Consider the following 139,849-nt stretch of genomic DNA (forward strand, 5'->3'; position numbering starts at 1 on the left):
AACAAGCACAGAGAAGCAGGCAGGCAGCCGGCGAGCTGTGGGCAGCGCACTCCCCAGCGGAGAGCCGCCGCGCTCGCTGTTTATCCCGTCCCAGCGCGGATGGAGCGGCCGTGCAGAGGTGTTTTAGCGCTCAGGTGCGGGTTCCTGTGTCCCCCCTGCTGCCGCCACCTCCCGGGCCAGCTCTGCGGGAGAGGAGGGCTCCCGGGACAGCGGGGATGCCCGGGGGGCTGTCAGTGACAATTCACCGGGGGCAGAAGGGCGGAAAGCTGCTCGCTGTTACTGGCGAGGTGCCGCCGAGAAGGAACATCCTGCACCAGCAGCGTACAGAGGGCTTAAGTCGTGAGGTGGGAACCAGACGCTGGTTCCAGATAAAACGTTTGGCTGTGATGAATTTCGTTTGGTGCTGAATGCTCCTGGGAGGACTGGAGGGAAAGAGGGAACGGCCCAGGAGTGCCAGCAGCCCTCCTCCTGGTCTGGGATCAGATTTTCCACGATTTACATCTCGCCATGTCCTTGCGCTGCTGAGCCAGGGCCGCAGAAGAAGGTGATTTAACTTGCGCTGATGCTTTCCTGCCCTGACCTCCTGCAGGCGCCCAAGGTCAGCTGTCAGTGTGCCTGCTACTGATCTAATACCCGATACTCATCTTCCTGCTTGGGTTCTGCAATCTGATGTTGGGGGCGGGCAGGAGAGAAGGAGAATCCTTTAATGATTTTTCCATGTCTCGGTGCCTGAGAGCAGGAAGAATCCCCCATCCCTCACACGGGAGGGAGGAGGAGCTGCTCCCCAGCTGCTGCTGGGCACACCACACAGAAGGAACTGCACAGCCCAAGCTCACCTCTGCACACCACAGATAGGATGCCCTGAGTGTTTAAGGCAGGAATGCCAGGGTTCAAGGTGAATGAAATGGGAGTGCTACCAGGCAGCAAGGAAGTATGGAGACCCAGGGAGCACATCTCTCTGAAAAGGCAGGATGTAAGTGTTCATCCTGACCTGGTTTTGCAGGCTGTTAAAGCGTGGCACAGGATAGATGTTAGTCTTGTATGTTCATGCAGATGCAAGCAGCACTGAAGCCTCCCGGCTGCCTTCCACGGACATTCCTGCCACCCTGGCAAGAGGCAAACACAAACCAATTGCCTTGCCAGATTTCCAGCTAATTCAAGTCCCTGATGAACACATCTGTGAAGGTTCCCTCTGCAAGCCTTCAAGCACAATACTGTAAATTTCATACCCCACATTTATCTCTAGTTCCCAGCAGTTTGCTTACAGAGTAGCCAACGCAGCAGGGAAAGCAGGTGAACAAAGATGACGTGAAAAGTGCTCTGCTGTGGCCTCAGGTCCTCCGAGTGCAGGGAGTGCTGATGCTTAGGGTGACACTGTCAGGTAACTTCTGCGAAGGAGAAGTCCTCGTGTCCCTCTCCAAGTGAAGCTGGCTGCACGCAGAGAAAGCTTGGCAAGTGCAGCAGCAAAACTGTGAGGGGGATATTATGTGGGACCCAGCCCAGATGGCTCCAGAGCAGACCCTAATGCTCATGGAGCTGCTGGTCCTGATAGAGGAGCAGAGGAAGCCCAAGGCTACCAAAGTATCCCCTTTGAGAATGTTGTCATTCCTCATGAGTGGAGCCTATCACTCTTCCCCTGATCCCAGAAATCACTTGCTTGGGCAAGTCTCAACTCAGTGACAGCATCAGCATTTGTCCCATGATCACTGCAGTGACTGTGGGAAGCAGCATATTTTGGGACATGATGCTGTGACATCTACATTCTTGAATAAATGTACCTGGCTACATAGATCATAATGTCCAGACTACACGTAGCAGAGAGAAGTCTGGACTTTCAGATTAAAGCCTTGCTAATACTCAAAAATGCAAAGAAAAGATTTTTCAAATCTGGATCCTACTTCCCTTGGTAAAAAAATAATACTGGAAAACATTCAGCGAGCCAGAATTGCCTAGAGAAAAAAACCTGGGGAGCTGCAACCAAAACAGCAACAGAGTTAAAAAGAGATTTTCTCAATAAACATTCCAGGGTTCATATTTTTAAAAGCACAGGATGTGCAAGCCTGGAAGAAAAAAAAAACAAAAAAAAACCTTGAGTGTAGTTTAGAGATCTGGAAACAACTTGGTTTTGTCTGCTGTACCCAATGGTGAATGTAGACGTGCTGAAAATGAGAACTCAAGGCAGTGTTTTGAGAGGAAGGTGACAGCCTCTCTCTTGTCTGCACGTCTTGCTTTTGCTGGCAAAAATTCCAGCTGGACTTTCTTTCTCCTGTAATGTCGGTCCATTTGCTCGTTGAGTTTGGCCTCTGCTGCTGCAACAATGCCTTTTTTGTGCAGGTAAAAGTGGCAGCTGGCACTGAGCTGTGGTCCAGGGACCTGTCCAGTTCTTGTTCCTGCCTTGTGCACTGACTTCAAATGATCTCACTGTGCGGTCTGCCTCACACAGCTCTTGCTCAGACCTCACTGCTGGTGGGAGGGCTGTGCCACAGACTGCAATCCACTCACAGGAGCAGGCAAGGGTGTGATTTCCCCTGGGACTGAGCCTGGCTGAAAGGCTGCAGCAGAGGTTGCTGAACACACTGGCACGGGCTCCGAGTAGTGCTTCAGCGCACCCCACAAGGGAGCACACATCCTCTCCGCCTCGCCAGCCAGAGAGGGCTCATCCTTCATCTGCACTGGGGTGTGAAATGCTGCTCTGGACACCGGCCTGGGAATACCTCACTGGCAGATTCCCACTGCTGACGGGGACAGCTGTCTCTGTGCCACAAAGATACTTCTGTGTGGCTGGGAGGAAGGAGGTCATAGGTTACTCTGCCAGCACCACTGAGTGTCAGACAAGCAACGTGAGAACAAAGGACAAAGACATCTTGTGGAGCTTCCTATTCCAGCAGAAAACTTCATGGACTTGCAGGGGTTCAGCACTGCTGCTGGAGTTAGGTACTGCCCCTTGGACAAAGCCTGTTTTCTTTCCTCACTTTGCAGGGAGAAAGGCGGGGGAATGCACTCACACCTGTGGATGGCCCCTGCCTGTTGTGTTCTGTGTGTCAGTGCAAGCGTGGGCAGCAGCAGCTTATCAGGTTGATGCCTGGGACACCAAAAATCCTTACTGCCAAGTAACACTAGGCCTAGAGGCTCTCTGCCTTACTGGGGTGAGCCAGGCTGGGATGGTCCTCTGGAGCTGAGGCTGCAAAGGGCCTGAAAGCCTTCACATCTTTCATTATAACAAAGGTTTCAGAAAGATCAAAAACTGACCCCTAATATTGCATAGCTCCAGAATTTATTTGTCCTTGTCCAGTTATTTGACCATACCATTTTCTGCCTTCAGAAAGCCACCCAAAGGAGTTCAGAGGGAGGCTTTTGCCAGGGTTTGAGAGTGGTGTGGCACAGGGAGGCAGGCACACACCAGCTCACCTCCATCCCAAGTGGGTCTCGGCACAGCATTGGCCTCGACTCCTGATGGGCCTGGGCCCAGCAGAGCGTGGCTTAATGAGTGATGTTGCTACAAAGCACATTAGTCTGCTGAGCTAATTAATTACTAACTACACCTCCTGAGGCAACTGAATCAGCAGAGACCATATAATTAAACCCAAGATTGTTTTTGATGTGTTTTAAACATTCTTCTAGAATTCTCTGCCTGGAAGAAAGAAAGAGGGCAGTAATGATGAAAGGTGGTGAATGGTTCATTTGAACATTGAGTATCATTTTAATGGTACTCAGTCCTGCCTGCTGCCATCACATTTCAGTGCAGAGCTATTTAACACGTTGTCAACAGTGGCTTTCCTTTTCTTTTCTTTTCTTTTCTTTTCTTTTCTTTTCTTTTCTTTTCTTTTCTTTTCTTTTCTTTTCTTTTCTTTTCTTTTCTTTTCTTTTCTTTTCTTTTCTTTTCTTTTCTTTTCCTTTTCTTTTCCTTTTCTTTTCTTTCTTTTCTTTCTTCTCTTTTCTTTCTTTTTTCTTTCTTTTCTCTTTTCTTTTCTTTCTTTTCCCTTGTCTTTTCTTTCTTTTCTCTTTTCTTTTCTTTCTTTTCCCATGAAAAATAATGACCCCAAAGCATCCTTCAAATGAACACTTTAAGTAAAGAAGAAAACAAAGTCTTAAACATCAGAGGGACAAGAAATATGTGATCAATTTTGTGGATCAAAGTGCTTCTTGTGTACCTGGCAAAGAATTTGATTTTTCTCAAGAAATTTCTCAAGAAGCTTTCTGTGTGCTGTCCAGGTAGGCATGGACTTACTGGGTGAGGTCAGCTGCAGCTGCCTTTTTGGAGTGCTTCATAATAAATCCCCTCTTAATTAGATGCTCTTCTGGATAACATGCAGCTCTAAAGCTCAGAGGAATTTTAATCAGTTCAGCCTCTTTTATGTGAAGATTGCCTTAAAAGTATCCATACTTCCATGCTGACTGGCCATTTGGCGATGTATCTGTTTGATCTGCAGGATCGCCAGAGGAAACATGGGAATGATCAACCCAGCACACAGCAAGTCAAGGCTGGGAGATTACCTGTTTAAGACTGGATGTGCTGAAACTGTTCCTGGTATCAGTACAATATTTATTACATTCCTCAGTATTCTCTGGCAATGGCCTTGCCCTTGCCTTCAAGGCTGAGCGACTCAGCTCAGCACCAGGCACCTCAACAGGACGCTCAGCATTCCCTGCAGGGGAGGTGCTGTCACTGGTGGCAGATGTTTGGCTGCATTCCCCTTTAGCTTTGAGCCGTGCCTGGCTCTATACCTGCTGCTCTGCCTTTGCAATGGGTGCCTCCAAACACCTTGGGGTGTGGAGCCATGTGGGATCACAGGTAGTGGGAGGCAGGGAAGAGAAATACCTGACACAGAACCTCCTTCATTTCCCCTCTCAGGCATAAAGGGGTCTCCAGCCAGGCTAATGACACCGAGGGGTTGGTGCTGCTGAAGCCAAGTACCAGCATGGTGGTGGAGGTGAGGATGAAGCTGAGGGCAGCCTGCAGAACTCTGGGGAGTGCTGCCACTGCTCTGCATGCTTCCCAAAACATGCCCCCTCCCCTCCATAGCTTTTTGGGGAAACAGCTCTGGCAGTAAGACCCTGTCCTTTGTCTCTCATTAGTCCAGTCAGCCTAGCACATGCCTCCTTCTGGAAGAACCCAGAAAAAACATGGTTACTATGCGGTAAACCCACATTCCCAATCTTTATGTTCGGGATCTCTGTGATCCAGAAGGCACAACACGGGAAAAAAACTGATGTAAACTCTGCACAGGCTAGAAAGGCAGCAGCAATTTAATTTCCAACATTCATGCCTAATGCTGACCTTGGACCTCTGCCAGCAAAACCAAATTAAATCTATTACAGAGCTTTACAAGCACAAAAAGGTTTTCACTCAAGTACTTAACTTGGATGTCCTGCCTGCAGCCATGCCTCTCTGCAGTACTGCCACTGTTACATCCCCACCTGTTTCCAGAAAATAGGACACAGCTGCATTAACTCTGCCCTTTCCTGCTGGCTCTTTTGCTTGGGTGGTGACCACTCAAGTAGCAAGGTACCTCCTCGTGTCAGCTGCCACCGGACAACACCTACACTGCTTGGAATACATCCTTCAATTTCTTTCCATCCCTTCTTATAATTCTGCAGCCTTGGGTGGCTTCAAAGAGGAGCAGCTTGGTTGGTGTTAGAAAGGTATAAATCTCTTCTCACTCAGTGAGATCAAAATTAGGCTATTTGAGGCCAAATAATTTTACCAGCACAACTTGGCAAGGCTTCATTGCCTTCTGTAAATGAAGATGGCCGTTTGCATTTATCCCATCAGATGGGTGGCTAATTGCTTGGCATTCCTTGAAGATACGAACAGACGGCAGCATAACTGATAATTCATCTCAGCTGCTCTCAGGAGAGCAGTAGCAGATTTTTGCATCCACTCCTGTTATGCACTCGGGCAGTGTTTCTGTCCCGAGCTCCTGACAGTGGCTGAGGTGGAAGAGTTTTCCTTTCAGTGAGGAGATGACTCCACTGCTGAGTGTCCAGGCCATGGTGCAACATCAGGGGACTCTTAGGATACTATCACCTCAAAACCCCTCCTCGTTTCCCTCTTACCTGTTGGTCTCATTTTAGACCCCTTCATTTTCCAGACCAAACCTACACCTCATACAACATTTGTTCTCATGCAACACTGCTCTCTAGTTCCAGGCAACCTGATTCCCTTGTGCTCATCACAAGGGGAACAAGAAAAATTTAATTTCTTCCCATCAAATAAACTCTTCAGTCATGTCGCTGTCATGTGTGCCCTGCTGAGTCCCTTCTCACTTGGCATCCTCTTTGACATGCATGCAAGTCTCATGAAGGTTTGTGTCATTAAACGTTCCTTGGCTTTTACAAAGCCCTATCTTACAAAGGAGATATTCCCAGCTAATTACTCTCACATCCTGCTGCTCTTGTTCCCAACTTAAGAGCTTCCAATTTACAGCAGGGCTTTTGCCCACAACCCTGCTCCTACTGCAGGGCATGCCCTTCTGCCACCATCAGTCTCCTCAGTTGTCACTGCCAGAAACAGCCAGCTTCCCAAAATATGAACCCATCTGCCTGTCCTTCACAAGTGCCAGTACATGCCACCACTCCTGATCCATGTCCAGAGGAACTCCCAAAAACACTAAGGGAGAGCATATGAAAGGCCAGCTCCTAAATTCCTCTAGTACTACCTCCTATCTGCTTGTTTGGGTCCTGAAATACTGAGATTGCTTTTTGTTTTCCTTGCTAAGCAGTACATCACAGAAAGCACAGGCCAGCCCAGCACAGCTGCTTTTTACCCTATTGAGTGTTTTTTAAAAAAACATTTTTTTTATTCCTCTTTACCTTTGAATGTGCTCTTTCAAAACTTTTCTACCTTGAATCAAGACACAAAGGTGCTGAATGCACTACTATAAGTACATTTATACAAGAATACTTGTAGCACTGCTTAGAAACCTATAATGTAGATCAAAAAACTTACTCCAACTGTTGTTTAAACTCCTGAAATAAGGTAACTCCAAGGTGAAGCCTTGTGTTCACCAATTTTAAAAGCTTACGAAGTACAAAAGCGCTGGAAAGGAAATACAATTGTTTTGCCTGACAAATCTGTTTGAAGTCACAGAAGTCAGCATTGATTTACATGTTACTGAGATTTCTTGCAGTATGCACTGCCAAATCTACATTCCACAAGCACTGATATTTTAGGTTGTTTTCATGCAAAACAGTTTCTTTTGTTTCCCAAAGCCAGACAGTTCTTCCAACTGCTGATTCTTTGTGCTCTACACAGACCTTTCAGTGATAAAAAGAGGAAAAACAAAAGTATTCTCATGCCCAGGACACAACAGAAAGCAGCCCCACTGTACTCATTCAAAATCTCTCCACTGCACTTCATAAAGACAAATTTTAATAAATTTACATTTATTGAAAATATCATGTTAGCTTTTATTTTGCTCTTTTGCCCCAGTGCACAATTAAGCTATTTAACACGTAAATTGTGATAACAGAACTGCAAGCAGCTTCATAAAATGAAAAACCAAATACACTTGGTAACATGATCAGACTGTTTTTAATCTGGTGGATAAGGAACAGTGGGGTGGAAGGGAATAATCTGTTTTAGGGTCCAATGCACAACCTATCTTGTTGTTTCAACACATACATCTGTTATTAAAAGCCACTGTTTAGCAGCATAACATGCACCTAAAAATTGACAACGTGGGACATCATCCATTAAATATACTATTTGTAGATGAGAATCGTTAGGGATGGGAAAAGGATTAAAATAAGAAGAAAAGCACCAGGGCTCCACAGCCCTTCTAGAACAAAGTACTTTGCAGGGAGAGTGTAATGCCATTTGTCAGCTCTACTGCGCCATGCTGTGAGGACGAGCATTTGGTCCATTTCCCGCATGTCTGCCGCAGAAATGCACTTCTTTGGGAAAGCAACCAGCAGGGCTTTGCAAGTGCAGGGCTACCTCACACCCCCAGCTTATTGGCCTGGGTGAGGACAACCTTCAGGACTGGCATGAAAGCAGAGGTCTCGCTGAAGTTGCTGGTGCTGACGATGTGTGTGTGGATGTTCAGTCCCTCCTGGTAGTTGCGCGTTTCAATGCTCTTCACGATGTTGTGCAGGCCACTAATGATGGTCGGAGAGAGCTACAAGGAAGGCAAGCAAGGCAGATCAGCACAAAGGGAAAACTAGAAAAAGAGAAGTTCTGAGTGCAGTGCTTGGCCCTCAGGAAGGTGCAGCACTTAGTTCCTTTCTTTGGAGATAGCCATCTTCAGAGCTGCACCACACTGGGAACAGTCACTGGGAAGTCTAACAATAGACTTCAACCAGAATGGACCTTCTCTGCAGTATTGCTATGCCCTGCAAGCCTTTCCTGCCAGCCCCTGGATGCAATTCCCTGGAGTGGGAGACCTGCTGTGACAGACTCTGGGCACCAGAAAAACCTACTGAGCTTTTACACCTTTGGGTGAGGTTAATTGCTCAGCAAACATGGCCTGACAACAAGAGGATTACATCACTCTAATCTTAAGGTACTAAGATATTTAAGCACAGTCCTTTATTTTGCCAAAGGAAGCCTCCTGGAAGGCTTTGGGAAAATTACTAGATCTTCAAAAGTGTTTGCACATCTGCCTTCCAGTGAAGTCAGTGAGCCTGCAACATCGAAATCCCCTGGGTTCTGTTCTGACCCCAGGCTGTGTGTCTCAGTTCCTGCCTGGAGCAGAGAAATGGTGCCTGCTGCAAGGAGCTCTGCTCTTTGGCTCAGCACAGCCTCTGCACAGCACCATAAAACCCATGACATGACCCCAAAACAACTCTGTAAAGTCTGCACAGGCATGTGGGACCAAGCACAGTGACTGGCTGTTTTCTAAGAAAGCCATGCAAACTTCCAATAAATGGATTTGAAGCACACTCCCAAAGGAAAAAATGAGCACCTGCTACACACTGCAGAAGTAGTACTGCACCAATGAAGTAATTTGCCATATGTGATTGAGGGGTGGGGGGAAGTAAAACAGAACTTACTGTCTGTTCCCTAAGTTTGTCATACAGAAACTCCAGGCGTTTATTTGCATCATCCAGTTTCCTCTTGGTTTGCTGCAAGACAAATAAATACATCAAAGCACGGTGATTTTAAGAACCCCAGACCAATGTGATATCATTGCAAAGAGGTCTATGCAGCACATCAAATTCCTTTCTCAACAACATCTTCCTAACACATAATTTGGATTCTTTGTTCTGGGCTCTCCTCCCCTGATTTTGCTAGGAAAGACCACATGACTCTAGTTCTCCACATGTAAACATTTAAGTTTTCTACAGAAAATAGAAAACCATAGAGATGCACCCCAAAAGCCACTTGTGATTTGCAAACCTCACTGGCATAGCTGATAAGTGACAGAATTCTGAGTTACAGTATGATTTTTTTTCTGTGGTTCACTGAAAAAGCATAATGATAACTGGATAAAATTCTTACTGGAATGAAGTATCCAGCAACATTAGTGAGAGCTTAAGGGCACATGCAGATTCTCCAGTTCTAAGTGTGTACAACTCAATCATCATTTATGGCAAATCCTAATTACATTATTCCTCATGTGATTAGTAAAGCCAGCAGCTTGTCTGTAAGTTTTTAGAGTCAACAGAAAAACTAATAGCCTAACCCAATCTGTCCTTACAGACACTTCGTGCTTCTGTGACTTTTATAAAGTAAACCACCCACTGATGTGCCTGGAATTATTCTGCCACCAAAGGCTCTTAAAATAACCCCAGTACATTTCACCTGGAGCTGAGCTTCTGGAAAAAACAATTTTTATCCACTTTTTATTATTTTTTAAAACAACATCTAAAATTGTAGATATTACTCCAAAGTAATAAAACAGTAATAAAGCATCAAGGTTACAGTTGCAGGAGCACAAAAAAGCTGCTGGTCAACAGCAGTAAAAATGGCATCAGTGCACAAGAGCAATGGAATTTCCTCCTAAATCAGTCTGTGCATCAATCCATCTTCACTTAGGATAATTGCCATTTTCCTTGGCAACTGGAAGCATTTCTCTGGATTAAATAATTGCCTGGAGAAAATAAAGCCTGTGGGAATGCTCTAGCTCAAGGGGGAAAACCAACTGCTGGCTGCTTGCTGTGCTAGAAATTAGGGAAAGCTGTTCAGATGGCATAAAGGAGAACACAGCACATGGATCTTGGACCACATGCAGAAGCAGTTATGTCATCAAGGAACTGAGATACCTAAGGAAAAGGTAGTCCAGGAGGAGCATGTAAGAAACCCCCAGTTCTTTTGGACTGCCTAACTCTCATATGCATGACCACAGAACATTTGTTTCAAGACCCATGAAAAGGTGCACATGCTATTTTCATTTTACAGATAGTCAGCTAGGACAGAGAAGAATAAATCGTGCCTAGGGAACAGCAAGACGTCTCTCCAGCCAAAGCAACTAGGTAGAAGTGCAAACTGCTTGCTCTCCTCGCTCTTTAGTTCCCATTCCCATTTTCCCCTTTAGAATGAAACAGCTGAGCAGTGCCTGTATTTGCTCTGACAATAACTGATGTGTACAGTCAGGGTGGTGTCTCTTGTCTCCAAGGGCTGAAACACTTTCACTGCCTAAGAAAATCAGAGACTTAAGAAGCAAGCAAAATGTGTTGACAGAGCAGAAAAGCAATCCTCAGGTGCAGATACGAGTGGAATGCTTTTGTCTTCATTGTCTGTCTGGGGGAAGGGGCACTCAGAGGAAGAAAAGGTCAAAGGGAATGCAGAATACACTAGATATACATACAAACACATACACACACATATATGAGCTCTACAGCCTTTAAATAAAGGATTTTGAACAATTAACTGATACTGAACTGACAAGACACGAGTCTGTGCTGCTGACAAAGCAAATTCAGTGCACAAAGTCCTCTGCATGCCACCAGCACCACCTTTTAGCACGTGGCAGGCACGAGCTGAACAGCCAGCACCTGGGTTTTGTGGTGGCGTGTTATTTACTGGCCATCGGAAATAAGTGAGAAGCTTTGGGAGGGACAGCTCATTTACAAGGTACTGGCTGCCATGGGAAATGTTTTTCCTATCCAGCTCCAGTGGTTGAGTTAAACTGTTAACCTTCCCTTTGAGATGAGTCTGTTATCAGAAATCACCTACCGGATCTGAGGCAGACAGCAGGCACCTCTGGATGAGAGCTTCAAAGGTAGTCTTCAGAATAAGATGCTCCTCAGGGATGGGCTTCTTGGTGATCTTCTCTGTTGGCAGTGCCTGCACGTGCTGAGCAACAGAGAACAGGTGAGGCTTTTCCAGGTCACTGTGCCCACACGTTGCTTTCAGCTAAACCGAGTGGCATTGTTACCTAGCTTGGCACAACTCCTATTTCTTCCCTGTGGGTGTGTGGAGGTGACTTTACCAGCACCTGCTGTTGCTCCCTCTGGGAAGCTGTGAAAGTTGCAGAAGGAAGCAGCTTGTTGGCCCATACTGACTATAGGATTAGTGGCATCTAGGTGGAGATTACAGTAGCAAAATGCCAGCATGGTGCAAAGCCAGTGCCTAGGAACTCCACAGTACACTCTGAGCTACAAGAAAAGCCTGGACAACAGGATCCTGCCTGGCAGGCTCTGCTGATGGACACACAAACCCACACACTGCTGGGGCTACATTACCTGGATGGCATTGCCAATTGGGGCCCCCGGGGCACCCTCCGTGCTGGGTTTGGAAACGGTGGGTGGCATGATGGATGGCCCCAGGGGCTGGGAAGCAGGCTGGAAGCCACCCTGCAGCACCATCTGCCCGGCAGGGAGGTGTGGAGGCTGGAAGCTGGGTGCACTGCTGGGTGGTGCTGGAGCCTGGGGCTGCTGCATCTGAGACTGCGGATCTGCCAGCGGGTTCATGATGGGGGAGGTGATGGGCACTGGGGGCAGGAAATTGTCAGGGACCTGGGGAGAAAAGCAGGGCATTTATATTGGTGTGGCTGCTGTGGGCACAGCACAGCACCCAGCTCTTAGAGACATCCCAAACCACAGTAACTGAGAGTGCTGCATACAGAAATAACAGGGGCAGACAAGACAATTTCGCTCTGGCTAACCAAACCCCTCCCTCTGGCTGCACAGCAAGAAGTGCCTTGGGGCAGCCCAGCCTGCCTCTGGCCACAAGAGCTGAGTACAGCCACCTCAAATCAGAACCACTCTCCCTCCAAACCAGAGGTTTGGCAGACCAGCACTATTAGAAGAGAAAACTAACCCACACCTACATCTATTCTTACTATTGGGTCATTATATTTAGACTTTTGTGTCTCACTTTCAAGGGTGTATTTTTGTCCATGCAGTACGTAGGTCACAGCCAGCAACATGCCCCAGTAAAGCTTCTGAAAGCCTTTCAAGTTTCTGGCACACAGGTCTGCACTAAGGCAGATTATCAGGGCATTTCAGATTCATCCTTGAGCATCTGCCAGTCTTTACACAGGAGTGTTTCACAAACATTTGGTAGAGGGAAGAAACAACAAAATGAGCTACTGGTCTCTGCTACACATCATGAAGGAATCAAAACAACAGAAAGGGCTTCCATGGGAATGTGCACATTTCTTTGGGTGGGCATGGAAAAAAAAAGGGAAGATTACAGAACCCAAATGAATGGTGCTAGAATTAAGCTAGTGGTTTGGGACAGAAAAAAAAAAAAAATTCCCAATCCAGCAACAAAGTCAATTATAAAAGAAATGAATCACAGCAATCAACTTTTGAGTGGTGAATAAGTTCTTAGGAGAAAACAGCTGAAAATTATGGCTTGAAATGCCAGACATTTCTTCTATTTTATAATAGTCCATGTGGTGAGTCACTTTGTAATATCCTACACCACCCCTCAGACAGTGGACAGAAGGGAAACAAACATAGAAGCAGAGCTGACAGATTTGTTAAATACCCAACAGGGAATGCAACAAACATTCCTCATTTGGAAGGAGCCAACCCGCAAGCCTTGGCTATGGCAGAAATTCTGGCTGTGACACACACACAGAAGTAGCAAAAACCCTGTGTGCAGAAGGCTGCTGCTTGAGATCTCTGCTCCAGCAGTTATTCTAACACTAAGAGTTCTCTATCCAGCCTCCAAAAGCTTCTTCACCTTGGACTGCAGAGACCAAAAGCCAAAGGGTAAGGAAGACTTCTGCCTTTGCCTTCACCCAGACCTTATCTTGGCTACTCTAATGTTTTGTTCTCCCCACAATTTACATGCTCCAGACTAACTCTTGCTTCCCAGGGTCAGAGAGTAGTGGGTAACACTGACTGCTGTGGGGATACTCCAGCTACAGCAGCACCAGGGGATGAAAAGGCTCACTCTGCTCTGTGCAAAATGTTCCCAGTTATCCTGGGCTGCTGCAATTTAAATCCATATTGCAAAACTACATTATCTCCATCATGGAAATTGTCTTACTCTCAACAGATCTCTCAGGGTCAGACCCTTAATCAGGATAAATTGCTTTCAGCTCCAGCAACGTCAATAATCTATAACAATTTGCACAGCCTCCTCATTTTGTCTAAGTGTCATCTGCAAAACTCTGCTGCTTTACTGCAGATGAAAAGAGTCAGAAGTATTTGCTTCAAACCATGAACAATGTTGTTATTGACAACCACAACTTCAGCAAAAACCCACCATCTTTTTAGAGGCTTAGACATTTTGACAGGGGTAACAAATATCAGAGAGACATCAAGGCCATTTCTGCTCATGAGATGCAGCTTGTATTTGTTGCTAACCCTTCTCTTCCCCTCTCCTGACAACAGGTTTCCCAGGAGCAGCTAAAATTATTGTTTTTCAAGTGACCAGCACTCAGTTGTGTTGAGGTAGGACTTCCTAAGGTACCTTCTTCTTCTTGGCAGCTCTGTTGAGGGTGGGAGGGTCATTCCAGCCGTTCTGAGGCCCTGGGACAGAAAGAAAACAGAGACTTTAAGTACCTGGGAAGAGGGCAGTGATGCCTTCCTAAGCTCAGCTGGGCCAGATCCATGTCATGGCTCTACTGGCAGAGCCTGCCCTGACCTGCCTGCTCCTCTGCCCTTCCCTGAGGGCCAGAAAATCTCCTGTGCCAGCCAGAGCCTCCCAGCATCCCTGCCATCAGACCCTTTGGGCTCCATGCGTTCTGAGCAAGGCTTGGGATATTAATTGACTGTTCTCAAGTTAATAACTTTTTCTTCCCTTGCAGGAAAAAAAGCTTTGAGTAGACATGCCTTTGAGGAGGGCCTACCACGCCCAAAAAAGCTCTGCTACACATACTGTATATGTGAAGAGAGCTTATCCACGACATTTGTACACCAAGTTCCCCAGCAACACCACACAAAAAGAGGCATAAGAGGCCTTAAGCATTTCAGGCCAGGTTCACCCAGTCACCTTGGAAACACAAAAGAGCCATAAACCCAGCTTTTCCCTGCCAGCTACAGCATGGATTTGGGTGCTTTGTATCCCCAAATCAGAGCAGAGCTGCTTGAGCAAGATGGAAAAATCTGGCTTTCTGTACCAGGGGTGATTTGTTTGCAACTGGAAGCACAGAGGATGTCTGAGCAGATTCACTCCAATTCACTGGGGTGTTGCTCTGCAGCAAACCCTCTGCTCTCCCAAGACAGCAAGCTCCTGTTTGCAAGCTGAGATTTGCACCCCAAAGCTCCCATTAGTGCATTAGAAAGAGCTGCCCATCTCCTCAAGGAGCACATGGAATTGGGCCCACAGCATTACATCCAGGCATTACTGTGGCCTCCTGAGTAATCAGGGTTTGTTGCACAAAGCCACAAAAAGCCAACAAAACCAAATCCCTGCTCAATGGACTTTTTTACCACAGTGTTTTCACTTAGCAGATGATGAATTTACCTTCAACAGCACAGGTTAACATTACTGCAGAATTTGCTCAATTTATCTGAAATTTCATTTGCTCCCGGGCTTTTGTCAAGCAAGTTCCACATCCAGAGCATGTTAAAGGGGTAAATGAAAAACTATTTAAAACCCTTTTCACATCTGCTTTCTCTTTAACCAAAGGCAGTGCCATCTCCTGGCAGCCTCCTCTATTCCTCCCTATCCAGAAAATCCCAGAGTATTTCAGATACAGGGAGTCCAACTGATAGCAGTAGCACATTAAGAAAATCTCCCAGACTGTTACTGCTGTTAATTTCCTGGAACAATTTGCATTAAAAAAGGAAAATATTTAAAAAGAATTTGTTTCTGTGGTTAAAAACTCCAGATATATTGTTATTGGTTTCAATTAAGGAATTAAAAAATTATTTGATTAAAGTCTAATTGGCAAACAGCATCACACAATGTTCTCTAAAGAACATTTGCATAATTGATGTCCGTTCAATTAATTTCATGTAGTGGCTGTAATTATTTTCAGATTAGGTGGTACCTAGTTCACCTGCGAAGGGAGAGGCCTGGTCTTGAGATGGAAGACTTTCTGCAGACAAAATGCAAAGATAACTAAAAAAAAAATTTTTCTTCAAAAATAGTAAAACAGTTGGTCTTTAATTTGACCAGCAATTTAGTTTCACAACATGCATCAGCAGGAAAAAAAACACCTAACCTAATTACAATGCCAGCTTGGAGACAAGTCATTTGTTCAACCCACCCCCACAGAATTGCTTTTGTCCACCTTCCCCCAAAACAAGCCTGTTGCTCTTTCCATGCAGTAAATCAGTGTTTGTAGCTGTTTATAGCAAACATTGTAGCGTTTCAGGCCCTTTTTCTTATCTCTTCTGGTGTTCCCATTTTCTATCCCAGTGTAGCTGACAGACTATTACTCTTAGTCACAATCTTCTCAACACCTTTTTACCATTCCAGAAAGCTTTTCAAGAGATGCTTGAAGTATCTGACCTTAAGGTGGATCTCCCAAGTGTTTTTTCAAACCAAGGCACACTCTCAACTGCATGCAGCCCAGCAACCTGAGTATGTTTGCACATCAACTTCACAGTCACACAAAAAAGACACACTGCCTGCTCAGACTGAGCAACAAACCCAAATGGCAAAATGTAGCCAATAAAGCCCTCACCATCCCAAAGAGGAAAGGGGCTGTGGGGATAACTCTTGTCCCTGGGGTTGGCCTGCTCATAACTTCTGGTGCAAACCCTGCCTTTAGCTCAGGATTGGTCTATTGCATTTTCAAACAAGATTCAAGATGCTGAAAATTAGAACTCCCTTGAAAGCAGGTTCCATCACAAAACAAAGTGAGAGGGGTTGAAAATAAAATGTGGGCTTTTCTTGCTTACAGAAGCTTCAAGCACAGCTTAACATACTGATGTTATGTGCCTCTGCAAAGAACCAGAAAATATTTACAGAACTCTTCCTTTTTACATGCATCTTTAAATCCAAGCCAGTTCAAAGGTCAGGTGCTTTTCAAGAGTTCAGATTTGAGATACTTTTTCCTTCCTCCTGCCTTTAAATGAGTCACAACTGCATAGTGAAGCGTGATGTTCCCAGATAAGATCATCACCACACACAAAAGCACACCACTGCCTGGATCAGCATCACTGCACCAGAACACTCAGAGTTACAGGTGAGATCTACTCCTGGCTGTGGATCTCAATGGTTCTACAGGACCTCATGCCAAGGCATCCCCCACTAGGCAGTGCAGCTGCTCAGAAAATGTGGTTAAGCATATTAAGCATGTACTCTGTCATTGCTGCACTTAGAAAACAAGGATTTCTTCATTCTTGTTGGTATGCTTTCTGAAAGGTGTAATCTAAACACTGGGAGAAAACAGAGTGTGCTCTTCAGACACAATTTATCTTTTGCCATTGTTCTCCAGCTGCAATCATCACTTGTGTGTATGCATGAGTCATCCTGGACTCAGCACCTTCACATGCCCTGCAGTCACCTCTGCATTTCAGCCTAAGGCTGCAGAAATCAGAGAGGATGCCCAAGTTTGGGTTCCTAAAGGTCTGACACTTTGTTCTGGCTACTCTGCTCACCATAGCTGCCGAGAAAAACAGAAGCAGCATTGATAGTTCTCAGGAAGTTTGATGAAAAACCTAATATGAAAAACTTTTAACTCTGAAAAGAGCTTCACCCACTCTGAGCATGCCATGTGGACTATGTCATGTCACTGCAAGAAACTTAGCACATGGCAGATCTGAAGTGCCTGCCAGTGATGCAGTTGAGTAGTAAAATGGGTAAGAAAGAACAATTTTCTTGTGCCTTGCATTTACTTGGAGGTGCAAAAGCTATGCTGTTGGCATTATAATATGTTGCTTGACATCCCAGGCCCAGAACCCTATCCAACAACTCTCCCTCCGTCCAATTCAATAATTCCTCTGGCTTAGAGATTCAAATTTGACATGCCCTGTTATGTAGGGTCAGGAGAGGTCACAGTACAGAACCTCCAAAACCAGAAAGGACACCAAATCTGGCTGCATGGTGGATGGAAAAGGCCTTTTCTCCCCTTGCAACTCTGGCAAGTCCTCTGGAGTCCTACACCAGTCCTGTTTTTTGACATAGCAAAACACCATTTTCCCCCAAACACAAGGGGGTATGTAAGCTGCCAGCCTTGAGGACACCAACAGGAGCACCTACCCATAGGATTCATGCTGCCAAAGGCAAAATGCCTTTTCTGCACTGCACTACACCTAACAGAGCTTTAAAATAAGAGAGGGAATGATAGTGGGCACATTAGGGGCTGTCAGCAGAGCAGACATCCCCAAAACACTCCTCAAATCTTGCCCAGTGTTCCCTATACCCTCTGCTTCCCAGATCTGCTCCTTGACCCTTTAGCTGGACCACCTGGATGCAAAGGATGTTCATGAGCAGGTTTAGAAAAGGACTGCTGATTCTTCCTGCACTGTCTGACATGCAAAGCTGCTGTTTCACAGGCTGCTAAGTGAAGGGACAGGTTTGTTAGGGCAGGCAAGGTCACTATCCCACAGCAGTGACACCCAGGCAGTCACAAGCAGACATGGAGCCCCACCTCAGCAAGTGCTCTCTCACCAAGCATGCTCCAACGTGCTCCAAAGTGTCAGCCACACACACATGCTTTTAACTGACATTCAGGGAAGAGACATTTAAAAGCATTTCTAAATCACTTCTCATTATCTTTTAAGGCATTTTCAGCCACAGTAAATCCCATCACAGTAAGAGGTTAGGGACAAAAAAATGAAAAAGAGCCGATGCCACGGGAAATGCTGTTTGAATTAAATATGCTGCCAATCCTGAGCTTAAAAGGCTGCTCAAGAACCAGGGACATGGACAAATCACATCTGCAAAATCATTCAGCAAGGAGAACTGGGATCATCTTGTCTACAGCGATTAGGAAAACTTGCTCATTTTTGTATTTTGCTCTCCAGTCACAGCGCAGGCTCTGACACCAATGTTAAAACTGAGCCATGAGCCAAGCAAGGCATACAACAGCCTCGTAACAAGCCTGTTGTAGCACCCTGTCTTGGGCAAGACAAAAGCTCTGTGACTGTGGCAAGGCCTGGCTCACCAGAGAAAGGTGACTGTTCATGCTGCTTAGTGCACTGTCACACTATATTAGGAATGGTGAGAAACACAGCATGACTCTCTTAGCTGCACTGTCCAAGAGAGCAAAGTTTGTTATTCTTGATCTTCATTTATAGACAGGTTTGAGAAGGTCTGAGAGGTAAAACTCTCAGTGGTCATCAAAGCAACACATCACCATCATTGGTTAAGTGGAACAGCACCCCTTGGCTGTTCCTTACAAGTAAACAACAAGGATTCTAAACAACACCTGCAAAGATTGCTGTCCTTTACCAAGGACTCTTTGGATTTTTCATTATGCTTTCTCAGGCCAGAGTGAGAAGCTTATGTGACTTAGTTTCACACAGACTGTGTTCCCTGCTTAATTTTCGCATTTAGCATCCACAGTGCACCAACACAGCCCTATCACAGATGCACAGGGATGATGATGTGGTTTAGAAATGCTTTGAACTGATCTCTATGCAAAAGCAAACTTTTTACAGCGCATTCACAAGGAAAAAAGTATTTAACAGAGAGGGTGAAGACCAAACCCCTCCCTCCTCCTCCCTGCCTGCCCCCCTGTCCAAGCGCAGACCTGTTCTCTGGGATGCAGGAAGGTCACTGGTTGCAGGCAGAGTACCTGTTGGTCCAGTAGGTAATGCATAAGCCACAGAAGTTGCTGGAGGTCCTGGCCTGCCATGCTGAAAGGTGCCAGAAGGAGGAACAGGGAAGGAAGAGACGGGATTCAGGCTGGTTGGGGAGGGTTGAGGCTGCCCGGGGTACAGCGGGGAGGGCATGGGGTGGGCAGGGGCAGAGGGCAGGTAGGAAGGGGCGGTGTTAGGGGCGGGGCTGGGGTAAGAGGCTGAAGCAGGGGCAGCAATAGGCTGCTGAGGCTGATAGAGAGCTGGTCCCCCTGTTCCAGAGGAGTACTGCTGTGTGGCCTGATACGCTACAAACAGGGAGAAAAAACAGTCAGTCAGTGAGATCATAACAGAGCAGCGGGTTTCATCCCCCTCTGCTCCCTTCTTCCCTTGACTCTCCTCTCTTCATGCCCCTACCCACTGAAACCACTTACCTGCCCAGCCAAATCCTGGCTCCCACAACTCTACCTGCACTTGTAGGGCTGCTCAAATCCCCAGCCTGTCACTGGGAGCAAGGAGGCACAGAGAGGATGACCTTGGCTCAAAGGACTGCTGCTCTCCCACACACACCCTCCAGCCCAAAGCCACCACGCTGCTTGGGGTGGGGCTGGGACACATGGACACTGCTCTCTTCTGGACCACTAAAATCCTCACAGGGACTCTCAGAGAAAGGAAAGTCCTGTCCCAGGTTTTCACAAAGGGAAAACTTAGCCCAAGGAAATGAATACAGACTCTGGAAGGGAATCTAAGCTCACAGCCTTTCTTTCACTGTGGGCCCTGCAGTCCAATTTCACTGCATCTGCCCATCTGTGGCCATTTTTCCTCCCTCATGCAGTACTGAAAGTACTGCTTTCAGTCTCTGCTTTGAGTGAGACAGGGCTCTGCCCCCTTCTTCAATCACCTCTACTACTGCCCTCATTTCCTCATCCCCTCTCCCATTTCCATGGAGCTGCAATGAGAAATGGATGGCCCAACTGCACACAGATGAGCTGTGTCTCTCCTTACCAGGCCTGTGCTGCTTTCCCAGGAGTCAGACTTTGGAGTTTCTGACCCTAGCACACCCTTGGGCAAGGCCAGCTGAGGAGTGAGTCTGAGAGCTGTGGGTAGACACCTCAGCAGAAGAGGAATGTTTGACAAGAGGGTTTCTGATGCCTGGACCCCACCGAGAAATGACAACGCTCAGATGTCACCTCACCTTTCTGTCCACCCCGCAAGAACTGTGGATCTGGCTTGGTCTGGATGTTCTCAACCACAAGGAGGGGACTGGTTATCCCTGAGTTAATGCTGGCCCACCTGGGTGGGAGGGAGAGGGGGAAGCTGCTGTTACTCACTCTGTGGGTACGCTGGCCGCGTTCCTGCTTGCGAGTACATGCTGTAGTTGGAAGATGTGGCTTGCTGTGGTGGCATGCTGGGGCCAACAGCACCTGGCATAATAAACCCTGGAGGAGGTGGGTTGTCTCCCTGTCAAAAAAAGATTACAGGAAAAATGGTTGGGAGAGAGAGTATTTAATGGGTAATGGTAATGCAGTGCTGAAGAACTGCAGCAAAATGATGAGTTCAAGTTTCAAGGCCTGAAACCACATTCCCTGGAAGAAGGGAATCACCAGCACAGGAGAAAATGCCTCCAACCACCCCAGTGCCTTAGGGTGCCCAGCACAGCACCAAAAGCACAGCTGGATGTGCAGTGACTTCAGCAGCAAGCAGAGCAGCACACACCTGCCTGCACAAGGAAGAGCTCCCTGCCAGGGCTGCCTGGGGTTTAGGCTGCCCGAGAGCACCCTGCCATCTTTCAACTGAATTTAAATGGTAACTCTGAAGCTTCTAATCTCCATAGAAAAGGGGGAAAGGAAAAATCATACTTCAAATATTCCAGTGTGGGGTAAGGGCTGGGGAGACTCAGGACACACTGAGCTCCCACTCAAGACTTTCCAGCCCAGCGAGTCATCTGGGCATTGGTGAAAAAAAAGTAAGGAGATGCAGAGGAGTAAAACCGGAGCACACATGGGAGCTGCTCCTTCCATCTATCTGTACCAAGCACACAGACTACAGCAGGGGACATACTGGGGTGGAGCAGAGGCTCAGAGAGGAATAATGAAGGTTATACCTGTGTGTCAGAGGGACAGCCTGCAGGAGGATGGCTGGGAAGGGCAGTAGGAGTTTTGTTACTCCAGGTAGTGACAGTAGGGGCAATTCTAACCTGAATTGAACAAAGAAATACCAATCATGGAAAACAAAACAATAAAAAAGTCTAAAGGGTTTCACAAAACAAGATGCAAAGAAGTGAATGCAAGAAGGTTTGCATGCTGGCACTTGTAACAGCCATAAAATCTCAGAGGAAGAAGGGAATTGCATTCAAGACAGACAAAAATCACTGTGCACTGGAGCCAAAGTGAATTGCAGAGTGAGGAAGAAGCACAGTGGAGTTGCAGCTGCAGTAGGCTGTGGAGCAAGAGCAGTGTTATGTGTGCCAGTCAGCCAGGTTTCCGTCTTTCAACACATTTTCCTACTGCACAAGTCCCCCCACAACTGTTCCATGACAGTGAGCATCACTAACCACAGCTGCAAGCCCCAGGTTCCATGTTAACTTCAAACATATGCCTCACACAAAAGGAGCTGTTTAAATTGAGCTTCAGATGAATTTTAAAAGGTTAAAATATAATTTAAAAAGGTTAAAAACTGATATTCAGCTCCTGCACATGCACAAATACACATCTTAATGGTAATTGCTTCCCAGCCAGTCTCCCGTAGCTCCTTTCCTCCGTCTTCCTTCTTTGCCACTCCAAACAGCTTCAATTCCATACAACCACTCCTACCTTTCTGATGGGACAGAAATCACAAACTTCCTGTGCCTGTGACATTCCTGAGCAAGGAGTGGGAATGTTGCCCAACAGCAGGACATGTGGCTGGGGTTCAAGGATATAAGCAGAGGGAAAGCTGTGACCCTGCAGCCCTGGCTGGCTCAGCTGGCTTCAGTCCATGTGTCTCTAACCCCACACAGTGCTAAGCTAATGGTGCAGTCAGCTGCACAACAGCCACTGCTAATGTCTGCATAACTCATCACCTGAGTATCTAAAAGACTTTTTCATCCTCTTTCACGCCTGGTTTATTCAGATGAAAAGGAGGGTTCAACAAAACTGTGCTGAAAGGAATCCAAGTGTTAAGAACATGTTCCTATTTGGGACAGCAGTTAAACAAAAGCTGCCTCAAGCTTGAACAAGTCCTACATACACTCTTTCTTAAAAGGAAGTCAAACAAAGCAAGTACCCTAAGACTCAAACGTGTCATTTCTCTCCATTCTGGTTCATCAGCTGGAACCTTTCTGACTGACACCTGTCCCCTTCAAGCCCTTCCTGCTGAGGATGAACTCCCTGAAAAGCCAGCAATATAGGGTGTTTTAACTCCCAGTGAACTCGTGGGGTTGTGATACACCCAGCCTTTAATTAACAAGCAGGACTTGCTGAAATAATTGCTTGAGGCATTTTGGAAACAGTGGAAGAGGGAACTCTGGTTTAAAAAAGCCTTCCTCATATCTCAACATTTAGAGGAGAGCTGATATTCTCCAGAGCCAAAGAGGAAATACACAGCTTTGCTTCTCAGGGCAACTCATTGGTTACAAGGAAGAAGGCCAAAGGCAGACAGCATAGTAGACTTGATTATTAATGATGACGCATTTAAAATCATATGCAATGGGGTTAGCAAGGTAAATCCTCTATGAAGGCTTTGTCCCTTCTGAAATCTACCTTGCTAACACCTTGGAGAGAAGGCAAAGGCACACACTACTGCTGACATCGAGAATGCTCAACTCCCCCCGCCCCGCCCCAACCTTTCATCCCTTCTTTCTTCCTGCCCTGGTTTTTCTGGAGGCAGTGCTTGGGGCAACACAGACAAGAGACACCTCTGCTTGTGCCAATCTCTGCATAAGGAGAACACCCACAGCTCCAACCCAGCTCTGCTCTCAGAAAAGCCCAGCCCAGAGCACCTTTAAAGGGGGCCAGATGAGCTGCTGTGTTGGGCTGGGGGACTAGACACCTGGCAGTGCTCTCTAAGCACACACACAGCCAGGGCTGTCCAACACATCACACTGCCCTGATGGCCAGTGTGTTCTCATGACAGTGCAGTGTCATCCTCAGCTTAGAGGTAAAACCAGGGAATTTTCCTCCCCCATTTCTCCTCTTCCTCCATGCACAGCTCCCTTATACTCACCAGGTCTTATAGCACAGCTTACCCTCAGCCTCCCCACCAGCCCATGCCCCCTTGCATCTGGCTGGGAAGGTGTTTTCACAGCAGGCTGTACCCATAGCTGCAGAAAAGTGCTCTCAGTTTGCTATTGCCACTACTCAGCAATTTCCACAGCCAAAATCAGAGCTAGGGCTGGGAATAATCTGCCCCAGAGGCTGGTGAGCAGCATGAGCAAGCCCCAAGGCCTGCAGGGATGGGACAACATCATGGACTGTGAGAGGAAGCACAGAGAACTCCTGCAGTGCTCTCCCACAGCTGTTCTTGGCACTGAAGCACATTTTCAAACAAAGGAGGGAAACGCCTAGTCTTCAGAAGCAGGCTACTTGACAAGGTGATTAAGGGATGTTTCCAGATGAGGAATAAAGGAGGCATCTGTACTGACTGAAAGGAACCACCAGTGACCTTCAGCACAAGGCTCTCAGCAGAGGTTTGTCACACAGCCTCAGACCAAAAGAAAGGGAAAAAATTATTACATCCATCACTCTGCAGAACTCAAGCACCATGTCCCTCCCTTATTGCCAAAGCCCATTTACCTGCTGGTAATACTGCTGGGCTGGAGCCTGGGGCGCCTGCATCCGTCCAGGCACAGGGCCAGCTCGTCCTTTGGGCACATGCTCTCTCTCATACTGTCCCTTGAGGCCATCCTGTCCCACTGGGAGCTCCCCTTGGGCTCTGCAAAGCCTGTCCCGTAGCTGCACGATGTTTGGCTGCAATCAGAAAAGGACAGTGAAGGGAGGTGAAATGCACTGCCTGGCACCTCACACCAAGAGCCTGAGTGGCCACTCACTGCTTTATTTCATTGGAATAAGTATTTTCTGCATGAGACATGAGGCCACTGGAACTGCCTTACCTCATTCCCAAACCAGCCTGACTACAAATATCAGATAATGGAAGATGGGAAGTCAGAAGAGAACAACCAAATGTTGATGTAATTTCATTTGCCATGTCTGGCTTGCAGGAGGGACACCCTTTGACAGTGACTGGCTGCAGGCACAAGGGTGTGAAACAAGAGGGAGCAGAAGTCTGTGCACGTCTGCCAGCTCAGCAAGGCCAGTGCAGGGAGAGGGGAACAGCCTGACTCACATTCCAAGGTGCACATCAAGTGGCAGTCCTGATGCCAAACTGCACCATGCAGAGACCTGTGCTTGAGGCACACCTGTTCACAGGCAGAGAGGGAGCAAAGAACCTGAAGGCCCCATACCTGGTTGGTGTTGGCAGGGAGGAAAGTCAGTGCTGCAGCCAGGCTTCCCTGAGCAGCCAGGAGGTTGGCATACTGGCTCATCTTCTCGGCCAAGAGGGCGCCCATGGCATTCGGGTCCACAGCCTGTGTGAGCTGCACAGCTTTGCGCAGGATCACGACCTTCTCTATTAAATCCTGAAAGACCAGGAGTGGAAAAACTCACCCACAAGTGAGAACAACAAAGTGAAGTAGGTCCTGACTAAAGACTGTCCCAGGCAGGACCCCTCTCACCCAGTGGGGAGCCCAAGCCAAGTGCAGGTTTCCCCAACAGCCACAGCTGCACCAAAGGCACGGCTGTTCACAGAGGATGGAACTGCAACCACCCACCAAGCAGCTTCTAACAGCAGAGCTCAAAAGAACTGCTCTTATTAAACAGGATTTCAGGGCCCTATCAGCACTCAGCATGTCCACCAAGTGGATGGCTTCATAAAATTATCTGGTGACAGCCTCAGTGCAAGCAGACAACGTCACCTGTCACCACTAGTAGTGCTACACTGCTGCACATTCACAGGGTTTTAGTAAGTCAGCTCTCATCCATCTTAAAAGGATATAAAAACTCCCTTGGAAGAGTTGCCTGTCGTTTTCTGGTTGTTACAACAAAATGGTTGTTGCAATGTGTTTTTGTCCCTAATAATCTGCTCTGTTTCCCCCCTGCTTTGTTGGTTTAGCCTAAGCTATACCCCCACCTCTAGCTGTCCATCTTCCCTAAGAACTATCCCTTATTATAGAATGTTCTCTGTTCCTCCCCTTTCTGAGTTGTCAATCCCACCTTATCCCAGCCCCCTGCCTTGGAAAGCCCCTAATATTGGAAGCCCCATTGGTTTGTTTGATCTGTTCCCCTCCCGCTGTGATCCCCATTGGTTTGTATATTGTGAATCCCACCCTGTGATCCTCCCCTGTGTTTTCCCTATTGGTTAAAGATTGTACCCTCCTCCCCTGAGACCTCCCCGGTACATAAGCTCCTGCACAACCTGTTTGTCTTTCATCCCTGGACCCTTCCATGGAATAAACCCCTTTTGGAAACCACACAAAAGACCTCTCTCCCTTGTCCTTGTCCCTTGACAGCCTGTGCCATAGAGCTTTAAGCCCTCCAGATGTATCCCAGACTGTGCTGCTTTCTGGGAACAGCCCGTTCCTGGCTCAGTGCCAGGAGCTGGCTGGGGAAAATCAGGAACCACATCAAATGGCTTTCCTGATATTCACCAGAAACTCTGTATCTTGCCTTCCTTGCACATACCCCAACACCTGAGCTCATCTTGATTGGGTTTCCTTATAGCCCTAAATTATAGGAACATTTTCTGCTCAGTTTTCTTACTGTATTTATATTGAAGGATACTACAAACACTTATTTGCCAAAATTAAAGACCTTTTTGAAATATTCCAAGAGATTTAGTAAGAGTGTACCACATAAAAGATTTCAAACATACATTAACTAATAAAGATTGTTTTCAAACCATTTGTTTTTCCCTACAAATCAGCACTTCCATAAAGGCAAGTGAAAAAAACCCCAAACCAACAGCTTCTATTGCCACTATCATAGTAAACGATCCACCTAATTAGGACTTCAACAATATTTTCCAGTTTTACTGCCTGAGAGACCAAAGCCATGCAATCAAAATCCAAATTCAATCTGAAGGTAAATCTGTAAATAAAGCCCTCAAAATCAAATTATTTTGATAATTCAGAGAGTTAATGACATGAAGCAAAACTCAGATACACATCAGTTCCTTCAATTAACAAAACAAGAGTCTCACATCATCATCAAGTAAGTACTTTCTAAAACTGGCTCTTCAAAGTCTTTAACAGATGGAAGAAACTAACACTGTATTATAAAATAAATTATTCCATTACTGCTTCATTCCACTCATCAACCCTATTCCTCCAAGATACCTGCTATAAGCAATGTATTTCACTGCTGGAAACCAAGCTTTATATATGTAAACCCCTAGAGAAGAGGGAGAAGAGGGTTCTCATGAGAACCTTCCTACAACTGTCTCTCCAGATTTAAATCAAATTCTATTGATTTCTTCTCCTGAACTTCCAAAAGTAGAAAAGTACAAGTATTTCCTAACCACAAAAGATGCAAGCAGTGAAAGACCCTTCTTTACCAAAACCCTAAGTACTACAATTATTTTACACAAGATGTGTATTAGTACCACTACCCAAAGAACAAGGCAAGCACCAGAGCCACTGTACTTCCCAACACATTTTTCAGTATCATGTTTGTGTTATATCTTTCCAGAAAGGAAAGGCTTGAATTGTGATGTACATCACACAGCAAAGCTCTACACCAGATACTCTGATTTAAGAGCCAAATGACTGCAGTCTGTTATTTCCAACATCTTTCTTAAAAGAATTACCAACCTGAAGGGACAAAGGGCTATTTCCATCCTGAACTTTGGTCCAACAAGCAACAAGTTTATCCACATTGCCAGCACAGATGTAACAGAGGCAAGCTTGTGTCTGCAGAATGCTGTCTCCCTCATTCTCCAGCCTGCTGCCCAGGAGATCTAGATAAAATAAGAACAAAGATGCTGGTAAATCACTCTGGGTATGCCTCCTGAACAATGCTGAAGCTGGGGAAGCAACTGGCCAAGGAACAAGCCATGATACTGCTCTGGAACTATCCAGTCTGTGAAGTGTCCTTACCGCAAAGGGCTGTAAACTCATCTGGCCTGGCGTAAGTGAGCACAGCAGCCAAAGCCTCTCTCCAATTCTGCAGGTCACAAGACTCCACAATCTCTTTCCAGTTCTTTGTTACAACTGCAGTGATAAGCTAGAGCAGGAGAGAGACCACAGTTAGGATCTTGGTAGGATTTCCTCCGTATAATACACAGGATAATTTGGATCTGTTCCAGTGTACTCATCCCCACTGTATCCAGGGTCATGATCGAACTGCAGTGCAGTACCTACAGCACAAGAACACATTTTACTTAAAAAAAAAAAAAAAAAAAAAAAAATCACAAAACAAGCTGAGAGAACAGGCAGAGGCCAATTATTCTTGTTACAAAATGTACAAGAAAAGAATACACAAATCTCCACAAGCTGTTGCAAATGGTTTTCAGCACTATTTTTGCAGACAAAGATAACCTACCAAGTATTTAGCTATAAAGTCTTCTACAATTCCCAGGGAGAGGTGTGAATTTTGTTTGTTAAACTGTTTCATTTGGCTTCAAGCTTTTGGTCTCAAGCTGACCAGCAAGGGGAAATTGAAAAGGCAGCATAAAGGAAGCAGCAAGTTGGCAGCAACATCAACCTGAGCTGTCTATAGTATCCCTACCCTCCACCCACCCACCCAGGCTGCCTCTGCACAGCCCTCAGAATGAAATTCCAGTTTTTTCCTTCTAAAACTCTGCCTCCAGTTATTTTGCTTTGGACAAAAGACAGACTTGGCAGCTGTGCTGCTCTGTAGTGAACAAAGCCCTTCTCATGCCAAGACTTCAAGCTCAGAAACAGCTGAACAAGCAGTATGTGTGCAGTTTGGGACCAGAAGAGAAAAAAACACACCTGAACAACAAATGCAAGATCCTAGCTACAAGGTCAGTGTTTGCCTGTCAGCATAGGCACAGATAACTGGTCAGCTCTTCATAAAAACACCTTTTCCCAAAGGATGAACTACACTAAAGAAATTTCTCTAAAAGCTGCCACCCTTGCTAAACCAATTATTCTTTTAAAGCCACTCCTCGTGTTTCAACCTCCTGTCACTACTTTCCCATCTTGGTAGTAAAAAAGAAAGATTTGCACAAGCAGCATCAGCAACCTCTAGCACTGCAAATAGCTGAAAATAACAATAACCAGCTGGCCATAACATGCTGTCTCCTAGACAAAGGGTGATTAATCTACCCTGGGCATACTTTGCTCTCTCTTCTCTGCATGCAGTAAAACAAAGCATCAGCAAAATCTGTGAAGACTGATCATGGGCAGAAATCAACATCATGCTGCTGGCCCTGAGCATGGGTCACATGTGAAAAATGTGACAGAACAGCAGACTGAAATGTGCCCTGTTTAAGGTATTTGTCTTTATTGTTGAGAATCTATTTGTGTGTATCCAACTCAGAGACACTGGAGATGGGATAAAGAATACTCTTGTGTACTGATATTCAGGTGGTGTGCCTCTTCTCCCCTTACCAAGGCATTAAAAAAGAGTAACAGAAATCCTGCTCCAAGATCTTACCGACTTGAACACTTATGAACATCTGCCAGAAATAAATCTATAAAATGGCAGGAAAAAATTTAAGGTTAAATTAAGGTTAAATTAAGGTAAAATTTAAGGTTAAAATTAAGGAAAAAGGGAGTTGCCAAAGGCATATGTACGTTACTTCTGACCTGAAAACACATACCCTGGTAATTTTGCTCCTCATCTTGGCGAAGTACTTCTCCTGTGTGCGGGAGAGCAGCTCCTGCCCGCCGGCAATGGCCAGGATGATGGCATCAGCCATGCGGTTGTCGTGCAGGCACAGATCCACTGCACTTTCAAAGTTCCCTGTCAGCAGAGCCTGTGTGATCAGCCCATCCACATCTGCAATGAGATAGGGGTGCACTTCCAAATGCTGCCACAAGCCACTGAGAGATGCAGCAGCAGGTGACACTGTCTGACTACAATGCTGACACAGCTGTCAGCAAACCAGCCCACTCCCAGCCAAGTACTTACAAGGGTGCTCACCTTCACCTCCAGCCTCAAACACACAAGGGCACAGCCATGCCACAGGGGCACTGTCAAGCATTACTTACCTTGTGACAGAGTGAGTTCCTAGAAGTCTAAATGGCCCCTAAAACAACTACCTGAATAGTGCCATAAAAAGTCAAACCTTGACAGGGGTCAGTGGCTTCTGTGTTACTCAAGATCCCCTGAGAGTTTCTGTATAAACAGCACTTCATGCCTGACCAAGCGTGTCTTCTTTTGTATCAGAAATCACTCAGAGCAGCTGCATGTCAGCAATGGGGTACACAACTGCTGTATAACTTCCTTCCTGCCTTAGAAAAGCTGTATTTTCAAGTGCCTTGAGGTTGTGTGAGAATGCCGTTAGGGGCAAGTAATTACAATCCTTCACAATCTGTGCAGAATTTGCCTGGAACACCAGTATCAACACCAGAACTTACAAATAACAGTACATACAGTGAAATCAATATCAAGAGTTTTTTGTACCTCCACTGACAGAAATGTTAAATGTTGTCTTTGCAGATCCCAAATCTTCAGTTTCTTTTTTATGGTCCTTCAGCGTCTAAGAGAAAGGAAAAACAATTTCTGAGACTATGTAAACACTTTGAAAATACACACATTTTAAAACCATATGCCTCTTGTACTGCAAGTTAAATTTAGAACTTCAGACTACCTCAGAGACCATTATCTTAGAAGGGAAAGTTATCCCTGTGCGTGGGTTTGGGCAGAGGTAAAGTTACTTTTCTTCACAGTAGCCAGTATGGGGCTGGTGTGATTTGTCCTGGAAACAGTGCTGATAACACAGAGGTGTTGTCACTTTTGCTGAGCAGCACTTGCACAGCGCCAAGGCCTTTTCTACTTCTTCTACTGCACCTCCAGTTTGGAAGTGGGGAGTGCATGGGAAGTTGGGATGAGACACAACCAGAACAGCTGACCCCAAACTGACCCAGGGATATTCCAGGCTGTATAACATCATGCTCAGCATAATATAAAACTAGAGGAAAAAGGAAGAGGGGGATGATTTTGAAAGAGGGGCGTTTGTCTTCCTAAGTCACTGTTACATGTGATGGGGCTCAGCTTTCTTAGGGATAAAAACCTGCCTGTTCATGGGAAGCAGTGAATTAATTCATTGTTTTTCTTTGTTTTACCAATTAAACTTCCTTTATCTCATAAGTACCAGCAGCCAGACACCTGCACACTGGGTACCAACTTGCATCTGTACCCATATGCACACAACCCCTCCGTGCAAAGCTACAGCTACAATGAGAAAATCTGAAGCCTTTTCTTTCCTTCTTTTTCAGCTTTACCCCTACCAAGAACAGTCTATTATTAATGCTACCTAGGTTCCACTCTGCTCCACTTCGGATTTTAGCTCATCCTTGAAACCCTCTGCACTAGACATACACCCCAGTTTAATTAAGTGAATTACACATGAACACAAGCTTAATTTTCAACAGAGAACTCCAATGCAGCACTCTGTACAGGAGCGCTCAGCAGACAGAGGCTGCTTTTTTTATAAAAATCCCCCAGAATTAAGACAGAGACCACTTTGTGCAAGTACCTGGATGTGGGGATTTCAAACAAAACATTTCAATAATAAAAAATGGTATCAAAAAGGAAGTCTCTCTTCACCATCAATTTTCACAGCACAGGCTAAGCAGAGTGCAGAACCTGACCCACAAACCACCTCCTCTGTCACAAGCCATTGCTCCAGTATGTGAAGGGAGTTCAGGAACACCCTGCTTGTTCAGCTAAACTGAAGGACACAGTAGACCAAAGCCATTCATTTGGACAGGGAAGCAAGTCTGAAACAAGCTTTATGTTTGGCTCGTGAAAAGGATGCAGCGTCTGGGAAATTACTTTGTTGTCAGAGAACACGGGATGTGCATTTGGTATCGGTTGAGAGCGTGTTGTGACTAGCACAGGAATAATGTGCCCATCTAGTTACTTTATATATGTGACAGCACACCCTGATGCATCACCAGTGGCTTCAGGCCAGGCCCACAAATACTTAGGTAGGCTAAGGTCATGTTTGGCTGTGAATTCTTTCCTAGAAGAGACATTCATTATGAGACATCCAGTACCTTCATGATGGGGTACAGCAAAACCCTTACGCTGTCAGACACATCTGCCACTACAGAGCCTAAAGAATTAACAAGAAATCAAAGACCTAACCCAAGGAGAACATTCTGATTTTAGAGTCTTTAACAGGCTGTTTATTATGTGGAGTCAAGTGCACCACCCCAACATGCATGAGCCTTAAACCACTGTCCCCATCTCCACAGACAGCTGCAGACAGGCACCAAGCACAGGAAGCACAGCTACCAGCCCAAATTCTCATCCAAAAGGGAGACTGAGGGAAAGGGGAAGAACGAAGTTAGCCTGTTCATACAGCAGTACACTATTTTCAGTGCCAGTGACACCTCACAAGGCAGAGGTTGGGTCCTTAGTGCTAATTAGAGACCTGTCCACATATGAAAAACACAGGGCTGAAAAACAACGCTGCTCAAATGGTATAGGATCCCAAATGCTGACATGATTAAGCGCAAACTGCCTGTAATAAACCTGAACACACTGCCTGAAGATGAAAAAAAAACTCAACAAGACTCCAGTTTTACCATTATAAATAATTTTTTGTATTTCTGTATACACTAAGCAGCAGGAAAAGACAACAGAATGAAATGCTGTTAAAAGGAACAAAGCATATACAGAGGAGGTCAACAAGGTGAGCCTAGAGGGCAACAGATACCTCTCCCAAGAACTGTTCCTCTGTAGTCTGGCCTTCATCCCCCTCGTTTGGCACAGATCCATCAGGTTCTGCAGGAGCCTTCAGCAGAAAGAAGATGCCATAAAAACTACCAGCAAGAGGCAGAAATAGCATTGCATTTCTGGCAATTGGCATTGCAGAGTACAGTCACCTTTCCACCAACCAACAGTTAGAACCAGACTGAAAATCACAGAAATGCATTGGCAATGTATGCTTGAGCATTACCAACAGGGTAGAGGCCCCGTTTCCTTGCTCTCTACCATGACACAGTACCTTGTGTTGTTTTCATCTTAGCTGCCTCAAAACATGCAACAAGAGCTTTCTTCCCCATGAGGCAGCTACAGATGGCTCTGAACTGCCTGTAGCACAAAAACACTGCAGTGCTGCTGTAGACAGGCCACTGCAATTACTGAACTGCAGTTACCACTCTTGCAGGAAAAGTTACAGCACCACACTCTCAGTCCTGCTGTCTTTAAAGCCTGATGAAGGTGCTGCTCTTGAAATCAGGTGCCAGGCAGCAATGCTCTGCCCCACCTCACAGGCAGCACAAAGTGCCACAGTGGGCAGCAAGGAAAGGTGGAGGGACACCAATGAGACCCCATATTAAAACCTGTGACTGGCAGCCGTCCATTGGAAAAGGAGGGGAACATCTGAATGGAAAAGAATTGATTGTTTTTTTTTAAATAATACTTTCATCCTACTAAATGTAGGAACCTGCTACATGTTGGATTATTTGTGACTTACTTTGTCACAGCTATTAAGTTAAAGAAAAATTATTCTTCCTTTACAAATTACCATGGCATCATAAAACTAACCACAGAGTTACATACATGTGTTTGCTTACCTCTCCCAAGACACCATCTGCAAGACCTTCTTTATTCAGAGCAGATGTGATCTAGAAAACAAGATTTAAATAAGTACCCTTTTAAAGAGGCACCAAAATCTCAGAGTGCAAAACTGGCACATGTAGCTACTATGTTGCTTGCACAACAGTTAGCATAAAATTAAACATTTTAACATAAAACTAAAGTCATTTTCTTTTCCAGCCTGGTGATGTATTTACTGCTAAGATCCCTGCACCCCAAGCTCTGATGAAAACAACAGCTGCCCTATGCCTTTAAACTTTTAATTGTTAACTCAAGGGCCTCAAACCTCACTAGAGCTGCTGGAAACCACAGAAGTAAAAGCAGTATCAGAACATGAAGGACAAAACCCTCTGTCTGCTCTGGTCAGGGAAAATAAAGCAGTGACAATCCTTGTGGAACAGAGAGCCTGTCAGGAAGGTGTGGGCTCAAGCACATCAGGAACTTGGCTGTAGGATTTTCCAAGGTTAAAAAAAAAAAAAAAAAGTTAAAATGCCCAGCTTCTACTGCTTTGCAAAGCAAATAATAACTCCAGATTCAATTAGGGCTCTCAAAACCAGCAATTTTATGTATAGAGTTTCTACATTATTTCAACATCAGGGAGCCTGGTTTTCACATTGCTCTAAAAATTATCTACTGGTTTTCATATTGTAGGCTTTATTTTACCCTTGTAGGCTGGTTTGTGTAAAGAGCTGAGCTTAAATTGCTGGAGACCGTTTTCTCTTTCTTTTTTAATCACTGGTTTACAGTAAAAATGAGAAATCCAGGACTTGGCTTGCATGAGAATCACGGGTTTTAAAACTATAACCCACACTTTCCCATGTTCTTAACAGCTTATTACAAGAAGCTGAAATCTGTGATCCCTGTTTTTACTTTCCTAATGCTATCAATAATAGGAAAACCAAGTTGTGATTTAGTGAGCTTTCCATCTGGGTATCACAAACTTTCAGATGAGCTGTACTGTGCTGCTTTTCTTGACACCGAAAAAACCATGAGCTCAACTTCTATGTGAAATGCTTCAGAAAACAGCTACATAAAAACAGGACCTTATAGCTCCTCTCATCTGTTTCCTAAACACTGAAATAATGGGATAGGCCCAGCATTCCAGGCCACCCAGTTCAGCTGTTCCCATTCTCCCAACTTCTCCCCATGCACAGGGCATATCAAACCCAGAGCATAAGCACACAGTGGGGCTTTAATCTCATGAGGCCACTCTGCAGAACCACTACTAAATTTCATCTGGATTTTTCTAATTGAGAGCTCTTTTCAAAAACAGGATTACCCTTGCTGTGCTTGCCTTTGCACAAATATTTAGAAGCTGAGGACAAACTGTTATCAAAACCATGTTGTTTTTTTTTTTCATAGTCATATTAATTTTGCCCTGAAGGACATCTAATTTGTGTGCACAATGACACTTTAGTGGAGCCAATCTTTCAAAATAAAACATTAGTCTCATATAATGAAAATGAGTCAAATGTTAAAATCCACTGAAACAGAACTGAAGAAATACTAGGTAATTCCTGGGTAGACAACTGAAAACAACAGAGCCAAAAGGCACAGCAGGTAACTCCCTGTAACACTGAGTAAAAATCTTCCAACTGGGAAGAAAGGTCTACAATGATCTGCGAATTTCTGCCTGGTAATCCAAATTTTGCTTTTCCAAATGTAACCACATTTGACCTTTAGGCTTTTTTTTTCCTTTTTCCTTCAAAAGTGAATGACGTCTCCCACAAACAAAAAAGACTATCCCAGGTTTTCCTAGTTCTTGAAAACTGCTTACATGCTCTTCAACCAGAAAGGCTAAAAGCAGACCCCATTCCACAATGTTTGAGTAGAAGGATGTCACATAGCAAAGTTAACATGAACAGCCTGAATCAATAAATATCAAAGCTTCTTGATGAGTGAGAATTTCACACCAACAATGGACAGTCAGATGCAGACACAGCTCTGAAGTCTGTTGCCTGCTCCGACATTTCCACTGAACATCCATATTACAAGAAGACAAAACTAATGACAAAACCCAACAGAGCAAACTGTTTTCTGTAAGAATTCTGAAATGACTCAGAAGTTATTATCTCACATATCACACATTTACCTTCTTCCTCAGATCATCCTTCCTGTATCCTAAGAGCTCGAGGTATTTAACACGTGAATCTTCTTCGAAGTTCACCTTTAAAAAGTTAAAGACTACATTGCAATTACAGTTTTTCATTTTCTCCCTCACCTCACTGGCATGAATGACCCAGTGAGATTTAGTGGCTGAGTAGACTGAAGGTAATAAAGAGAAATGCAAAAATCTTCAGTGACTTGGGCACTTGATGAAGTGGGCAAGGCTTCCATCTGGTTACTGTAGGTGAACAATCTGTTTATCTGCTTCACTTGGAAACCTCTAAATGGTTAGAGTGAACAGTGAAAAGCCCATCAAAAGCTATCCCAAAGCTTTAATCCTTCTCACCAGCTCCCTGTACAAATATGTGCTGATGGGGAATATCAAAAACCATGGGATACCCTCACCCACACCTTTGCTCTGCCATGACTCCTCACAAACCCCACAAACATCCCTGGTCCTGAGGATCCTCCCTCTCTTCTGATGGGCCCCCCCTCCAGTGATATGACTTACGGGCACTATTCCCACAGCCTGCAGCTTTTGGTTCCCAGCACCTCTTCAGCTAAATGTGCAGAAGGAACCACGCCCTGGCTTTTCCAGTCCGTGGGGAACTCGTGAAGGGCTGTCACCCTGTTACCTTTAAGAAGGCCCACACATTCCTCTCAAAGTCAGCCAGGGCCATGTCAATTTTCTTCTGGCAGTAGCTGACAAAGCCCTCGGATTGCACAGCCTCCTGCAGCTGGTTTGAGCGGGCCAGGAACTCCTTCTCCGTGACAACCTGGCTCACGTAGACGTGGGGATGCTGCTGCAGCTGCTGCTCCATACCTGGCTGCTGTGGAGACTTGGAATTCTCAAATGTCACCAGCTTGCCTCCAAACTAGGATTGAAGAACACATGCAGTATGTGAAAATACACGTACACAGCAGAGAAGTATGTATGGAAATGTATTTTATATAACATATATATGATTACTGTGCAATAACTGAACACTCCTGAAATCTGCTCATTTATTTGTTCCCCCCACCCCCCATTTCTATGCACATAAGGAGCTTGTTGGATAAGAAGGTTCACATTAAAAAAGCTTTATAAGCACAGCCATTCCTGTGCCCGTTTTTTTCTCAGACAAAAGACAGACCAGAAACTGAGAGCTAGAGCTGTGGGTCTATACAGTACCCAGCATCACTGATGTATCTCATGATAATGCAATGCAATTGCCAAAGAAACCTATGCATCATTAAGTAAATCCTCAAGCATGATGTCTGCCCTGCTCTTGCCAGGCTGTTTAGCAGTTGAAACTCTACTGAGAGATAGGCAGATAGGCAAGAAGTTGTGACAACATTTGAAGAGAAAATCAACACAAGAAAATAATTAGGAGGGGTTTATGATATTATTTCATTCTATAGTTCAAAATTAATTTACAAGGGCTAGTCCAGTAATACCTGCATTAGAAAAATGCAAAAGCCTAGCCAGGGAAAAGACTGACACCTGGCTCCTAGGAAACCAGGACAAATAAGGGAATAAACAACATCATAAAATGACACATCAGTCAGTGGCTAGGCAACATCACTTCTCTTTGACAGGAGAAAATTGCATTTAATTTGTGCATCAGATCGTGAATAAGCAGACATATGATGCTGAAAAGTATTGCAGCAGAGAAATCAAATTCAAATGGACAGGCTAAAATCTCCAGGAGTTCGTAAATAAATGGCCTGTGGGTTTAGAAAGCCAAAAGCGGAGCCAAGGAGAAGATGACTACAAAAAGCAGAGCTTGCCATCCTCAGCTGGCTCCTCTGTAAATCAACCAGCCATGGAGGAACCCAGCCTTGTGTTGCTACAGCAACTCCTGCTACCTTGACCAAAGCTAACCTGAGTATTCTCCACCACACTGACTCACATGAGTGCAGCTTGCAGCTATGTCATCTCAGATACATGCTCAATTTGGTGTGACTCCCAGCTCCCATTCCACCCAGTGTATATTTATTTACTCTAATATTTATTTTTTTTACTCTTTTTTATTTACTTTTTTATTTACTCTACTGCATAGAAACAAAAGCAAAGCCCTAATGCCCAAAGACAAACAAATGTCTCCCAGCCAAGTTCCTTTTTCCCAAGCATTTTTGGCTTTTGCTGTCCCCAGTGCCCTGTCTGGAAGCTGCCATGAGCATCTCCCACTGTGATGACAAATGAAGATCTCCTAAGGTGGAGCACCACACTGAACTCCTCCCTTCCTAAGGGGTTTAGCAGATGCCAGCACTGTCTCCCTACCTGCCTGGCCAGCCATGCCCATCCCTGTCTCCTCCTTACCGAGAAGGATGCTCCCATGGGTCGCCGAATCCACTTGGGTGGTTTCTTCAGAGGCAACACCACGCTCTGTGGGGCAGTCTGCTGGGGAAGCTGCAGGGGAGGCAGGGGCTGGCCTGTGCCAAATGGATCGAGGTTCCCAAAAGACGAGGAAAGCTTTGATAAAACAAGGGGGAAAAACCAGAATTGACATTTCTCTAATAAACTAAACATTTATTTATGGGCTGCAGACAGCCACTGAAGACTTCCCATATTTTGCTCCCCCCCCCACCTCCATCCCTATTCTTAGCTGAACAATTTTCAACACCTGGTCAACTTGCTTCTGCCTCAAGCCATCGGCGCTGCCGCCCATGATGGAGTAGACACTGATGCGCCCGTCGAAGGAGGCGGCAGACAGCACAGCTGGGTTCCTCGGGCACCACTGGATGTCAAAGCACCACTGGGTGTTTGTGGGCAGCTCATACAGCACCTGGGGAGCAAAACCAAGCCCAAACAATCAGAGCATTCACGGAGCACCCTGCCCGACAGCAACAATCTTCCCATGTGCCCCAAGACTGGTGTGCTCTTCCTGCTCCCCAGCAGCCTCCACATCATCATACACACTAACAGGGGGCAAACCCAGATCTCCAAACCACAGATTATCACACGCCACTGTTTCACCCCCTTCTCCTCCCACTAAATCTTCTGTTTAATCCACACAGGACAAATGATGCTGGTGGGGTATGCCTGTGCTGTCCCACTGAGAGCTGTGAGCTGCTGGCATTCACGCTAGCTTATTCAGAGCTGATTTAGGTACCACCACACACGACATGGAGGAAGTCTGTCTTCACAGGAAAACAGGAACGGGTAAAACCTGCACCCTGGCCAGACAGCCTCTTGTGCCCTGGAACAGACAAGCCCCCCCTTACAGCAGACATTTAACTGTAAACCAGGAGAAACTCCAAGAACAAAATTCTAACTGTCAGCAAAATGTTGTCTCCCAAGGAACTGCTTTTTATTTTTAATAAAAAATATATATTTCTTTATATTTTAATAAAAACATGCAGTATGATTCACCCACACGTAAAAACTTTGTAACAGCACAGGATCCAGCTCAGATAACTCATCTAACACGGTACACTTTTGGGCCAATGTCTGAATTTTAGAAACGCTTTCCACTCCACAATTATTGCCCACTGGAGACAAGGAGCCCTCCAGCATGTCTGAAGCCTTTCTCCTGGTCTAGGGATAAACAGTGTCTGAAAAACAGACCTGCATTCTCTTTGAAAGGTATGCCCAGGCCCAAAAGGGTGGGGTGGGAACACATTTGAGTGGCTCTCACTGATCTGCCACTACTGTGACAACCTACAAAAACCATCCTACTGTCTGGATGAAGTTCTTATACAAGGAACAAGGCAATTGCAACAATGATCCAGCCACACTGGACCCAAAACAAAAGAGTAGCATATACTTGGTTTTATGTAGAGCCATTTCCATCTCTTATAATGAACAGAGACATCACTGCTCAGTAAGAGAGAAGCTGCAAGGACAAATGTGTGATATTGACAGTACCAGGAATGAATCCTGCACCACCAGAACAAGTTCAGAAGACACACAGAGCAAATAGGATAGGGAGCAACATCCCACAGAAGCATCACAACTAGGAATGCAAGCACAGGAACATGTGCTTTGCAAGTGCCACCTCTGAACAGACATTTTCAGGTTTTTTAAAGTGGTAAGCATACAATACCTCGCCTGTGTTAGGGTTGGAGCAGAGAATTTTAGCATCCTTCCCACAGCTGAGTAGCAGTTCTGGATCTGCCATACTCCAAGCAATGGCCAATATACCCCTGCATGAAAAGCCACAATAAAAAAAAACAAACAACACTTAATGTAAATGCAAAATGGTGATAAATAAAGCATTTTATTTAGCAGTTCAGCATCCCACATCAAAATGCCCTCTCCACCCCTTCCTCTTACAGAAGGAGAAATTTTTCAATGTTGTCAGCCCTTCTTTTGTTGAAATAGATGTTTTTCTATTTTCTGCATGAAAAGGTATAAAGATGCAGCCACTGTATCTGAAAATTAAATGCAATAGTCACATGGGAGAACCTGGGCATTAGTAACAATATGGTTTGTTTGCCTGCAGTGTCACTAATATCCAGTGAGCAAACCCATTGGTAAGGTCAGTGACTAGGAAGTTTTTCAGCTTTTTATTAGCAAGACATTCAAGTCAGCAGAACTCATTGCCAGCAGTTTTGGCAGAAGCCACACTCTCCCTTCTTAAATCAAGCATTGGATTTGTTCAATAAGCAAAGTTTCACCAACAGTGCAGGAGGGACAAGAATTTAACAAAATCACCCACTATACCCCAAATTAAGGCATTTAGGGGACTGAGTGGCACAGAAACTGTGCAAATCCACACATGAGGATGTGCCTGGGTGTACCTTTAGTACATTATTCAGCCAAAATCAACTACTACTAATTCTTTCTTCCTTCTAGCTTCCTCTTCTTAAAAAAACTTTGAAGCAAACTAGTAGCTTCACTGTTTCAGCAGCCTGGTGGGTTTGTTCATGTATTTAATTTGGGGCCTGTTTCCTTCAGAGTGCCAAGCTCCAAAAAGACAAGTCTTTCATGGCACAGGGCTGGCTGGTCAGCAAGCCAGTGTACAGCGCTGCCTGCTGCTGAAATTGCCCCCAGCAAGGGGGCCTTCCTTCACAGGGAACAGCAGGAAAGGAGATGCACAAACTGGGACAGTCACCAACAGTGCAAACACCACAGAGCTGTGCAAGACTCGTACCTTGTGTGACTTTCTAGAACACGAAGTGGTGAGGAGGCAAATCTTAGGTCCCACATCTGAATAACAGGCAGCCTGTCGTCCTCTGAGGCCAAAACCATCTGGGTGGCAACTTCAGGGTGCCATGCCAAGCCTGAGCAGTGCATCTGAGGGGTGACATTGGGCCAAAGCATCACATAACTGAGCAGCACTAAAGGGAAAACTAGACCAAATATGTCTATGTGCATGATAAAACACCACTGCAAGGGAATTTGCAGCTGTGTTTCCAGGCATTATTTCTGACTGCATTCAGACTGGGATATTCTCCTTATTCCTGTGAATGAGGAGACTTGCATTGAAATTTCCCGAGGTCCTCTCAGAGAGATTACACTGCTCTGACTTTTTCCACAGTCCTATGTTTTAACGTGAGAACACACTAAAGCTCACCAAATAAACCTTTTCCTCTATTATTTTTATTGCTATTTTAATAAAAGCCAACACTAGGCAGAGGTTATTGTCATAAGAACACTGCATCACAGGACTGCCATCACATGATGAAGACAGCCTACTGTGCTGCTATGTCAGGCAGCAAACACAGAAAACACTGAAAGTTGTACAGTTTATCAAAATAATAATACACTGAGGAAAGAGCTACTTCACAACCACCCACTTCTAAGTTTCATTTTTAACTCTTGCTGTATCTTTGGAGTTTGTTACAGAAATAGTCTACTTAAAATAATACAAAATTATACAAATATGTCACTCTCCATGAGTTGAACAGACTCTTTTTTACATTCACACTGCCTAAAGGGGTGGCATGGTGGCTACAGCTATAGGAGACAGCACCCCTGTAACCTGCTCAATGCCATACTCCTCTGTGGCTATATCAATAAAAATCCTTCTGTGGTAGTCCCAGACAGATCATTAAGTGCTTTCTCAAAATTAAATCATCACTCTGATAGGACACCTGAGTGCCTTGCCTTGCTTCAGTCTGCATCTGGCTACTTTAATTTATAATGCTGACAATCCCTCTTGCATAAAAATACTCTCAAGAGTAAACTGGGCCAGGCACCAGTACCTGTGTCACTTAAGAAGGGGTACCATGAGTCACCCCTACACCTCTCTGCAAGCACCCCAGCAGCTGCAGGAGAGAACTCACCCTGTTGTTGTGGTCACTGACTTTGATGATGGGCTCATTCTTCCTGAGATCCCACACGGTGGCTCGGCCACTGGGGCTGGCAGATGCCAGGATGTGCTGGACTTGCCTGTTCCACGCAATGCAGCTGATGTCCTCCAGAGGCTGCCGCACACACAACACAGCCCGTCACAACCCCGCCACGCTGGAGACTCAAACCCTGCTATTTTCAGGACTCGCTAAGTGAGAAATCTGCAAGGAGAGTGCCCCGTGTACTGGGTGTGTTCTGGACTCCTTTCTACACGTGCTGTAATGTACAACACCTGAAAACACTGATTTAGAAGTTGCTAAAATTTCTCTGTGAAGTTATTTTCTGCTTTGCAGTACTACACATTATTTAGTTAACATTAATATACATTATATTACATATATAATGTATGTACAAAACCATAAATAAACATTATATTGTTATTAACACAAGACTAAGCAAAACTCTAGGACAGAAAATAACTCCACAAAAGTACATAGGAACTGCTCTTTTGTCATGGACTATTAGGTTTTTATTTAGGGAAAAAAGAAAAAGTTTCCTTGGAGAAATTCCATGTTTTTTTCCTTTTATTCCCCTCAATGTTTATTTTTAGACCAAAAATTTAAAGCAGTATTAACCCAGCTCCTGTTGCCCTATTATTTCTTGTTGTCATTATACATATGGACTAAAAGATATCCCAGCCTAAAAAAATCACTATTAGACATAAAAAGTTTTTTATAGGGATTTCTAAGCTGAGCATCCTCTCAAGTGTCTACATGTTAATAAATAACTTGAACTAAACAAAGTAACCAAAGCCTTTGGGGATGAAAGTTTAAACTAAATCTAAATTAAACCAGAGTTTAAACTAAAAAGCTTTAAATTCTTCCCACCCCATTTGCACACTTTTTTGTCTCCAAATTATCATGCAGTAATAAACCCATTTTCTAGTAAGCATGCACTTCTGTGGAATTGTTTAACAGCAACAGAAGTGTGCTTGCATTGAAACAACTTCCTCCCAGTCTTCCAGTTCCTTCACAAGGCAAAAAGCACAAAAGACTATTGTTTTTCCTCATAGATCATCTTTAAGAGACACAGGCTAAACACTGGACCTTGAGCATAGCAATTAAACCACTCCCTGAAACCCACCAAGGCAAAACCCACTGCCTCATCATCTGATTTCTCAGTAGCTGCTTTTTATCTTTCTCCTATTTTTCTCTCTGCACCTTCACCATCTTCAGATTCATGCAGTGAAACATGCAAAGGAAGACTAAAAGACATGCAATGGCTATGATATTTGAAAAGGAGCTTAACCCAAGACTCTTCTTGCTCCTTGATAAAATGCAACATTTCCCAAAGATTAAGGGGGCACTACAGCTTTCCCTAGCCAAATACAATTTCTTCACAAAGAATTGCCACATAAAGACCTGGCTGGTCTGTGCAGCAAGCCAAAAGTGTAGGTCTGTTGTGGATAAAGAAGACAGCACATCCAGGGTTGCTGCAGGGGAAGCAGAGCATGCCACTCAGTCCATGGACCTGTGCACACTTGCCCTTACAGGCACAGCCAGGACACTCCTCTCCAGGGGCTACAAGGGCAGCAGCATCCAGTCATCCCTGTACACAGCCACTACACAAGTGAGACTTCAAGAGGCTTCCCTCTCCCTCCGTGCCTTTGAGACTGCTTTAAAACTGCAAATTTCAATCAGCTCTCACTTAACTGCCTTGCATCTTTTTTCATGAGTCTGCTCTGGAGAATTTAATAAACACAAATCTGGTACCTGTGTCTTCACTCCTGGTGTCATTGGTGTAGCAAAGTTGTTCAAGTCCCAGATATAGATTTCAGACTCATTAGCACCAGAGGCCACCAGATTAGTCTGTAAGAAATATTAATAGACATTAAGAGTATTTTCAGCATCAGCTTTCCCAGTCTTAGCTGCTGGGAGGCATCAGATCTGCAGGACTCTGCAAATTTCCCCTGTGAGCTCAGGATATAGGAAAAGGTACAGGGGAAAATAGTGGCAGGGCAGAGGAGGACACAGTGATGCAGTTACGGCCACCACGGAGCTTTGCTCTGGAGTGTGTGGCAGTCCTGCCCTGCCCACAGTGAGTGGGGTCATCCTGAGCACTCCTGCACCTGGGATGCGAAAGTCCAGGCAGGGCAACATGAGCCAAGGTCACCAAGTGACCTTTGGTCACATTTTGTGCCCAACGACAGGCGAGTCCTGAGCTTGTAACAGGCAGAAAGGGACAGGAAGCGATTCAGGGAGGACACAATGAACACAGTACAGCCTTGCTGGAGGCAAGCGTGCAGGGACAGAAGTGTTATTTAGGAAACAAATCCAACTGAATTCTCACACAGCTGGTGGCAACAAGGAAAAACCAACACACTGTATCTAGAAGGAAGTAAATGCTCATTGGTGATGTGGGAAGGCTTGTCAGCTTTGAGAGCCCTTCTGCTAATGAGGCCACATGGCTGTGTTTCCTTGCTGTCTCCTCTTTCCAAACAACAGTACTTAGAGGCCTTGAAGGTGGATGCTACCCAATCCCCAAAGGAGATATCTGAAAACTGATCTCACCAGAAACATGAATGAGAGCATGCAATTCCTTCCTGTGTGACTGGCACAATGCACAGAAGCTAAGAGAAGAGACTGACTCAAAACACCCTGAAGAGCACCTCTACTTCACACATAAGCAGAGCTATAAAGATCAACTAAATTGACAAGGCAAACTGATGAGGGGAAGGAATGAAGCAGACACCTCAGGCACTTTCAGTCCCCATACTGAAATGCCAGTAACAGGGCAGGTTTTTCCTACTAAATACAAGCAGACACTGAAACACCAAATATAGTTCATGCTTTTCAGGGGAGGGGAAGCAGCAGAAACATCTAAGGTTACAAGTTAAGATAGGCCACTCCTCTATTGATCCTCTATTAACAGCAGAAAAACCAACCTGGAACATGTTGACATCGAGTGCTCTCACTGGTCCCGTGTGCTTGTCTTTCTGGGCTATTATTACCTCAGCCTCTCCATCTATGATTTTGGCTGAGTCATACAGAATGATATTTCCATTTTCACCCCCAGCAATCAGGACTCCAGACACTCTGTCCCCTGAGGTCATGCTGTGAGGGCCCCAGATCAGCTTGTGGTACCTGTAAGACACAGAGGGCCCCACAGTCTTGAACCATCCACCACCAGCTCCCTGTAGGTTGATACATCCCATTTTTGCTCACCCCAGCTAAAGTCAGAGAAAAGCATTGCCTGCATTTCTCCCTAAGGATGAGTCTCTGCACAACTCCTTCCATCAGGAAGGCATGTCCCAATTCTGCTCATTAACAAGAGGCACAACATGCACAACCAACAACCTGCAAACTGGTAACATCTCCAATCTCCTGGCTGCAAAACCAGGTAAGTGCTCCCAACCACAACAGAAGTAATCAAACTAAGGGCTGTAAGCCCATCCAGTCACACAGCCTGGAAAAAAACCTCTGCTATCTGTGAGCAGCTCCATACAGGAGAAGAAAGAGGTGAGACTAGAAAAATTCCACATATTTTTCCATATCTGCGCTTGTGGATGTGCAAGTGTTTTGACTGCTGTACCAGAGACTCAGCAAGTTTAGTCAACATCACAGAAACATCATGGCCCACTTTCAGGCTAACTCCATAGGAATCAAACATACTTCCAGAAATTAAGAACACTATTGTGTCCATCTGTAAATACCCAAATTCCCTTCAACTCAATTAACTTCCTGCATAAGCAAAACAGCATTCTTGTGCACTTAGCCATGCAAAGAATTAATATGTTCTACATGAAATGACGCAGCCACCTATCAGCTCTTATGCAAGTAGAAATCAAACCCACATTGGCTGGAAGGTGGCACAGAGGTATTTTAGCACTCACTGTAATATTGCTTTGTTACTGCCAGAAAATCTTCAAGTAATTTCTTTAGATTGCAGCAACTTTAGCATTTCAAGATAGATATTACAGAAAGCTACCCAAAGAGCATATGCTGGGTGAGAAATACCGTAACAGCCAAGTGCTCAGGCTGCCAGTGCTGAGATTACAGCAGGGGTTCACCAAAGAATGAAGCTACAAATGGAAATCTGTCTGTGATGTCAGACAGACCCATTCCTGGGTATGATTTTTATGCTTCTGCACCTAACTATGCAAGTTTATGAGAAATGAAATGACTGACAGGGTTGTCCAAGCATCACCAGCAAGACTGAACAGAACTTAAAACAACCCAAAATGAAGGCAGGAAACAGTGAGGAACAAAACCCAGCAATCAGCTGTGTAATTACTTTTCTCTTGCCCTTTACTCTTTCCAAGATAAAGTATGGTTCTATAAAAGCAGCACAAAACTCTCTTTGGAGAGCAATTAAGGATTTATCTTTTGTGGTTTTAATCACCTGAACTTTTTCATTTGCTGCAAACCAAAATACAGCCTGACATATACACTGCTATCTAATCTTTAATTAAAAAAACCCCTCAACCCTCAACCTCCTTTTTAAAGCATTTTCTGGGGCAAAGTCAAATTCCTGTGTTGCTGGTCAAGGTATATTCCAAGGAGTGCTGCATCCTGGCTATAAGGAGTGCTAGTAGAAATTCAGTAAGCAAATGGCAAGTCTTGAAGAATCTCAGTCACAGTTAAAACAAGGTAAAACAATGAAACCCAGAGATGCAACACTGCCTCCTGCCTGCTCTAAGCAGGTCAGTAGGACATGTTGACATTAGCTCTGCTCAGAGAGCAGGGTATTTAAAAAGGGGTTGTGACTCTTTCAGCTCTGCCAAAGAGCTGCTGCAGTAGAAACTGGATGCTCTGATGCTAACAATATTTGTCTGGAGAAGCACATGGCAAGGAACTAACAGCTAACTGGAGCTGTGCAGCCAGAACCTTGGCTTTCCAGCTGTAGCAACACACACAATGTAACCCAAGTTAGTTATGTTACAGGAGTCCCCCTGAAATGCTTAAATACAAACAGGATGGTGCAATATGAAAAGTTACCACCTTATTTTCACAGTTTATTCTCCTCTCTTGTGAATCCCAGAGACTTCCTGGGATAAAAGGTTCACACATATATTCAAAAATTTTCTGTTTATGTCAAAGCATGAACACTTGCTTGGAGTCCAAGCTCACTGACCCACAATATCAATTGCACACACTTGCCTTCATCTTTCTGTGCTGAGCTTCTGCTTCTCTCCTTAACAAGTCCAGGCAAACCACAGGAAGCAACATTTCCAACATACCACATGTAACAGCTCGAGACACTGTACTTTTCTCTTACAACACTGCCTACCTGTGTGAGGAGGAGAACGTGGCACAGCTCTTCATATCCAGTGAAGGATCTGCTAAGTCTAACTCAAATATTTCTAGAGAAGCACTTGTACTGAAGGTTGCATCCAGCTGCTGAGCTGATGTACCTGTGAGGAAGCACGTGTGGCAGTGAGAAAGCCATGATACATAGCAGTAACTGCAAATGCAGCACAAGAAGGGGGACAAAAATATCCTCCTTTCAAAAAGGATCCTGAGATGGAGTCAAGATTTCTGTTTGTTAGCTATAGTCCCACACAAGTCTCCTCCCATGGTTCTCCCTTTGGGTGCTGCTGAAAAGCTTTGGGCAAGTACCTCTCCCTGATGATGCACAGAACACAAACAAAGTTAAAAACAAGCCACAAGTGACCAGTGCTTAGGATTGGTGTCACCTTTCCCTGGCAAAAGGAAGAGGATGCTTGCTTGTCACTTGTAGAATACAAAGCATGTTTTCATCAGCACAATTCAAGAGCTCCACTCCAAGCCCCACAACACATACTCGACTCCAGCCCTCGGGACACAGAGTAACTCCTACAGCTTTCAATAATGGCCCCTCCACGGCAGCCACCGCACACAGCCCGAGGTCTGCTAACACGTGCTTCCCAAAAAACTCACCTGTGGCCAGGTAAATGGGGTGCTGCTGGGCAGGGCTCCATGCCTGCATGGCAGTACGGTCTATTTCCTTCAGCTTCATTTTGCTGAAAAGCAAGACCAAGAAAGGTGATGCTTAAGTGGTGCATGGTGAGGCTGCACCGCCACGGATTCGGGAGCCGCATTAGGACTTGGCAGAAGCAGCCCCGAGGGACTGTTTTCCTAAAGATATCCCACAGACAGACAGCCAAGCCATCCTCTCCAGAGGACACCCAGGGGGAGGGGAGGAATAACTCTCCATTGGCAGAGTAACATCGACACGCAGAGGAAACTGACGGGCGCTGAACATAACACAGGAAAACGTGGGCAAAGCTTCAACAGCCCTGAAAAACCCTCTCCTCACAGCACCAAAGCCTCGAGCACCCTACAGCAGCTTTCTGCCTCAACCCACGAAACAAACCCAGCCGCAGGAAGACCCTCCCCAGACCCTGCCACCAAACACCCTCAGCGGCTCATTTCTGGCTCCTATTTCAGTCCCTAGGGCTCCCCCGCCTCGGCTGCACCCGGCGCGGCCAGCGGGACCGCCACCCTCGCCCCGTTTCCGACGGGAACCGGAGGAGAACAGCTGTAAAACAGAGCATTTCGCCGTCCCTGCCCTCACCTCGGCGTCCCCGGCGCTCACCCGTCCCCGGACCGCTCCAACGTGGCAGCCCCGGCACCGCCTCCCGGCCGCCACCGCCTTCCGGCCGCGCCCCGCGGTTTCCGGGCGGCGGCGGCGGGGCCGCGCCTTCCCGGCACGGGGCGGCGGGGGGAGGGTGCGTGTGGGGATGTGCGTGTGTGTGTGTGTGTGCGTGTGGGGATGTGTGTGTGCGTGTGGGGATGTGTGTGTGTGTGTGGGGATGTGTGTGTGTGTGTGTGTGTGTGTGTGTGTGTGTGTGGGGATGTGCAGCCGCCTCTTCCGCGCGTGTCCTCCGTGTCCCTCGGGGCGGGAGCAGCCATCGGCCCTGGGGAAGAGGGAGACTGGTTAGGGGCGCCGGGACCGGGGGGAGCCGGGGCGCAGTGCCGGCAGCGCGGGGGGCGGCGGTGCCGCCTGTCCTCAGCTCAAGGGCAGTAATCATGGCGTGCTCATGATGTGAACAGCAGTGAGGCTCATCACGGGACAGGGGCCACCGCAGGGCGGGGGAACAGCCCCAAGGAGCTCAGCCGGCTTTTCCACAGCCGGGGGCGGCAGCCCCGGACCCACCTCCTCACGGCAGCCGGGCCACAGCTCCGCTGCCGCCGCCTCCCGCCGCCGCTGGGCTCCGCGGCCGCTCGGCGGGCAGATGCCGTGCGCGGGGCGGGCGCTGCCCGGGCCGCATGGCGCGGCACAGCGGGAGAGGCGGCGGCCGCTGCCGGGCCCGCTATAAATGGGGGCTGGAGGCGCGGCTCCCATTGGCGCTGAGGATCGCCCCTCGCCACTGGCTGGCCCGCCGCCGCCGCCGCTCCCGGTTGGCTCGGCCCGCTCCCGGTCCCGCCGCGCCGCCGCGCCCAATGGGGCCGCGGTCCGCCGGGCCCGCCGGCCAATGGCGAAGCGGCGCCCAGTGGGCGGCCCCGGCGTGGCGCGCGCGGCGGCGGCGCGCGGGGGGCCGCCATGACGCGGAGCTGCTCCGCGCTGGGCTGCACCGCGCGCGACACCGGGCGGAGCCGCGAGCGCGGCATCTCCTTCCACCAGTGAGTGCGCCCGGCCCGCGCCGCCATCCCCGCCTTCGTCCCGCCATCCCCGCCTTCGTCCCGCCATCCCTGCCTTCGTCCCGCCATCCCTGCCTTCGTCCCGCCATCCCTGCCTTCGTCCCGCCATCCCCGCCTTCATCCCGCCGCCTCCCTCTGCCGCAGGTTCCCGGTGGACGCCGCGCAGCGCCGCGAGTGGATCCGCGCCGTAAACCGCGTGGACCCGCGGAGCCGCCGGGCGTGGCGGCCCGGCCCCGGCGCCATCCTCTGCTCCCGACACTTCGCCGAAGGGGACTTCGAACGCTACGGGCTGCGGCGGAAGCTGCGGCGGGGGGCCGTGCCCTCCCGCTTCCTCCCCTCGGTGCGGGCGGGTACCGGGCGCGCCCCCCGCTCCCCTCCGGGGGTGCCGCCGTGTGCCGTGACCTTCCCTTTCCTTCCCCCGCCAGGAGCCGCCGGGCGCCGGGCGCAGGCGGAGCAGGACCCCCGGCCGAGCGCTGAAGCAGGCGCTGCCCAGCCCGCCCGCCGGGGACCACAACTACAGCCTGCAGGGACAGCGGGCGGCCGAGCCGCCGCCGCACGCCCCGCGGCAGCCGCAGCCGCCGGGCGCCGGGAGATGCGGCCCCGCGCACCGGCGCAGGACCCTGCCGAGCATCCTCAGGGAGCTGGCGGAGAAGCGGCAGCTCTCTGAGGAAATCGTGAGTTTGCTGCAGGCGCAGTTTTCAGGTACTGCCGGGGACGCTTGCTGAGGCAGAGTGCGCTCCCTCGCTCCGGTTTCATGTCTTTGCTTAACCCGTGCCGAGGAAGAGGTGAGGCGCAGTGGTATCATTGCTGAGCCCTACACTTCGCGCCAGACTTCAGGACCCAGTTGTTCCGGAGGCCACGCGGTTGCCTTGTATTCTGCAGTGCATTTGTGTCGTGCATCCCTCTGTTTCCAGCCATTTATTTGTTTCACTAAAGTTGACCTTTTGTGATTTCTTGAGCAGATTTGCCTCGAGAGTTGCACAGCTGGAGGCAGATGGCAGACTACTCTTCAGAAATGAGGCAATTTGCTTGTCTTCTCCATCTCTACCATATTAAGGCCTATGATTACCTACGGAAGATTCTTCCCCTCCCTCATCCTTGCAGCCTGACAAAGCAAGTTTTTATTTATTCATTCATTCAGAATGTATTTCCAGGTGCTCATGTAGAAATAGGTGTAACAGATCTTCCTGAAACCGCTTTGTTACTTCCCTGCATGGTCAGTACTTTCCTTGGCTTCCCACCACTAGGGCGGGAGAAAAGAAACTCGGACTAGGCATGAAGGATTGCAGGGCTGCCTTCTTTGCCTTGCATGCCTCAGCCTGCTCTGCAGCTCTGGGCATGGCTGACCATGTCCTCAATGGTAAAAAGTGCTGCCTGTTGCTTCAACATTTCCAGAATCACGTCTCCTACTCACATCCTCGCTTTTTGTTTTTTTTCCAGCTGGCTGTCTAATAACGAGACTGCTGCAGGCTTCAGCAGTGACATTTTTCTCCGGCTTCAGGAAAAGGTGGAGAGAGGAGATCAGTCCTACCGCTATTGCGCCGTGCTGGTACAGGACGTGTCCCTGCAGAAGCAGCAGGAGTGGGACCCACAGACCAAGAGGCTGACGGGCTTTGTTGACTTGGGAGCAGGCATCCTTGATGCTGACGAAGCACCACTGGCGTCAGAAGCGATAATCCTCATGGCAGTCGGCATCTCGAGCCCTTGGACAGCTCCCCTTGGCTATTTCTTGGTGAACAGCACATCTGGCCACTTCCTGGCTCAGCTCCTTCGTCAGGCCATCAGTAAGCTGAACAACATTGGGATCGTGGCCCTGGCTGTGACATCGGGTGCCTCCGCTCGCGGTGCTGAGACTGCCAGAGCTTTGGGGATCAGGATAGATCCCAAAAGGATTCAGTGCACTTTCCAGCATCCACCCGGTTCTGCTCACAGCATCGCATACTTCTTTGACGTTTGTCATGCCCTCCTGCTGATAAGGAATGCTCTGCAGTGCTTCCAGAAGGTAGAGTGGCTCGGTGACACCGTGTGGTGGCAGCAGGTGGTGGAGCTGGCGGCTTTGCGGGAGCAGAGGGTGTTGGAGCTGTGCAGTCCCGAGTCGGGCAGGGCTGGGAGTAAAGGGAGTTACCACCTCAAGGTCAACCTTGCTACCCTGCTGTTCAGCGAGGGTGTTGCTGAGGCTCTGGAGCACCTCCAGAAGCTGGGCCTGGCCTCGTTTCAGAACTGCAGCGGGACTGTCAAGTTTGTGCGCCTGATGAGCTCTCTGTGCAATGTATTTTATGGAAGAGGTCCCTATGGAAAGGAGTCTTTGTTACCTGGAAATTACACCAAAATAAGCAACCTCTTCGATGAGGCCAAGAGCTGCTTTCTCAACTTAACAGATGCTGTGGGGAGATACGTTATCAAGAGCAAACGCAAACTGGGATTTCTGAGCTTCTTGCTCAGTGCTGAAAGCCTCAAGTGGCTTTCCTCCAACTACACGTGTCCAGAAGGGACTCCTTCCCACCACCTCCATACACATGCTTTTAGCCTGGACCTGCTGGAGCAGTTTCTCAGGGCCCTCCAGGAAGCCTGTGGCAACAGTGGCAGTCCCACCTGTGCTGTGTTCCAGGCTGCTTACCACAAGCTGCTGGCCAGCTGCAGCCTGGCACCTGTCTCACCACACAGCAGTGGCAATTCCAGCCCCTGGGATGTATCCCTGTCTCAGAGGAGAGCTCTGACTCTGGGCAGCATTCGTGCTCAGTATCACCCAGCTCCTGGGAGGACTCTGACCCCAGAGTACCCCTACAGTGCAGGCCTGCTTCTGCCCAGCTCTGCCCTGAGCAACGCGCTGACAGATCTGTCGCTGTACACACAGAGCCTCACCTGCACTGCTGGCTGCGTGGCTGAGCAGTTGGCCTTGGACTTGCAATGTGAGGCTTGTCTTGCCTCTCTGTTTGAAGCAGATGAGAGCAGGCTAAGATGCAGGTCAGTGCTCTACATAAAAAAGTTAGGTGATGTGAGTCTGCCCTCGGCATGTGTGCACCACATAACAAGCATTTCAGAACAAGTCCTAAACCAATATGTCAAAGTAGGAGGTGCCAACAAAAATACCAAGCTGTGGCACTTGTCTCTAGAACAGAAAGTCTTCCAGGAACTTCTGGGAGAAAGCCCCCTCTTTCCCACCCTTACAAACCATTTATTTGAACGGGAGCTGAGCATCAACAACCACTACACAATCTTAGTAAAGGAAATAACACGGTGTTACTTAAACATAAGAACAAACACTGCCCAATACCTGAATTTGAAATACCCTTGCAAAAGGCACAAATTGAAGAGACTGAAGGGAAAGCATTTGTTTCCATCACCACTGGGTAGCTGTCAGTCAAGCCAAACCCACACATGGTCTAACTGAGTGGTTCCAAGGATGGCTGTTCCTTGCTGAGATCTAGGCAACACGTGAGGAAACAATGCTGGCAAAACTAGCCTTGATAAGCAGTGATGTTTTGGGCCACTGCAAGACCCCTAACCAGAGCTTAACTAAGGAAGGAACTTTATCCCATCCTCTGTTCCTTCTAGCAATCCAGCAAAGCAGCCATGTATTTCATGAAACTTGCGTGGCAGCTCAGGATGAGCAAGGGTTGCTCGAGCTGCCTGGGGCAGTGGTAGGAGACTCTGCAGTGTCCCTGGAAGTGCTGGGTGGCTTTAGCACTGTGAGTGCTCTTGGCAGAAGCAAACTGATAGGTGATGGGGTTGCAGGGGAATCACATGCACTGGCACTTTGATTTCACCAAAAAGGTGTGCTTTATAAAAGCTGGGAGCGAGAAAGTTTTCAGAGCTTCTACTTAAGTAGGAAAATAAAGATGTGAAAAGAACATGTCAGCTTTCCAACATGTCTCATCAAACAGCTAAAGATGCTGGTCAAGTCTAGATCATCTGGATCAGTGCTGAGTCTGTGATCAGATTGTTGTGTCCAGTGGCATCTAGGAGCACCAGTACTCTCCAGGGGCAGGAATACATGGGTGTGCTGCAGCAGGGCAAGCATTTGAGTTCCTATTTCATGGCCCCAATCTCCCAGGGCTGGCCTGTGTCCTGCAGCCCGGGGCACATAGCACCCTCCTTTCAATGTTCCCACTGATGACTTGAACCATAGCTCTGATGCCATCAAGTAGGACAGGCTTCTTCAGTTAATTCATTTTCAGGACAAGGAAGCTGCCTCCAGTGCTTTGCCTGGAATAGCAAAGGTGGAACTGCTGCTAAGGGGTTTCCCTTTGCCATGCAGAACAGGAGTTGCGTGCATAGAGATGAAAGGCAACTGATTCCCACAAAACCTGCTGTACAGTCACTTTCAAGATCCATGATGTCCAAAAATGGTGATCTGCTACATCCCAGGGCAGTAATAATATTAAAGGTACCATTTTGCCTACCAGTCACTTGACTAAACTGTCCCTGGTTGGTTTGGATTTCTCCTTCCCTTAGTTCTGCATGCAAGCTCCTCTTTGAGAGCAGCAGCACCATGGAAATTCATATAATCACTGCTGGGAGGAACAAACTAAATCCTCTGGGCTTCTTTTTCACCAGTCCAAATATCTATGCAAAAAAACATATTGAAGCCATGACTGTTACAGAGCCATTCTAGCTACATGAGACTTTGCAGGAAACTATTCCCTGCCCTCTATATGTGATTTTTGGAAAAACTGGCAAAATGCTGTTGAAATCCCAGTGACAGATTGGTTGCAATCATGTAATGTTTGAACACTTGTATTACCTCTGAGTCCATCTCTAAGATGAGTAGTTACAAACTGTGCCATGGACTGCTGTGCATGACAGCACACCAATAGTCAAGGGATATTTACTTATCACTGGTAGCATTTGGTCTCACTGAAAATCCAAGTCCCAGAAGTGGACCTAGTATTAACAATTTATTTTGATATTTCAGTGGCAAACCTTCTGTGTATATTTGTCAGTGCTGAAGCAAAGGAATGCAAAAAAAAAATCGTATTTACAGAATAGTATAAATGTTTATTTTTTGTGATTTATCTGACTGTTTTATTTGTACAATATAGAAAAGTGTATTCTTTGAATAGGTCTTGTAAATATAAATTTAATTTTCTACTTTTGGATGTAAACAGAACTATAAAATGAACCCTTGCCCCGTTCCCAATTATTTTTACGTAACTGGATGAACCTGACTGTTAATCTTGTCCAGCAGTTTGATGCAAATGGCTAAGGAAGTACATAAACCAATTAATACACTCTACACCAGGGAGAAGGGAGAGAGGAATCCAAGCTTAATATTTGAGAAAGCTTGTTCAAAACAAAATAGAAGAACTAAGAGCATTTGATTGCACCTTCAAATCTTTACAAGCAAAATATTCTCCAGCAATGCCATCATACATAATTACAACTGTAATCTAAATTTCACAAGTGCTTTTGCACACTGTATATAAATACACATCACAAAAGGTGCAATTTAGAGTAAGACACTGAATATATACAAAATAAACACAGATTGAAGTCTAAACAAAAGGCATATTGCAATCTGTTTGAAAAATAACGTAAGTAGGTATTACTTTATTCACTTACACTAATTTACATTTATACAAATCTTACTGGACTATATTAGGTCACTAGAAGGGAACGGAATATCCGTACTATCTACAGGTAAAGTTACTGCACTGATTTTTTATTAAATCCAAGTCCTAATCATGAAAAAACATGGCATTTACTTACACGAGAGGTGGATTCCCATTTCAGAGATTTGCACAAACATTGCTATTTATGCTCAGGGAGATGTCCTTAGCAGACAGAGCCCTTCAGACAGTGACTGGCAGGTCACACCTGGTCTGTGAGCCCACCACTGCTGCTGGCTGCCTCCCAGGCATTTCAAGGAGACACCAGAGAAGGGTCAAGGGCCTTCTGCTCAGCGCACAGGGCTGGGAGTGAAGCATCCTCCCACCCTATGGCCTTGACACACACACAGGCACTTATCTCTGCTGCTGGTGTGCCTAGCCCCTACCTCTCCCCAGGTGGCCCTGCTAGGAAACATGGAGAAAGAGCTCTGCTGCATTTCTCTGTATTTACAGTCTTATAGAAGGAATACAAAATCCCTTTTGGAAAAAACATAGCTAGTTCAGGCTGCAGTGAGACAGGTAATAAAAATGCCTGTGATTAAACATGATTAATGGATATTCATGATAGGTAAGTAAACTACCAGGTTAATTCGGCAAATGTGTTCCACTATCAAAAATGTGATCTGAGATTGCCTGTAACAAATACTGAAAAAAATCCCCTGTCTTAGTCTATTCTCAGTTATAGCTGATTGCCCCCCCATTTAGTGTAAAAGGATCTGTGTCTGTTTTTGTAGCAATCCTGATTCTGTGCTAGTACTTCCTCTGATCACAGCTCTCACAATTATTCTCAACGACACTAAAAGAGCCCTTATGCCAAATAAATTGCCAACATGGAGAGAAGCAGCACCCTGAATACCCACAGCCAGGCTGAACATGATCCCTACCTACATTTGCAAGTCAATTCAGATGCAGATTGTACATCTCTCATGACTTCAGTTTCTCTGGCCTAAACACTTTTCCAGGGTTACAGCTCGATCCTAGAAAACACAACAGACTGCAAAGCCCTACCTCCAGTGAGGGATTAGGCTGCTGCAGACCTCTGAAAAACCAAGCTTCACCTAAACATCAGCATCAATCTGCTACACACTTAGGTAACACGACGCTGGGCAGACAGTTCAGCATTGTGGTGTGGCTGCTTTTCCTCACTTTCAAGTCTTAGCCTTCAAGTTCCAGCTTAAGAAACACCTGAGCACCCTGCCCCATTCCTATCAAAAATTCCCCATAATGCCATTCACCTCTATACTCCTTGGGCCCTGCTCTAGAAACATTCTCCATGACTTTCTCAGTGCTAAATCTGCAAGCAACCCCTCTGTATTATTGCCTATGTATCTCACAGTGCTCCATGCACTAAAGGGACATGCTGTGTCAGGTCCTAAATACAAGTACTACCTTCCATTTAGATGCCTATTTCTACATATTTCCTTTCAGAATTATCTTGGACACGCTCCATATTACAGGCCTGTCAGCAAAAGCATGACCTAGCTGTTGACATCACCTGTGTTTTTCTGTATGCACAGTGATGCGAATCCATACACTGTAAATAATATATATTATAATAATTTATATATGCCCTTCAGACAATTATTCTGGGGGAAAGGGGAAAACACATCTAATTTTTAAGAAACCCAGGGTAAAAGCTGTACATTGGGAAGAACTGACCTTTAGGCATTGTCTTACGTAGAAGAGGATTTAGCTAAGATTTAAAAAGCTCTACATCTTGTTATAAAAGAATTTCTTGTTTCAATCTTACATGGGTCAATTTACAACAAGCACCAAATTAACAAATATTATTAAATCCTTTAAGCTAAACCAAAGTGTCCCTGTGCCTTAAGTGTTCTGTTCAGTCCGCTTCATTGTGGCTCATGTGCACGAGTCAGCAGTTCATGGCACAAGGGTCACCTTTGGACTTCCCTGCAGAGCTGATAACCCTCATCAGACAGCGACCAAACTCCTCCAAGATCATGCGCTCTGCTGCAGCTTTGGACTTGCCCGTCTTCTCCGCTTGCTCTGCCTGTGCCAGGAGGCATTCGCAGGTTGCATCGGCCACCTCCTTGGTGACAAAGGTAAAGGGCAGCCTGAAACAAAGAAACAGCCACTTAGTGTCTGTAAAAACACACAAGGCACCTAACTCCAGAGGCTGGACTAACTTTTCAGTCCAAGGACTGATGAGATTTCACCTGTCCCATTGTTTCCCAGACCCTTCAGAGAGTGAATAAGCCTCAGTAACAGCCAAATGAACCGGTGGGTTTAGAATAGAATCCCTACTGTTACAGGAACAAAATGTCCCATTCACCTGACTGCTCCCACCTCTACCTCTGAGCCTTACACAGACAAGGCTCAGAGATGATAGGGACATGCCTGTCACATCAAAAAGCTGTGTTAGAAACAACTCAAAGAGGGTGCAGCATTAACTTACTTCCCACCACCACTGCTGAGTGCTGGTGTTGGCCTTGTCAGCAAGTCTGAGATCTGGGAAGATAGCTTGGTCTTCGCAGCAGTCTGCTGCTGGACCCTGACCTCTGCAGCATCTGCTAAATGCATCAATGTCTTTCGCTCCGGGCTTTCTTCAAAATTTTTACAGCCAATGCATTTGCATATGGAAGAACACATGATTTTTGCCTGAAAGAAACAAACAAAACGTAAGAAACCTGTTGCAATTTTGACTCTCCTTATGAGAAACCACAACAAAAAGGAGATCCTATTTTAATCTCTTACCAATTAGCCACTAGAACAGACTCCCAAGTAGTAGTCCTTTCTCTAAACTCTTGTCTTCCCAGAATGTATACTTGAATCAAATCATAGAATCATAGAGCATAGAGTCTAAGTAAGTGGTTTCCCGCTCATCCCTTTCTTCATCAGTCTCCAGTGGAATTTACACAGCTGAGTTTTGAGAAATGTCAGTCTACACTGTCTCTACATCCACAGCAGATGAAGTAACAACAACTTTTGCTTTTGAATTCCACAGACATTCTATCCCATAGCATCTGTGGGATGCTGCTTCAACTCCTCCTAGGGATTTGGTGCAGTAGATTTCTTTAGGAAATGATGCTATTCAGCAAAAAACAAATCCAAGCCCAAGTTCAAAGTTGCTAAATTGTTTAAAATTAAAATAACAGAACAGTAGTGACCAACTTTTCCATGTACATACATGGCTTTCTATGTCCAAGCTTCTAGGAGAAGAGGTAACATTATAGGAATAGAAACAAACAGAAGAGAAAACATTATAGCCATACAACAAAGAGACAAAGCAAATGAGAGAAGTCACTACACTAAAGGGAAAAAGGTACTAATTTTCAAATGAGATAATGCTTCGTACCTCGTAACACTCGCAGTAGTTTTTGAGGCATCCCGAGCGCTTACAGTTACACCCTTTGCTGTGCCTCCGATCCGATTCTCCTTCCTTTCCTTTCCCTATTTTGGGCTTGAAGGCTTCAGGGTTTCTGTCGAGGCAGGCCTGTCAATGCAGACCCAAAGGGTCAGTCATTGCATGCAGGGAGCAGAATTTAGAGGTGCAATAAAAGAACTTAAGCCTTGCACATGTGGGAGGAGATCAAAGCATTATACTCCCACTCCGGAGCTTCAGAAAAAAGAAGCTAAATGACTTAGATCCCAGGGGACAGGGGAAGAGGCCCCTCACCTTTATTGCTTTTTGCCTATCGTTCTCATGGTCCAGGTTGTTATAACAATTTGTACAGTTGCAGTTATTGCAGAATTCACCGTTTGCAAAACAGTCACAATACCTGAAACAGAAGATGCAGAAGGCATTTGTAAATGTTGACCATTACATTTGTGTGTGAGTACTGACTCACACACTGCAGTAGCAGAAGTTCCTACTCCAGGACCAATATGGATAATGCTCAACTCCACATGTACAAGTGGTACCAGCCTCACTGCAGAGCAAAAATCCTCTGGTGCAGGCCTAGCTGCTGTCTAAAGACACAGATGGAGTTCAAGGGTGTCCACCTGAGCTCATCACATAGCACAGGTCCCCCAAGCAGTAAGAGAAGCTAATGAAACATTTTCTGAGGGCGACTCTTGGGTCACCCACATATTGAGGGCCAGTCTGCTGCAGCCATCTCACAGCCAGCTCTGACCCAGACAGTCCAAGCCAGCCCTCAGGTGCCCTCATACAGCTGAAACAAAAGGCAAACAATTGGAGTGACAGTTAACAGGCAAACTAATCCAGCAAGAAGCTTTTTTTTTTTTTTGTTAGTTTTGCCCTTAAGTTGGGATGGAAGAATAGAAATGTAGTAACAATTGGTACATCTTGGAGGCTTTGAAGCACTGGTAACCAGGGGAAAGTTCTGAATGAGGATAAAGCTGACTTTAAAGAAGGACAAATATATGAACAAAAAGCAGCAAAACATGGACAGGTAAAGCCAATCACGTTGCCATGATTGCCACGTACTCTTATGTACCTCTGGTGCCTCCCATCAAGAACAGCATCTCACCAATCCACAGACTCACAGATCTGATACATGGAAACACCACATTCATCCCCAGCTCAGACATAGCTTTAGGCCACAACAAACTCTGACTTGTTTCAAGGCTTCCAGGATCACCTCCACCTAATAGCTAAAAGCTGCTGAACCTCTTCACTTGCCTTTCAAATCCTGCTGGGGGTGTATGATCATTTTTTGGAGCCTAAATCCATTGTTAAACTGGCTTTCTGTGGCTTGCCCAGCCTAGCGCTACATAAACTAAATTAGGGTTGCCCTGGAGCCCACTGCAACCCTTCATCAGGTTGAACTGGATTTTGGAGATTTTTAGCATCTTGAATTGTCCCAGGGACAAACTAAATCAAAAGCTTTTACAACCTGTAATAGCTCTGCTTTATTTTTGAAAATTCAGTGGTACCATAGTTCTGCTTTAAAAAAAACCAAAACAGTGCCAACATCAGTGCAGAACGTAAGTGAGCAAATAGCCGAGCTGACTTCTAAGTAGAACAGGCTATGTGCCTGCCTCCCATGAGCATTTGGGCAAAAATAAGTTCCCCTTCAGACAGAAAAAAGGTTTTACTAGTGAGAAAGCATCTGTGCCAGAGTGCATTAACCATGTGCTCTGCACCAATGCCCAGAACACATAACATCAGTGATTTAAAAGAACAGTTTGTTTCCTAACAGCATTCTGAAGGTGCAAAGTATTCCCAGTGATGCCATTACTCTCCCAGAATTTCTAGGATACATTCAGACACCAAACCTAAACCCCTACACATCTAATATACATTGGGCACTGTGAGGTCAGTCATGTATGTAAAATATCTGAGAAACAGCTACACATCTTCCTGCTATGCAACAGACAAGTCTGAGACTAGGAAACACAGGGCACACCTCCCCATACAGAGGTGGGGTGCACTACACAAAAAGACACTCATACTTAAGACTTTAAACACACTTCTTAACTTGGGTTCAGATGCCATTGCATCACTTCCCCCTCAAGTACCACACCCCTGATTTCCTCTTCATTGTCTAGGATTCAGGGAACCGCAGATTAATTTCAGTATCTCCTCCCGTTCTTGTCCCAAACATAGCAGTAAGCTGACTGTGCCTCAAGCTAAAGAAACTCTCAGCTCCAAATGCATTTGTGTCAAATTCTGATTAATACATGGAATGGAACATCAAAATATGTCATGGATAAGCAAGAGGCAGACCTATCAGTGAAGAACCACTTGTCTATTCAATCCTTTAACAAAAGATACACAGCCTGATTTTTCTCAAGTATTTGATTCAGCATGGTAGTACTGATGCACTTCACCAAAGTATAGGAAATGTTCATGAATGATACCATGAGATACCATTTCACTCATGGTACCAACAAGGCAACCAGAGCTGCAGAGTGGAATTGGCTTCACCATGAAATATGTTACATGATGCAAAATTAGATATTTTTAAATGTTATGGTCCATATAGCTCACAGGAGTTGCAAAATTACACAGGCTCTGCAACATCTCCACCAATGTCCACCTTAAATCAGCATCTAGATATAAAATTTCTGACATACTTAAAACCATTATATTCTGATACTTGGTGCACATTTGTGATGCCAAAAATAAGGCTTAAAAGACAAAAACTGTACCAATCTGTACTTACAATTTCAAACACAGAGACTTAGTACAATTGCAAGGCTTCCTGGGGCGGTTTGCAGACTCAGAAGAAATTATTCTGTAGGGGGGGAAAAAGACATTTATATACACACAGTTTTATCAGTTTCTTCCTATTTCAAATTCACTTAAACAGCTCATAATAAAAACATTGAAAAAAATCTTTATATTCCCCTTGCATTAGGTTTTTGGCTATGTTTAAGTAACTATTATAAATAGTGCCTTTCCAACCTAGAAAGAGATGGATTATTTGCTGCCAATTTGGATGCTTGCCTGAAGTAGAAATTAGGCTTTAAAGCTAGAGGAAGCATAACTAAAAAACTGGAGTCAGGGAAACCTTCCCCAGAATCCCTTCAAGTGCAGTGGGACCAGATCCAATCAGAATTCACACAACATGACTGTGCCTTTTCTTTTGTTCTGCTTGGAATTAAAAAAATCCCAGAAAACAAAAAATACTCCCTCGGGAATAATTGGAAAGCAAGCCAAATCATGGTATTCAGTTTTCAGATAAATTTTATAGTAGACACAGTCTTTAACTGCTCCTAAAACTTGGATTTTGTGACAGTAATCGCTTCTGATGAGATTTGTTCCATCCCTATCCAGCAATTTCTGCACGTAATACGAGGGAGATTAAATCAAACCCGTTCATTTGAATAGCTGCATCTGGATTTGGGATTAGTTTGCATCAGTTGAGGTTGCAGCAACAAAAAGCACCTTCATGTTCAAAATTTCCAGCAAACAGTAACACAAAAGGACTTTGCAGAACAGCTAAGCCTGCTGTATTGGCAAAAAGAAAATAATATATGCTAGCTGTTGTTTTCATCCTTAAAGGAAAAATGCCAAGGCTGAAAAAACCCAAAGCCTCCTATCAGGATCCATTTTGCTGTTTGGCTGAACTTCTGCATGTGTTAAGTATCTAGCTTATATGTTGTCCAGAACCTCTTTGCAGCAATGTTGAGAAATAGTTGAGGCCTGTAGCTCACCAGTGCTGCTGCAAACAAAAAATGAGCAACAGGGAGCTTTCAGGTCAACTTCCTGCTACAAAAGTTCAAAAAACAAAAAGAAAAACACAGCTTTGATCAAGAGACTGGTTCAAATGTCAGAGAGATTCACATCCTTCAGTCAGAGGTAACAACCACACCACAGCACACTTGAGTGTCTTGGATAATTCCCCAAACCAAACTCCAAGACCTCATGTTTATTCAAGCAGCCTATTTTACAGGTTTTGGGATTTTTTAATCTAAACTCTTACCCGTTAAATGGCAGCCGTGCCTGGGACTGGACACTGGATGTCCCTGTGAAGCCAGTGTTGCTCGCTATAGATACATAGGATGACTGTTGTAGCTAACAAAACAAAAAGGTTAATGCCTGACATGAAAGAAATTATACACAAGAGGATGTGTGGCTGGTCTTTAAATTAGCTTTCCAGATATTGCTATAAAATGAACTTGCTTCTAAGAACATTTATAGAACTTGGACCAGGTGGTAACTTCCTGCCTCCATACTTAGCATAAAAATATTATTTTAGTTATATTTATATTTATATATATTTATATTTTTTGTTGTTTATTACAGTGTCTAGATCCATACAGATGACAGGGATAACACACAGAAATGTTCAGACCACAAACAGTTCCTGCTCCTAAAAACACGTTAATTTCCCCACTAATAGAGCAGAATCACTTCCTGCACAAATTTGTAGCTTCCTTTATATACAAGCCACTTACTATGAAATTAAGCAAAATGGTTTGCATTCCAACTCCTCTGCACACCTGAACCCACCATTTATTCTTTATATTAAAAAAAAAATAATCTTATCAGAACCTGCCAAACAACTGCTCTGGGCTACCTTCTTTAGCATTACCTACAAGCAGCTTTTTGCTCCTGCTGGAACAGGTTCTGGGGACATATTGGCACACAGCAAAACATAGGCCTACTGGGGCCAGGCAAACAGGGACAGGTTGTGACTGGAACACAAACCTCAGAGGACAGGTCCAACAGAGGCTAGTTTTAAAGTAAAATTTGCAGAACTATACTGGAAGGACACAGTAATGATCTTCAGGGCCAAACTGCAACTGTGACAAAACCGCAAGGCAACCAGAAACCAGTCTGGTACCAGTAAGGCCAGGAGCTACCAAAGCCTTTGTTTCTACAGACTTCAGCCTTCAGCAGAACATTTCCATTCATTCCCCTTTTCATCCTGAACATTGGTCAGATCTTGGCAAAGAGCAAAAATCCAATCCCTAGGCCTCAGCTGGAGTGACTGCTACCACCTGCTTCTGACCCCTGGCAATGTGCTTAGCATTAACTAACACCACTTTATAACAAAGACAGCCATACTCTGTGACCAAGCAGGTCACATATATGCTCCCTTACTCCTCATCATCAGGCCCTGAAGGTCCTGTGAACCAAGCAAACAAACCAATAGGATTTCTTCTTCCCCTTACTACAGGTTTCAGGATTCCTGGGCACCAGGGCAATTACTCTGCTCCTTACTGGCCGTGGAGGTCTCAGGCACTCAGACAACCAGGTGGTAGTGACTGTCACAGAACAGGGAAGTGTAACAGCACACAGAGCAGTTAAAAAATCAAGCTGTTCCAAGTCCTAAGTGATGAACCTGGACTGGAACTGCTGCTGGACACTGAGCCCTGTGACTGCCAGTGGCCAGGGTCACCTTCACTGACACCTGCTTCCTCCAAGAACCAAGTGACTTTTACTCTTTCATGTGATTTTCAAGTCTAGGTTATGATTGTTAAAGTGATGAAGCAGACTGCATATCAAGATCTGACCCAATATGCAGAGGGTCTAGGTGATTAGAAATTCCAAGTTGAGATCAAGGGGATTCAAATAAGTTGGCATTATAAATTCTGTACTACGCTACTCAGAATTGTACTACACTGATTCTGCTTATAGAAATGCTGTGCTATAATGCTAATAAAAACTCCTGTTGAGAAAACAAAGCTTTAACTGTAACTATGATTGTAATTAAAGTGCCATTGTCATTCTGCCAAGGGTCCCTAAAAGAAACTGTTGCCTCAGTGTCAGATGATAGTAACAGTGCAGGAGCCTTTAAGAGAAAGGCAGAATGTTCCATAAGAGCAGCATTTGCTAACCATCTCTGGGACAGGCCATACCTGTGTGACATACTGAGCTGGAAGGACTGCATAGCCAACATTTCCTGTGCCAGGGGCTGGTGCCAGCACAGTGCCTGGTGGGAGGTTGGTGAGGTTGGGCTGGATCTGTGGCAGTGGAGTGGCTGGCATGATAAGTCTTTGTTGGGGCTGACTAGTAGTGACTATTTGAGAAGTTGAGTTGATTGGCTTGGGCACCACCTGGAAAGAAAAGAGCTCTTTATTAAATCAGTGTTTCAGTCATTCAGAACACACTTTTATTAGCAGAACATTTCTTTACAGAGTTGAAAGCAGACTTTTTTTCTGTCCAGCCAAAACAGGTTAGGAATATTACATGACTTGAACTTAACTCACCTGTTTCACAGTCTGTGCTGGTACTATGGGAACTGACATACGCACTGGGGTTGCGTTCACCACCATGGGCTTCGCTGGTGTCAAGAAACAACATCATATGAATGTGTATTAGTCACTCCAAGTCCACAATTCAGCCCTTCAGACTTTCACACATGCATAACGCAAAGGTACTTAACACTGTAACTTATGGCATGCAACACTTGGGTCCAGACAACACCTTTACAAACAGGTATTTGGCCCAGGAGTGTGTGCACACGTTTTACAGCAATGGCTTAATAAACCAGCCAGGGTGCAGACTTCCTCTGGACACTGGATTTTCCTTACATCCCTTTTCCCTTTAAAATCTTTTATTCTATCACTGCTCTGGAAAGCATGGACAGAAACCAGCAAAAACACCTGGCACTTCTAAAGCAATTTACATGGAAGGATCTTCATGTTACAGAGTTTTGACAATATGCTTGTGGGCTGTCCTACCTTCATGCTCTTCATATAGAGGAGATGAGAGAGGCCATGAACCACCCACAAATCTAGTAAACTAGGGAAAAGCAACCTAAACCACTCCCAGAATTCAGGCCCAACTACAGAGCAATTTGACACAAAGGAGCGTTTTCGCATAGAAACCAGAGGTAGCAGCAGAATATGGAATTAACATAAAAAAAGTCTTACCACAAACCAAGTACATCTGGCAGTCTTCACACATGTCTGTTGTGTACACATTTTAATCGTTACAGAACAAACACGAAAGATAAACCCAACAGAGGCTTCAGACAATATGTTACCACCAGCACTTACCCTGTTGCAGAGGCTGAGTACTCGTACTGGGATTTTGACTGGCAGATTGGGTTGAACTACTGGCTGTTGTGGCAGTAACGAGTCTGACATAATGGAACTTGCTTCCAGGGACCTGAATCTGCTGAACATTGGGTGCAGTTGCCAAGGGAATAATTGTCTTAAATTGAGATGTACCCACTCCTCCTACAGTAATGGTCTGCACTGCTGATTTCACAGCCTGTTAAGCCAACACAGACAGCACGAGTTACTTGTACAAAGGCAGAAAGAACAACAGCATGTTTATTTCTCAATTTGTTAGTGAGCAACCCTAGCATACCATTTGTACCCTTGAGAGCGAAGACAGTTACCCCACTTTTGCTTTCTAAAGTAGAACAGATGTAAAGGGAATAAATGCCTCTCAACAGCTAAGACTAAACTCAGTTCCATTTTCAATGCTCTATACCAAACAACAGAGTAAACTAGTATTTACATGAGTAGGGTGACTCAGTTCACAAGATACAACATCTGCCAAAATTATTTAAGGTGACTACAGAGAATATGGCTTGGTTTCTTTTCCACAATCAAACAAATAAACAGAAATATTCCTACTATTAAAAGCACATAGTAAGAACTTGCAGAACAGTTCGTGCTGCGTGTGTACAGCTATGTCCTGTTAAGATAGTTTGTGATTAAACCACAGAAATCACTGTGCAACCCTTAAGAGGAAAAGGGAACAGAATCCATAAACTGATGGACATCAGAAAGAGTACAAGCTGAGAGATGAAAGAAGCAAGAACAATGAGGAGTAGCAAAACAAATTCATTAAGAAAAAAGGCAAAATGCTGAAAGAAAGGGAGCTCAGCAGACCTGTGCTACTTTACAGCTGAAGTATCAGTATACCTGGAATTTGCAAAAGTTCATCTTTCGAACTTTTCTCAAACTACAAACTAATAACAATAACAAGAAAATTTAATTTCATTTATACACTGTCATAAGTCAAATGGTTTGATAATCACCTCTTTTCCCAGACTTGCTTAACCTCAAACCTTGATTTCTTCCTTTTTCCATTTTTTAGAGCTCAGCCTTTTATTCTCAGTATCTTTCACTATTGCTATTAAGCATATTGTCCTTGACATCAAGTTTAAGTACTACATTTGGTTGACAGTATGATGTGAATTCTTATGAAAACATTTTCTCAGCTGCCCAGCTTTCAGCAACTACACAAATGAAATCTCAGTTTGCACGCATTTTACTAGAAACACAACCCTGGTCTTCTAAAAGATTTTTCTTGGGATTTTTTTATTTTTCTTAAGACACTGAAACCTTAACAAACCAGAATATCTAAATAAGCACTATGTGCAAGCACAATCACAGACATTATCAAAGTGAGACCAGACCTGTTCTCTCTAGCACACAAATGAGCAGCTGCTATCCAAGGACAACTGGGAAAATTGTAAAATTCAAGGGACAATTCTTCTAAAGGCATGTTCTTGAGTCCAGTGAAGACAGGTGAAGCCCTTGTGTTGTGTCAGATAGATTTGCATCAGAACTCCCACAGACATCTCCGTTTCCTCACTTAGGGTGGTTGCATTAGAGAGACTTAACTTTTAACAACTATTCCCAAAGAGTTTTCCTGGGGGGAAAAAGTTCAAATCTCTATGGTGTTCATATTCTCATATCAGCATTCCAATTATCTCCTGTATCAGTAAGATAAGACTGGGAAAATCTGTCTGAATCTCTGGTCTCATGCTGTACATGTATGTCCACTTCCAGCTGTATCTATATTCTGGATATATTTACACCCATACACATCCCTTCATGTTTACCACAACAAGAGTACAAATATTATGACAGAAAAAGATTTACCTAAGATAACAAAAGAGGAAAACAGCAAAAACTGTCAAATGTCAATTTTGTCTTGTGACTAATTAATGCAAAACTATTTATAAAAGCTATTATGGAAAATCCCATTTTTCTAGAAATGACATATAGGAAATAAATAATTTCTGGTTCTGTAGGTTGCAGACCAGATCTCTAGAGAAGGAATACGAACTCCACTGCTGCAAACCTCAGAAATACCTGGAAAGCAGCCCTAGGCAGTGGCATAGCAACATTGGCAGAAGAAAGAGAACCACCCAAAGAACTCCACCTTGTGTGACTTGGGAGATTCAGTACACAGAAACAAGGATTTGCATCAAGTGTGGCTTTCCAGGTTGGAAAGCTGCTTTCTAACAGCATACCCTTGTATGGGCTTGCAATGGTTTGCACACTTCAGCTGAAGAAGTATACACTCCTCGGGGCAATACTTAAGCCAATTCCTAAGCAATCCCAAGAACACTGTCCGATGGACCACTGCCAACCCGTGGTCCAACACTCCAGTCTCCAGCAAGCAGTAACACAGACACACCAGAAGACAAAGGAAAGTCAGTCTGTACCTGGGTGGTTGTGTGGTTGACTATAGCCTTCCCAGGGGAGGAGGGTGCTGACTGCTGCACTGTGAGGATCTGCTGTCCTAACGCTACATTCAGTGGGACGCCCACCGTCTTCTGGGGGGAGTTGGGAGGCTGGGAGGCCACTGACACCACTGTTAGCTGCTTGGCAAAACAAAAAGCAGTTTAAACCTCTGTGCAGAATACAGGACCCTGTACACATACATCCCCTCCTCAGGACAGTACAGCTCTCCACCAGAACAGAGTTCTCTCTCTGAATAAGGGTGCTGCATTTAACCTCAACTCACACAGGTCCAGCTGTAACAACAGCAAATAGAGCCCTTAGGAACTTGAAGGCATCACTGGTTTCCAGCACCAAAAGGCTTCTACAGAAAACTAGCACAGCACCTGGGTGGAAGTGAAGGGTTGTCTTTTCATTTGTTTTGTTGGGGTTTTTTTAAGGAAATTATCCCATTGAAGCCTGAGCATTGTCAAGAGAAATGTTCTAAATTAAATAATTGACAATAATTGTTATAATTGACACAATGACTAATTCATCATAAATAGGAATTTTAAAGAAAAGCTGCTCAAAAGACAAGACAATTCTCACCTCACACTACTGATTCAAAGTACAAGAACACGAGTACTTTCAAATCTACACTGCAGATTCCCACAGAGATAAAGTTTTCTGACCACATTTCTGCAGTGCAGTGTTGGAACACTATATAACCACACCCCTTCCAAGGCTGTTTTTCTACTTTCTGTTCTAAACTTCCTTATGTTTTAAGAAAAATCAGATACTTAGAATTACTTATCTACAGTAAATTCAAGATGTAATCCTAGGGTCTTTTCACACTCACTCCTAGTTAAAAAGAAATAACTTTAGAATAAAAATTAACTTCTTTATGTTGCTTCTCTTACTAATAATTGTCAAGTCCTTTGCTCCATCTGTATAACATTTTATCCCTAAAGCACAGCCAAACTAAAATAATTCTTTATTCTTACTTCGCTTTTTATACATGATATTTAGTTTGCCTGCACTGTGCAGCTTGTCCCCTATCTCCCTTTCTCCAGCAATATTCCTCTTCTCAAGACAATTATCAAATCTAAAACACAAGTGTCAGCTTGACCTGTGCCAATCTCCTGTTCCGTGTTTGTCAAGGACCACTGCAAATTTCATTTACTTCAGAAGTGATCAGGGAAGACTAAATTGCCTGTGCAGTAGCAGGCAATGGTTAATAAGTGCTGACCTATTAATATTATTGAGGTCTCCTCTTAAACAGCCTGTTGACGTTTCATGAAGGCATTAAAAATAGTTGAGTGCTTGGCTAAGAGGGAACAGCTGCTCTCAGAATCGATGGTTAGGGAATGACAAGAAATGGCAGGAATGGGAAACTATGCAGTAATGCATATCTACTTAAAACCATAGTAAGGGAGCCAGCTGAGAAAAAAAAACTAAATTAGGGCATTACCACAGAGCATTGTGATGCAAAATGGAGACTCTGGAGATATTTTTATGGACTCTGGAGATATGTTTATTATCTCTGGAGAGATAATAAAGAGCTTGTAGCAAAGATACAGAGAGCTCCATTCAGACCACTGTGCAGGAGGGATAGAAGGCTGCAGCCAGAACAGGTCCTTACCTTATTGGGGGATTTGAGTGGTGAGATAGCTATTTTATTCGGTGTCTGTTGTGTTGTTGTACTCAAAGATGATCCAATGACTCCGCTCTCAGAGATCGTTATTGTCTTTGGTGGTGTCCCTGGAGCAGACTGTGAAAAAACCCTACCTATAAACAATGAAGATACCATCAGCTCCAGTTATCCCTGGTCACAGTTACTTTTAAAGCAAAGTTTTCCCTGCCATTTGTGCAATTCATCCCTACTTCTGAGAGTGTACAACCTGACAGGAAGGACACTGGCATTATTCAAGTTAGATTTAGCAACAAAGAAGAAAATAATTGCTGTTATTAGAAATATAAAGACAGTTTTCTCTGGCTTAAAAAAAGAGCCAGAATGCACATTGAGCTTTCTGTGCCATTTGGCTGATAATTCTCAAAAGCTGGGACAGTGTCCTGAGGAGCAGAGCCCTCCAATACACCTGCACCACGCACAAACACCCACCCAGCTGGCAGTTTCCTGGGAAAGCCCTGGGCTGCTGCCAACGTACAGAGAAACTGAGCATCTGTGGGGGACTCCTTCCTTTGAAGCCTCGGCCATCAAAAACAAGCTGTGTTCCAGTGACCAAGAAAAAGGTGTTTGGTCTGTCTACAATCAGCTCTGAGGTTTTTGGGTTTTTTCCTTTTCTCTGTTGATGGTTGCTTCTTTCACTGCCTAACAGTTTTTAGTCACGCTACCACCCATATTTTCATGTGTGTGTCATATATTCTCTCTCTTTTTACAATGCCAAAAAAAGATTAAACAACAAAAACAGCAGCTCCAAATCATGACATCAGTTTCAGGAATATTGCAAACTCCCAGAATGGAAAACAGATTTTTCTTTTCCATACTTTCTATGTTTCTTTCCAAAGAGTGCTTGAACACTGAGCTTTCCTCTGCTTCACTTTGGTTCACTCATTTCTGTCATAGCTTCTGTCACCCATTCTCTTGTACTACATTTATAAAAATAAGAAAGAAACAAACAAATAGCAGCATAACTTTTCCATCCAAAATCAACTAGTGGTATAACAATTACAGTCAACTGGAACTAACAAGAAAAAGCACTCTCCCCATGGAAAGCTGATTTCCTCTGAAGTCAATGTGCTCTAAAGTAACCACTTTTGTGCATTCTAACTAACAGCACAGATAGTGGCCAGCAGCTGCTAAAGCCACATGCAACTTGAAGAATGTCAGTCTGTGGGGAATTTCACCATCTAGAGGTTTCAATCCTTTGAGTTACTCTCTTGGTGACAGCTTTCCCCTTCTCACTACATCTCCTCTGTACCCCTTAGCATCAGCTTCCTAAACAGAATCTGGTTGCTTATATTAACAAGTCTGTCAAAAAAAGTTTAAAACTTCCACCTCATCTTGCAGGAATTTCCAGACAATTAAAAATATTTATCAGATTCGTGAAAAAATGCATACAAAATCAAAACACAAACCACAAATGTTACACCTTCCCTAAAGTGATGCCAGCCTCTCAAAGCTGGCAAGCTGTGCTGGCTGTTTGGAATAGTGAGGGAAAAACCAATATTTAAAGATTTCCCTCTCAATCAGTGAAGCAAGTTTACCTCACAGTGATGGTTCTCTCACAGGCTAGGCACAGGTGTTTTTTCAAAATACTGATTTAAAAACTGCAAGTCATTTCTAATGCTTTTGGGTTGGGATTTTTGTTTGCTTGGACTGTTTTTTTTAAACACACAAGAAACTTAATTCAAGTATTTATAAGCATAGCAATCTTCTTACAGGTCTATATATTTGGTAGGGAATTTAAGAAAGGAGACAAACTGGAGAGTGGGATGGGGAATTCCTCTTTTACCCAAAACATACCAGGCTGCAGGCAGCCTGACAACTCAAGAAAAAGATTATTTTTCAGCTATAGGCAGTTCACAGGCATCTATCACTGTTTTGAACATGGGAGACAGTTGAATCCTTTTTAACACCAGCTCAAGTCCCAGTGCCGTAAAGACTTAACAAATTTGTTTAAATATGTGGAAAAGATTTTAGTCCTGCTTAGGCTGATGAACCTGTAAGCAGTTAAAGATATCCTTCACTGCTCTAAAGACAACTCCAGCTTCCTACACTTGTCTTTTTCAGAAAAATTAGATGCTCAAGATACACAAGCAACAGATACACTGCCATTATAAACAAGGTATTACACTGTGTTTTTTCTTTAATTTTGTTGGTGTTTTTGCTGTTGTTCTGTGTTTGGTTGGGCTTTTTTTTTTAATAAGGATATATAGAGTTGTTTACCAAAGAGAAAGACCATTTGTTATTTGCCTTAATTACTTTCTCAGACACTTCTGCGATGGTTATTTCAAAGTAGGTGAGCAACTTAACAAAAACAATACAGCTTTATTCACTTTCTTCATTCAAACATTTTTTTCTGTTACTTGCATGTATTACATTTGAGTCCAACTATAAGCAGATTAAAGTAATACAAAAGCATGTGTCTCCCTTTCCCCCTGCGTATTTATATAATGTTTCTACAAATACTTCCTGTTTACCAAGTAATCTTTTTTGTGGCTTTGGGGTATTTTTTTTGTCTCCCCAAAATCCATGAAGTAAAACTACCTTGCAGTAAAAGCAACTCTGCAATTACCAAGATTACTCTAAACAAGCTAAGTACGAAGGTACCAAAAACTGCATTTGTCTGCTTCTACCCAAAACGTTTTCTGATTTTTTTTTCCAATTGTTTGAGGTACTTTGACAGAAACTATAGTAAAATTGTTGAGACAGAAGAATTCCTACAATTACCATTTCTTTGAAAGGCTTTTAAAAATGGTAAAGCAAAACAAGTCAAAGTAGTACAACCTGCAATGACTGGTGACACTTGAGTGGTCTGCCCTGTAACAGCTTTGCTATTGACTGGTTTTGCAAATATCAGCTTGGTGATCACCGGGCCAGAAGTTGGGGTTCGAGTCTTCTTCGCAATCTAAAAGATGGAGGAAAAAAGATCTAAAGTAACTTGAGCATTTTGGATCTAAATTATTGTATTGTTAAGTACATTAAAAAATAAAAAGGGAAATACTTGCACACATAATTAGAAGAATAACTGTGTATCTTGAATTTCACTTCCATTTCTCCTTATAGAAAGAACTAGGAGATTATCCTTGACACTTCAGAATGCCAGCTACCAAAGTAGGATAGCCAAATTCCTCTCAGCTTTTTCAGAGGATAGCTCTCTGTGTCAACATCCCATCTTCAAGATGCTGAAATTATTTCTCACGTATGGTTGGTCTACATAAAAATGTTAAAATTAAATGCACAATTCTCAGTATTTGAAGCTTTAAATGAAGTCATTTATTTTTCAGCCAACCAGGACAAAACTTGTCCCCTGGTGATTTAAATATGACCACTACTGCTCTGAAACATCTCTTGACCATTTTGACATACCAGCACACTTGTTTTGCAAATGGGGAAAATGTCTTCTGCAACAGTTCCCCTAAAGTACATGGATCATCAGTGCCTGAAAGTTTTGAGTACTCACTAGCCAAGAACAAATCAGCTGGCTACCTCCAGGTACAAGGGGATCTGTTTTCATATTATAACCCAGACTCCTGAAACACAGCTAGACCAAGAACACGTACAGCAATTGAATGACAGATCAGCCTGAAATCTTTGTAACCAGGAGTATATAGCCTTAAAAGTTTTAAAGAAGACTTCTCCCCCTTTTCCACACTGAGCAGTTAACTACCAGATGCATTTATTCCAACAGTTTTTATACACTGGCACCCAGCTAATGAACAGTTCAATTTAGAAGCTAACTTTTTCCAAATACTTTGAACCTGATGACTGCAGAGGCTGCCTATGGATGTGGCCTGAGTCTATGTGAGCCCACTGGAAGGCATTACTGAAGCCCTTACACCTGCCCACCCCACACACAGATTCAGGTACATCCTGCCTCTCCTCCACCACACAGCCTCAGACACATCCTGTGTGCATCGGCCATCAACTCCAGCAATATCAGAGAGGCACAACATTAACATCCACGTGGGGAGCCACCTCTCAAGGGCACTGAGCCACCTTTAGTACTCAAGCAGCTAAATCAGAAATCTGCCTGATGTGCAAAGATACAGAGCTGACAGCTACTTTCAACAGCCTGAGAAAGTTACAAATGCTCAAATGAAGGAATTGAGTAGGCTGGAAGTTATGGTTTCCTACACAAAACCCTATCTATAGAATTTGTTGCCTGAAAACACCTTTTTTACAACCACATAAGGCAAAAACATTCAAAGTATTCAGCAGCACATAACAAATTCATCATCTGCTCCACAAAAAGCACTGGTGAGGCTGCCCCAGCTCCCAGCAGCACAGTCACAGCACAGCCAGGGAAGCTGGAGCTCCCCTCTGCTATGGCACTGGAGCCCTCCAGGCTGCTGTGCAAAGCCAAGGGCACCTCTCTATGCCCAAGCTACACCCAGCCAGGGAAGCCAGCAAGGAGCAGCTCTGACACCAGGCACTACCAGAGAATGTATTTCATTTAAAGGAAGCCATGTGCTGCTCCACAGTCACACTACAAGTGCTCCTCAGAGGAAAGCTTCATCTCAGAGCAAATATACTGCTCCTCAGGCACAGTAGCTGCTTTCTAAGTGATATACAATTGTCAAGGCTTTAAAATGAAAAAGAGGAGAAATAAACCTGTTCTTTTTGGAACCTAAGTTATGTTCCAAATATGTTAACTAAAATATATTGTATTATAGAATATATTAACTAAAACTTTGAAACATAAGTTGTTTGATGAAGGAAACTTCATTCACAGCCCTGTTCACAAATTTAACTCAAAGCCATTTTTAAATGTCAAGGATTCTTAGCAGATATACAGCTGATAGATGAGCAGGCATTTAATCCGTAATTTTTTTTTTCAGCTTGGACACGCTCTAATTTCTGATCAATTCTACACACTTCATCTACTTGACTTGAGATTTCTGTTTTGCTTAAATTAATCTTACCTTAACATAAGGTATTATTGCAACTCAACTGCTATTGCCTTCTCTGACGTGAGCAAAGTCTGGCTCAGAGAATGATGAACATTCAGCAAGAATAGCCAGCTCTGGATAACAGCAGTTGTTTCCCAGTAACAGTCAATAAATGTGCTTAAATTACTAACATGAATGTGTGTAAAATACTACTGACCATTAACACTGAGTATTTCAGAAAAAAATTAAAAATCCCAAAATAACAGGTCAACACAAGTAGCCCTGCTTCCCTCAAACTCAACTTGCAGTAGCCTCCTCAAATAAATTCTTCCTGCTTTTTAGGTGAACTGTTTGACTACAAAGAGGGAGATCTAATAAACAAGTGAATCCAATCAGGGCTTAGGAAACAGCAGGACAAATGTGGTTGGTTATAAACGAGGAGCAGCAATCCCACCCCTACCTGCTGCCAAGCAAACCTTTCCGAGGTTTATGGCACTGGATAACCCCAGCCACCAAAGAGAAGCTTCTTGGTACCAGTGGGAAATTCACTGCCCATTTCAGTAAAGACTGGAGAAGCCAGAGGAAATAATCAAGATGCTCCTTTGATACTTCAGAATGGGCAAGTTCTGTGGAGCACTCTGCCATCAACTGTACTGATCACAAGGAGCTTAACGTTATTGCCCTGCCTATGTAAGCTAAGCATGCCCTCTGCAAGTTACTTTGAGTTAGACTACAAATATATTCCCTGGAGCAACAAGCTCTTCCATAGGAATGTTATTGAATTTAGGAGTGCACACCAAATTGCTTTCCCCTACAGAAGTGAAGAGATTTACCTGCACGCAACTTGACTTCAAGGGTCAAGTTATGTCTTCCTAAACACTCCACTAAAGATGAACTGGCAATCTCATATGGCTGGGCTTTGTTTTCAGACTCTTTTCTATTCATACAGAAATAGGCACACTCATATCTCACATTTACTGCTGGATATCCACATAGTCAGCTATCACAAAGGAGCTAACACACTATAAATCTGCTCCCTAGATGAGCTCTTGGGAGCCTGTCCATGTACCCACTCTCTATGTAATTTGTATTTGGCATAGTATGAAAAATCAGGGACTCTAGAAATAGAAAAGAACATCTTAACTTCAGAGATTAAGAAATTGAGCTAGAAATGGGAGTTTGAGGTTAGGGAGTGCACAAGGTCCCTTTTCAATGATGAAATAAAGCCACAATGATGGCTTAGCAGCTGCCTTGCCATGGTAGCAGCAATGCTATGGACACTGTTAAAACCAGAGTTAGTTACCACACAAAACAAGCACAAGTCAGACTTAATGGCAGCCCTGGTGATGTGTCTGGACACCTGGTTCAGAGTCATGTGCAAAGTCAAACTCCTGCTTAATGAACCTGGACTAAAGTAGTAGAGCAGCAGGCACACCACCACTTTTAAGGCTGTAGGCAGGCAGGAGCCACAGGCTGAAAGCAGATGTACCTGCCCAGTGGTTGTTTTTCCACACACCCATGGTACTAGTTTCAACTAAATCAGGACAAACTGCTAAGGACAGTAATTAACCTCTGGATATAGATGAGGCCAAAGGCCCTGCCACACTTAACACTTCAGTCTCATACATCCAGAACTGTAAGTAGAGAAGGAGTCAAATTCCATGAAACATTTTGCTGAACTCTACCAATTATCCCTCAGGTGTTGTGGTTTAACTATCCTAATTAGATTACAAGATTAGATTAGATGTCAAGGCAACTGAGTTTCTCTAATGTAAAGCAAAGCCTCTATGATAATGATAAGAACTTTGTCATCTCATAGGTACCAGTTCACTTTTCAGCACTAAGTCAAAGTCTGTGCTGCCCTCCATCTGAAATACCTGATTCACAAAAGATAAATTACACAAGACCCACGGGGAGTCAGGGAGGCATTCATGTCCTCCTTTTTCACTCACTGAAAGTTTAAGAGGTTTGTTCAGGGTGATGGGGTAAATGAATCCCTTCATTTTCTAAGACAGGGACTAAGGGACTCAAGGTGTGGGTTACCTGCTCAGTCATTCAGTGTAGAGAAGAGCCAGAATCTCTCACTCAGTCTCATCTAGCACTCTGATACTTTTGAAATTTTCTACACTATCTGTGAAGTACTAACACTATCATTTCCCCTGCAATATCTGGTGCTAACTTTGTCTTCTTTCTTTTAATTTCTACTCCCTCCTCTCCTTGTGGGAAAAAAAGGCTTTCAAGTGCTAACAATTCAATCTGTTTTGCAAAGGGAACCAATGGCTTAACAAAAAGAAACCACAACAAAATAAATTTACCCAAACTGAAATTAACTAGATTTAAAACCAGATTCAAGTCCATTAGTAAGAGTTTCTGCTAAGGAACGTGTAGAATTCCCAATGGCATATCGCAGAAGTCGATGGCCAAGTCACTGATTTCAGTCACTGACAGCACAAACCATCTCACAAAAGGAAAAACCACATCACAGCTAAGTTGTTCTCCTCAGTTTCCTGTATCTGTCATTGGCAGTGAATAATGAAGCAAACAACAGGAACTGATCCACTCTTAAATGTTCCTATGATGATTAAAGACCAGAGACTTTCTTGAAAACTATAGTGACAATCATTTTCGTTTCAAATGGCCATTATTAAATGTGTCTCCAGGTATGATGTGGCAACAAAAAAGGAGAAAGTCAAAATTGGTGCATGAATCAATTGCAACTTTAAAGAAAATATTCAGAACTGATCTTATTCACCTGCCATGAAATACTAATTAAGGAACATTTGGTTAATAAGATCCTTTAAACTTTGTCATTTTTATGATTATTTTTAATAGCATATTTAAGAGTTTAATTTCTTATTTCATTTAGACAGTAAATTATTTTTCCATCATAACCTGCGTCAAGTTCTACGTGTCCTTCACTCTAAGTAAGAGATCTTATTTCTGCCTCACTGCCAATAGAGCAAAGTCATTCACATTTAGCTCTGTCTCATAGTAGTTGAGAATCAGACCCTCTGGGTCATAACCCAAGTCTTTTCAACATATTTTCAGATCCAAGCAGATTTTCTGTGGTTTCAGATATCTCAAGAGCCATTCAGAGATTGGGAACAAAACCTTGACTGGTCAGCTTATGACAGTGTCTAGTCCATCACAGTCTATTAACAAGCCTAACTCAATTTGAGGCAGACAAGATACACCTTTCTGTTCTTTTTCAGATGCTAGAAGTTTTTTCAGAGAGTTCATTTAAACAAACTGAACGCAGTAGGCAGAAGCTACTCTTTCATAAGGGAGTGTATACTTTGAATAAAAAAACAACAGGCATATAGAGTTGAATTCAGTCTTCCTGAAAGTATGTAGAATTTATTTTTATAAAATGAAAATAATCAGAAAATGATTTTCAATTTACTGAATAGTTCACTTTCTGAGGCAAACCCTAAGTTTCTGGACAGTAGCTAGAGGCAAACAGCATAAAATGGCAAATGCATCCACAGATGAAAGCATGGGCTAAGAGCAGCATTGTATTTTTTAATACAAAGAATAAACGCAAAGGCTGAAAGCAACAGTGTGCCAATCAGTGCAGGAAACAGACAACAATTGCAGCAACAGAACTGGTTTGAAGATGTTTCATCAGCATAACTCATTTTACCTGTACTGTTTTTACTTGCTGGGACTGCAAGACAGAGGGCTGGGCCGCAGAGTTTATCAGCTGACTTCCCTGCGTCAAAGCTGAGACACCCACAACAGGTTTCACTTCCGACCGACCTCCAATGACAACTTTGATCTGCTGGCCTTGTACCTTGGAGTCTCCACCCTGGGCCTGGGACACGGCCTTCTGCGACTGCGGGAGCTGGCTGTGGGGTAATGCTAAAACAATAGGCTGGCCAGACTTGCCCAAAGTTGTTACAATCAGCTTTTGCCCGTCCGGTTTAATACTCTGACTGCCTATTTTAATATCAGTGGCCTTGTTCAGAATAATCTGATTAGCTGAGATAGTGACAGGGGTCTGAGCACCAAGTTTATGGAGGCCACCTGTAAAGGCAGGCTTTACAGCTGCATTCACATCAGGGCTTGGGGCTGTGGCACTCAGCGCTGCATCTCCTGAGTGGCTGCTGGGCACAGGAACTGATTCCGTGGTGACTGTGGCTGTAGTCGTGGCTGAGGAGTCGGTGGTGGAGCTGATGTTCACTATTTCTTCCAGTTCTGTTTCCATGGGAATAGAGTCTCCCATCGGCGAAGACACGATAACGGCCTCGATGCTGTCTTCTTCCACCAGAGTTATGCCGGTGTCCATGATTTCCTCAGGGAGCAAGCTGTTGACTTCTGCTGAAACCACCTCCATTTTAGTAGCTGTGGCAGTGATGGCCGGAGCAGGTACTGCAATATTTTAAAAGGTTATTGGCTTCCAGAAAACACACATTTTTAAAGCTTTATGAGTAATATTACCAAAGAAGAAAATATAGCAGAATCTTTTCAGACTGAAAGTATTGTGCATGCACAGGAGGGATATCATGGAAAAAAACTGTTATCAAAATGTAACACACTAAGCTGAACTTACTCTCACTACTAACCTCCATCAAACCTTTACAATATCATTCACAGAAGTCAAATGAAGGCATTACCAGTTCACTCTTCACAACACAATACACAAAGAAGCAGTGTTTCCCCCCTGAAGATATGGATACAAACATTTAAACTCACTGAAGCATAAAGCAAGAGTTTAACAGCTTTAAAAAAATCTAATAGATTATGATGTCTTCTTATACATGTCAACATTGATTATTAGGTTATCTTGCTCAAGAGACTTGTTATCCATACCAGAAGTAACATTCTTGCCAAATTTTCATTTTGGAAATCTCAGAAAATCAAATGACTGTTTAGTGACGGACTTGAACAACCCCAGAAGCTCAATCAACAGCCACCTACCACAGGATCAAGCCAAAGCCCTGCCACTCACAAGATGAAGAGATAATCCCTTGATGCTGGCTATGAAAAGAAGAGCTCTGTAATTTTTTTTACCTCACCACTCACCAGAAAATATAACACACAAATTCATTATTAATTTGAAGGGTGTTCTAAACACAAAACAAGTAACACACCATATGAAAAAGAATGGAATTTTTTTAAGACTACCCAAATTATATATTAAACAAACCCCTGCAGCAAGATTCAAGGCCCAAGTCACTTCTGTTAGAGAAATCTTACAGACATTGCTGGAAATGGTCACATCGCACCATTCCCCTAAAGCTGTATCACTGTCAAGAGTCTGAAAACAGATCAGCTTAATAAGGCATTTTCCACACTTGCTGACCCCATGAGCATGCTTGGGCACCGGATGGGTGAGCACACCACGTGGGTCTGCCTACATGCTCCTGAGTACTAATTATAAGCTCAAGGGGACAAAATCCTTGCAAATTCTGTTTCCTACTTGCTAGGAAAAGCAGAGCTGAGTTTTAATACTAATTCATGAGGAACCGTGCCAGTAAAAACACTGACCAAACGCCGAGTGACATTGTTTCCTCTGGAGTCATTGTGGGCCCATTTTGTACAGCAGCTAACTACAGAACAGCTGCATTTCACCCACGGGGTGGATAATTGGGGCAAAAAGCTCTGCTAGAATTACAGAGTTTCCATGCCGAGCTCCAGAGGCTATTCTGGAGCAGTCCTGGCTGCCCTGATTGCCGAGGGTGCCGCTCTGACCCCCCTCACCTCAGAATGCCAGCCAGATCAAACTACCCTGACACTCAAGAAGCCTGAGCTCCGAAAGAACTCCACTGACAGTCACACTCACAGCTCACTTATCGGCAGGCATTTAAAGACACAAAATTATCTGATGTCACTGCCAGAAATACCTCCTTTGGAAAGCATTTCTCCCACAGTAATGCCTGTACAGTGATGCCAGCCCTGGTAACCAGGCCTAGACAAAATAACCAGCTCCTAGTGACACATTAGTAATGGTATCACATTGCTGCCTTGAAGTCAAATAAGTTAACTGCATATATGATTACTCAAAAATAGGAATAGAAAAAGTAGACTGTTTTTGAAGACGTTATATGTTAAGGCCATTAGGTCTTCTGAGATGTGTCACTTGACTGTCATATCAGCAACTTGCAAAGGCGTGTGGCTCAGATAGTACAACTTCAAACTAGTTCAGACACAAAAAAACTAAACCTCAAACCAAACCATCATCCTTTTCTATACTGATATACACACAGGGCTTGGATCCAGAAGTTAGACACCTGGTGTCGAGCATAATCCATGTAATCATTGTCTCCAAATTTGAAAAGGAGAGAATCAGCTAAACCAGACACTGGGAAAATCACCTCACCGTAATTATAGATAGTTTTAAATAACTTGCTTTTGGTTTGCATTTGTACATGTTTTTCCCAAGAAAGGCCGTTCTTAGTATATTTTAACAGTATGACCATAAAATACTTAAATATATTGAAGCAGTTTTATAGTTCATCAGTTGTTTGCATTCTTTATCCTTGCCATTTGGTTATGTTGCAAAGCAGCAAGTGGTTATTAAATACCTATATCTAGTTGAAAATATATTTACATTAAAATACATGGACTCAGGCTTTTAAACAGCATTTTGAGTCCAAACTAACCACTGCAAGTCAGAATGCAGAAGAAAAAGAAATACATCACATCAAGTCTGTTATCAAGCTGAGAAGTGAAAAGAAACATTACTCATAGTTACTGGATTAACAGCTTATAGCAATCACACTGGAAGATTTTGCAGTTATCAGGTCATTTTAAACTTAGCTTCCATTAATGTATTCAGGCTAGTGTGCTCAACATCAAAAAAGAATCATAACCCAACCCACTTGTTCTATTTCTTCACTGCATATTGGACAGGACTGAAATAGATACATGGAAAGCAACAATGAAAATCTCATCCTGGCTATACCAGAGGCTGCTGTCAAAGGCAACTTCAACATTCCTGCAGATTTTTATGTCTTGGTATCTAGCCAGGATTTTTCAACAGTTCAGTTGTTTATTTTTTACTAATGCTTTTATACAGTTCTCACTTTTCCACTAAAGTGATTACCAACAGTAAAAGTATGCCAACCTTTTTTAAGATCCTAACAGCCTTGAGGTCATCAAGAAATGGTACAGAATAGTTTTAACTATTTAAACCCTTTAAAGTTTCCTTCACTTCAGCAGTTATGCTTTGAGTACTGAATAATGCACAAGCTCGAACTACAACCCCTTGAAAAGATGTATCACTGAGTGTTTACTCAACACTTGAAGGAAAAAAGCAGTCTAGACCAAGCAAGTGTTTAAGCTTCAGACTGGGAAACTCAACAAATATCCTAGGTTCAGATTACTAAACAGATAATTTTAACCTAAAAAATAATGGCTATACTATTAAATAAAAGTTCAGAAAAAAATTCACATAATGAACATTTGACTAGCTCAGGACACCCAACCAGCCAAACACATAAAAAAGAGTTAGGGAATAAAGCATATTGCCAACAAAGTCTCGGACCAACAACTTTGAGAAGTGCTAGATATGGTGAGGAGGAGGAGAGAAACAAACTCTCAGCTTGAGCAAATGTAGTGGTTTAGGCCACAGCAAACCACCTGTGATCATCTTACTCATAAAAGAGATTCCTATTCTTGATAGTCACAAAGAACAATATATATATGATGGTGTAAAGGATAAAGAGGATTTGTAAGAAAGAGGATAAAGATCAGGACTGTTGGCAAAAATACAGAATGGTGTCTGACAGGTATCTGTGAATTTTGATATTTTTTCTCTGTCACTAGCATGTCACTGTAAAATCTCTAAGAAACTCTGTTAAAAGTATTGAGATCAATCATATCAATATCTTTGTTTATAAAATACCAGAACAGCTACACTCAACGGGAAAATAATAAAGTCAATATACTAAAGCACAGTGATCTACAAAGAAGTAAACAAAATGCAAGACATAACAATGCTTATACTTTACAGTAACTGCATTTTATTATATGCAGAAAAATCTCCATTTCACTAAGAATAGCCAACCTTCCAGCCTGCAACCATGAGCAGTTTGAGTAGGTTGACATGTTACAAAACCATCAGCAAGGCAAGTGCAATTGACTATGTACTGCAAGCAAAACACACATTTATAAATTCAGATTATACAGAAACAAGGCTGCTGAGATCAGCTTTACACAAACTCCTGAGAAGGTGATGCACATTAGCAAGGCCATGACAATGAAGCAGAGGGCTACGACACTCATCACTCAATCCCCTTCCCATTCTCTTCCCAGTGCACAGCTCTTGCCTGGTAGTGCTCAGCCATGGGAACACCCTGGTATAACCTGGCAGATGTAGGAATACTGGCCAGACCTGCCTTGAGTCATTGGCAATGCTCATTTTTAAATCAAATTCTCAAGTGTCACTTTCACCAGAAAATAAGGAAATCAAATCAGTAATAGCTTTTGTATGAACACCTCTTGAAGTACAATACAAACCTACACTACCCAAAATCAAAAGCCACAAAAATACAATACCTAATGTACCCTTGAAGCAGCAGGGATTCTCTTGGGACCGGAGAGAAAATACTAAGTGAAACTAAGTATCACTGCCAGATACATCAGTATCTGTTAGCAGTTCTTTCAAGCTGGGACTGATATATTTCTGAGTAGCTCTCTTAAGAGCCAGCAAGCACAAGTATTTTTAACTTCTGAGCCAAAACCATGCAAAATCCCTTAAAAAGAGGTCTGAAGAAGAACAATGATGGCGGCCCTCAAGAAAGGGAAGAATGAGGCTGAGCACCTGAGTCCGATGAATGGCAGAAAAGTAAGTGGACAATCTAACAAGTAATTGTTCACTGCAAGTACAGTGGATTCTAATGAAAATGAATACAGAAGAATGCAGGATCAATAGTTCGTACAAATGGGGAGGTGATGAAAAAAAAAAAAAGAGATGGTTTGGCACGTTTGTTAACACAAATGTTAATCTGGATGTGCTGAGACAAAAATGTGCCAATACCACCTCTCCTCTTTTCCAAATCAAGGTGCAGCAGAGGACTGCCAGCAGGCTATGGCTCACATGAGGATTTCAAAACTCAAAAATCCCACATTTCACAGTCACATTCATAAAATTGGCACATTTAAACCTCAACTAGCAAAGGATCAAAACCACAATATATTTCATTCCTAAGTCCATTAATTAGAACAAAGGCAAGAGTAGGAGGAAAAAGGGGAAATACAGAATGGATCCTTGCTGATTTAAGTGAGAAGTATGAGATGCTGTCAACCACATTTTAGTTGCTTAAAGGTTTTTCAAATTTTACAGCTTCTGCTTATCTGCTCTCTCCAACACTGGCAGATATGTAAACTCCTGAAGGCTGCTGAGCTGAAGAAATCAAATTTTTTGGGACCTTCGATACTTAGAGATTAAGCAATTTGAAATGCCCAGGCCTCAAGTGCCAGTGCCTAGACCTTTCTGCCAGGGCAGACAGGTAGCTGACCTGTCCGCAATAGGTGTGCCCAGGTGGTGGATCTCCTGCAGCAGGTGGTAGGAAAGAGTTGGATAGCTGATTCCAAGCACAGGCTGCAGGAGACTCGCAGAGCATAGCCAAAGAGCAAAAAACTCCCCTATCAGCACATCCTGAAGGGACAGGTGAAATAATGCTGAAGAATGGAAGTTTGCAATGGCAAGGACTGGCAGGAGGAAGAGACTTCTCACAAAGGCTGAGGTGCCCTTGCCAAACCGCTTTGCTGCTCTGCAGACTGAAGAGGAAACACCCATCACACCAGGAAAAATGCTGGAGCTAAGGCAGCACCATCTACTCCCTTTGTCACCAGCAGGGGTTTGGGTGCTCAGGCCATGGGAATCGCTTGGAGAAACCAATGTTTGTGAGGGACTGGAGGGGGGTCCATCTGACAGAGAAACAAAAGAGAACTTTCTTCATAGTCTTGTCTGGATGGTGAGGAGGGTTTTAACTAAAGTTATCAGAAGAGGGAAACCAAGAGCTGTGATCTGGAACAGAGTCTGGTCGGAGATCTATAGCCACCAGTGTTGCCCAAGGGGTCAGTACTGGGTCTGGTCCTGGCTGAACTTGTTAAATCTCTGGATGAAGAGACAGAGTGCATCCTCAGCAAGTTTGTGGATGGTTCAAAACTGGGAGGCATAGCTAATACATCAAGAGGTTGTGCTACAATTCATTGAGAACTGGACAGAGGAGAACTTAATGAAATTCATCAGAAATAAGTGCAAGGTCCTATACCTGGTGTAGAATAATCCCAAATACCAGTACAGGCTGGGGCTGACCTGGGAGTTCCAGGGGAGAAGTTCCATGCCAGCCAGCAGCGTGTGCCACTCTGGCCAAGAAGGCTGATGGTATCCTGGGGTCAGCTAGGAACAGTGGGGTCACTATCTAGAACTCCTGCCCGCAGAGGTTGTGGAGTGTCCTTTTCTTTGGAGACCCACCTAAACAAACACATGTAGCCTGCCCTAGACAATTTCCAGAGGTCCCTTCCAACCCAACCATTCTGCGATTCTGCGAGCAGCTAGAAGCTGCAACAATTTAAGTGCAACCCAGTAGAAACACTGTATTACAGTAGCAATTCATTCGCCCACTCTGATTATTCTTCCTAATTTTCCAGCTCTTGGGATGAAGGGGAATAAAAGCACGTTGCAATTATTCAACCATGAAACAGTTACTAAGCTCTCCATGATGCTATAATTAACAAATAATAGCACAAAATATTGACAAGGACACTTAAAACACAATGAGCACGCCCTCCTGCCCGAAAAACCCAACACAGAGGAAGAAAGGGATGATGTTCTTTGCTCACATGCTGTAAAGAAATAAAAAATTTAAAGTTCTCAAAAATACTAATGTATTACTGTCTTCAAAACAGAAATGTTTTACACAACTGCATCTTCTTCCTTCACAACAGCTGCTACAAATACACTTTAAGACTCAGCTATCCTGTAAGCTATAGCTGTTTTCTTCACATCAAAACTATTTTTCACATAGAAAGAATCTCAGTACGCTACCACAGAAATTTGATTACACACACCAAGTACAAAAGCAATTTTTACAATTAAACTAACAAGGACCTTAGAGTACATAGCCAAAAGTCCCCATGAGTCAGAGCCTTTCACGCAAAATGGAAGGTGAAGAGAAAAAGGAAAAAAGCTATAACTAAGTTTTGGATAAAAGCAGCATGTCATACAAATTCCAAGTGGTTGAATTATGTTACATGTACAAGTGAGTGCATTGTTTCCTAGAAAACCAGCATTTCAAAACACTGGGATATGTATCTCTGGATTGGACAACCCCCTTTCTACCACAAGAAAATACTATACTGCCCAAAGGTACCACCTACAGAAGAAGATTATTAATGAAGAACACTCCAGCTGTTGAGAGGTACTGAGCAGTATGCTGAACAAAACACAACAAAACTCCAAGTACTCACTCAGAGTCATTAGTTACTTCTTAAACACTGCTTGTTTACCACACACTTCACTTACAGCAACTTTCCAGGAAAGTATTGCAAATAACATTCTGTGCAGCAGAATACTTCAAAGCAGTTCTGTTGCCTTCTGTAATGGGAAACAATGTTCTACTTTCAAGCAGAACTTTAGGCAAACTAAAAATAAAATAGAAACTAAAAATAAGAACATTTCCCTTCACCCTTCCCTTGGTTTGCATGCCAGTTTCAGTCATTTTCAAAACATGCCATAGCATAAAAGCTAAAACACAGAACTGCACAGGTGCTACGACCACTAAATACATTCTGAAGGTCTTCACTACAGTGAACAATCAAAAATTTTGTGTTCGTAGATTCCAGGGCCTTTACATTTAATCAAGTGTTTCTAACCTTATGTTCCATACAAACTTTGGGGTGAGACCAAAAGAAAATAACTCTAAAATAACTTCAAGTAATTTAATTTTCTGCAGTGTTTAGTAGGCCAATAGTGAGGCATTGCAAATCTAAAGTTACATTGAATAAACATGTAGAGAACCACTTGATTGATTAAAAAAAAACAAACAAGTGAAATGTGAAGAGTACTTATCACTAGGCCCTAAAAAGGCAGATTTTTGTCTTCTATATATAGCTTGAAATAAAGATCTTGATTTTCAAACTCCAGACACCTCTTGAATGTGAGGCTACAGAAGAATTCAGAAGACACAGCAATATCACACCAAGAACTCTGAACAACAAGCGTGAAATCTACCACCATAGGCTTGATATCGAGTTCCCTACAGACTTTTAGCAGGTGTTATCATATTGCACACCTTTAAGATCAGGCTTGCTGCCAACAATTTCAGCAAGAGTACATTTTAGAACTGTATTTATGAACAAGATTTCATCACAACAGAATTGTAACCTACCAGTTATAGAGACGCACTTAGAGATGATCCAAGTGCATCTCATCTGTACTACACCAGCACCGCCCAGTTGGGAGGTACAGTACATGAAGTTCATTCTAACTGAAACATCTCCCCTTGCCCCAACACTGATTTCAGTGAAGTATTTAATTTCAAAAAATATGCTAAAATGGCACAAAAAATTTTGCCCTAAAAGCTTAATTCCTTATGTGCCTCATGCAATCACGAGCCTTTTCAACGTTAGAACACCACAGAGACAAAAACCAGAGAAAAACCTTAAGACAAAAAAGCGCAATGCTTTAAAGGTAGCGCTGTCAAGATTTGAACAGCAGTGACAGCTGCTATAGCCACTATTACTTTTTAAAATTATCTAGGTTGGCTTTCTTCATTTTTTACTCAACTGGAACATTAAAACAAAAATAAAGATAGCCTGAACAGTTACTTTTCAGTGATTTGCAGGAAAACAAGCTTCTAGCTGCAGATCTCAGCAGTTTTACCAGCTTTAAACATGACAACATTCGACAAGTACAGAATATATTTACTTGCAGAAGGGCTGAGCAGTTTAAATAGTTTACCTACAGCCAAACCAGAACTTCATTCAGAAAAAACACTATTAATACCTCCTTCCCACTTCAACCCCTAGATAAAGCACCTCTGTATTCCTTTTGGGAAAACATAAACAACTTTGACTGTGCAATAACTGACTGACCTTTGTGGAATGAAATTCCACATTAAGATTTTGAGTTGAGATCAATTCAACAGGAGAAATAGGAATTTCATCCCTGCTCCAGTACCAGGTGGATCACTTCAAATGCAGACTGCTCAGACCTCTGAAGTCTCATGTTTCATAACGTAACACAGTGAAAAGCTTCTTGAAACACAAACTCCTAAGTTTCACTGTTTCATTAGCTGTAGGTAAGAAAACCAACAGCCATGGATAAACACTTCAAAAAACCCCTGAAAACTTAGAGACAGGACTAGCCAGAAGGAAGCATTTCAGTGACTAGGACTACACTGTATCTCTTACAACCTTTGTTTTTAACATGCTGAAAGTGACACAGCAAGATATCAACACTGTATCTTATTCCATCCCTGGAGAAGCTTTATTCCACACAATATGCCAAGGCCACTTAGGAAGAAGAGTTCTTTGCATGCACCCTCCATGCTGGCTCACTGGGAAATCACTTCCAGTGCCCAAGCATGCTCTAGGGGAAGAACCCTCTCCTAACATCTAACCTAAACAAGCAGCAGGCTTTCAGAAAAGCCCCAAATCCGTCCTTACAGGATACTTAATGTTTATCTCCTTCGCAGAATTACTAAGTGAGTAAATAATAGTGAGCAAACTGTATTTTAACTGTATTTTTCCATGGAAAAAGTTGGTTGGTTTTTTTTTTATGTACCAAGATCTTGCTCTTTATTACATCTAAAACCAATTTGTATATACAAAAGAAGCTTTTGCCAACTGTCAGTTCATAATTTTGAGGATTAGAGATTAACAGTGATTAACATATGACAGGACACTGAAGCTGACCTGCAGCTTGGCAGGTTCTCTGTGTGACTCAGCTGCCCTAGTTCATCACTAAACAGTGAACAGCACCACATACCCACAAAAAACTGGACACACCTGAACCAGAGGCTGTCACTCTGTAAATTCTCCCACAATTCAGCTCAGGACACACACCCAAGCAGCTCTGTGTCAAACTGTATGGTCTACTGAAACCAACACAGCAGCAATAGAACTTGAAAATAACTATGTCTTTCTGCAAAATTCTATAGCATCTGCATTCATCAATGTCATTAAGAATTTTTGTTAAGAATCCACGACACCCAACTTGTTAAAACCTCTTATTCAACCTGTTTCTTTTTGCTGACTTCTTACTGTTCAACAAATAATGAGCTCTTATTTTTCCCAGTCATGCTAGTTGTGATGGTAAAAATTCACAAGTAGCCTCCATCTTGCCTATTTTCTACTTCTCTCCTGGGGAAATCCACATTTTTTTTTTGTCCACAAGAAACAGAAAAACTTGACAAACTTTGCCAATATCATTGAGTGCAAAACTGACTACAGCCTTGCTGGTCATTCCAGTGGAGCCAGTTCACAGCACTGGCACGAAAACTAACCTCCACAAATAACACCCACTCTGAAAAAACACCCACTGATCACTTAATGGTTCAGACACTCTCCCAGCAAAGAGAAAACTTATTTTAGTGAAAGATCAATGCATAACAACACAAAATTCATAGTTCACAGAGATTCTTGACTGCTTGTTAGTGCAAGGGATTTAAAACACCTACCTATGCAAAGGAGAATCAAATTACAGTTTGGAAAGTGAAGGTCACTTGTTTGCCTAAGTTGATTTCAAGGGGAAAACAAATCTTAGAGAAACAAATCCTTTTATTGGGCCATTTTGTAAGCAAAACAAACTAAAGAACATGCTAGGTAATCTCCTTGTTTGCTGTGTTCACTCATCCCTTTTTGACAAATATAAACAAGCACGGCAACCATCCCAGATAACTGAAATTCACAAAGAATGGCACAAAAAAATTAGGAAATGCAGCTCTTAAGAAACTATTAACACCAGACATGCTTTCATTCACTTGTTAGAAAAGCCTCCACAGAAGTATATGTATAATCAAGACTCACCCTGCTCTGCTGGCATATTGTCAAATGAAAGAGCACAACTGCACGTAAGTGATCTTGCTGTACTAGTTCTCCTAATTAATTGCCATTCTTCAATTTTGCTATTTTTTTCAATAATGGGTAAAATATTGTTATACATTTTAGGCATTTCCCCATTTTCTTATTCTCTCTGACACTCTATGTTTTGTTTCTAAAATTGAAAAGCTTGTTTTGTCATAAAGCAAAGAATTACAAAATCACTCAGCACTCTGTTTTTTCAACAGAGAGGCTTTTGTTTAAGCTTACTGAACTAGAGATGCTTTAACAAAATGCGTGTCATGAAACCAGAAAAAGATGAATCCATGAGGAAGCTATGATTAACAAGGGTAAGTGGAAAAATTAATCATCTAAGACTGCAAACTCACCATGTTTGCATATGTAATAGCAGAATGAAAGCAAATAGCTTTAACATTGTAACAAAATATGTATGTAGAACACAGACAAAATAATTTTCATTCTCTTTCCCAATCCCCACCTAAGACGAGTCACGGAGGCAGTTTGCATGCTTCCCAGAGGATCATGGCCCTAGGTTTATCAAATACAATGCCAATGGCAAACCATAGCAAGGGAAAAAAACCCAACCTCACTCCTTATCAAATGCTGAATACATAACCAATGTAAGTATCTAGTCTTTTTTCCAACGGTTGCAAGGAATACTTAAGAAAATACCAGGTGTTCTTCTACCACAAATTAACCATCTATAGTCACAAAATAGTTCCCAAGGTAACCATAATTGCTTCAACCAACGCACACCATTCCCTCCCCATTACTCTACATTCTGCTAAGTGAGTGCTCGCTGCCTGAGACACCACACAAACGACTGTGTGCAGCAAATCAGAAGAATGGGCAAGGTACACAAATTAGCAACTCCTACGTGTTTAAACTGACAGTTGTCAGTAAGTGATATGTGCATGAGAACTTTATATTACACAGTTGAGGTTTTTGGGTTTGTTTTTGTTTTTTTTCCATGGGAAGATAGCTTAAGCTCATGTTTCCACTGCCATGTTTATAATAGAGGTGCTAGCTGGTTTCTTTTTAAGACTGGACAGAGAAGAAAACAAGAAACCAACTAACCTCTTGTCCACATACCAGTTATGAGGACATCCTTCTTCCCTTGGCAAGTTCTGAGTAATTTATGCTTCCATTATAATTTTAGAATGGTAAAGCAAAGCTAAAAAAACTTACATATCAATAAACTGATAATTACACACTAATAAAACAAGCACCTGTTACAGTTTTATAGGATTTAGTGAGAGCAACATCCTAGCAATACTTTCGTTGTACTGTTATTTCAAATAGCATTATTTGCTACTTTGTGTGTACATGAGCAGCAGCACTACTTTCCCTACGTTCCAATTCCCTGTGTGCAATAAGCCAGCACTACTACTAAAGGTCTCTGGTCCACCTTTGGCACCTGCCTTTTTGTTTCCACACATTTTCCCTCCTTGTGCTAGCAAACATCTGTATAACTGCTGGAACAGCCCAGAAGAAGGAGCCAGGCAGGAGCAAAGCCATCCAAAACCAACTGTAGGTTGTCACAAACCCATTTCCTCCATGCCACTGACACTGGTCTTCAATCCAGGAAGAAAACTACTCCACAAAGTAGTAAGTAAATTCTGGTGAGTCAGTGTGCTGAGACAACTCTGTTCAAAGTCTATCAGCACCAGAGCAGCACCAAGGGATCACACCTGTGAAAGACTTTTCACAGAAACAATAGCTTCACCCAAGGAAGACAGACTTCCTGAGTCTGTAACAGAAACTGCTGTTACTCCAAAGGAATAAAAACCCCAAAACAGTCAGCCCCTAAAGATGGGGATTCAGTATGTACCTAGAACTCATACAACAGATCAAAGCAGAGCCCAACATTAAGAGCATAACCTTCACGTGGGCAGCAACACATCTGATGGCAGAAGGATGGCTTCTGAAGGGGAGTGATGCTCTAATTAAGAAGCTACCAATCTACATCCAGATATTGAACATGAGAATCTCTCACATCACTTAGCTTTGCATCCCATGACTAATCAAGAGATTATTCTGTTAGCCTTTCTCTTTCTTGTGCAAGAACATTCTTTTCCAGACTTCTAATGTTGTCAGGTGAGCAAGCCTAGTCACAGGCTGTACTGAAAGCCACATGCTGCTTATCAGCTTTCTGAGCAACTGAGAAAACCAAGCTATTCAAATATAAGGCTTGGCAAAATACAAACCTTTGAAAAAGAATTAAATAAACACTTTCAACTTCTCTTTGGGAGCTCCTGAAACTAAGAAAATTAATTAAAAACACAAAGAATCCTGAGGTTATCTCCTAGGTACTTGCTATGAATACACCACACTCACACTTCTGTAGTGTACAGCCTCTGTAGAACATTAGGATGTGCTTCTCACAGCATGTGACAAAGAAGTATGTGCTACCTCTATAGCACATATAGAGAACAAAAGCACAAACACATCGAGTGACAGATAAGGAACCACAGTTCATTGCTGAAGCAGGAATCAAAACACAACTCCCCCAATCTACCTGAGTTCTCCCTGCAAACATTTTCCAAACAAGTGCAAGGGAAAAGAACCTAAGGGGCTCTGATGGTTTTTCCAAATCTGAAATAAAAGATATCACAGTGTATGAGATAACAACATCTCTAAGGTTGAATTCTGACAGTACTCTTCACCATCACCCTTCTTATTCATCTGTGGTTAGCAGATACTCCACCTGAAAGCATTTAAAACTTCTCAAGAATTCTGACTGAACTGTTCAGAGCATTCAGTTACAAACTATCTGAGCATGGACACCACCAGAGTAAAAGCAAACCAAGCATCAGCAGATAGTTCTTGATACATAAGCTGAATAAGCAACCTTGCATAACAAACTGCTGGAGCTTTCCCCATCACAAAAATCATAGAGTACTTTCTTAACCCATTAGAGAAGCTGGGCTGCATTTTCAAGCAGCCTGTAAGATGGTTGGCCTACAGAGCAATGCAGCCACACATCTCTCTAGGTTGGTACAAATCTGTACAAGTCATGTAGCTAACATGCAACTCAGCGGCAGATAGGTAAACTGGATGTTTTGACAAATAATAATTTAAAAAGAACAAAAAAGACAAGTCTAATGCATTTTATTTTACAAAAAGATTACACTGGCAGAAGAAATACATTCAGCTGATAACTCACTATTCTTGCCTCCAATAAGCCAAAAGCTATTGTGAAGAAGATAACCACACACTCAAGTATTGAGTAACCTATTTGCTATTGCAAGCTTCATGTAAACATTGCAAAGAATACTTCAAATTATTTCTCTATATTTATTATTTCCTACAGTAACTGTAAGATATTTCAAGGAACTGTTCAGAAGGATGAAACTAATGAAAGGTGATTAAAATATCTGTGCTTTCCTCACCTGACATCTTAAGTCTGAGAGCTTTCCTCCTGATTACAGTATATTCCAGTGGATAGTTTCATGTGCTCTCAATGCCACAGGGCTTTCCAGAACCCAAATGCTCAATATCAAGCATTACATAATTAGTAAATTATGTGCTTAAAAGAAGGCCACAAATAACTAAAAATACATTCTGAATACTCATATACCTCAGAACAAGCAAGATGGTGACAAGAAAAGCTGGGTCTATCCCAAAAGATAGTCTGGCTACATTCACAGAACCACAGAATTGTCAAGCTTGAAAGGCACCTCTGGAGATGATCCAATCCTACCTCTCTGACAAGGCAGGGCCACTTGGAGCAGGTGACACAAGACCATGGTCCTGTGGGTTTCAGATATCTCCAGAGAGGGAGACTCCACAACCTCCCTGTGTTCCAATGCTCTACCACCCACAACATAAAGTTCTTCCTCATGTTGAGGTGAAACTTCTTGTATTTTTGGTCATAGCCATTTATCCACATCCTGCTGCTAAGCACCACCAAAAACTCTACCACCATCCTCCTGGCACCTGCTTTTTAGATATTTATATGCATTAATGACAGCAGTCTTCTGTTCCCCGGACTAAACAAGCCCAGCTCCTACAGTCTCTCTTCACATGAGATGCTCCAGATCCCTCATCATCTTCACGGCCTCCACTGGATCCTCTCCAGTAGCTCCTTGTTTTTCTTGTACTGAGGAGGCCATAACCAGACACATTCCCTTGGAGCTGAGGGCCGTCCACAGCCGGGCAGTGCAGGCTCAGGGCACAGGTGCGCCCTGGCACCGGGGTGAGCTGAGGCAGCACCGCACCCGCTCCGCGGGGCAGAGCCGGAGCGAGCATCCCGCTGACACAGCCGAGACGTCCTCACCCGCCCGGGGCCGTGTGGCCCCGGCGGCTCCCCGGGGGCGGCGCGGTCTCCTCGAACGGGGCATGCCGGCGACTCGCCCGGGCCCCGGAGCCGCCCGACGCGCTGTCCCGGGCCGGGGCAGCCGGGCCCCGCCAGCCCCGGGCCCGGCGCGACGAGCCCCGGCGGCCACCGGCCCCGCGCGGTGCGCCCAGCGCCGCCGCTCCCCCCGCGCCGGGTCTCACCTCGCGGGGGCGGCCCGGGCCCGTGAGCGCCGGCGGCCGCCGCCGTATTTCGAAAGATCCGCCATTTTCATCCCGTCACCGCCGCCCCCGCCGCACCTGCCCCCGCCGCCCCGCCCCGGCGCCGCCCCCGAGCCGCGAACCCCGACCCCTTCCGGACCGGCGGGTCCCGCGCAGACCCCGCTCCGACGGGGAGCCTCGCCTCGCCGCGGGGCTGCCGTGACCCCGCCGCTCCGGGCGCAGCTCACCCCGGCGAGCAGCGGGGAGGGAACGCGCCGGGCGGCCACCCCCGCGGCGGAGGGGCGGCCGGGACCGACTATCCGAGCCATCCCGGGGAGGCCGGCAGGGCCACCCGAGAGCCCGGCATGCCGCGGGGAAAGCGCCCGGCAAGGCCGGGCCTGTTCCTTCCCGGCGGGAGGCGGCTGTCAACCGTGCCCGCACCCCCTTCCCTGTTCTCCCGCCGCCGCTTTCCCGCCCCTCGCACTCACCGGGCGGGCGGGCGCTCTTCTTCTTCCTCCGCTAGCGATGCCTCTGGCCGGTGCCGGCGCCCCCCGGTGCCGCTCCCGGCGGCCGCGGCGGCGGCGGCCGCGCCCGCGCCGATCCCGCCGCCGCGTTTGTTCAAAATCACGCGCCCCGCGCCATTCCCCCGCCGCATCCCATAATACCGCGCCGCCCTGGCAACCGCCGGCGCAGCGCCCCGCGCTTCCGGGACCGCCCCGCCCCGCCGTCCGCTTCCGGGGCCACGCGCGGGCACCACCCGTGGAGGAGGAAACGTCGGCGGCGGCGGTCCCGCTTTATCCCACTCGCGGAGTAAATCCCGTGGGATATCTCCGTGGGAATATCCTCCCCTGACAACCGCGCGCGCGGGGCCGGCCCGCCCGCGCCGCCTCCCGCGGCCTGCGCGCGCTCCCCCGTCACGTGACGCGCACCCCCCCTTCTCCCGCCAGCGCGCGCGGCTCCATGGTGGGAGGAGGCGGCTCCCAAGATGGCGGCGGGCGCGGTGAGGCAGGACCTGGCGCAGCTGATGAACTCCAGCGGCTCCCACAAGGACCTGGCGGGAAAGTGAGTTGCCGGGCGCTGCCGCCGCCTCCCCGCGTTGGGGCGAGGGGTGCGAGCAGCCCGCGGGGTGAGGGGGTGCCCTGCGCTGGGAGGGTGCGTCGTGCCCAGCGGCCGCGTTTCTTCCAATAAAAAGGAGACAGAAAGGTTCCACTTCATGGTTGTGTAGTTTTTTTTCGTTCACGGCCTCTCTCGTGTCCGCTCGGCCCCCCTCATGGCTCGGCTGCTGTCCCTGGGCTGTGCCACAGCGAGAGGCCGGGGGAGTTTGTTTTCCTCTGCTGCCGTGGATATATCAGCGACTCTTTCGCTATTATTAATAATTATTCCTGTTTTCATTAGTTGGATGTTTTGGACGGCAGCCCTTAGGGGTTGAGCTTCTCGTGGCGCGATGCGTCACAGATTTTCACTCCGAGAGTCCCGTCAGATGCCGATCTGTCACCTGGAATTCTTTGACTCCCTGTCCAGTTGCTTGTGTTGCAGGGGGGCTGTGTCACTTTTCGGATTTTCATGTAAAAACTTGGAAGTTTTACCCTCAAAATGTAGCTTCACTACCCGTGGTTGTAGTACTTCATCAGTATCACAAACCCTGAGGCAAAGTTGCTGAAACAAGAAAAGAGAACTTGCTATTTTTTTTGAGAATCAACACTTGAAAACACATAGAGTGCACCTGTGTTCGTGTGAAGTGGCTGTAACATAATGTTTATCACAACAGTGTTAGATTAGATTGAATGTGGCATTTTGAATGTCTGACTGCCCTGATTAATCTGAATCTATGAGCAGTACAGTTTTCATTATTTTTTCTATGCACTTTCCTGGGAATTTGATTATTATTACTGTTTCAAACTTCCAGAATTGCACATATGTTCTTAGATAACAAAACGATGAGCTCTGTTGTCTGAGCATCTAGTCCTGGGATTTAAGAAGAGCCAGGTACCAATTCCATGTGAATGTTCATGATGAAACTTTGGAACAAACTGTTTGGAGAATTGCCACCTCAAGGTACAGAATATATGAGCAAAAATAGGGCCCTGACATAGAAAGTAAGCAGAGAGGCTGAAGTTCTTAGTGAAAAAAAATGTGATTTTTAACCTTTTTTAAATTTATTTATGGACAGGTACCGTCAAATATTGGAAAAAGCCATTCAGCTGTCGGGTGTGGAACAGCTTGAAGCTCTGAAAGCTTTTGTAGAAGCAAGTAAGTGCATCTGGTGCAAGTGGTTTTACACTGAGTGAAGGCCAGAGGTCTGTGGGGTTGTTTATTTGTTAGTTCTATGTGAGACTGTGTAAATACAATATATTTTTGTCCTGTTGGAACTCAGATGCAATAGGAAGAGAAACCCTCATCACCACATTCAGAAGTGAAGAGGGAATGGATTTGTAAACTTTGTGGCTATTACAGCTTTCCAGCCTGTCAGCACTGGAAGGTGAAAACAAAGCACTCTGTGGAGTGCTGAAGTTGGTACTGGATGCCAAGTGGTATTTAAACTGACAGCCTCCTTATTCACCCATTTGTAAAACTGCCAAGAAATTGTTAGGCCTTTTTTGTATTGTACTGGGTGTTTGGTTTATTGAACATCTTTGTAAATTATATCTGCCATAATGTTTCTAAAGCTGAGAATGAGCTTAGTGAGATTTAGCCCAAACAGGTACTTTGTCCAAGATATTTCAGCAACTGAGAACTATAAATCAGGGTGAAAAATTCATTTATTTTCTGTCAGGGGTTAGAACTCTGGTGACCTGTAGTGTAAACAGTTTCTGAAAGAAAAGAAAAACCCACCTTTATAAAAAAAAAAAGGAAAAAAAAATCACCTTCACTTGCATACAGTTTTTCAACAGTTTTACATTAAATTTGAAATATTCAAATTTAATGTAAAAGCAAATTATCACCTGTAGTGAAGACACTGAAAAATACTGCATCCATTCTGTGTTTCTCCTCTGTGCATCTCTGAACCAGTGGTGAATGAGAACGTCAGTCTGGTGATCTCACGGCAGCTGCTGACAGATTTCTGTACACATCTTCCAAGTCTCCCTGACAGCACAGCCAAAGAAATTTACCATTTCACCTTGGAAAAGATACAGCCCAGAGTTATTTCATTTGAAGAACAGGTAAGAGATCAGTGATGAGGGAAGTTTTAGCTCGTGGGTTTGGCTTTAGTTTTTCCCCTCCTGCTGACTATTTCAAGCCTTTCAAAAAGCTGTTCAAAGCAGATATTCCTACTTAGAGCCCAGTTTTTCAGTCCTGTACACGGAAAACCTGAGCTAAGTGCATAGAGCACTTAGGACTGTGCAAAGATTACAGACTGTCACTTCATCATGATCATGGACAGGTACTTCTGCTACCAGTAATTGGCTTGTTACAATGAAACAGTCCTTGAGCTGCTGGAGGTGTCTGGAGACTGCTACTCATGGTACTGCTTTTTACGGGAGCAGTGGAGCAGACAGGTGGTGTGAAGTGCATGCACCTTGAAAAATAGCTTTTGTTTCAAAATAAATACATTTTCTGTGTTTATTTTAGCCATAATCATTTTGACAGGAAAAAATATTTTCTTGAAATTCAATTCTGCTTAATTACTGAATATGCTGCTCTGCCTTTTAATTCAGTTCTATGTTTTGTTGTATGAATGTGCAGTATCATCTGAAAGTTCTTAGAGAAGTTGTTTCTATTAAAAGCCCTTAGGATCTAGTATTGAAATAGAAAGTCAAGGCAGTTTCTGCCATGATTTTTATTTACTTCTCTTTATCTTTTGTCTTTTTAAGCAGCTTTTACTCTGAGCTGAACATGCTTGCATATATGTCATCATGATTATGCATAAATTAAATCCAATACATCAGGTGATTTTTTTTTTACCCAGGCTTCTAGTTAAAAATCCAGGCTGTGAGCACTAATACTTTACCTGTTGACAGCTGCTCTCCAAAGTGGAAGTTTCTTCATTAGGATCTAATCACAGTTCACCTCATTCCTACCTGACAGGCATCATTTGATGTGTAACTGCACAAGAAATGGCTTGTGACTCTTGCTGCTCCAGTTCCTGAAAGATTTGTTGAATCTTTTTAAAAGCTTTATATAATGGTGGCTACTTCTGCTGTTGATTTTATTGTTCTTCAGGTGGCTTCAATAAGGCAACATCTTGCATCAATCTATGAGAAAGAAGAAGACTGGAGAAATGCAGCACAAGTGCTGGTGGGGATCCCTTTGGAAACAGGACAAAAGTATGTTACACCCAGCTCTTTGGTGTTACCTGTACCTGCTTTCTCTGCTCTGAACTAGACCAGCGAGTGAGAATTTTGGGGTTTGCTGCACCAGAAGTTACCCACTATCATTTAGTCTTGTTGCTAAACAAGTCTTTTTAATAGTGTTTTGTAGAAATGTTTCTAAGGTTATTGAAAGGCCCTTGAAGGGTGGCAGTTTTTCAGTGTGTCCACCTTCTCAGTTCAAAATGAAGATATAGTTTGAGACTGGATATTAACAAATGCAGTTAGGGATTCTTTTGTCTGTTTGTGAGGTGGAGTTTGTTTTAGTTTGGTTTGATTGTTTCGATTTTTTTAGATGTAGAACCCTTGCTGTTACTTTTCTCTGGCAGTCCTTTCCCCTTTCTCAGTTTGCACATAAAAGGAGTTGCTTTTTAGCAATAGGTTTTGCCTATTTAGCACCTATTTCTTACACTGCAAGGCTGATTCTTAACTGAAGTGGCTCACCACTGGTGGCTAACTTCCAGTCCACAAAGAACAGATTATGAGAATGTACATTTGTGTCTTGGTGGACAGCATTATTTCTACTGGATTTTACAGGAGCCAGTTCTGTATAGGCATTCATCTTAAATTTCCTTACTCTGTACAGAAAGTACTAATTTGGTAGTAGGGAAGAAGAAAAAAGGGTAAAGCAAATTTTGCCAAGTGCTTAAGAATCACAATGAATGTTTAGACCAGCTAAGAGCAGAAGTAGTTCTGAAGCAACTCTGAGCACTTGCTTTTTTCTTTCCCCTACAGGCAGTATAATGTAGATTATAAACTGGAGACCTACCTGAAAATTGCCAGGCTGTATCTGGAGGATGATGACCCAGTTCAAGCAGAAGCTTACATCAATCGTGCTTCCCTGCTTCAGAACGAATCAACTAATGAACAGCTGCAAATCCATTATAAGGTTGTCTAACCTGCTTTATTGCTTTCTCTTTCTAAAGGAAGATAATGCCACATTGAGATGTTTTAATGCACTGTCACTAAAAGTTTCATCATGAGAAAAGAGACAAAGGGAAAAACCTATATGGTTTTGGGAGCTTGAGAGACACATCTTAGCAATAATTAAACAACTCATTCCTTACCATTTGAAGATAGGACTGTGATAGTTCCTTAAATGCTGGCATTACTGATAGAAAATAAAAGCTAGGCTAAAAAACATTTGAAATATTGTTGAAAATAGTGCCTATACCTTTGTCTATAAATCTAAGAGGGGAAAAAGTTGCATCCAATATTAGAGACAGTAGAAGTCCTCCCACTCCCCAGTAATTAAATAATAAGTCCCATACATAAAAGTAGCTTAAAGTCTTAAGTAATAAATTAACTGCTGACATTCCTGTTCTTGTGTTTACTGTGTACGTAGTTCATACACAAATTTCTCAGACCATTTTAGTAACTGATGAGCAGTGATGGCAGTGTAACAGAAGTGATCAAGTGTGGTGGTGTTTAAAATTCTGTGACACAAAGCAGATGGGCCATGAGCAGTAACTCAGCATCTGGTAATTTTTGTTTGTTGGTTTCCCCTTTCCTTTTTTCCTCATCCCATATTACGTTTTGAAGTCTGCACTCGGTTGAAAGTGTAAATAATTTCTGTGAATCTTAGAAAAACACAAAGGAAGGAAGAAACACCAGGTGGTGTTCCCATGCACCTGAAGGGAAAAGCAAATATTTGAAACATAAATGGCTGTCTAAGTGGTAGCTGTCAGTAGTGAAGGGGAAACTCACACAAATACCGTATCAGCTGTGCAATATTTCAATTGCTTAGGCTCAGTACTTGGCTTTTAGACATCTGCAGTGTTTAACACGTGAACAGTGGTAGGAAATGTCCTTTCAAATGATTTCCCTGATACTTGAGCAAGGACTTGTCAAGTCAAGCTAATTCTTTGAAGGCACACATTTGCCTAGGAAGCAGAAGAGCAATATTTATGGGAGCTACGATTTTATAGTGTGCAATTTTTGCACACCTGTATTATGCAGCCACCTCTGCTGCTTTTCCTGAGATATCCTTCCTTTCTAGGTTTGCTATGCTCGAGTGCTTGACTACAGAAGGAAGTTCATTGAGGCTGCCCAAAGGTACAACGAGCTGTCCTACAAGAGCATAGTCCATGAGAGTGAGAGGCTGGAGGCACTGAAACATGCATTGCATTGTACTATTTTGGCATCAGCAGGTAAAATACACCTTACATTTCTGTGTAAGATATTTCCCCTGAAGCAAGTCAGCTTGTGTATTACCAGGATTTGGTGAGGAATGCAAAGTTGTGAACACGATGCCGGAATTACTTGTTGGCAAACTGTTAGCTCAGAGCTGGATTAATTCAGTGTCTTTGCCTTTGAACTGAACACAGCCAAATTCCTTCCTCAGTAGAGCTTTGTTGGCTGTTATTCTCATGCACTGGGGGAAAAAAGTAACTTCCTGCTGTTTACCTCTAAATACTTTGTGTTTGGTGGTGAGTTATGAGAATTCCTCTTGACTTTCCTAGGACAACAGCGTTCCCGCATGCTTGCTACTCTCTTCAAGGATGAGAGATGCCAGCAGCTTGCAGCCTATGGGATCCTGGAGAAAATGTATCTTGACAGAATTATCCGTGGAAATCAACTGCAAGAGTTTGCAGCTATGCTAATGCCTCACCAGAAAGCGACTACAGCTGATGGTACACTTTTCTAAAAACCTTGTAATGCCAGGTGTTCATCCATGGGAGTTGGACTTCCCAAATCAGTCAAGAAGTGTCATGGAAAATAATTTATTATTGCTTATATCATTATTTAAGAAATATTTTTCAGCATATATATATAGTTAGATAGTAAAGCTTCTTAGATATAGTTAACCTTTCTGATTTGCCATTAAGGTTTTGAAATACTCTTCAGGAAGAAAACTTGTCACATTTTCTTTCCCTGTCCATGCACAGTCCCCTTCACTGACAACTTCCCAGTGTTTCTAACAGAGTCTCTGTCCTCGTGAGCTTCTCAGGCACCGTTAGGAGTAGGGTGCCGAGAAACCTGTGACATGCATGTAGGCCATAAAGGTCAGTACTGATGATACATTTATTGGAACTGCTTCAGGATTTGACAGGAAGGTAACATGGTGAGGGGATGGTTTGGACCTCACACACATTACCACTGACATGACACAAAGTCCTGAACCTCTGAACAGTCAGAAAAATGTCAAATAATGGCTTAACTAGTATCCTAAACACACTAGTCTCAGTTTTCTAGATTGGAAGAAGGTAAAAGTAGAAAAATACGTAATCATGAAATACCTCTGGATCAGGAAAGTCTTCCTACTGAAAAAGTATTGTTGGTTAAGGAAAAAGAAGTATCCATGTACTTGTAGAAGTGAAAACTGGGTTAAAGGTACTTGTTAGCAATATGCTGCATTCCTTCCCTTGGTCACATTGTTTATTTATAACCTGTACTGTTTGTCCTTAAAGAATGCAGGTTAGCTGGTGTTTAATAATGTGCTTATCTTCAGCTAGAGGTTAAGGGGCAAATGAGTTATGTTGTTGAAAACTGTTCAGTCAAGAAGGGAGACATCAGATAAGGGTTTATCATAAGCAGAGTAAGAGAGGGGTTAATTGTACCCCTAAGAGTCATAATGAATAATAAGAAAATCCCCAATGGTCTTTCCATTTGTCAGGCTAGGATCACAGGAGGTCAAACCACCTCGATTCAGACAGTAAATTTTGTAGCAGGGGTTCCACTTGCTTACTCTAGAAATTAAATAAAGGGTTTATCTGATTTAAAATCAGCCAAGTGCCATCCATTTGTTTTTGTCCGCTGTGTTTGTGCAGCTTAACAGGAATGCAAGGCAGATGCATCTGGACCTTCTGCACATGTAGCACTTCAGAAAAAAAAGAGAGAAGCATTTTTTTCATTTGCTCTACTATATAAAGCAATATTTCAATCTTATAGTAATGTTTAGTTGGTTTTTTTTCTCATCTAACCCTGAAGGTTCCAGTATTCTGGACAGAGCTGTTATTGAACACAATTTACTATCTGCAAGCAAACTTTACAACAACATTACCTTTGAAGAGCTTGGTGCATTACTAGAGATCCCTGCAGCCAAGGTATCCATTTCCTACTTTATTTTTTTTTTTTAAACAAGGAGCATGAATGGCATGAGAAATTATCTGTGGTAAATATTAGGAAAATCACTTAAAATTTAGGGAATAATATCCCATATTACGAGGAAGGTTGACTATTTGTCAGGGAGAATGGAAAGTACACAATGTGGAATGAACAGCAGTGGATTTAGATGCCACTGACAGTTAATGAGTACTGTCTATAGGTTCCTTCCCCTCTGTGTGTGGACCTGATTAAGACTGAATAATTTCTAACTTCTTTGAGAACAGACAAAGTTTCTGCCATCTTTCCTTTTTCCTCCAGGCAGAGAAGATCGCTTCTCAGATGATAACTGAGGGTCGCATGAATGGATTTATTGATCAGATTGATGGAATTGTTCACTTTGAAAGTAAGTTCAACCACACTGTAATTCTTTTGTTTTAGCACCTGTCAGAGTGAGCTTTTTGAGGTGGTCCCTGCCAGGATAAGGATTAAATTTATTAATAATCCCTTCTGCCTGAAGTGAGCTTGCTCATCCTGCTGTAGCCAGGAGGTGGCAGAGTTAGCCATAAGGGACAACCTTTGACACTTCACCCACTCCCTGCAGAGGGCTTTGCATCCTTTCACCCAGAGGAAAGAGTGAATTTATTCCATCAGTCTCCTTCTAGGAGCAGGTTCCCCCAGGAAGTTCTCTGTTCAAATCTGCTTTGATGCAGGAGTTAGGCTTGTAACAGGCAGCCAAAATAACTGTCGCTTTTGAGTACAGAAGTGATCCTGATATCACTACAAGGAAGGCTTCCTCTGTGAGTTAGGTGAGGCAAAAGGAAAGGTTGCAGTTGACAAGGCAAGGGAATTGCCAAGACTTACTTTGTTTAGTATGGGTTGTCTTTTCTTTTCAGCTCGTGAAGCTTTGCCAACTTGGGACAAGCAGATTCAGTCCCTGTGTTTCCAGGTGAACAACCTGCTGGAGAAGATCAGTCAGACAGCCCCAGAGTGGACAGCACAGGCCATGGAGGCACAGATGGCTCAGTGACCGTGCCCCACTGTCCCACTGGAGGCAGTCACCTGCCTGCTGTGCCGGCAGGGGGAGCTGAGCAGGACTGGGAAACAGAGCAACCATCTTCACTTCCCCATCTTCTGCTTCCACTATGGCTTAGGACACAATTAACTGATACTTTGTTTGGTGTTACAGGCCCCCAGTTCTCTGAGCTTAGATTGATGCTCTTGCTGCCTCTGCGTTGCATTCTGCCTGAAAACTGTGTTTTCCATTTAAAAGAAGCTGTAATGTCTGCAGCAAGATTTGGGTTTGGTTTATTTAATTTTTTTTCCCCCACTGTATTGCTATAGCTTTGTAGCCCATTACTTCCTATGACGCGTGTCCTGCTGTGAAAATAGAAGCACCGTGTTTCTTTTAGTTGTAACTATTCTAATAAAGGCTGAGATAAGCCACTTGGTTTAAGTGTTGTAAGGACCTGTGGTTTTGGGTTTGTTTTGTTTCCATTTTTTTTCTTAAACAGTAACTTGAAACAAATCTGATCTTTGTAATTGCATTTTCAGCCCCTGAAAATGTTAAATGAAAAACATTTTTTTTTTCCTTCTTTGCTTATAAAACACAGGTCAAGGTGTCGTGATAAGCAGGACTAACTTGAAATGCTTATGTACAGCAATGAAGTACGAGAGTGGCCTTTTTGATATTTATCAGTCTGGAGTTGGGCACTCTTTACCCATCCATGTGCTTTGCCAGATACACACATTTAAAAAACATGGCAAATATTTGGATCTTCAGAGCTTCTCTGCTTGGTTATCTCCAGTCTGTTGGAAACTCCATCCACTCAGTTATCCACTCAATTGCATATCTAGCTGCATACCTTGGATCCATCATATTTTTCAGTTCTTTAATGTCTTGGAGAAACAAAACCAAGTTGGCTGATGAGGCAAACATCTCCAAAGAAAGGAATTAATCAGGATGTCAAGCACAGCAGAAACTAATTGCTATTGAATCAAAATCTTTAAACAGGAACAAGCAGCATCTACAGTTGCTATACGTCCACTTGTCATTGTTTGTAAAGATGTGCCTTGTTTCAAGGCACTACACTACTGCTAAGTAATGAGCTGTCAAGTGAGTATAGACCAAATTATAATGTTCTTTGCTGTGCAAGTACTGCACATCTTAGTACAGCAGCACCATAAAAGTAAGAGCAAAGTGATGGCAGAAATGGTGAGCATAAATGGCTGAAGGGTATTTTGACCACCTATTTTCAGGAGAAATTGCTTGTAACTTGTTCAAAGTGGTACTGGCTGAGAATTTTCTCTCCCTTGAGAGAAATACTGACACAGTCACTATTGGTTTGGAGCCTGTTGTTTTTCTTTTTGCTTGTGCTCTGCCTTCTGCACAGAGCTCTTCTCCTGGAGCACGCCCTTTGCAGATGGAGGTGTGCCATGTATGCCATTCACATATATTCCCATTTAGGTTATTTGCTGCTTCAGTACTTTAAAGGAGAATCCAGTCCTAAAAAGCCATACCCGTGTGTGTTCACAGCTGTTTCATGGACCTTCTCTCCCTGTGGGGCAGGACTGACCTCTTGATAGCAGTAAGCAGTTCTACTGAACCATTTCTGAAAGGACAGACCTGAAGTGGCCAACTCAGGCCTCAAAACCAAAGTGACCTTTGGTGATGCATATTTCAAGTTACAGACTGAGTTACCTGATGACCCCTGACATAACCCAGATCAAGCCTGGGAATGCTGTGGTGAGCCAGGGACAGGTGAGGAAGCAGAGCCACTTCCACTTCCAGCAAGGATGAACACATAAGGGACAGAACTTGTAGCTTTAACACATGCAGCATTTGGGGTATGTCATGCAGCAGGAATGCTGTGGAAAGAAAGTGTAATTTGCACATCAGCAGAGAAGATCTAATTTATTTGAGTAAGTACAGTTATCTGCAGAAATTTCTGTAATCATTGCCCAGCCCACACTAGAGGCATTACAGAAAGCAGTGAAGGGAATAGCTCAGAACACCTGGTCCAGTATGTTGTATATATGAAAAGAGTTTGAAGAGTGGAGAAAGTGTGCACAGTGGTATCAGCCCACCAGAGATACAAGTACATGATACACAGCCTGGACATGGAAGCAGTCATGAACATTTTGTCACAAAAATCCAAATAAGAACATAAATGGGAGGGGCTATACACTGTCTTACTTTGTTCCTATTCTGCAGTTAACAGTTTTGGTAAGGAAAACTGGATCCACCACTCTCACATTAGACAAGTAGTTAAATGATCTACCAGTTGATCAACAAGCGACTTTAGAGAATCTTTCATGATTTTAAATTGATAATCATTACCCCTCTGGGGCAATCTTGTTGGCCTTAATTCTGTTGCATTTATTACTTGTAAAGTCAGTGGTTCAATACCTTGAAAGTTTTCTTTTTATTTCTTTTTCCTTAAAGTCAATCAGTAGGTATGCTCAATTAAAAGAGGGATGATGAGGAATACGCATAGTGCTGGTGGCTACAGGCTGTGTCCTGGGTGGGGGAATGTCAGGAGCCCCCAGCAAGGGGCTGTGGCCACACCAAGGAGTGACCAGTCACGCTGAGACTCAGCAGGAGCTGATGAACAGCGAGCAGACCCCAGACTAAATATCACCACTGGAAGGGGCATGCAGACTGCAGAAGTATAAATGTCTGGAGAATCTTTTGTTTGCTTGTTGGAAGCACAACTCAAGCTGTTACGGTGTTGCTGCACCACCATTAAATTACTTTAAGGATTCAGATGAGCAGGATTCTGCTAGGGGAAGCCTGGGGTCCAGCCAGTGAGGAAACCTCTCTGGCTGTGTGAGTGTGGGGAGTCAATAGGGGCACCCACGGAGCCCTGTGAAGGGACTTCGGTCCCAGCAGTGTGTCATGGAGTTACTTTACCTTTAAGGGAGTTGGAGTTGCTGGGAAGTGCTTGGAGTCTTTTCTCCTGACCAATTATCAGTCATTGCTGAGAATTGACAGCAGTTTAGGCCATTGAAAAGTGGGATCAACTTGTGAACCCTACCTTAAAGTGTAAAAGCAGAGCTCTCTGAGTTCTCTTTGTTTTCTGGCTGTGGAGGGTGTCGGAGCTCCAGGCCTCCCGTCCCTGCCCAGGCCATGCGGCCGGGCGGGGATGGGGCCAGGCCTGCCCCGTCTCCCGGCCGGGACATGGGGGGGCCTGGGGAAGGTTTTCCTCAGGCCTGGGCCGGGCCGAGCCGATCTCTGGCTCGGCTGTAGGTTTTGCTGTAACTACATTCACTAGAAACTGCCCAGTGAAGAAGGAGAGAGGCCCTGGACTTGCAGCGAGTTGGAGCAGCGACCACACGCTCCAGAGCAGCCATGAGGAACCTTCCATCACAGACGGCTCCAGCTCCTGTTCGGCAGAGATCTCCAAACCATCTACAAAAGCCTGGGCAAGATTTTAACTCTTTCATTACCCAGATGAGACTTGCGGATTAATCTTTTTATCCAGAGAGAGAGAGAGAGAGAGATCAACATGAAAAGAGACTTTATAAACTACCAGTGACAGGAAAGAAAAGAAGCTTCAGGAAAGGTAGAGAATTAAGAGGAGGCTTTAATTAAGCTGAAATATCTCTCTGTTAAAACTATGGAGATGGACAATGAAGTCCTGAAAAGAACTCCTTTAATTCATGATACAGGATCTAGAGAGGAATACTGTTCAAAGTGTAAATTTGAATAAAGAGTAATTATAGTATAGTGAAGTGCTGGGAAATTTGAAGCCTTGAGAGGCAATGAGAAAACTGTTTTCTGGTGAAGCTCACAGAAACAGATGAAGAAGACCTTTTTTTTGCCTTTGAATAACTTATCCTTAAAAATGCTATCTCTAGACTCATGGCCCATACACACTTCAGAGTGATGTGAAAATGGGAGGAGTGAACTCTAATAATAGCAGCTCTGGGCAGCTAACATTAGGGCATTAGAAAACTATGGATGCTAAATCTGAACCACAGTGCCTGTACAAATTGCAGGCCGCATGGCTCCTCAGGCTGCCTGAGAAAGTATCCTGAGAAAAATATGAGAAGGAATTAAAACAGTTCTCAGGGACACTAAACAGCCTTGCAGGTGTTGTTTTGCAGCCTGTTGTTTCTCCTTGCAGGAGGGAGTCAGGGGGGCAGTGTGCCCCTGACCAATGATGGTGATGTAGCACTTTGTTAACCAATAAGAGTTTCCTTTCTGTACTTTTCCACGTATCTGTCTATAAGACAGGGCTGAAGCAATAAACTAGGAATTCTCATGTTGTGACTCCCTTGAGAGTCCCGTGTCGTTCTTTCTAGCCGTTCCCAATCGGAACGACATAAAACTATAACAAAAATAGTTTTCTTGTGAGAAACTCCATAAATTAACAGGAAGAAACTTCTGTTTCTCTATAAAGACTGGTGAAAAGACTAGCAAGAATTGAGACTGTTTTAACCATCAAGGTTCCAGAGTTTTTGTCTCTGTTGTCATGTGAACAGGGAAGTGGTGGGTAGATAAGGGATGGAAAGGTTTTTCTGGAGGTTTATTCTGGTGTTCTTGTTGTTGTAGTTTGTCAATAAACTTTTTTTTTTTTCCCTTTTAAGTTGTATGCCTGTTTTGCTCTTGTTCTAATCCATATCTCACAGCAAGAAGTAAGTAATTTTCTTAGTTATTGGTTTAAAACCACGACACAGTGACAGCCCGGGGCAGTGGGAGTGTGGCTGCCACAGCGGCTCCTGGCCGCTCAGAGAAGCTTCCTTAACACAGGTGTGTGCAGAGCCAACCCCCTGAGCCCATTTCCCACTGCTGGCCCGGGACCCTCCCTGCTCCAGCCGGGAGCCAAAGCCAGCAGCTCCCCACTAGATGGAGAGCTAAGCGCACACAGCCTGCACGGAGACCTCAGTGCTCGTGGAAAACCAGCACAGCCCCAGTTTTATCCTGTGATTAAGCTCTGCTCTTCCGTAGCGAGCACAGAACAAATTAATTGGCCTCTGGGCACTCACAGCAGGTTACAAAGCTTGTTTCCCACATGCATGGCTTAGATTGTACTTCTTGATTTCAACTAACTCTGATACCAGAAAGTTTTCCCTTCACCCAAGCAAAAAATGACAAAAAGAGAACTTTGCTCAGTCAGGGAGTAAAAATTACCACAGGGCCTCACAGGACGCTTCAAAACAATATATAATATGTTTTCAAGTATAATGTGGGACTGAACTTGGGATTAATGAGGTTTTGGTGGCTTAACAACTTTTTTTAAAAAATAAAATCTTAGTACAATGAGTACATTTATCTAGAAAAAAGGATTTCTATGAAGAAACCTGAAAACAATGTAAGTAATCTGTTAGGGGGAACAACACCCATGCAAATCCATTTCCTGTTTTTTTTTGTTTAAGGCTTAGGGACTTTGCTTTACACATGATAAATGACTTCTCCATAAATGATGGTTTTATTCTTTGTGGTAGTTATTTATTGCAAAACCAAAGTATAAAAGTTTACCAGAAAAAGAACATTGGACTGAAAAATAGGGGGTCAGCCTAGGTTCATAGTGAGTGCACAGCATTCATTTTGTTGCAGCAGTGTAAACTTGAAATTATGACTCTTGAGGGAAGGGATTCTACCCAGAGGCACCTTGACAGGCTTCGGAGGTGGGGCTTTGTGAGCCACAAACCTCAAGATCAGCAAGGCCCAGGGCAAGATCCTGCATGTGGGTTGAGGCAATCGCAAGCATGAACACAGGCTGGGCAGAGAATGTGCTGAAGACAGCCCTGAGGAGGAGAACTCGGGGGTGTTCATGGATAAGCAGCTCAATATTGCCTGGCAGCACAGCCAGCTGTGCCCACAGCCCAGAGAGCCAAATGTGTCCTGGGCTGCATCCAAAGCAGTGTGGCCAGCAGGGAGAGGGAGGGGATTCTGCCCCTCTGCTCCCCTCTGATGAGACCCCATTCAGAGTACTGTGTCCAGCTTTGGGGTACCCCACGGACTTTAAATTGAAAGAGGACAGGCTTAGATTAGATGTTAGGAAGAAATTCCTTAGTGTGAGGGTGGTGAGACACTGGCACAGGTTGCCCAGAGAGGTTGTGGATGTCCCATCCCTAGAAGTGTTCAAGGACAGCTTAGAAGGGGCTTTGAGTGGTCTGGTCTAGAAGCAGATGTTCCTGCCCATGACAGGGGGGTTGGAACTAGATCAGTTGCCATGCTGTAAATCAAGCAATTGGTATATTTTCACAACATAGCATGTAGAGATTGTTTGGGGCAAGGACTGAGGAAAACATGTGTTATCAGTTACCTCACAGCTTTGGGTGAGTCCCAGTATATTTTTGTTGGCTTTCAAATGCTGCAATCATCGTCGTAACTTATATATTTCAGGGTATGTAATGCTTCCATTATTGCCTGTATGATGCTTTATTTCTGGGTACAAAACACTTCCCAGCTGCTGTGACTTTGCTTTCAAAACATGCACTGTTGTTGCACACTTGATCACCATTAAAGCCTCATGTAAGGAATGGCACTGATTGTGTTGAGGGTTTTTAAGAACCAGGAAGGATAGAAGCTACTTTCTTCAGCATGGTCTGTGTAGCTGGTCCCTACTAGGTATGAAGAGTGCTAAGGTACTGCACTGACTATAAAATTAGAGTAAAATGGTAAGGTATGTGTAGTATTTTGTAGCTATTTCTCATGGTCAAAGTCCATGACCAGCTATAATATCCTGCTCTGAAGAATGGGGAATAGTCACTTTCTATAGTTTCTGCTGCCTTGCCTTCTACATTGGTGTTGGCTGTGGCATTTTACTATGACTCCACATAGTTTGTGGCATTATAGACAGCAATGTGTCTAGGTTTTTGTCTTTTGAATTAGTATGTTCATTATCTGAAAACAGATTGTTGCCATGATATATTTGTACTTTTCAGTAATGGATAAAACCAGAGAGGGATAATTGGAGAATCCTTAAAATTCTCAGTCTTTGTAAGATGTCTTGTTACTTGAATGTGTTCCCAGCCTGTGCTATTTCCATTGTTGTCATCTTTTTGAAAGGCTGGAAATCCAGATCTGCCTTTGTAAGCCTCTTATATTACCGGCAGCTTGTCAATAGCTTTGATCTGTAGGGTTTGCTAATGGAGCTCAATACCTGTTCCTCTAACCTGAGGGCATCTTCTCTGATCAGATGCTTTTTCCTTCCATGCAGAATAAAAATTACCAGCCAGGGAAGGATTAGTAGAGAGGGCAAGATTATGAATTCCCTGGAGGCTGCTGGGAATTCAGGATGCATACCCAGCCAGTGAGGCTAATATTGTATATGTGACCTAAGAAGGTGTATTTGTACTACAGGGGTAACTGAAGACCCAAGATAGGATCAGAAGGATTTTTTTGTTGTTGCTTGCAAAAGTTGTTACAACTTTCACAGTGAAAAAACCCTGAACCCTTAATATCTACTTGAGATTTACATAGATTTTTTTTTTTTAACATGGAATTTTTACTTGGAATTTGCGTTTGTACTGTAAATGCTGTTTCTCCTCTTGGTGGCAGATGTGAAGAGATAAACAGATGGGAGTTGAGCACTGGACTATGAGCTCACATTAGTTAAGGGCTCATCTGTAAGCTAGCTATTCTTTCAGTAGTTCCAGGGAAAATATGTCAAAAGTGAAATGAGATTCACTCGATAAAGAATTACAGGATGGTAATGTAATCAATATGCCAATATGGCTTAAAGGGAAAGAAAAAGGTGCTGGAAAACAAGCTAAGGAGAGCTGAAAAAAGTGATTGTGCAAGGGACAAGAGGTACCAAACTTCACAGGTGCTTGTGATTTGCAAGAATTAGCTGTTGAGAGCTGATAGGCTAAGAGTTAACAAACTGATGTCATTCTAGCTGTTGATTAAAGAATCCTTAGCAGCTTGGGGTTTTTGTTAGCGACAGCCTCAACTCAGCATTTCTGTCTGCAGTCTGCAAGTGAATAGCTAATAGAATGGTATTTGTGGGTGCCCTGTTACAGTGAACAGAGAGTGGTAAGGCAAGGGAGTTTGGGTGGAGGGGAGTCATTAATGCAAAATAGAGCTTGAAATGGCTGCATGCAAATTAGACACAGGTGTGTCAGTATTTCATTGCTTTTTGTGTTGCATATTGGTACTGGATTGAGCCATTAAGAGAAATAATATTCGTACGTGTTTTTAAAGCTGTGTTAAAACATATGGACAATACAATACAATAAAGCGTGGTCAGACTGATTTAAAAAAAAGTAAATACTTTTTAGGGGAGACCTGAAGAATTTAGGCTGTAGAGTTCTCTTACAAGTCCCTAGAGTGGCTAGCTATCCATTTGCTTCCATGCAAGGCATATTTACTGAACTAGGGTGAGATGCTAGGGTAATAAATGGGTAAAAATTGAAAATATGTAACTGTAATGAGAAAACAAAGCAGCAGTTCCTCAGAGCAGGAAATCAACTCTGGAACTAACAATCAAAGGGCAAGAGTAGATTCCCAGTTTTGCTGTCTCGAAATCCAGACTGGCTGCCTAGCTGGAAAGTGGCTCAGTCAGTTAATACTGTTTGAGTTTAGTCCAGAGGCAATAGTGCAATTTAATTGCAGCCATGCTGTAGCCTTTAATTGTTTTTATTCTGTAATGCCTGTATTTGAGGCAGAACTGCATCAGAAATTTATGGTGGAGGAAAAAACTGAGACTGCATAGCCTCAGGCCAAAAAAAACTGTATAAAACTCGGCAGTCCAATAGACAGTTTGTGAACTTGGGGGAATCAGTGCGATAGAGGCTGGTTCAGAGTTCACCTGATGCCAACCCCAGGCTCAACGTTGACTTTAGTTGTGGCTATTCTGAAGTCCAATTTTTTTTACAATTTTTTAAGTAAAATTCTTATTGATAAAATTTGGCTGATTTTATTTAAAACAAATTGGTGATCCCGACATGATCTTGATTTGGGATCCCCTTTCTCCCTCTCCCCCAGTCAGGGGGTGCCTCCGCTGAATTTAAGTGGCCTGACACTTGGGAGATGTGGCGAACCAATCAAAGACGAACTAAATTTAGGTGAAAACAGCCACAATCTGAAGAGACAAAAGAAAAAGAAAAAGCTAGCTCAGGAGCTCTCCCAGAACTCTGGAAGCCCAGGGGATGACTTCCAAACCTCAGCGAATTTTTCCTCATAAAAGTCTAAGTGCACGAAGAGTCCAAGCAAGAAACAGGAACTGTAAGTACTGTGTGGTTGAGCAGGGCGATTGCACGTGAATGAGATGTGATATCATCACGAAGCGAGTGCGGACCCCACAGGTGCAGATCCAATCTCCCACAAGGGAAACGGTTGGCCATGGGGAAAGCGAGTGGTGAAATACGCGGTTCACATCAAGACCAAAACCAGGTAGAGTTTTAGGGGGGGTCAATCGCAGGCGGCTAAAAGGGAAGGATACATTCCGAGGAGTTCAGGAACAGGTAAACCTTTTAGTTCGGTCCCAAAAGGTTTTCCTGGAGAAATCCAGAGGAAAATTGTATTCCCAGAGAAATCCGGAAGAAAATTACAGGGGAGAGCTCATTACCAGACAAAAACCCATGGGAAGGTCCCCTGCTGGGCCACTAGTCTGGCAACACCAGGTAAGATTCGAATAAATAAATAAGAACTCGGTACCATCTAAAAAATTTATAGATCAAACCAGGAGGAAAGTAAAAGAATGGGTCTGGGAAAAAAAGTAAGATTCAAAAACAGATCCCAGAAAAGAACATAGAAGAATTAGAAATAGGCATGCCAGAAATTCCACGGGACAGTCCCCTGGGATGGATGTTAGAACATTGGGAGGAATCTCTTGTAAGAAAAGGAAAATCTAAAGAAATAATGATTAATTTTTGTGTAGAAACACGGTGGGGGAAAGAAATACGGAAGTTTGTGGTTTGGCCAGTATTTGGAACCTTCGAGCAATGGACTTGTAGAGCTCTGAGTACATATGTAGACAGCCAACAGAGCAAGGAGGAGGGAGAATATGAATACGCTAGAATGTGGGAGGGGGAAAATACTAGAATGTATCCGATAAAAACTAAGAATCCCGATACAGTTCCCAACAACCCTGCCTCAATCCAGAGCGACATAAGGGAACCATTAGATCACCTCCCTGCCCCCCTATCTATTATTCTTACCACAGCCAAGGCAGGATCAGGCAGCACGAAATATGCTTCCGGCCTCACCCCCTTTGCCAACAACCCAAACCCCTCCATTCCTGGCATCAGCACCCCCGTCAGAGTAGCAGCTCCCACAGACAGGATCAACCCCACTCACTTGTGATGCCATCTCAACACCCTATAACACCCCTTTCCTAGAACCCCCTCATCCTGAGCTGGGCTCGGCACCTCTCCCCAGTTCACTAATTCATGCATTGTTAAGCCTACAGACAGCGATCCCTACCCCACCGGTTAGGAGAATGCGATGAAAGGTAAAAAAGACCATCTACAAGGACGGTGAAAATGAAGATGAAAGGCACAACTTATTCCCACTAAGGGAAGTGCCAACAGCCCTGGGCATTATCGGATACGTACATGTTCCGATCAATACCAGAGATGTAAGATGTTCTTAAAAAAGAAGTGAGAGGACTGATGGATGATCTGCTGGGTGTAGCAGGTAAGTTGGATGAATTTCTGGGCACTAGTATCTATTCTTATGACGATATCATGGCGATATTATGATCCTTGTTTAACAACGAGGAACAAGAATTGATAAGACAAGCAGGAATGTGGGAATGGGAATGCAGGAATCCACAAGGTATTCCAGGAGAACAGAAATGGCCAAGCCAGAGACTGGCTTGGAATTCTCAGGATGAGGCAGGAAGGCGGAATATGGTAGATTTAAGGAATATTGTGATCCAAGGTGTAAGAGAAGCAGTCCCAAGGGGACAAAACATTAGTAAAGTGTTTGGGGAATGCCGGGAAAAAGATGAAACCCCCATGGAATGGTTGAAAAGACAAAGAAAAGGTCTACAGATGTACTTGGGAACAGATCTGAATTCCCCAATAGGGGAAGTGTTGTTAAAAATGCAATTTGTGGGAAAAGCGTGGGAGGACATTAGAAGAAAATTAGAGAAAATAGAAAACTGGCAAGAAAGAGGGTTCCAGGAGCTACTCAGGGAAGCACAAAAGGTGTACATGGGAATGGAGAGGAACAACAGAAAACACATGCAAGGGTACTGGTAGCTGCAGTCAGAGAAGCCCAGAAACAAGAGTGTCCCCAATAATTGGAAAAACAAAGGAAAACTAACACGCAGGGAAACAGGGAGCCCCCACCAAGAAAAGACCCAAGTTATTGGAGGGGACACCTGGAGTGCCATTATTGTGGAAAAATGGGACATTCCAAAAACAGTTGTAGGTCTAGAATGAAAGATCGAGCCATGTTCCAGGACAATTAGCGGTGTCAGGGGCTTTTTATTTTAGGGTCCAGGATATCAGGAGAGCCCTTGGTAAAATTAAAGGTAGGACCCAAGAAAGAAGTCATAGAGTTCCTCGTGGACTCTGGGGCTGAAAAAAGTACTTTTAGGAAACTACCACTGGGTTGTGTAAAAAGCAAGGAAACAGTAATGGTCATAGGAGCTAAAGGAGAGCAGTTCTAAGTACCAGTGGTAAAGGATGTAGAGATAGAATCAGATTTTAAATTGTGTTTAAAGGATATGTTGTTGGTGGAGGAAGCTGACTATAATTTGTTAGGAAGAGACCTTATGGTTGCTCTTGGGGTGAATCTCTTGTGAGAGATTCACAGTTGATAGTAAATTTATGTAAGTTAACAGCAAAGGATGAAGAAGAAATAAATCCCAGGGTTTGGTATACCCCAGGGGTGGCTGGGAGATGAGAAATGGAACCTATAGAAGTCGAAATAGAAAGACCAGAGGACCCCATAAGGATATGACAATACCCTATCCCTATGGAGGGGAGGAGGGGGCTAAAGCCAATAAAAAAGGGAACACTATAAGCTTGCATGTCCAGATATAACACCCCCATACTTGTGGTTCAGAAGGCAGATGGAAGTTATTGTTTGGTTCAGGATCTCAGGGCATTAAATGAAAGAACCAGGACTCGTTTTCCCGTGGTAGCTGACCCGCACACGCTCCTGAACTGGGTCTCCCAAAAGGACACGTGGTATAGCGTGATAGATCTAAAAGACACTTTCTGGGTGTGCCCCCTAGCTGAGAACAGCCAAGACTATTTCACTTTTCAATGGGAAGGCCCAGAGGCGCACAGAAAGCAGCAGTTCAGATGGACATCTCTACCGCAGGGGTTTGTTGAGAGCCCCAGTTTATTCTGACAAGCTTTAGAACAATCATTAAGTCAGTTTACTGACTTACACTTGAAGGAACAAAAATATTGCAGTATGTGGATGGTTTGTTAATAGCTGGAGAACACAAAGAGGAGGTAAGATCATGCACTGTGGCTTTGTTGAATTTCCTGGGAAGCAAGGAGATGAAAGTTTCCCAAGTGGAGTTACAGTTTACTGCACCCAAGGTAAAGTACTTGGGATGCTGGATTAAAAAGGGGAAAAAGAAGTTAGACCCCGAATGCGTGGCAGTCATCATAGAACTACCTCTCCCAAAAACAAAAAGGGAAATTAGACAGCTATTGGGATTATTTGGCAATTGCAGACAGTGGATTGAGGGATATAGTCAGAAGGTAAAATTCCTGTATGAGAAAGCAAGTACGGACAGGCTGAAATGGACAGAACAAGATGAGAAAGGGCTTGAAGAATTAAAGGAAGCATTAGTAACAGCTCTAGTACTGAATTTCCCAAATTTAAAAAAGCCTTTTCAATTGTTCATAGATGTCAACAACCATACAGCTCACGGAGTGCTAACCCAGGATTGGGCAGAAAGTAAAAAGCCTGTAGCATATGTTTCCAAGTTATTGGACCGGGTAAGCAGAGGACGGCCAACCTGTCTTCAGGCAATTGTGGCTGTGGCCCTATTAGTAGAGGAAGCAAAGAAAATAACCCTTGGAGCTCCCTTGGTAGTATATACTCCCTATAGTGTGAGAAATGTATTGCAGCAAAAAGCAGATAAATGGCTCACAGATGCCAGACTTCTAAAACATGAGGCAACATTGATTAACTCCCCGGGGCTGGAATTAAAAACTACAATGGCTCTAAACCCAGCCCAGTTTCTGTTCGGTGAAGCATTGGAGGATCTAAGTCATGATTGTGTAGAAATAATAGAACTTCAAATGAAAATAAGACTTGACTTAGAAGAGGAAGAGTTAGAGGAAGGTGAAAAATGGTTTGTGAATAGTTCAGCGAAGGTTGTTGAAGGAAAGAGGAAATCAGGATATGCTGTGATAGATGGGAAAACAGGTGAAGTAATAGCATCAAGACCTCTGGGTGCCAGTTGGTTGGCTCAAGCATGTGAGCTGTACGTGGTACTGCATGCCCTGAAAAGGTTAAAAGGGAAAAAGGGAACTGTATTCACAGATTCCAAATATGCATTTGGGGTAGTGCATACGTTTGGAAAAATTTGGGAAGAGAGGGGGTTGGTCAGCACATGTGGACAAAGTCTGGTACATGAAGAATTGATAAAACAAATCTTAGAAGCAATGAGAGGTCCTGAGGCAATTTCAATTGTACATGTAAAAGGCCATCAAGTAGGAATGCAGTTTTGGACAAGGGAGAGTAATTTGGTGGACCAAGAAGCAAAACAGGCTGCCCTCCTGGTAATGAGTACCACTGAAGTCGTGGAAAAAGAACCTTTAGAGTATCAAGACAGACCTTCCCAAAGGAAAATAGAAGGTTTTGAAAAAATGGGGGGGAAATTAGAAAACGGGAAATGGATATTGCCAGATGACAGGGAATTAATATCGAAAGAATATACAAGAAAATTTTTTAAAAGGTTGCATCAACAAACTCACTGGGGGACACAAGCACTTTCAAAAAAAGTTTTGAAGTTTTTTTGATGTAATGGGATATATGAGATGGCAAAACAAGAAGTAATTGGGTGAATGATATGTAGAAAAATAAACCCGACCTGGGCACGACAAATGCCCCTGGGAGGTCGACCAGTGGCTTATCACCCTTTTGAAAGAATACAGGTCGATTTCATGGAATTACCAAAGGTAGGGAGATGTAATAGTGGACCATCTGACCTGGTGGATGGAAGCTTTTCCCAGTGCACAGGCTACTGCACAGGTAGTATCAAAGATAATCCTGTAAGAAATTGTGCCTAGGTACGGAATAATAGACTATATTGATTCTGACCAAGGGACGCATTTCACCTCTAGGGTTATAAAACAATTGGCAGAGGCTTTAGGAATCCAGTGGGAGTATCATACACCTTGGCACCCTCAAAGCTCAGGAAGCGTGGAAAGAATGAATCAAAATTTAAAAAATCAATTATCAAAATTGATGCTAGAAACAAAAATGTCCTGGGTTAAGTGTCTTCCATTGGTTTTCTTAAATATGAGGACACAGCCACACTCAGAGGTGGGATTGTCTCCACTTGAAATGTTATATGGGATGCCTTACAAACATGGAATGTTGGTAGATCATCCTAAATTAGAAAATAACCAATTACAACCATATTTAATAACTTAACAAAAATCTATAGGAACTATGGAAACATGGACTGTTAACCCAATGCACTCCTCTGGGATTCACCATACATCAAATCCAGCCCAGTGTCAGTGTGCTGATCAAAACCTGGAGAGAGGTCCCGCTAGCTCCTCACTGGGAAGGCCAGTTTCTCGTGCTTTTAACCACCAACACTGACATTCAAACTGCTGAGAAAGGCTGGACTCGGGCAACACGAGTAAAGAAAGTTGAAAGAGAGGAGGAGCCCAAGTGGAAAGTAACCTCCTGCCCAGGAGACCTGAAAATAAAATTGCAGCGACTGCAATTTCCTCGGACTGATGTCCGAGGAAAATACGATAAGTTGTTAAAAACTCGGATGTCCTAGCTACCCCGTATACATTTTGCATGTGGTTATTGTCGTGAGATTTGGGTGGTGCATTGTAAAAGGGGATATAGACTGAAAGGATTATGCACTAAGTGTTTAGAGGAGGAGCGAAGCTTGACCCACTCTGTTTTAGTACTTCCTGTCAATTTGGGTTTAGTAGAAGTAGATTCCCTGCTGTGGCACCGATTACACCAAAAAGGGATAAAAGAAATTAGACTCATGACCAAAGGTTTTAGCGATCGAGTGCCAGAGAGAAAGCAAAACCCCCTGTTTTGCAGACACTGTGAAATTATCCAGGTGGGGTGCCTTTAAGAGGTGGGGCACAGCTCAATTGGGCCAGGAAATCCCAGAAGGATATTCTTGCTGCCTACCCCACTGCTGCTACAACCCAGTGGGCGAAGGGATGGGCAGAGGAATATGCCTAGGGGTGATCCTGATGATCCTGAGCCTAGCCACATGCCAGACAGGTGGCCTGAAGCTGCCCAGCAATTAAAGACAGAACCAGGTGGATAAGTGTGAACAGCATTTCAAAACCAACCTGAAGGGGCAAAGGGAAATGGAAAAGAAAATATTTCAAACCCAAGGCCATTGCCCAGATAATGTGAAACTTGGGTACTGCACAGTTAACGGCTCTCGCTTTAAGATACGTGAATTGGAAGGGGAAATGAGATGTTAAATCCCCACTGTAAGGACTAAAAACAGGTGGTCAAGCTTTTCTCCAGAAAAGGAACCAGATCCGTACGAGACAGCAACGGGATGCTAGATGGGCATCAAAAATCCTGACTTGCCAACATTGTAATCCGACGGTCTGGATTGGGGGTAGGAAAGAGTCAACTTTTGTATCATATTTCCAAATAAACAGTTTATGCTAAGATAAAAACTTACTGGGTGGGGAAGAATTTGAAATTAGACAAATAACTTTTCAATAATGAGCCTATAGTGTTAGATCTGCTGAAAGATGATGATGAAAGAATATGTTTAAAGTTTGAGGAAACTTTCTGTTTTTCAAAAGATAATGAGGGGATGGACCCAGAGAAAAAGGTACAGTAGATAGCCATGGAGTTAAAAAGGCAAGAATCAGAAGCTAGAAGGAAAAGGGTAGAGCAAGAAAGATTACAGACTCTAAGTGAACAGTACAAGCAATTAGTGAAACAATATAATGAGTGGGGCTTACCAGCATCTGATAAGAATTTATTCATAGATCTTATGCAAGAAATTGCCATAGAACTGAGACTTACAAATGGTTGGATATGTGGCCGATTGAAATCTGCAGAGAAATGGCCATGGAAAGGTGAAGGATTGACTCCAGAACAACTCCTAAAATGGAATGATATTCAAATTCTAAAAATTATGTCGAGGCCTGAGGACTGGGTTTTAGATGAGAGAATCATTGGAACTCTCTGCATAAAGAGAGAAGGAAAGAAGTTTACTGTGGTAGTGGGATACATCCCATGTATATCCACACTAACACTAAAAAAAACTGATAAAAAAACCAAGGTCTGGCAGCCAGAAGCCCCTGCAGATTATTGGAGCCATGAAAAGGGGACCAATTGTGAATGGATTGAGTCAGTGGGATTATGCTGGCACAGGGATGCTGGAGCAAGTCATTACCATTCTTTAGATGACCTCAAGAAGTAATGGAACAAAGCTGAGAACACTGATATAAAATGGAATGCCCCAGGTGGAATATATTTGATTTGTGGGAAAAAAGCTTACAGCAAACTACCAAACAGATGGAAGGGTTCCTGCACCCTGGGAATGATAAGATCCTCTTTCTTCGCCTTGCCAAAAACCGAGAGCAACCTGTTAGGGGCACCCCTGTATGAGACACTGAAAAGAGAGAAAAGAGGAATCAAGAAAATACCCTCAATTGCAGGAGGAAATCAGAGGAGGGCACATGAGGAGTGACCTGCAGAGAGAATAATAGAATATTACAGTCCTGCAACCTGGGCTCAGGATGGGAGTTGGGGATGCCGAACCCCAATATACCTCCTGAATAGACTCACAAGATTACAAGCAGTAGTAGATATCGTGTCCAACCACACCTCAGATGCCCTTGAATTACTGGCAAAACAACACTCCCAGATGAGGGCATTTGTCTCAGGACAGGATAGCTCTTGATTATTTGTTTGCTGAGGAAGGAGGAGTCTGTGGGAAATTTAATGAATCCTAATGTTGTGTTGAAATTGATGATTTTGGAAACACTATAAAAAATTTAGCAGCCAGAATTAAAAAGGTAGCACATGTCCTGGTGCAAAAATAGAACTTGATTTTACAAGCCTCATGGTGGGACCATTTATTTGATGGTGCATGGTAGAAAAAATTAATGTTCTTTATTGCTTGTTCAATTGCTGGAATTATACTCTTGCCCTTCCTGATACCATGTTTTATTCGGTTAATACATTCTGTGGTACAAGGTATGCAGATTTCAGCCCTGCCTACTGACCCCAAAACAGCCACAGAGGATTAGGGAAAACCTCAAATATAACAAAAATCTTAGAATTAAAAGAAGAGGGAAACCAGGGAAAGGCAGCAGCAATAGTGGCAAAATTTGAAGCCCAGGTAAAGAAAGATGAAACAGAATAAGAAAGATGTGCAGTGAAATAATAGATGAGAGAGAAATGGTTAAGATGTAAGATAATGTTTTCTAATCAATACACACTAGAAAAAGGTTCAACATAATCACGAATTATAATGGTAATATTAGAAGGGGAGGGATTGCAATATATATTTTGATATAATTCGCATTTATAGTACACAAATATAACTCAAGTATAATGAATAAAACATGAGCAACCAGGGACTGCAACAACGGGGACTGGGAACTCAGGACTTTTTCCAAGAGGACAAAGGGAGCACCAAGAAAAGAGGTGGATCCACCCAGATAAGACGAGCCACTAACGATTCAATCAGCACATGACACCGATCCAGTTGACCATGTCCCAAAAAACTACTCAGACTCCCTCTCCTTCTGGGAAAAACTCAGCACAATTCTACATCTCAAAGCCTGTTTCACAAAAAAACACTCAAACTTCATCTCCTCAGAAAACTCATCAGCAGTTCAACAGCAAAAATATGAATATGTAACAATATATAGTGGAAGAAAAAACTGAGACTGCATAGCCTCAGGCTGAAAAAACTGTGTAAAACTTGGCAGTCTGATAGTTTGTGATCTTGGGGGAATCAGTGCCATGGAGGCTGGTTCAGAGTTCACCCAGCACCGATCTCGGGCTCAACATTGACTTTAGTTGTGGCTGTTCCGAAATCCAATTTTTTTACAAATTTTTCAATAAAATCCTTGTTGATAAAATTTGGCTGATTTTATTTATAACAAGGGTTACATTGTATTTTCCGATAAGGTAATCACATTTCATCTGACAGTTTGACTTTAACTAATGAAATACATGTTTAAATTCCTTGATCAGAAAGCGAGCTGCTAGAGGATGTATTGCCACGTGTGATGCACTCTGCTTGCCTTAGTCAAGTCAGGAAAACATTTTCCAGGAAGTTACCAAACATGGGTGAAAAGCTAATAATCAATTGTGCCTTGCCCTCTAGTGAGAGATATTGATATTAGTGCTGATGAGAGACCCAGCTGGATACTTGGGGAGAATCAGAGGGCAAGGGGGTGTTCTTCAAATCAATCTGCCCTACCTTGCAGGTGCATGGGCTGTTGTTAGCAGGTTAGTGGGGTTGTTCAGAAATGCCTTCTGCTGTCAGCTAGAGCCTGTGGCATTTGGCTCTTTCTGAATATGATTTACAGACTGATGCTGGTTGTGAAATCCCATCAGCACACTGCCTCCTGGCATGAATGTGGACAGCCTTTGGGAGACAGATGGGCAAAAGGACACAGATTGGATTATCAGTTGTAATACTTCATCACACACTGGACTCTTGCATAATTTTTAATTGAAAAAAGATAACTGACAATTCAATTACATGTCCTGTTGTGAAGGCATTCAATCTTATAGCCACTTGTTCCTCTTCTCTCTGCTCAAGGATGGATCTGGTTTTACCCTGATCTCACTTTTGTTGCCTTGTGACCATTAATCTCATTGCCAAGCTGCTGCATGCACCAGCCTGTGCAGAGGAATTCTGCTGGAATCCTACTGGAAGCTGCAGCTGGTAGGAAGAGGATGTGTGGCAGAAAACTCTCTTGTACCACAGGGTTTCTTACAAACCCACCTGTGCTGACAGCGGGCATTGGGGATGTTTAGGTGTGTTTATGCATGTTGTGGGAGCTGGGAGCAAAGCAATGTGCTCATTACCAATGACTTATTTTTGCTCAAGTGTCTGACTAGGAGGCAGATACCAGCCAGCTGCTACCTGCTCCTGAGGGTCTAAAACAGAAAACTAAAAGTTCTGGTAGGTAAGAGAGAAGATGGGTAAAGATGTTCCATGTGCTCCTCCAAGCTTGTTGTTTCTCACACTTTTAGAGCTGTTAGGCATTTACTTCCATTGCTGACATTCTGCAGTTGCTTCTGGCTGCTGTCAGCACTGATTGTGGTATTAGCTTGTACTAAAATAGGAAAAAATCTGTGCAAATGGTTGGCTTTTCTTTCTCACCAGTACCTAGCAATCGGTTCTTAAGCTGCTGGGCCTAGAACAAATCACTGCATTCTCACAAAATGAAATATATTGCATCTTGGTAGGAAGCCCTTTGTACTTAGCTGGATTGCTTTTCCAGAGATCATCATGGAGCCAGTTTAGGATTTCTCTAAGTTAGATGCAGTACATGGGAAGGGAATCTGTTGCCTCATATTTTAAGGGCTTCAGAAATGAAACACTGGTGCTGTCTCACAGCAAATGCAACTAGGTTGCTAGTTTTGGGTGTTCACCAGCTGCTTTGTGTGCTAAGTGCAGTTATAAACCTGTGTCTTTCATGTACTGGGTTTTGGCCCTGGCTGGGTTAGTTACAGGCCTAGCAGCCCAGTGTGCCCCATTTTCCAGTGCATCAGCTGTAAAGATGTCCCAAAGTGCTACAGATGGGCAATGCTTTTTTCTGGTGGGGAGTCCCCGAGAAAGAGACCCCAGCCTGAGTTACCAGAACTGTATTTCTGAAAGCTGGTATTGGATGAAAAAGGGGCACATTTTGACAGAACTTCCACAGAAATATGCTGACATGGGCCTGATTCTGAGCAAGCGAGAAATTTCTGAATGAAATTGGATGACAAGGCTAAAGCATGTGCAGCAGAAGTGAGTTAGGAAACCCAAGTGAAAATATCCTGTCAGATTACCTGATAATACAAATAGTCAATGTAAAATGGCACCAGTTTTAGTACCTAAAATATTCTCTGAGCTATACCCCATTAAAAAGTTACCCTTCAAACTGTTTAGTTGTTTTTTAGGCATGTCTTGAATAATCAATGGTGCAGTATTGTTTCAGCTTGTGATAAGGGCTTTTCTTTATTGCCTTGCATGGGGTATGTTTTATTCATGCTTTCCACCCAGTTGGTTTTTTGTTTCCTGGAAATGGCTGCTGTGCATGGTGACCTGGAGAGCCAGTGCATCTCCACACCTGTGAGGGTGAAATGACTGGGTAGTTTCCCTTAATGAGCAGCTGATTCTCAGAGTGGAAGTTTCCACTGCAAGGACCCAGCAAGCTGCTCTGGCACCTTTCTCAGTCCCTCACACAGTGGCTCCCCTGGGACCTGTGAGTAGAAGACAAGAGAAGAAGCTGTGCCAATCCTCACTGCAGGGCACTCACTTTGGGTTTTGCTTTGTGAAAGTCAGGTGACAACCTGCAGATTTCTGTTTCAGACTGATGTTATCCCACAGTGTCTGTGCTGCACAGGGTTTTGTGCTGCAGGCATATCCAAGCTACACAGTGAGGACCAGCTGTGGTAAAACAGGCTGTGCCGAATCCTGGGGTTTTGTACCCAACCTGTCATAGGCTTTTGGCTCACCTCAGTTAAGGTTTGCTTTCATATCTCTTAACTGTCCTATGTCATAATTGGTTTTTGTGCATGGCTAATTAGGGACTTTAGTTTCTTTGACATGTATAAGCTGCTTTCTCCATGTGTGCTGGTTTTGGCTGGGGTAGAGTTAATTTTCTCCACAGTAGCAGGTATGGGGCTGTTTTGGATTTGTGCTGAACACGCTGTTGATAACACAGGGATGTTTTAGTTACTGCTGAGCAGGGCTTGTACAACATCAAGGCCTCTTCTGCTTCTTATACTACCCTGCCAGTGAGGATGCTGGGGGTGCACAAGGATTTGGGAGGGGACACAGCCGAGAAAACTGACCCCAGCTGACCCAAGGGATATTCCAGACCATATGGCATCATACTTAGCACATAAATCTGGGAGAAGATGAAGGAGGCAGGGGGAATATCTTCTCCTGAACATTCCTCCTCTTAAGCTCTTTTTTTATTTTTTGTGTTCCATGATACTGAACAACCAATTTGCTGCTGTGAAACCTGAGTACTAGCCACAGAACATTTCATAGAGCATTCTCAGACACTTGCTGCTTTGTCATGTGGATAATTCTTGATGTGCTCTGCAGCTGGTCTCCTTTGCTGCTCCTAATCTGTACTGAACCATTTTAAGCTCCTAAGGACATCCAGTGATTCAAAGTGGTGTCATAGTTTATTTCCAGTATTGACACAGAGAAAGCATCATTTCACTGAACATGAGATCCTCCTGTCTGGTGCATTAGGGACTATCAGTAAAAGCCTAGGGGCTGTTGAGCTAAGACTACAAGATCTGTTCTTAAAAATAGTAATGAAGAATTTTTCTTGAAAAACTGATTTCTCCTCTGTCAGAGGTCTTGGCAGTGGTTTGTGTCAAAAAAAAAAAGCTAACTCCCCTGAATTAGGGTTCCCAAGTACCAGAGAGGAAAGCCAAACATGAGGTGTCCCAAATGTGCTTAGTATGGCCTGCAAGGTGGTCAGGGAGCAAGGATGCTTCTCACAGAGCATTGCCTGTTACTATGTGTGCATAATGAATCATCCAGTCTCCTGAAGTTGAGAAACACCCTCTGTGTTAGCCAGGGATTAAGTTTTGTTAGATGAAAAATGCCCTGCAGGGATTTCCCCACCATTGGAGGGCAAACTATTAATTATGTCCATGGTGGTACCTTCTGGGTTTAAAATGCCTTAGAGGAAGGCTTGAGAGAAGGCTCAACCTGAGTGGTTTTGTTCCAATACCTTTAGGAAAGAATAAGTAGCAGTGTATTGCTAAGATCTACTTAGGAGAAATTGCAAAATGCAGTCAAGATTATGTAATAGTTTAGGATCCCTGAGGGGCTGAATTTTTCAGGCTCACTAGGTTTGGAGACGATTCTTGGGAGCAGTAGCTTGAAGCTGTGATGGGAGGCCACACAAAGGCTCTGCCTGTCTGGGCAAATGAGTCCCACAGGGGGAAAATGCAACCTGATCCAGCAGTCCCTTAATGTCAGTGGTTCAGATAAGGGAGGACATAGACCATTGCCCTGTACCTTTAATTTACAAACGAGCTAATAGGAGCCCATGTGAATCAGCGTTCCTGAGAAGCGGAGAGGACAGCCAAATGTGAGTTGTCCCAAACCACATTAGTGTGGCCTGCAGGGTGGTCAGGGAGCAAGGATGCCTCTCATACAGCATTACCCATTGCACTGTGTGGATAATTAATCATCCACTCTCCTGGAGATGAGAGACACCACACAAGAGTAGTGCACATTTTAAGGTGTGTAGGACAACTTAAACACAGGAGAATGTTGGTTACTCTGCTTGCCTATGGAGGGAGCCATCATGCCTAAAATGTTGTTGTGTGCTTACACAGACTTTAGAAGGCATTCATTGGACAGGAGAAATGATATTCAGAACACTGTCCCTCATACCATGACAGCCACATGACCCCAAGGGTTAACCCTTCCTCTGACAGTGATTCAGGCCATGCCGATGGGATAACCTCTTGTTTGCAGATTGAAATGAGCCCCAGATTGCTCACACGAATGGAAAATGTGGTGTTGGGAACAGATCCAGCATAACTAACATGTGACAGTACAAAAGGGCAAAAATAATAGTTTGTACATGCCAAGACAGGGCTAATGGGACAAAAAAAAAAAGTTATTTCTTCTTGTATATATTTCTGGGTATGATTTTCTGGGATTGTCCTTGGTTCCTGTCTGCAGTAAACAATTTACTGAGAAAGCAGAGCCACTGGTACTCAGTGATTCCCACCAAGGACTGTGATTTAATGCAAGTAACTTTTCCTAAGGAAAACTGGTCTTTCCATATTACCTAAATATCCTTCCTCCCCTTCCATTTTAGGTGATATAATTTGTCAGCAGCACTGATAGTGTCAGAATTCCTGGGAAGTCCTGGTTTGCAAGGAGATTTTTGAGGTAGCAATATAGAAAATCTACAAAACTTAGCCTGAAGCAAGTGCTTGTTTTCAGCTGAAACCTTCCCAGCAGCTCCTTGTCAAAGGCAAGGTGGAAGATATATAACAGGCTCTGATGCCTGGATGTGAGCTGAGGTGCCTTGGGATTGTGGCAGAGCACGACTACAAATATTGCCACACAGTAACAATAGGAAATTATCTTTTCTACCTACTGCAATACAGACTTTCCTGCAGTCATGGAGTAGCAAATAATGAACAGTGCTGAGAGATGTTGTAAAGAAGAAGATGGTGATTGCTTATCTTGGGATTAAGGTTTTGTTTTCCTTCCAGAAACTATCTCAAAGCTTGTAGCGGGAGAAACTGTTGTGTTACTTCTTCAAAAGTAACGTGTCACAGTTAGCATTGCCTATGATGAGGAAGGTAGGATGCAGTTCTTCTGTCTGTGATGGAGTGGGAGCCACAAAAAAAAGGGACAAGAATGTGTGCAGACTATTCCCTTTTCTCTTGCATCTTCCATCAAGCGTACAGGCTTAATTATGTAGCTATTGGAAAATGTATGGAATTGGCATTCCAGAGAAGGATGTCCAGAATGATTCAGTGTGCTTTCAACATCTATGCTGTATAAATGGGATAGCTGGAGCAGGGAAATGAACTGAGGACAGTAGCAAATGAGCCAGATATTAGGGATTTATCTGAAATTCTGTAAGTTTGAGGGTAGAATTTGTGGTGTCAGGGTGTGTTCTGGAGAGACACATCAGTGACTTTGCCTGGATAGCCCACCCACTAAAAAGTGCTGTGTTTATAAAGTCAGTGGTGTTGGGCTTATCATTGGGTTGTTAACTGTGAAATTTGTGTACCTCATTGGTTCTGAGCACGGGGGTCCTGCAGACACAGGTTGGAATGGAGGAATCCAAACTAGGTAAACGCTATTCTCAATGGAATGGAACTAATGAAGTGTCCCACTGGTCACTACTGTCCCTCTGTTTACCCAAATTTTCCATTTATTACCATGTTTTCCCAACTTGCCTGTGTGAAAGCTGAGTAGGGACTGCCTCTGCCCCTTAAAACTGCTACAAATCTGTTAGACTGTACACATCACAGATCTAAATATACATTTAGGTAAAATATATAACACAGCTGCTAGGCAGTTTATTTTCACCAGTGGAAAGACTATATTTCAAGAGAGTGGTGAAATGTCAAGTGAATTATGGGATTTGTCTTCTTAGTTGCAAAAATAAATTGTATATTCTATAATCTGAACCAGACTAGGTTTTAATTACGCACTATTTTGCTTTGATTTACTAGGCAGGTTATCTAGAGGCCAAAACACTAGCAGATATATTGTAGAAAGGCTGGAATGACTTAAAGGGCAAACATTAGACTGAGTAATTAATTTTCAACAAGCTACCATAGGTTTTTTTGTTAGGCTTTCTTTCATCTTTTGCTTCCAACCTTAACTCTTTCGTGGATTACTGTAACTTCATTTCTGCTTTATATTTTGGTTGTTAATTATCAACCCTGTCAGTTCTGAATATACTTTATCCCCATAGGGCTCTGGAGAAATAGATATAATTGAACTTGTCTCTGCAGGACTTTTAGCTAACTGACTGCTTTTTTTCTTGTGGAGAGCTGAGTGTGGAAAGATAAGCCACAGGCACTGGTGGTTCAGTGAAATGTGCGCAGCACATGATGGGAGATGCTCACTGAAGTCTCACGTTACTGGTAGCAACACTGATGTCTAATCTTCCTGGATATATGACACTCCAGCCAAACTCAGAGATTTTACCCTCTGGTTTTTGTATCATGCTTGACTTTCGTGTTCAAATCAAATTCCAGAAGTTTCTGCAGAGTGGGATGGGGTTTGAGTCAGACAAGCATTTCTTATCAAAATTGTATTGAGTGCTTGTGGTCAGTGAGGAACAATTCCATTTGACATTCTCCTGCATATTCATCCTGGTCATGGATTCTGACAGCACATGGAGAGGTGCTGTTAGTAGGATTTCAATGTTACAGTAACATGTCAGCCTTTAAAATGGCAAAGGAAATGGTTAGTTTGCATTAGTAAAGATAAGAGCTGAGAAATGCTGAATGTCAAAATCACCTGTTAACATCCTCAATTTGGACATCAAATCTAGTAGACTTGATGGAATCCATTAAATACAAGGGCTGAAAAACTGATGTTAGACCAGAATTTCTGTGTAAAGAATCCAGTAAACTTAACTGGTGTAAAGTAAAACAGCAGCAACATGGGGATGGTTTGGGCTGACACATTTATTTATTTATTTATTTAGCTGTAAACAAGTATCTAAGGCAAACCTGTAACCTGTGTTAGTAAAACAGGAAGAAGTAGAAAGTCTTTCTGTAGAGAGAGACATCTCGGAAAGAAGCAGTGGATTTTTAATTTGCAAATGCTTCAGCAGTGCATAGGAGGCCACACTTTGCACTTCTTTTATTGCTTCACATGACTGTACCCATTCCATTTTCCTGGGCATAATTGTAGCAAATAAAAAAATGGCAAAAGGTTTTCACAGCAAACAGCATTACTTGACTGAGGTTTTGCACTTGCTTGACTTTAAAGGTCGGTGAACTTTCTCTGGGTCACAGCAGAATCAGATGCTCCACAGTACCCAGCCTGGGTTTGCTCTTTGCTTGACACTAAATATGAGAGAGTAAACCAGGCAGTGAGCACAAGGGATAATTCTGTGTTCCTGGAGAAACTCTGTGTATTGATGGAATTTGGGAGGTCAGGTAGCATGATTGCATCTGTTTCTTTTAGATTTGAAATCAAGGAATCCATAAGATGGAGGATATGATATGAAAGTATTTTGCCTGTTCATCAAGACTGATATTTCAAATTTGCATATTCAAATGTGGCCATTGAAATTCTCTATTTTGTGGTCATGGTTTCAGAGACTGAAATATTTAACATCTGTTAACATGAATGCAGCTTAAGCATTTGCACAGCTGGGGATCATGCCATATATGAAACTTGGGTGTAACTGTGAAGAAAGTAATTTCCACTTAACTGCATTAAAAACAAGTCCTGTTTTCAAGACTTGTAGTGTTTTTCTAAATAAGTGTTGCTGGGTTGCTGGATGTGTGGCTGCTCTTTGTACCCTTTTATACCAAACACATCTATTAACCTGCATTTGATGGAATAATCAAAGTTAAAAAAGCTGTATTACAAAGATTGATATCCATGTAGGCTGGTTGATTCATGTTCTGGTTTACCTGAACACTGTTGGCTAATAGAAACGTGGTGTTACTTGTGGCTTATCTGAGTAGGATTATCATGGTTTTCCAGCAATTACTTCCAGCTGTTTCAAAGGAAAGTGTGAGAAGTGGAAAGCTGTGAAGAAGGAACGGATGCAGATACGCAAACTCTTCACCTTCTTACCCCTGTGTAATAAACACTAAGTGTGAATGTAAGCTGCTTTGAGGGTATGTAACAAGGATTTTGGGGATGATGCTGTTTGGCAAATACACTGAGTACAGGCAGAGAGAAGATTATGTTTGTAGAAGTAATAAGTGCAGAATCAGGGGTAAAAAAAAGAGTTCTACCACTTCCTATTAGTGAGGTTTCCGGTCTTTTTGGTAATGTATGGTAGAGTGACACAAAGAATCCAATTTCTCATTTGCTGCTACAATTCCTAAGGGTAGGAAAGATAATTATTTTTTTTTTTTTTCCCTGCAAGTAATACTTTCATTTCTAAAGGACTACATTGAGCTGGGTGCTTCAGTGAGGCCCTGTTTCCATTATCCCTGATAGATGGGAAACAAGCCACAGATACTACCAGAAATGAAACTAAGTGAAAATGCGCACCACTTAAACAACCAGGCACTGCATTTTAAAATGTAGATGTGAGTCTAAGGATTGTGCAGTCTCCTGTGTCATGGTTTTTTGCTATGCAAGAGTTAGAGGTGTGAAGTCCCAGCTTGACTGCTGCTGGGGCCCCTGGAGGCAGGGAGCAGAGTTATTCTACCTGAGCATCTGCTATACAGCTGAAAGGTGAAGAAAAAGTGCTATTCATGCTTTTGCTGGTATTGATTATTATTGATTTAGCAGCATCCAGTGCCTCAATAACTCAGTGACATGAAACAGGTAAATTAATGACGCTTTATTCACAGGCACATGGTGCTGTGATGCCTTTGCCAGTGGCCAAATGCAAATCATCCCTGGTCTTTTAGCCCTTCAAAAGCTGGGCAAGTAATTTTCTCAATCTCCTGATTATCTCTGGAAATTCTCCAGACCTGTCCGAGTTGCAGTAGAAGCTGTTTCCAATCACACTGGAAAGAAGGAAAGTGCAAGGACACGTAGAGAGTTGATGTTCCACAGGCAGGTGTCAGGCTCATCTCACCTTCCATAGGCTTTATATTGTGTCTAAATGCATGTGAATATTCCTGTCAATATTCTAAATCTTAAAGATATATTTTTTTTTTTTTCAGTTGGTTAACAGGACAACATTCATAAGGATTTTTACAAGAGAGGACAACAGTTTGGTCTTAAATCAGAAACTTAGCCCCACTAGCTGGTGTTTTCAGCTCCTGGAAAGGGTTCTAGAACAGAACCAAAATGGTTATAGTACAAGTTAAAAATTTCCTTTGAAAGGGAATAAATGTTCTATAAGAATGTTTTTCCACAATAGATTAAATAAAACCAAAACAACGAAACCCAGACAGTTCAGAATAAATACATATTAATAATACACTAATAGCTAAGTTTTACCTCCTGTATGCTCATAAATTACAAATGCTTTCACAAATAACTTAGCAGTATAGACTTAAAATACCTCCTCTGCAGTCAGTCAAGTTCATAAAATGTGAGCAGAGAAAGTTCTTAGTTCTTGGTTAAATTAAATGAAAAACATTTGATGTCTAACAGGGTCATGGATAGAGTCTGTGCTTTGAATTATTTTTTTTTTTAACTTTTTTGTTCTGCTTGACTGAGATGCCTGAAGCACAATTATGGTTTCCCACAATAAAATGAAAGCTCTGAGCAGCCTTTCTTGTGGTGATTTTCTGTGGGATGCTATAGTCTAACAAAAAGATGCACCAGTTTGTAATATCATCTGCAGTTCTGATGCAGCTTCAGCTGTAAGGTATGGCTTACTTGCCATGACTTTCATGCCCATACTGCTGATTCTAGGAAATGCTGATCAATATTTTCCCCTTTGCCTTCCCTTCCCCAACAAGGCACCCAAACAAATACTCATGCTTCCCTTTCCTTTCCTAGAACACAAGGTAATTTCTGATGTTTAAATGTCTGTAAGGGCAGGTATGAATACATGGATTTTCCATCAGAATAATATATCTGCTTACACAAGTGATCTGGTCAGGTGGTCTAATAAATTTTCATCTCTTCAAGGGGAGAGTTAGAAAGCTCTACTGCATTGCCTCATTTTGAAAGGCAGTTGAGGAACAGCAAATAAAACAGTGTTTTCATACTCTTTCACAGAATTATCTGGGCTGTAAGGGACCATAAAGATCTCACTCATGCACATTTAGTGGTGGATGAAATGAATGCTAAAGCATTCATTCATATAATGGGCAGTCCCCAAGGATGTGCATGATTTCTCCTGTAGAATCCATGGATCCTGTGCTAGTAGCTCAGCTGAACTGCAGTCAGAAGGGAAAGGAGAAAGTGTTATCCATGAGAAGGGCTCACGGCCTGCTTGCTGCTGGGGGAAGGTAAGTCAGATGGTTTTGTCAATTCAAGGTGTTTGCAAAGAGAACAGATGAGAAAAAGAGTATATTTTAGAAGGGAACAGTCACAGAGTTCATGATCCTGCTAGGACAAGTTTGTATTGTTCTCTTAAGGAATGATTTATATTAACAGGTCTTGGGAATGCAGGCAGGCAAAAATGTTGATGCCTTAGGATATTTGCCCAGGGTTTTTTCCTTGGAGGCTCTATCTCATGAGACTGATCCCGATAAGGGAAAATCTTTCAAAGCAGAAAATGACCTCTCAGTTAAACCAACTATTACAACCAATTACAACTTTCTAATTTGCTCAGTTCTGTGTTGCAAGGTTTAGTATTTTGGGAAGTTCCTTTGGAAAGACCAACTGTAAATAGTTATGTAAGCTTTCTTTTGTCCTGTTTAGCTACTCCTTCTGCTTGGAGGAACTTGTCATTTTCTCATTAAGTGTTGTCAGGAATGCACTTCAAGGGCTTCATTGTTCATAAAGGAGTTTAATCAGTTTGGAAGAAGACATCTATGAGGCATGATTATATCCAACAGGAAGAGCAGCAAAAGAAGAGTGTCTTGTATGTATGCTCACAGCAATGCTCTGTGTGTGTCAGTTTTGCTGTTGGCATAGCTGTGTATGCGACAGGCCTCCAGAGATGTAAGTTAATTTGACACACTCTCGTATCTTAGGAGATATTATTTTGCATGGAAATAGTGCTTCAAACCTAAGGTTTTTCCTTTTAGCATGACCAGAAAAAGAAACTTCTCAGGTGGTTGATAAATATATAAAGCATTTCTCTAAGATTGTGTGGTCTGGTGAGAGTGCCAGCTCTGCTGCTGTCCAGCCACATCACCCAAAGAAAGCTGTGGGCCAGGCCTGTCTCAGTTCTGCTACCTGAAAAATAGGGAGAGACACTGACTGCCTTCTCCTAATCCTTTCTGCCCTGGTCCACCCCAAGCTGGGAGGAGAAGGAGAGGGCCTCCAACCCCTCTGGGAATGCTTGAGCAGCTGTGTCGTACTTAGTTGCCAGCTTGGGTAAAACCACAACACTTCCACATCTGTGGGGGGAGAATGTGGAGTAAATAGGAGCAAGAGAAATAATTTTTTCTTCAGTTCCACAACTGCTGTTACCACAATCCTCACTTGAAAGTGCCATCTGTGGGAACATGCAGATCTGCACTCAGGTTAAGGTTCTGGCCTTTGCAAAGTAAATGTTACCACTAATCCCGTTTTGTCCTGGAAAGAAATTTTCTCCTGGAAACAGAATACACATTTTTCTGGCAGCTGGCTGCATTCACTTGTGGAGACAATAAAGGCTTTGCTGTAGTGCTAAAGCAAATTTGAAGTTTCAAATTATTTGCTTTCAGAGTTGGTATCTATTATTCATCTGAGTGTAGCATTTCTGAAATCAGAGATGTGCTCAGGGAGGGCCTGGCTTTGGCTCAAGAAATAATAGAAGAGAGGAAGAATTAAAATAATGGTTTCTACAATACATAAATACAATAAGAGCAATGTCACTTTGAGATGCTTCAGTAGACTTCTGTATCTTGAGTACAGCTTTTTATGTTACCTCTGGCTGCACTCACTTATCTGCAGCCTCTCCCTCTTTGTCCTGGTCTGCTATTCTTCTCTTTGAAAGGACTTGTATTTTTTTTCCCTGTATGAATTGTCTGGAATCCACTTCAAGGGCTCATTGATCTTGATGGAGTTTACTTGCTTTGGAACAAGCCTCTGACGAGGCATGATCTTAAGGTGCTTCCTACACTTTATGGTCTGTAGATGATATTCTTTAATCTGCTTCCTCTGTAAACTTGCTGTGGCCAGGTTTTCCCCAGTCTCAGCTTGCTCCTACACCTCCAGTGAAGTGTGAGGGTGCAGTGAACCCCATCTCTGTCAAAGGTGACTGGAGAGCAAGACTTGTTTTAAAAGGAGTTGTGCCAAGTTCTTCAAGATGTGTGAGGTCTGGAAACTATACAAAAATGCTTCTTGCTTCTTTTGCATTTTTTTTTTTCCTGCTAAAGAATATAGAAAGAGAAGTTCCTTCTCATCTGTTGCTTTTTACTGAATTTTCCAGAAATTTCTCTAACTTCACCATTAAGAGAAAGTTATCAAATATTTAAAGAAATGTGACGTGCAGTGGCAGATCCCAAACTTGGAGTCATGCGATTTCTTGTTAGAAGAAAAACAGGTTTTGCAGTAAATATTTGGAGGCCAACATGTCCCAAATGGAAACCTCAGAGCTGCAGTTCAAAATCTTGCTCTGGCAGGGCTGTGGCAGGACATTTGTGCTATGAGGTGGGCAGACAGGGCTGAGGGCAATGGAGCAGCTGGAGAAAATTTCATAGCACAGAGCTGGATGAGGACAGTGTGGCCCCTTGGGAAGAGTTCTGTGGCTGCTTTGCTTACTGTGAGCATGTATTTTATATGTTCAATGTTGGTATTAAACTTCTTCTGGAAGATGTAATCAAATAATATATATGTATGACAAACAGGTAGTTAAGTAAGAGATAATAACAATATTACTCTGTGTCAGTATTTCCATGGCATTGTCATTTCTGTTGTTGATGAGCAGTCTGCTGTGTCCTAATTTAAACTTTACAATAGAATAAGCAGTTACTTGGGATATTTTAATTAATCAGAATTTCCTTACACTGATACATAAGATGCTACTGTATAGTAGTGAAGCACAGATAACTGTGGGCATGCTGCCTTGCAACAATTCCATCAGCTGAAGGTCCTACTTAAACTTCTGTTCTTTGGAAGTTACAAAATTTTTTAAGGTGAAAATAATTAATTCTTTGGTTGCAATTTGAAGTGGATGACTCATTTGTGATGAGTGAAGAAGGCATGTGTAAATGTGTACTCTGCTCTGTTGCAGTGCTGTGATCTTATCTGACATGTGGTGTGCCAAAGTGGCACATGCTGGATGGAAAAATCTGGTCCTGTTAGAGATGAGCTCATTCTTTCCTTGCCGTGGCTCACATCTTGTTGCTGAAATAGAATATTCAGTGTTTTTCTCATTTACAGCTTTTCTTTCCTTCCATCACTTTACAAATGGAAGACTAGCAGACACCTGAAAAACATCTTTGATATCGCTGCTTCCTAAATTCTTGCATTTTTACTGTTTACTTTTTCACTGGTACTGAGCCTGTTCAGTTAGAATTCAGTAATTTCTATACCATTCTTAAAATTCAATTTCTCCAGTTAACCAGAACTGAGCTTTGAGGAGAAATTTTAATGTTAGTCTGCAACTCCCTGAAAGGGAGGGAGTCAGTCATTTCTCCCAGGTAACAAGTGACAGGAGGAGAGGAAGCGGCCTCAAGCTGCACCAAAGGGGGTTTAGATTGGATATTAGGAAAATTGTCTTTGCTGGAATGGTGGTCAGGCATTGGAACAGGCTGCCCAGGGAAGTGCTGGAGTTTTAGACATTCACATTAATGTTGTGGCTAGAAAGATGCAAGTTATTAACTGTGCTTTTTCCAGTAAACACAGTTGACTTCATAGTTAAATTATAGATTATTTCATTGACGAAAAATGCAGCTATTGTCTAGTTCACATAGCAAGGCAAGTGTTTAATGCCCTCTTATTTTTCACATAGTAAAACAAGTTACATGTAAGGTGGCCAGTGAGAGTCTGCAAGTCCCACTGAGCTCTGAGAGGTTTCATGTGTGCCTTTCACAAATGGCAGTGAGAGATCAAGCATAATCCTACAATTGCATATTTCTTGCAGTAGGCAAGTCAGTGGGGGGAGGACTGTTTTGCTTTGCAGATAATCAATTCTTATGTTTTTACAAATGCATGGAAGGATGAGAAAAGTGTGGATTCAGTGCGGTGGGTATTTAGCTGCATTTAAATCTCCTTAGTGCCTGTGCAATGGTCATATCAGCAGGAAGAAATCCCAAGAATTCATGGCATCTAGAATGTTCTTTAAAGCCCCAACCTGGCCAGAGGGTTTCTGTTAAGTCTTTCATCTACATGGAAAATGAGTTATTATATCAGTCAGGCATTAAAAGTGCAAAATCATAACTGGGCTGTTCTCAGGGGAAGTCCCATTTTTGAGTCTAACACTTGTGAGACTTCAGACTTCCCCAGGATACATCTTTATTCATCCTCTAAAAGCATGTTTTCAGGTGGCCATATGGATTTGAGAGACCTTTGTGCTAAGGCATCAGAACTGGACATTTGCTTCGCACAAAGCAGTAAATTCATTTAAGGCAGCTTTAAATTCTCACTAGCATTTTTTTGGCCACATATTAATATATATTCAGCAGTCCTGTCAGAAAGTGATCAATAGCTTTGGGGTGCCTGGGCCTTTGTACCTTAAACAGGATTCACAGAAGAACAAAAGATGTAGATTGAGAAGTAAAAGATTTCGTTACAGAAAACAGCACATGAAATAATATCTTTAAATATATTTTTAAGAGTGCATGAGAAGATAGAATGAACAAGTGCCAGAGTCCCAGGCCACCAGACTCCCTCCAAAACCTAGTTAGAATTTTGCAAAAACAATTAGATGAAGAAAGAAATAAGATCAGTCTGTTGCGAGCAGCCCTCCATGATAAAAATTTAAAAAATGCTGACTTGCTAAAAGAAACAGAAGAGAGGAAAACCCCTCTCATTAATCAAATTTACCCTCAAAAGGAGCTAACTTAGATTAAATTGTGGGGAACACTGGTGTCCTAGTTTGAAACCTCTAATTAAAACAGAATGTAATTATATCAATGTTGAAGATCTTGATCCACATATAACCACTAAGAAAAAACAACTCCTGTACTCTGCTGCTGAATTGGCTAAGTTTGAAAAAAAAAAAAAAGAGTACGGGCGTCTCCCTCACGAGTCAGAGACAGAATCCATATTCCCAGTGTCTCTCACTGGAGGTGATCAAATTCAACTGGGAGAATGGGAAGCCAGTGGGTACTGGGGACATGAAGTCTTCTTAACAGCAGGAGACAGACATAACCCATGGTCCCTAACTCAGCACGCAGCTTATTGGGCAGAGGGGCTGAACCCCTTGGAAAGGGGGGACTCCATTGCTATAGTGAGTACCCCTGACCAACTACTGGAAAACATTCACAATGCTGCCTGCTTGCAAATGATACACAAAAGAAAATTCATTGCTGGTTATGAATCACCAATGTTGTTACCTGTGAAAACTGAAATTATCACCCCTTGAATTCAAGGCCTTCCAGAACCACTTCAACCTACAGCAATTTTCCTCCAAAAAAACCATAGCAGCTATAACCTCTGTGGATAGACTAGAGAGATTTCTTGAGAACTCGACCCATTGACCTGGTTCCACTGATCCTGGGTTTACTCCCTTCACCACCCCCTCTCAGCCGACACCTTCACAATTGCATTCTCCTGCTAGGAACCATAAAATATGGACATGGAGCAAAGTTGCAAAAGAGCTGATTAATGACAGTAGAAATTATGGACCTGTAAAAATGCCAGAAGAAAAATCAGAGAAAGCAGAGGGTGTTAGATACATTGGTTCTCTTAAGGAAAAGCCAGCAAAGGGAAAGCAAACCTCTAACCAACAGTATGGGTGGTCACTAGAGATAAAGAAGGGGGTCCCCAGAAACGTAATGGATGGCTTATCACTTGAAAGTTGAGTGAAGTTGTTTCTAATTGACACTGTCCCAAGTTCATTGTATCAAATGCCCCCACTCTACAACCCAGACCACCTTCACAGGCTCTGGGCTGTGAGCCAAAGCAATCTCCTTCTCAACTTCTGCGAGTGGAGCCCAAACAGCCTCAGAATCAGGGAAACTGGCAACTCTGCCTCTCATGGGTGAGCAGGGAGGTGGAGGTTGGTTGTATTTAAAAGGCTCACTAGAAATAACAGAACTGGAGACATACTGATTATAGCAACAGTGGGTCCTAAACGTGCACCTGTTACTTCTGTAGTTAACACTAGAGCCCAAATTTCTGTGTTGACCAATACAGAATAGTACAGGATTTGAGAGCAATTAATGGAACAACTAAAGATATTTACCCAGTAGTAGCTAATCCTTGCACATTGTTAACATCTGTAAAAGAGAAATAGAAATGGTTTACTGTCATTGATTTAAAAGATGCCTTTTTCTGCATACCCCCTTGACAAAGAAAGTAGGAAACGGTTTGCCTCTGAGTGGGAAAATCCAGAAAACACAAGGAAAACTCAGCTCACCTGAACACAACTCCCACAAGGATACAAGAACAGTCCAACCCTATTTGGAAGCCAGCTGGTGAAGGAGCTGGAGATTTGGACCGTGAACGAGCAAGTACCGAGAAAACAAAACCTGCTGTTACACTATGTTGATAATATACTGATAGCTACAGAAGAGAAGACAACCTGCATAAAGGTAACAATTGAAATTTTAAATCAGCTGGGAATGGGAGGATATAAGGTGTCTAGAGAAAAGGCACAAATTGCCTGGCAGACTGTGATTTACCTGGGATATGAAATCTCACAAAGGCAACGTAAGCTGGGTACTAATCATATTCAAGCTATTTGTGCTATTCCAGAATCCCAGAACCTGCATGAGCTGCAAGTTTTCCTTGGGATGACAGAGTGGTGCTGCCTGTGGATCATGCACTATGGACTAATTGCAAAACCCCTGTATGAAGCCCAGAAGATGCAGCCATTTACTTGGGGCAAACCACCAAAGGAAGCCTTCCTCAAACTAAAGGTGGCATTGACAACTGCTCCGGTGTTAAGATTGCCTGATTCATCCAAAGATTTCCAGCTGTTTGTGCATGAAAGACTACACCCAGCACTGGGAGTGCTGACCCAACGTTTGAGAAGCTGGAAAAGGCTGCTAGGCTGCTTTTCCAAACAACTTGACAAGGTGAGTGCCGGATGGCCTTCATGCCTGCGGGCAGTTGCAGCCACCGTGGTGCTGATCCAAGAAGCTATAGGAAACTCACGACGGGTAGACACATGGATGTCTACGTGCCACATATGGTAACCGCTGTTTTAGAACAAAAGGGGGACCATTGGCTATCTCCAAGCAGGATGGTGAAATTCCAGGTAGTCATGACTGAGCAGGACAATGTCACACTAAAGACAACTAACCTTTTGAATGCAGTTTTGTTCCAAGGTACCACAAGTGAAGAAGGCCCATTAGAGCACGACTGTGTAGAAGTAACAGAGTACACCTATTTGGCAAGAGAAGACCTGAAAGACATCCCACTGGAGCAACCAGAGTGAGAGCTATTCACAGATGGAAGCAGCTTGGTGCAGAACGGGACCAGATACGCGGGATATGCGGTAACAACAGTCAGTACGATAGTGGAGGCAAAAGCATTATCACCAAATCCATCTGCCCAGAGGGCAGAACTGGTTGCCTTAAGCAGAGCACTAGAATTAAGTGAAGGGAAAAGGGTAAACATACGGACTGGCTCAAAGGATGCTTTTGGAGTAGTGCATGTACACGGAGCACTGTGGAAAGGAAGAAGACTACTGTCTTCTCAAGGTGCACACATTAAACATCAAGATGCAGTCCTGCAGTTAATAAAAGCAGTACAAAAACCTGAACCAGTGGCAATCATGCACTGTAGAGCACACCAAGCAGGAAGCTCTAAAATTGACGAGGGGAATCAAAAAGCAGACTGGACAAGCTGACAAGCTGCTTGAAAAGTGCAAACTGCAATGGCACTGATGCTTTTAAAGACTAATATATCTCAATTCAATTTGCCTCCAAAGCCAAAATATTCAGTAAAAGACAAGACACTGAGACGTTTGCTAAAAGCACAAAAATTCAGAAAGGTGGCATGTCACTGCACAAAGACAAATAGTGTTACCCCCTTGATCACGAGAGAAGTTCTAGAAATTAAACATAACAAATGTCATTGGGGTGCAGAGGCAGTGGTACAATTGCTAGAGCAAAACTTAATCTTGGTATGGTTGCTAACAATGGCAAAATTAGTAATGTCAAAATGTGAGATCTGCTTGAAAAACTACTCAGTGGCTAGACACAGGCATAGCTAGAAAAGATTAGGATAGGAATAGAATCAGGATGACACTTGGAAAGAACCCTCTAGTGAAGTGAAATTTGGGTGAGCCCTAGAGTCTTTGCTCGGTCCTGCTGCAAACAATCAGAATAGAGAAACAGGTCAGGGAGATAGAATAGCAAGAGTCGCTCGCGAAAGATTTAGAAACTAAACAAGCACTTACAATTTATTACTCCTGAAAGAGCATGGAGTGTGTAAGTTTTTTAAAGGGATGAATTGATCATTGCTGTGTCCACATCCCAAATATGACTGCAGATGGAGAATATGACATCAACCAGTTGCAACAAATAGAGCATGGAGCACAGGAAGAGCAAAAGGATTTGACTACAAGTTGGTTGGGCAAAATCTTCAAAGGG

General features: G+C 43.6%; 4 protein-coding genes and 2 long non-coding RNA genes across 37 annotated transcripts; 2 read left to right on the forward strand and 4 right to left on the reverse strand.

Annotated features, from left to right (window-relative positions):
• Nucleotides 1-7,369: 7,369 nt before the first annotated feature.
• SEC31A (SEC31 homolog A, COPII component) lies at nt 7,370-48,434 on the reverse strand. 26 transcript variants are annotated; one of them, XM_023926229.2, is made up of 29 exons: nt 47,692-47,794; nt 47,055-47,137; nt 46,426-46,549; nt 44,081-44,279; nt 42,909-43,004; nt 41,130-41,270; nt 39,995-40,137; nt 38,945-39,044; nt 37,523-37,684; nt 37,219-37,371; nt 35,552-35,791; nt 34,903-34,977; nt 32,789-32,839; nt 31,927-32,004; nt 29,664-29,739; nt 28,858-29,036; nt 27,167-27,293; nt 26,882-27,027; nt 24,479-24,652; nt 23,811-23,984; nt 21,143-21,235; nt 20,370-20,499; nt 19,038-19,346; nt 15,339-15,386; nt 13,814-13,872; nt 11,629-11,901; nt 11,120-11,239; nt 8,995-9,066; nt 7,370-8,120 (listed from the first exon to the last, which is right to left on the reverse strand). In XM_023926229.2, the coding sequence occupies exons 2-29, from the start codon at nt 47,131-47,133 to the stop codon at nt 7,941-7,943; spliced, it is 3,801 nt and encodes a 1,266-aa protein (XP_023781997.1). In that variant the 5' UTR covers nt 47,134-47,137; nt 47,692-47,794; the 3' UTR covers nt 7,370-7,940. The 26 variants fall into 26 exon arrangements, with proteins under 26 accessions (XP_023781997.1, XP_023781996.1, XP_023781995.1 ...); XM_023926228.2 differs by having other exon boundaries at nt 15,348-15,386; nt 18,993-19,346; XM_023926227.2 differs by having other exon boundaries at nt 18,993-19,346.
• Nucleotides 48,435-48,631: 197 nt separating this feature from the next.
• THAP9 (THAP domain containing 9) lies at nt 48,632-53,880 on the forward strand. 2 transcript variants are annotated; one of them, XM_086889159.1, is made up of 5 exons: nt 48,632-48,740; nt 48,903-49,098; nt 49,184-49,460; nt 49,721-49,871; nt 50,199-53,880. In XM_086889159.1, the coding sequence occupies exons 1-5, from the start codon at nt 48,661-48,663 to the stop codon at nt 52,147-52,149; spliced, it is 2,655 nt and encodes an 884-aa protein (XP_086745285.1). In that variant the 5' UTR covers nt 48,632-48,660; the 3' UTR covers nt 52,150-53,880. The 2 variants fall into 2 exon arrangements, with proteins under 2 accessions (XP_086745285.1, XP_086745286.1); XM_086889160.1 differs by lacking the exons at nt 48,632-48,740; nt 48,903-49,098 and having other exon boundaries at nt 49,399-49,543.
• Nucleotides 53,736-93,901, reverse strand: LIN54 (lin-54 DREAM MuvB core complex component). Of its 6 annotated transcripts, none has more exons than XM_086889162.1 (14): nt 93,730-93,901; nt 77,373-78,100; nt 71,625-71,745; nt 68,796-68,941; nt 67,159-67,314; nt 64,745-64,961; nt 63,953-64,026; nt 63,602-63,799; nt 61,720-61,811; nt 60,457-60,528; nt 58,005-58,107; nt 57,684-57,821; nt 56,784-56,986; nt 53,736-56,442 (listed from the first exon to the last, which is right to left on the reverse strand). In XM_086889162.1, the coding sequence occupies exons 2-14, from the start codon at nt 78,063-78,065 to the stop codon at nt 56,241-56,243; spliced, it is 2,415 nt and encodes an 804-aa protein (XP_086745288.1). In that variant the 5' UTR covers nt 78,066-78,100; nt 93,730-93,901; the 3' UTR covers nt 53,736-56,240. The 6 variants fall into 6 exon arrangements, with proteins under 6 accessions (XP_086745288.1, XP_086745287.1, XP_086745290.1 ...); XM_086889161.1 differs by lacking the exon at nt 93,730-93,901 and adding an exon at nt 93,245-93,361; XM_086889164.1 differs by lacking the exon at nt 67,159-67,314 and having other exon boundaries at nt 93,730-93,865.
• Nucleotides 93,882-103,060, forward strand: COPS4 (COP9 signalosome subunit 4). The gene is made up of 10 exons (XM_023926244.2): nt 93,882-94,303; nt 95,412-95,491; nt 96,251-96,402; nt 97,403-97,506; nt 98,284-98,437; nt 99,548-99,698; nt 100,011-100,181; nt 101,479-101,594; nt 101,914-101,998; nt 102,489-103,060. Exons 1-10 carry the CDS (start codon nt 94,227-94,229, stop codon nt 102,620-102,622), a joined length of 1,224 nt encoding a protein of 407 aa, XP_023782012.2. The 5' UTR covers nt 93,882-94,226; the 3' UTR covers nt 102,623-103,060.
• On the reverse strand, nt 94,446-96,359 carry LOC147653126 (uncharacterized). Its single transcript, XR_015286840.1, has 2 exons — nt 96,184-96,359; nt 94,446-94,897 (listed from the first exon to the last, which is right to left on the reverse strand). It is a non-coding gene; the product is annotated as an uncharacterized LOC147653126 (long non-coding RNA).
• A 214-nt stretch (nt 103,061-103,274) lies between the features above and the next one.
• On the reverse strand, nt 103,275-106,007 carry LOC147653127 (uncharacterized). The gene is made up of 2 exons (XR_015286839.1): nt 105,630-106,007; nt 103,275-104,460 (listed from the first exon to the last, which is right to left on the reverse strand). It is a non-coding gene; the product is annotated as an uncharacterized LOC147653127 (long non-coding RNA).
• Nucleotides 106,008-139,849: the final 33,842 nt, after the last annotated feature.

This window comes from Cyanistes caeruleus, chromosome 5 (genome assembly GCF_971803275.1).
Source record: "Cyanistes caeruleus chromosome 5, bCyaCae1.hap1.1, whole genome shotgun sequence".
NCBI classification, from domain to species: Eukaryota; Metazoa; Chordata; class Aves; order Passeriformes; family Paridae; genus Cyanistes; species Cyanistes caeruleus.

What these genes read in the sequence shown, in the direction of transcription:
- SEC31A (XM_023926227.2), bottom strand. Translation starts at nt 47,133, where the DNA reads ATGAAGCTGAAGGAAATAGACCGTACTGCCATGCAGGCATGGAGCCCT. An exon ending in TGAGTTTACAGCCCTTTGCG is followed by an intron (nt 27,028 to 27,166) that starts GTAAGGACACTT and finishes TATTTTATCTAG; the next exon opens with ATCTCCTGGGCAGCAGGCTG. An exon ending in TGCTGTCTGCCTCAGATCCG is followed by an intron (nt 9,067 to 11,119) that starts GTAGGTGATTTC and finishes TTTGTCTTGCAG; the next exon opens with CAAACCAAGAGGAAACTGGA.
- THAP9 (XM_086889159.1), top strand. Translation starts at nt 48,661, where the DNA reads ATGACGCGGAGCTGCTCCGCGCTGGGCTGCACCGCGCGCGACACCGGG. An exon ending in CGCGGCATCTCCTTCCACCA is followed by an intron (nt 48,741 to 48,902) that starts GTGAGTGCGCCC and finishes CCTCTGCCGCAG; the next exon opens with GTTCCCGGTGGACGCCGCGC. An exon ending in CATCCTTGCAGCCTGACAAA is followed by an intron (nt 49,872 to 50,198) that starts GCAAGTTTTTAT and finishes TTTTTTTTCCAG; the next exon opens with CTGGCTGTCTAATAACGAGA.
- LIN54 (XM_086889162.1), bottom strand. Translation starts at nt 78,065, where the DNA reads ATGGAGGTGGTTTCAGCAGAAGTCAACAGCTTGCTCCCTGAGGAAATC. An exon ending in ATAGGCAAAAAGCAATAAAG is followed by an intron (nt 57,822 to 58,004) that starts GTGAGGGGCCTC and finishes CTGCATTGACAG; the next exon opens with GCCTGCCTCGACAGAAACCC. An exon ending in CTCAGCAGTGGTGGTGGGAA is followed by an intron (nt 56,443 to 56,783) that starts GTAAGTTAATGC and finishes TCTTTGTTTCAG; the next exon opens with GCTGCCCTTTACCTTTGTCA.
- COPS4 (XM_023926244.2), top strand. Translation starts at nt 94,227, where the DNA reads ATGGCGGCGGGCGCGGTGAGGCAGGACCTGGCGCAGCTGATGAACTCC. An exon ending in CACAAGGACCTGGCGGGAAA is followed by an intron (nt 94,304 to 95,411) that starts GTGAGTTGCCGG and finishes ATTTATGGACAG; the next exon opens with GTACCGTCAAATATTGGAAA. An exon ending in TACTATTTTGGCATCAGCAG is followed by an intron (nt 99,699 to 100,010) that starts GTAAAATACACC and finishes TGACTTTCCTAG; the next exon opens with GACAACAGCGTTCCCGCATG.